At 42.3% G+C, this 143,220-nt stretch overlaps 8 protein-coding genes, 1 long non-coding RNA gene and 1 other non-coding gene across 17 annotated transcripts in view; 4 read left to right on the top strand and 6 right to left on the bottom strand.

The window, feature by feature from the left end:
• rhbdl1 (rhomboid, veinlet-like 1 (Drosophila)) overlaps positions 1 to 11,911 on the bottom strand; it is a 56,416-nt gene extending 44,505 nt beyond the window's left edge. The window contains exons 1-2 of the mRNA XM_035407360.1: positions 11,552 to 11,911; positions 1,163 to 1,321 (exon numbers count right to left, since the gene is read on the bottom strand). Of these exons, the coding sequence (XP_035263251.1) occupies positions 1,163 to 1,321; positions 11,552 to 11,590 (198 nt within the window). The 5' untranslated portion in view covers positions 11,591 to 11,911. The remainder of the gene's footprint in view (positions 1 to 1,162; positions 1,322 to 11,551) is intronic.
• Positions 11,912 to 31,183: 19,272 nt separating this feature from the next.
• Positions 31,184 to 32,683, top strand: LOC118216562 (histone H1.0-B). Its single transcript, XM_035397856.1, has one exon. The coding sequence runs from the start codon at positions 31,446 to 31,448 to the stop codon at positions 32,037 to 32,039; it is 594 nt and encodes a 197-aa protein (XP_035253747.1). The 5' UTR covers positions 31,184 to 31,445; the 3' UTR covers positions 32,040 to 32,683.
• Positions 32,684 to 40,369: 7,686 nt separating this feature from the next.
• On the bottom strand, positions 40,370 to 54,048 carry rhot2 (ras homolog family member T2). Of its 2 annotated transcripts, none has more exons than XM_035406808.1 (19): positions 53,844 to 54,048; positions 52,401 to 52,459; positions 51,677 to 51,758; positions 51,353 to 51,396; positions 50,035 to 50,088; positions 49,786 to 49,838; positions 49,318 to 49,429; positions 49,053 to 49,154; positions 48,782 to 48,880; positions 48,457 to 48,565; positions 48,142 to 48,262; positions 47,496 to 47,580; positions 47,142 to 47,287; positions 46,536 to 46,636; positions 45,166 to 45,296; positions 44,134 to 44,214; positions 43,895 to 44,017; positions 42,657 to 42,859; positions 40,370 to 42,300 (listed from the first exon to the last, which is right to left on the bottom strand). In XM_035406808.1, exons 1-19 carry the CDS (start codon positions 53,878 to 53,880, stop codon positions 42,183 to 42,185), a joined length of 1,860 nt encoding a protein of 619 aa, XP_035262699.1. In that variant the 5' UTR covers positions 53,881 to 54,048; the 3' UTR covers positions 40,370 to 42,182. The 2 variants fall into 2 exon arrangements, with proteins under 2 accessions (XP_035262699.1, XP_035262700.1); XM_035406809.1 differs by having other exon boundaries at positions 49,318 to 49,426.
• A 205-nt stretch (positions 54,049 to 54,253) lies between these two features.
• wdr90 (WD repeat domain 90) lies at positions 54,254 to 74,594 on the bottom strand. Its single transcript, XM_035407310.1, has 43 exons — positions 74,232 to 74,594; positions 73,631 to 73,722; positions 73,346 to 73,522; positions 72,990 to 73,128; positions 72,711 to 72,881; positions 72,226 to 72,352; positions 71,961 to 72,025; positions 71,774 to 71,874; positions 71,247 to 71,501; positions 71,064 to 71,126; positions 70,907 to 70,975; positions 70,698 to 70,808; positions 70,297 to 70,442; positions 69,734 to 69,791; positions 69,402 to 69,520; positions 68,781 to 68,942; positions 68,196 to 68,326; positions 67,851 to 67,967; positions 67,323 to 67,558; positions 66,807 to 66,943; positions 64,714 to 64,844; positions 64,460 to 64,590; positions 63,857 to 64,018; positions 63,400 to 63,528; positions 63,055 to 63,188; positions 62,919 to 62,959; positions 62,586 to 62,711; positions 62,264 to 62,407; positions 62,040 to 62,125; positions 61,838 to 61,940; positions 61,421 to 61,542; positions 61,179 to 61,335; positions 60,908 to 61,098; positions 60,588 to 60,753; positions 60,027 to 60,144; positions 59,404 to 59,575; positions 59,047 to 59,169; positions 58,263 to 58,437; positions 56,937 to 57,067; positions 56,697 to 56,840; positions 56,392 to 56,511; positions 55,426 to 55,510; positions 54,254 to 55,102 (listed from the first exon to the last, which is right to left on the bottom strand). The coding sequence occupies exons 1-43, from the start codon at positions 74,242 to 74,244 to the stop codon at positions 54,945 to 54,947; spliced, it is 5,538 nt and encodes a 1,845-aa protein (XP_035263201.1). The 5' UTR covers positions 74,245 to 74,594; the 3' UTR covers positions 54,254 to 54,944.
• Positions 74,595 to 75,932: 1,338 nt separating this feature from the next.
• On the top strand, positions 75,933 to 81,278 carry cluap1 (clusterin associated protein 1). Its single transcript, XM_035404205.1, has 13 exons — positions 75,933 to 76,095; positions 76,411 to 76,467; positions 76,967 to 77,078; positions 77,213 to 77,297; positions 77,654 to 77,833; positions 78,011 to 78,106; positions 78,504 to 78,587; positions 79,047 to 79,180; positions 79,457 to 79,598; positions 79,691 to 79,763; positions 80,127 to 80,234; positions 80,403 to 80,455; positions 80,584 to 81,278. Exons 2-13 carry the CDS (start codon positions 76,446 to 76,448, stop codon positions 80,767 to 80,769), a joined length of 1,275 nt encoding a protein of 424 aa, XP_035260096.1. The 5' UTR covers positions 75,933 to 76,095; positions 76,411 to 76,445; the 3' UTR covers positions 80,770 to 81,278.
• An 834-nt stretch (positions 81,279 to 82,112) lies between these two features.
• Positions 82,113 to 98,341, bottom strand: nlrc3 (NLR family, CARD domain containing 3). The gene is made up of 19 exons (XM_035404201.1): positions 98,211 to 98,341; positions 93,237 to 93,405; positions 92,841 to 93,101; positions 90,149 to 91,868; positions 89,379 to 89,465; positions 89,006 to 89,089; positions 88,681 to 88,764; positions 88,378 to 88,461; positions 88,196 to 88,279; positions 87,961 to 88,044; positions 87,344 to 87,427; positions 86,187 to 86,270; positions 85,552 to 85,635; positions 85,214 to 85,297; positions 84,739 to 84,822; positions 84,268 to 84,351; positions 83,853 to 83,936; positions 83,546 to 83,629; positions 82,113 to 83,146 (listed from the first exon to the last, which is right to left on the bottom strand). The coding sequence occupies exons 2-19, from the start codon at positions 93,358 to 93,360 to the stop codon at positions 83,056 to 83,058; spliced, it is 3,375 nt and encodes a 1,124-aa protein (XP_035260092.1). The 5' UTR covers positions 93,361 to 93,405; positions 98,211 to 98,341; the 3' UTR covers positions 82,113 to 83,055.
• On the bottom strand, positions 98,211 to 111,815 carry si:ch211-183d21.1. Of its 3 annotated transcripts, none has more exons than XM_035404204.1 (13): positions 111,496 to 111,815; positions 108,983 to 109,871; positions 108,585 to 108,813; positions 108,156 to 108,295; positions 107,266 to 107,840; positions 106,769 to 107,051; positions 106,303 to 106,507; positions 105,913 to 106,094; positions 105,591 to 105,695; positions 105,109 to 105,273; positions 104,716 to 104,809; positions 103,164 to 103,237; positions 98,211 to 98,290 (listed from the first exon to the last, which is right to left on the bottom strand). In XM_035404204.1, exons 2-12 carry the CDS (start codon positions 109,806 to 109,808, stop codon positions 103,174 to 103,176), a joined length of 2,868 nt encoding a protein of 955 aa, XP_035260095.1. In that variant the 5' UTR covers positions 109,809 to 109,871; positions 111,496 to 111,815; the 3' UTR covers positions 98,211 to 98,290; positions 103,164 to 103,173. The 3 variants fall into 3 exon arrangements, with proteins under 3 accessions (XP_035260095.1, XP_035260094.1, XP_035260093.1); XM_035404203.1 differs by lacking the exon at positions 98,211 to 98,290 and adding an exon at positions 100,846 to 101,437; XM_035404202.1 differs by lacking the exon at positions 98,211 to 98,290 and having other exon boundaries at positions 100,846 to 103,237.
• On the top strand, positions 110,781 to 113,229 carry LOC118220343. Its single transcript, XR_004763943.1, has 3 exons — positions 110,781 to 110,969; positions 111,643 to 111,712; positions 113,042 to 113,229. It is a non-coding gene; the product is annotated as an uncharacterized LOC118220343 (long non-coding RNA).
• Positions 113,230 to 118,470: 5,241 nt separating this feature from the next.
• Positions 118,471 to 122,539, bottom strand: LOC118218000 (zinc finger protein OZF-like). 5 transcript variants are annotated; one of them, XM_035400319.1, is made up of 3 exons: positions 122,317 to 122,533; positions 120,304 to 120,452; positions 118,471 to 119,891 (listed from the first exon to the last, which is right to left on the bottom strand). In XM_035400319.1, exons 1-3 carry the CDS (start codon positions 122,382 to 122,384, stop codon positions 118,651 to 118,653), a joined length of 1,458 nt encoding a protein of 485 aa, XP_035256210.1. In that variant the 5' UTR covers positions 122,385 to 122,533; the 3' UTR covers positions 118,471 to 118,650. The 5 variants fall into 5 exon arrangements, 4 of the variants coding, with proteins under 4 accessions (XP_035256210.1, XP_035256186.1, XP_035256191.1 ...); XM_035400295.1 differs by having other exon boundaries at positions 120,196 to 120,452; positions 122,317 to 122,532; XM_035400300.1 differs by having other exon boundaries at positions 120,196 to 120,452; positions 122,349 to 122,532.
• A 226-nt stretch (positions 122,540 to 122,765) lies between these two features.
• trnak-cuu lies at positions 122,766 to 122,838 on the top strand. The gene has a single exon. It is a non-coding gene; the product is annotated as a tRNA-Lys (tRNA).
• Positions 122,839 to 143,220: the final 20,382 nt, after the last annotated feature.

Raw genomic sequence — 143,220 nt, 5'->3', positions numbered from 1 at the left:
TTCATAACAATAATGTATCATTTTAGATTAGATTATAACTAAGGGGCCAAAGTGATCTTATTGGCCAGGACTTAACCCTTGGGGCCCACCTGTAGCACCAACAGTGTGAATACCATAATGTTATGAGTCTGACAAGTAAGGTTACTTGAGCAGCAGAACTTACAACCATGTATGTGCTAGCTGCCAAGCTTGTTATATAGCTATCACATTGATCTAACTATGAATCATATAACAAAGCTGGCAATTATTTATGATAAAATATTTCATGATGTAGAGGTACAGAAAGCTATGTTGAAGGCTATCACCCATGGATGGCTGTTTAATAAAAAATCACAGATCACACCGTGATTGACTCTCATGTAACATGTCCTCACAAGAAGACCCCAGATGGTGGCAGGTATAGGAAATGGCATCAGGTGAAACTATGAATATGTTACTGTAAATATATTTGTGTATAAATGTGTACCTGTAAAAATCTGTGAAAGATCTCACTTTTCAGTAGTACATTTTAAAATAAGCTGAGATATTTCTACAAGCTTCCATAAATAGTGCAGATGGCGTGTAAATCGGTGAAGTGTGAATTTTAAACAGCTTAATTGTAGCTGTTGAAATTGGCGGTTTTATATAAAATGTGGGATGGGGTGGGGAGGGTGAGTGCAAACTGCACTGGTATTCTACTGTGCTGATAAATGCAGGCCAATAAATGTAGGAAAGCAAATCGAAGAAAATATCTCTTCATGAAAGACTAATTACAACATTATGGAAGTGGTCAAAAATATAAAAATGTAATATAAAATGCATTCATGGCAGTAATCATAAAAATGAATCACATGCTTTTGAAGAGAAGAACCAACTATGCTGAGATATACTAGTATAAAATACACTTGGATTTAGCAGACCATTTTGTATGTGCGTGTGTGCGTGTGGGTGGTGAGGGAGGGTTGAGTGGAGCAATGGAGGTCAATTTTCCAATGATAATCCCCCCCCAATCTTCTAAAACCGGGATCAATTCTCAACCTTTTTTCAATTGATATTCTCTTCATTGGTGTGGCTTTTGGTGGTCATATTCCAAGGGCATATTACACTCTCCTCTCCTGAGAGCCAATCAGAAGATGGCTCTTGGGATTACTCTAACCCCTCCCCCTCATATCTTAGCACTTACCAGCTCAATGAGCTCTTGGTAGCAGACCTGCCCTTCCTCATTGCTCTGCACCAGGGCAAACAGCATCTCCAGCTTGGAGGGGTCCAGTTGCAGCTCATGGTGCTCCACCAAACTGGTGAAGTTCTCCACTGCGATGAAACCGGTGTTCTCTGGGTCCAGCTGCCAAAAGGGATACACCAAAGTCAACTTTGGGGGAAACCAAGAGAAAAAACTGTTTAAATGGATGAGGAAAACGTAAACGCACTCAGGAAAGATAGTACTAAAGGAAAGAAGTGATAATGAACTGCCAGAGAGACAGATGGATACATTCAGAATTACCTTTGTGCATTGGGTTGCGGTGTGTAATGTTATTCATTTGATACCATTCAATGCTTGTTATTTACCAAATTAATTACTTAAGTGGAGCATTGAACTCATACAGCAATCCAGTTTTAACAATTTATTAATGTAAGTGCTTTATACTAAACAAACTTGCGGCTGAAGTACGGTATGTCCTCTACAAAATGTGGGCAACCCTATGCGCGCTCCCAGTTGGTTAGAAACACCAGGTGTGTTTAGCAGTGAGTATTTAACAATTTGTTTCAAATAAAGACCTTGAACTTACATGATGGATACAGAGGCAATTCTAATACAAAAAAAGCTGAAATAAAACACATATACTCCAATATCTGGTTTGGAAAGTGAAGGCAGAGATGCGAGAAAACAGGCCTCTGATTTTTCAGTTTAAACTCTTAGGTGATGTGCAGCATTTGGTGACGTGGGAAAGCCGGTCTCCAAGCTTGAGCTAAACAGAGCCAAGAGCTGGAGCCCACATCCCTCATCCACTGCGGCTTTTACAGCTCCGCAGGCCATGGGCCTCACAGTTATTAACGCTGATGCTCCTGTGCCATTGAATCTTTTTAATTGATTTGGGCAGAGGAGCTCATAAAAACGTCGCTGTTTAGGAGTTTGATATACTGCATCCCAGGGAATGGCCCATAAAACTGAGAATTACTAACACACACTTTCTGTATGTGTGTGTGTGAGCATGCATATATGTGCATGTAATCTGAGAGCATATCTTTTTCAACAGTCATCTATACTCATCTGTCAGATTTTACCCAGCTTAATAAATGGAGCTAACCTCACTCTCCCACCTGCCACCACTGCCACCATCAAACTGTGGTTCAGTGTTCCTTATTTTACAGTTTCAACCCAAAATATGCACATGAGTAGTAAACGGATTTAAGCATTGGTAATTTTATCTGGATTTTGACATCATTAGATTTCTGTGGAGGGATTAATTCAGTCGTTAATAAAATAGTGTGTATGAGGCAAATGGAGAAACAAAATGAGACTCAAATGAGAAAACAATAACAACAACACACTATTTCTCTTTCAACTCTTGCATCACTCTGGAGTCATTCTGTTTTTTCTGCTCCTGGTTCCTTCCTGTAGTTTTCAAAAAGTGGTTCCTTGTGTGTGCGTGTCTGATAAGCCGAGTTGAGGCTTCAGTTAAATTGTCCCTCCCGCTCTGTCTGAGCCTTTCCCGTCTCACAGAGCTGAGCAGCAGCCATTTTCCCTCCCACATCCAGGCCTGAAGTGACTCCGCTATCCCTGCCGCATCTGAGAATTTCCCCATTGCAACAACACACTGGCCTCTGCTCTATGTGTGACCCAGCTCACGTTAAATTATTGGGATGTATGCATTTGTGTGTGTGTGTGTGTGTGTGTACAGATTATAAACAACAGGAAACCAGCCTAGGTGATTTAAGACAGACCATTGCCCCAGGACCAATATTGGACGGGCGTAAGATTGTTTGAGTGCAAACCACATTTTAATTCCAGTTAATCTACGTCACTTACTCTCCCACTCACAGTGTTATTTATTAATCTATGGGACCGTGAAAGTGACAGCTGGCCACTCACTCGTGCCTTGTTTCTCCTTACAATCAGGATCTTCCTTACAGATACACAAGCCCTGCTTATTCAGCTTATAATTTATGTGAGATATGTCCAGTCCACATTAATATGGAGAAGTTTCATCAAAGGACATGGTAATATCGCCAGATCTGCAACTAATACAATTCCAAGGCTGAGCTTCTGCAAACACAGAGCCACCTGCTGACCGCTGTCAGATACAGCAGCATCCATCTACTCCTGCGGACAGGTATTGATTTTAAATGCATCCCTATGAGTCAGATAATGCTGGTTTTTAACTCTCTTCTTGAAAACCTGATGATCAGCTGTGGTGATGATGAAAGTTTGAGCAATGACCTGCTCAGCAACAGTCTCAAACCAACCACTAGCCTAATTCTCACAAACTGCTATGATGAACATGGAGAGAGCTCTGTAGCCTAGTAGCATGCATCCCCATGCACCCCCTGGAATATTTAACAACATAAACATTCTTAGATCCCTTCAGGTGTCCAGTTAACAGACATAAATGTTAACAGCTTGAAAACAGAAAATCTTGCATGCATGGGGTCCTCTTGACTACCGCTGGTGATATTCAGGGGTGTTTTTATCTTGAGAAGGGGAGTGGAAATAAAGGTTTTAGAAAGTTAAATTGTTCACATTGGTCATTTCTCATGACCTGATGGCTTCACAAAGGTCGGCATAGGGTCATCAAGGAGTTTGTGGTGTATATCAAGAAAATAAAACTCCACAGAAAATTGTTCAGTGATGTTATGTCTCCATTGGTTGTTTGTGTGCATACCACCTGATGATTTTGTTTAAAAAATTACATTTAATCTCATCTTTGGTTGGAACTATTTCCTTTGATGCATGCAGCCTGAGAACACATTCAAGGAAAGAACTGGCATGGCTTCCTGTATTCAAATGTCTTTGTGGCTTTATTGGCATGACGTAACACTGTACATATTGCCTGTATCAACAGTGCTTCATGTGAGAGAAGCGCCTCAAAGCAGCAACAAATCAAGCATGCCCGTTCACTTTCCCTCTTTGACCTCTCAGCCTCTATTTATTGCAACTCCTCAGTCTCACATTCAGGCTCAAACGAATAACACTTGGCAATGTAGCTGACAGCCTCTTCTGTTTCATAGTTGGACATAATCGTAGCATCGATTTCAATTTGTTAGTAGCTTGGCTAACATTAGGCATACAAGAACAGGCAGTGCAGTAGCTACCCATTCGTCAAGCCAGCTGCATCTAAATCACACCTTTCTCGTCCTTAACCTTGGGAGTAAAGAGCTTGCATTGGTTTTGAGCCGAGACAGAAATAAGTACTGGCTCAATGTAAAATTGATGTGCTCACATCTTTAACCTCTGGAATCCTAACATCACTGTACAAGCTGCTTGGAGGTACTTGAGGTGTTTATTTTTTTGCCTTAAACCACAAAAACATTGACATCTCTATCCTAGCCATTATAAAGCTGGCAGGTTTTTGGAAATGTCTGTAATATCTAAAATATAATTCATCACGCACAAAAAGTGTAATAGTGTTAAAAAAACTCCAGAAATTGAACTATAATTTGAAGGAGCTAGCAGGCAACAAAGAAAATTTTGTGAAAATATTCAAGAAGATATTTCTATGATCTAAAAAGAAACAGTTCTATTTGCAAATTAAATATTTGGGTCTGTACCGGTGACCAAACCTTTGCCCTGATCACACATTCACTGGTTAAGCCATGTAGCCCAGACGGTCATTGACAGAAATACTATCTGCAGAGTCAATGCTAGACCTACATATGAGAAACTCAAAACATGCTCAGAACAGTTCAATGTCTTAATAGCGTATCACTGTCATAAGGTGTTACTGTAGTAGCAAGCACACATTTCACATGCACAAGATCAACAGCATGCACTGCTTTCTGTGTGGAGCTGTGAGTGGGGGGTCGCAGATGTTGCTACCAACACAGGAAGCATCATTCTGTAGACCGCGCTGAAATAACAAAGTGATGCCAAACCTCCAGGTTTGAACGCAGACACTTCCTTGTTACCTTCTCTTAACACACACTTCCCCCTCGCTGAACCATTTTATTTTTGTGCCATCATTCCTATTGCATTCCTCTTCCACAACGCATGATCTCTTATGAGCACGCATCGTTCTCTTAATTTGCCTGAAGGCTCTTGTTGAAGTCTAGTTTCTGCAAATAAGCTACTGTGAGTGTTCTGTGGATTTCTGCATGTATGCAAACAGGAGGGGGGGGGGTGTCTTTGATCTATTTCTGCCTAATCCATTTTCAGAGTTTGCATGCTTGTTTGTTTAAGCATTTATACGCAATGTATTTCCCCTTTGGGAGGGATAGTGGTGTTAGTGAACGCATGCTGTTTACCACGGCTATGATGATATGGGGATGTGGCACATGAGAGTGATGTAGCCAGGTTAATTAAGGGAACTCGGTAGGGGCGGCTAATCTACTGGTGGGTCAGAGAGCACACAGAACAGGGACCCAGCCGAAGGAGAAAGCAGAGCATGAACCTAAATCTGTGGACATCACCATCACCACGTCGCCATAGATACAGGGTTAGTGGAGGTCCAGTGGAGGAGTGCCCTTTCAAAATTCTGAGATCAGAAGATGCAGTTTTAAAGTGCTGGTAGTGTTTACCCTTGATGTGTTTTCTGGGATGCTTGGTGGAGATGTGTGGATCATGATCACAGAGCTGCTCATTGTAAGTGCAGTGCTATCAGAGTGATAGGTTACTTGGAAATGGAACCCTAGGACATTCATAATTACTGAAAATCCACTGTGAGATATCTATATATAGAAAGAAAGAATAACAACAACTCTCCACTCCATGTTACAGAAACGCGGTTGAGCCAAAAGAGCAGACCTCAGGCTTGAGATGGCTTTGAAATGTGTGACACACTGTGAGCACTGAGAGACACTAAAAGCAGGGAGGCACTGGTCCATTAAGCAAAGTGGGAGATGAGCATCCATCATAGATGCGTTAGGATGTGGTTCACCTTGTTGTTCTCTACAAAAAAATAATTTGCTTTTCGTATGGTATAATTGTGCAAATATGAAACACCAGCCAAACATACAGTAATTCATTGACATGTTTATAAAACTGTCAAATATGGGGGAGTGACTGCATTTTACAAGCATGCCGGTTAAGCATAATATGCAATGTGTGTAAATGAGAACTAGTTAAGTGCTTGAGCAGTATGAGGGGGGTCAGGTAATGGGTGGGTCTGTGTTCCTGGGTCAAGGTGTATGGGTCGGGCTAATGGGATTGAGGAAGAAGGGGGGCAGTGGAGGCACTGGGTAGCGAGCTGCTATTGAACGGATCCAGCGCAGCGAGGACAGCGCATTGACAAGCTGCATCGGTTGCCATGGTGACAGGCTGCCTGCATGTCACAGCTTTCACATTTCTGTGTGCAGGAGCCATGCACAAGAGATCGAAAAGAAGACGAGAGAAAGGTGACGACAGAAGGGAGAGGGGGGTGGGGGAAGAATGGATTTAGAGGAGAGAGCTGAATAAAGAGGGAGAGAATATTTATACAGGAACAAGTGAAGACGGATAAAGAGAAGGAAAGGGGAGAGAGGAAAAGGCGACGGGATGAATAAATGGAGGAGAACAAAGGAAGGGGGACAGGGGCTAGAAGACACTGATAGTGGGTGGATAGAAACAGAAGATGGAACAGGGAGTAGGATGAAACAGTGACAAAAAGCAGAGAATGAAATAGGCATAGAGGAGAATCTGATAAGAAGGGAAAATGGATGGATAAATGAATTGATAAATGGTAAGGAGGGAAGAGAGAGTGAGAGAGCATTCGCTGTCACGACATGGAGCTGCCAAAGTGTTCAAGGACTTCTGTTCTGGTGAACAGAGCGACTGAGTTTACACCTGTGTGGGGTGAGGGAGGCTAAGCGTATAGGCTCCACACACCATTGTGGACTCAGCACATGCAGGGATACACTCATCCATGGCACTGCACTTCCTGCCTGGTTCATGTCTCGTCCCTTGTTAGCTGGGTACAGGGTGTAATGGAGATGGGGGGGTCTGCACTAAAACACCCACTGCATCAGCTTAGGCCTCCTGACACTGCTCCTCCTGCCCATGGAGCACAGAACACAAGGGATCTCTGACGGAGATCGCATGCTATGTTTAATTACGGTTCATTTACCACAGAAAATAAAAGGAGTAGGAGGGCGAGTGGAGCATTCCGCTTCACTCCCCACTACAACAGGCCTCAATTTGTTGCCTATTTTTGGTCTTTCAGTTGGTGCCCGAGGCAAAAGGGCAGGGCAGCGCTTGCCTAATTTCAACCACACACCACCATGAGAAAGCATGCTATGTGATGTGGAAAATCATGGAACTCGCTTGACTGCAAAATTCTTAAGTGTTGGACACAAAGTTTCTCAAACCAAGCTGAGAAAGACCAGGGGTCAGAACCATCATCCTCCATGACAGACACTTTAAAAAGTTACAGGACACTGTGATGGACATAAAAGTTGTTTTTATATTTCTGAACTGGTTTTGAGTGGTTCTGTGTTTTTGAAAAAAATAACCACAGACATGAAAAGTTTCACAACAGACACCATGGACAGGTTGCTGAACTCTGAGAATGACACAGCTGCCATTTTGCTTTTGATGTCCTTTTGATGTATTGCACTGTGACACTGCTGTAGTTAGGTGTGGTGCCCTGGTGCTGGTCAGTCACCAGGCCTTGGTGAAGCTGCCCAGCCCCCTCACACCTGAAGGGCTGCTTGTGCCTCTTCTTGGCCAGAATAGGTGGCATGTTCCCGCCATGACTCCATGTGTCAGCAGAAAGGCGAGTCCCCAGGAATCAAACTCTCCTGGCCTTGGGGAACCATTCCTATCGTTACCCTGGCAGATTGACCATGATTATGCAATATGAGGCAATGCAGGTTAGTGGTCACCACTGCAGCTGCAGGTGGGCCAATTATGTCCATAAATGGTGACTGTACCAGACACCACATATTGTACCGCACTAATAGGAGCCATTATAATGGGTGAAGTGGATCTGATTATGGCAGAATCAGGACCTCTGCTGTATCAAAGACAGTCAAGATGCCTACCACAGGCAGGTTGACAGAGCGCTGAGACACTTGTAGCAACTCAGGCCTCCCCCTTAATCACCAACAGAACTAAACAATAAGTCATTCAATTTAGCTAGTTCCGCAGTGTGAAATAACCTTTCAGTGGGCATATGTCTGATGAGATCTTAATCAAATATTGTGTGTTTGTATAATGCCCTGGTTGCATCTGGGCAGCTGTGTGTGCAGTGCTTCTATTTTAGGCCCATAAGACAAAAAGGTGCGTGTGTGTGTGTGTGCCCGTGTGTGTGTGATTAAAAAGGCTCTGTGTGAGTGTGCTGTAGTGCGCCTGAAATAGCCTGAGCTCAGCACTGCTGCCTCTTGCAGACAAAGACTAATAAACTGTCTCTTGTAGCACACACCCTCACTCCAGTGTTCTCTCACACACAGTCACAGACATACACAGGTGTGCCAGTCATGCGGCTGGAGCATGCATGCACTGGACCTGCCGCAGCCTATGAAAATGCGATCAATTACATGGCTTCTGAATCTTTCTCTAATTGTAATGAGAGTTGGGATATCATGTTCATTATACTGCACATGAATTAAACACACAGCAGGCTTCTTTCTATGAAACAGGGTACTCTCTCACGCAGTGACAAATCTTTGGTGTGACACTTTTACAGAGGTTACTCCATCTGAGCATAGCAATCAAAAAAGGCGAGAATGAGTTAGATTTCTGCAGCACATTTTCACTGTTTGCCACACAGAACTTTCACTCCTTCTCCCACTTGTCATCTGTCGATGGTCACGACAGCGTCACACACACTTGCCGTCAGTGTGTTTGTTCCTCTGACGGAGCAGTGACCCATCTTCCCTAGTGTGGTCACTGCTGCTCTGACTGTGCAGCTCAGTGCTCTCTCTCCCCGCTGCTGCATCACACATCTGCCCAAGAAGCAGGACAAACACTTGTACTTGTATACCAATGAGAGAACCTAAGAATGATTAGGGCAGACTCAGTGATGAAAACATAAACTGTTACTCCATATTAGCAGCACTGCTCCAAAAGAGAACACAGCTCGTTTTAATGCTAAATACAACTTTTCCGAGCGTCACACCTCTCAGCTTTTTTCAGGCCGCTATGTGCTTATTGTAATTGACTGTGATATCAGATATGTAGAAGCTGCGTGTCCTAATCCCCTGGTTACTGTAGATCATATTTGGGCATCTTCAAAGCAAACAGCGCATATAGTTGGTGTACTGAGTGTGAACAGGTGTGGTACGGAAAGTATATCTGAGGTCCTAAATTATGACTTTTGAAGGAAATTACAGGCCAAAGTGGTCTCAGTCATTTCCCTTTCTTAACAACTGCCCATTTTTTTCCAGTCTGAAAAAGACAGTTATAACCTCTTGAGTCACTGCTAAAGCTAGAGTATGTTCAGTAGTCTCTGATATACATATAAGCTAGTGACTACTTTCTGCCACACAGCACTACAGTAGGGCTTGTGCTGGAGAAATGATGTATCAATCACTGGCAGCTGGTATTCTGTGGGTGCCTGAAACGTCATAGGGAGGAACTAGTGCAAGACATACGAGTATCACGCAGAGATGGTTCTGTAACCCCCTATCTGATGGTGGGGAGGACAGTGTCCAGCACCAGGGAGGCCTGGGAACTCTAGGTGAGTATGTAACACGCTCTTCGTCTGCAAGGAGTGCTGGATGACAGAGAGTTCAACCATTGGCAATGGACATTGGCGTAATTGCTTTATTAACCAAGCCTCCAGCTTTCGGGAGATCTGTCAGCTCCAGACCATCAAATCACATTTGGCCATAAGCCGGACGATTTAGACAAATTATCTAAATTAGTCCCCAAGGACATCTCCAGCCATTCAGCGTCACCCTTTAAGGATCCACCTTCCTTTCAGCCCAATGACACAGTGGTACAGTGGAGCTCAGCCTGTGCGCAGCAGTAGTACTACAGTATGTGTGGGCACTGTGCCTTTCATTCATTCACAGCTCAGAGCTCCACCACGCTCCTCTTGTGGCTCTAACACCTGGCAGCGTTTCTGTAGGTTGATATCCTGCCATTGATGTGCGCTCGAACGTTTAAACATCTCTGCTGAGAAGATACCTCCCTGGCCATCAGACACCCCGTGTATCTCGGACCCACCACACTGCCGTGATCCCAGCCATGCAGCACTAAGTATCCCCCTAATCATGTAGCCCGGACACACAGCATGCATATCCCTCGGGATGAAACAGTGAGTAGTCGCCACCTTCACTGCAATTCCAGCAAAATATCAGAAGCGTTATTGGAATTCATACTGGGTCACTCTGCCATAAGGGCCCACACATACGCACACACACACACACACACACACACACACTCCTTCTTTTCTGATGGTCTGTGCTGGCCCTTGGACCCAAGAGCCAACAATCAATTTTCCCTGTCTCTGCAGAGAAATCACCCAATCAATCCACGAAACGGCTAATCATTCTATTGCTGCAGTTACACTCCGATGTCAGGGCAACTGGATGGATTAGACACCCAAGAGTGAATTGGGAGATATAGGGAGGTGATAAGATCTGTTCTCAGCAAATACACAATATTGATAGAAGCAAATGATAAATTGTATCTTTTTATACACATTTGAATATTTTGATGAAAATAAGATAAATTAAAGAAAAATCTCAAAAACAAATCCGGCACTATGAAAAAATATAAACACATCATAGTAAACAGGGTATAAGCAATCAAATGCTTTGCAAAGCATTAGAGTCCATCTCCGTTTCTCAGCCCCATGAACTGTCTGTGATGGGGACTTGCTAAGCGCTACACCTTCAGTGTCCACGTCCAACTAGAGTCCAGCTGTTAGTAAAGGAGCAGCTCGAGCAGATCACTGAGGGTTCAACACTCACACCCTTCCCCAAGAGGCCCTTGTAAATCTGTGAAAGCAGTAGTGTCACATCCAGGAGCAAGAGACAGAAGAATTCACCCTGCCTGCTCTCACGTAGCAGAAATGACAGCAGGACACAGTTTGTACCCTCAGGTCACTGGCAGCTGTTACACTACCAGGTGTCCATTATGAGTGAAACCTTTCCTCTCCAGAGGAGCGTCAAGCCAAACAAGGACATCGGCACCTCCACCCCGACCTGCAGTGCTCCTCTAGAGCTTAGAAAGCTCGCTGCCACTTGAAATGAACAGCATCTGCATTGAGGCTTGAGCTCTCAGGGGGAGGGGGAATTCTAACACTGTATAGTCCTAGTTCTGTCTCCAACTTTGACTCAGAGGACACCAGCCACCCAGAGCTCTCAAACACTGCCTTCCTCTGCTTCCCAACAGCCACTGCCCTCTTTCTTACGCCCTAGATGGAGACGAGGCAGCTGAGAGGCAGGGGGAGCCAGGAAACCATCACCATAGAAACACAGAGCCGCGGCTTACCTGCTCCTGTATGAGCTGAAACAAGGAACTTCTATCCATATACCGGCCCGGGATTTCGGAGGAACCGCCGAGGACAAGGGCAGAGGGAGAAAATAGGAGGGTTCAGGTAGGGTGAGGGTGGGCTGCTGGAGAGGAGCGGCAGGTCCTTTGTAGCTTAGTTTCCAGAGCGATACGGAGATGCAGAGCAGGGCTAGTTCCTGGTTTGGAGGATACTGAGTCCCCCCTCTCTTATTTCCTCACAGCACCACAAAACTGCTAGACAAACAGCAGCAGCAGCAGCAGCAGCTCTGTCAGCGATGGGAGACCCTGAGCAGAGCCAGCTCCTGTAGCACTCACGCTTTCCTCTGCCCTCCACACACGGTGCACTGCCGGAATGCCAATGAAGCAGGGGAGGGAGGAGGCCCCTCTCGGCCAATGGGAGCCAAGGGAGGCGTGGCTAAAGGCTGCAGCTCTTTTATACACTGTGAGAGAGGGCTCTCAGCAGAAGCAGTGGCAATAAGTTACACTGCGGCTCGCGTGGTCTGGTTGCCACTCAGGCACAATAGCAGTCAAACACACATACACATAAATACACACATAAACGAGAGCACGTACACACACACACACACACACACACACACATGCACGCGCACACATGTGCGTGCGCACACACATACACATAAAGAGACACATGAATGAGAGCACGTACACACACATGCGCACGCACACATAAACACACGCATTTGTTGTTTCTCCCTGTGTGATACTATGGCCATTCACCATGTCTGTCGTCTACCATATACACAGGCACTATCCCACAATAGGAAATCACATGAAATGGACTGTGAAGCTTCATTAATAAAGCATTTTGCAACCACACTGTGATTATTACTAACCTGCACAGAATGCCTTACTGAAAAAGAAGGAAAGGATCATTTACATAAAATAGTGTAAAACAAATCAATGTAAAACCTCTAAATGAAAATTATTTGATGAAGCTAATATCTTTAATTATGACATTTATTTTTGTAGAGAAAAAAAAATCAGCCATCATATGGACTAGTGGGTTAGAGGTATGGCGATTAGCTTACAAGGGTTTCCTTATTTCCTGGTGTTCAGTTTATTAAAGACAGGCTTTATTGAAATACTTCCCGGCAGAGTACATAAAATAATTTCATGCACTGATATAACCACGAGCACATCTGTTCCTTTGTGGGATAACTGAACCTTGATAAACTAAGATATACCTGTCTTTTCCGCTTGTATATTGGCCTGTCTTATTGGAGGCCTTTGTAATGGCCTTTTAATGGTGGGACCTCTTGCTCTGAAGACCGCACACAGCTCGGTCGCTCAATCTGGACCACAGTCTGGCATCCGCACATCGGGTAACTCAGTCTGGGATCCGCACATCGGGTAACTCAGTCTGGGATCCACACATCGGGTAACTCAGTCTGGGATCCACACATCGGGTAACTCAGTCTGGGATCCGCACATTGGGTAACTCAGTCTGGGATCCGCACATCGGGTAACTCAGTCTGGGATCCACACATCAGGTAACTCAGTCTGGGATCTGCACATTGGGTAACTCAGTCTGGGATCCACACATCGGGTAACTCAGTCTGGGATCCGCACATCGGGTAACTCAGTCTGGGATCCGCACATTGGGTAACTCAGTCTGGGATCCGCACATCGGGTAACTCAGTCTGGGATCCGCACCTCGGGTAACTCAGTCTGGGATCCGCACATCGGGTAACTCAGTCTGGGATCCGCACATCGGGTAACTCAGTCTGGGATCTGCACATCGGGTAACTCAGTCTGGGATCCGCACATCGGGTAACTCAGTCTGGGATCTGCACATCGGGTAACTCAGTCTGGGATCCGCACATTGGGTAACTCAGTCTGGGATCCGCACATCGGGTAACTCAGTCTGGGATCCGCACATCGGGTAACTCAGTCTGGGATCCACACATCAGGTAACTCAGTCTGGGATCCGCACATCGGGTAACTCAGTCTGGGATCCGCACATCGGGTAACTCAGTCTGGGATCTGCACATCGGGTAACTCAGTCTGGGATCCGCACATCGGGTAACTCAGTCTGGGATCTGCACATCGGGTAACTCAGTCTGGGATCCGCACATCGGGTAACTCAGTCTGGGATCCGCACATTGGGTAACTCAGTCTGGGATCCGCACATCGGGTAACTCAGTCTGGGATCCACACATCAGGTAACTCAGTCTGGGATCCGCACATTGGGTAACTCAGTCTGGGATCCGCACATCGGGTAACTCAGTCTGGGATCCGCACATCGGGTAACTCAGTCTGGGATCTGCACATCGGGTAACTCAGTCTGGGATCCGCACATCGGGTAACTCAGTCTGGCATCCGCACATCGGGTAACTCAGTCTGGGATCTGCACATCGGGTAACTCAGTCTGGGATCTGCAAATCGGGTAACTCAGTGGCGTGACCGCAGTGACCACACTCTGCTGACAGCACGCCAGGCTCCCCCCCAGCCATCACACACCAAAGGATCTGGTCATCAAACAGCCTCCAGGATATGACCATGCTCAGAGGCCTGTCTGCTCCTCCCAGGCAACAGATTCATCTTAATCACGGCTCCATTACAATCACAGGCACCTGGGAGAGCTCAGACTCTGGTCTGACACATATTCCCCACCAGCCTTCTGCCAGCCTCTCCCTCTATTCCAGCCCTCTGCCTCCTGTCACTGGGGTTCCGCTGGGAAGACCCTGCAGCAGAGAGAGCTGATATCACCGTGAGTGTCGCCGCTCCCATATCAGTTAACACCCTTTGGAACGGCTATTAGAATGCCAGAATCAGGAAAGGAACTGACTGACCCGGCTTGGCGATGCCGGGCCAGTCGGTCCCGATCCTGCGGTGGCTGGAGCGTGGCCCCTGACAGCGAGAGATCGAACCGCGCCTGACAACCATCCCCAGGGCTTCTTCACACATGCACAGTAAGCACCGTCTGACTGAGAAACAACTAATGCACGATTAATGAGGGTATAAATTAAAAATGCTCCCCTCTCCCCCTCTCTCTTCAAACAGGTCAAATGGCAAATGTGCAAATTCTGCAATATTATGGCCGCTGGATTGCGCATTGAGGGGAAATAGCCAGAGCACATAAATCCCCCATCGTTCGCAGTTCCGACTTGTTTATATCATGCATGTTTTAATGTGTTCTATCATTCCATTTTATCCAATCATGCATTTCACTACTTCCCACTATAAGCCTTTCTACAATTTGAAGGGAGGTAAAAACTGAAGTAAATAAAAAACTCTTCTGCCCAATGATAATGGATAATATGGCAGAGTGAAAGAGACAGTAGTTTAATGGCAAAGCAAGCATGTAAACAAGGTTTTTTTTTTTTTTTTTTTTTTTTTTTGAAGGAATGGGCTTCAATGGAAGCTCCTGAAAATGTATGTGCTCTTAAGTATGGGGTAGATGGTAAGTGCACTATGCTTCATTTCTGTTATTTGGTACCACTTATGATTAGGGGTGTAAATGTGTTTATAAAAGACAGAACAAAAAATAAGAGACAGATGGAAAAGATGGAAAGTGAGAGCAAGATATGGTGGGGAGATTGCTAGAGAAGAGCTTTGTTTACACAAGACTAAAGACCTCTTTACAGAGAATTGGGGCCTCAAGTTCAGCCAAGTGTCAGTGGTGGGGGATGCTGGCAGGATATTATGGGGACAGAGCAGATCACAGCTTAGCAGGTGAGACTCGAAACTGTTGCACTGTGACGGACACCTCTGCTAGCATAGCAGTCCATTGGTACAGAAACACAGCTCTGGACTCCCCTCCACAATACCAAATCTCTCCATCCCAAGTGAGGCTGTCTGGTTACAGCTTCTGTGTAATGTTTGAGGTTTATGTTTTATAGTGACTACACTAGTCACTTGAAGTACAGTGATTTTATGCTGCAGGTTCCTGCCACAGGCCAAACCAGAAAGATAGCTAATTTAGTGAGGAGAGAGTGGTTCCATAACAAAAGTCTAATTAAAGCTGCAGTTAGAAGCTTCCATTGTCTTCCACCTGAAATCCAATAAATAATAATAATAATAATGACTGGAATTTATATGGCAATTTTTTTCAAAGCACTTTACAGTGATGAGGGGGAAACTCGCTTCAACTACCTCCAATGTATAACATCCATCAGGATGATGCATGGTAGCCATTTTGGGCCAGAACGCTCGCCATAAAGCTAACATACAACTCATTATCAACCGAAATACTTAACTCAAGAAAGTAGCACCTTCCACTGCCAACAGACATTCATAATAAATCAACTCATTCTATAACTATTACTTACTGTTACTGTTCTTGAACTATTTGACTACAGGCATAATGCTTGTCTCTTCTGAACAGTTAGCCTTGGGAGTTTGTTTTCTAAGAGTCAGAATTACTCTAAATGCTTCTGGAAGTAACAGAAGCTGAAACACAATGGAAATGGAAGTTTTTTCTCACATAAATTATTTTTTTTTAATGGATATAGATGCTTGTAGGTGGAGCCACGACCACAATACTGGACAAAGCCGGGTTCAGATTTGATAACAATATCACCAAAAATGAGCATTCGGCATTGTTTTTTCTAAGGTGCTCTATATGACCAAAAGTATCTGGACACCCCTTGGTCTGGATCTGTTTTTGATTAGTTTGGGCTAGGCCTATTGGTTCCAGTGAAGGCAAATCGCTTTCCCCTTACTGTATACCTGGGGACATTGTCATGCTGAAACAGGAAAGCACCTTCCTCAAATGGTTGGGGAAGCACAGAATTATCTAGAATGTGATTGCATTAATATTGCCTTCAATAGAACTAAGGGGCCTAGCCAAAACCATGAAAAACAGCCCCAGACTAAGTGGTGTACAGATACTTTTGGTCACAGAGTGTACACTATGCTTCTTCAGACAGACATTGAAGGATTGTAAGGTACATGAAACATTATAAAAAAATTATATAGGAAACAAAAAACAAAGTAAAATGCATCTATATTTGTATCCTTTGTGACTAGTTTGCGAGTGAGTGATGCATTATGTAAAATGGCTCCCCACCTGAATATCATTAAAGCCTTGAATGCTGTTTGCTATAATTGGCAAAGAGGGGAGCTGAGAGCAAACGGCAACAGCTCAGACATTCTGTTCATCTTAATAAAGCCTACTAGCCATCACTCACTATGCCTGCGCTCTTCGGTGACAGCCTGTCTGTGAGTTTTGGCGAAGAAAAAGAATAAGCCTCCTCCCTTGCACCATTAAATATCACAGCGAAAGTGTTAATTAGACTATCAAACAGGCATGGGAGGCTGGCCCCCTGCTATGGCCACAGGCAGTGAACATGGGCCCTTAGAATAGACACGTGTTCTTCTCATTGGTAGCAATGGCTGCGTGAAAATAGGAGATTTGTCGGGGGGCTCAGGAGGATAATGTTCTTCTGCTAACAGAATAGCTAATAGTAATTACAGTTCATAACATTTACACTCCTCACGATCTCAGCGTTGGGGAACAGCATGCGTTTATCTGACAGAGTGCTTGTATGAATGGAAGGGGTGAGTTGTGGTAAGGGGGTAATTCTACACTATAGCTTGTTTATTGTTGCTAATAAATTACTGGATAAAGACGGGTATGAAGGGATTAGGCTGAGCCCCAGAGTAGACCGACAGCAATGGGATGATAGCTGCATTCAGATTGTTTTAAAATACACCCTTCCTTCTTGTCCTTTCATCAGGGAAGAAATGATAGAAGGCTACAGCTAAAACATTTGTACATATGTACATGCTTGATAATATGAACACCTTTCCAGACTTCACATTAGCAACTTAGCCACTGTCTGGAGGAGCCTGTAAATATAACAGTCAGATGGAGAGAGGTAGAAACAGTGATAATAAGAGTTTGCTCTGGTTTTTGTCACCTTTGCTTCACGTTATTTTAGTAAATTTCCGTAATTTGTAAAACTATAAACAAATTTTCTTCTTTAACGAATGAAAGTTAACTGCCAGTCCATTTAACAGAAAGGCCTCATTTGCAGCACAGTACATCTCATCCTCCTTCTAGCTGAGGGGACTGTGAGCAACAACTTAAAACTGAATAATGCAAAACATAAATTCTTGTACAATACAATTATTATATAAATATAATAGGTGACTATTAGGCTAGACAGCCTGGTATATGTCTGTGTGTGCCAAACTTGCAAACTGTGATATGAAGCTGGAGCTGACTGCAGATACTTCGGAGTTGAGCACATGCTTTACTATGCTCTTCAGAATCAACAGTGGAGGCTGTGGCAGTGAGAGGTGAAAAAATATGATTGGGCATTCCAAATTGGGGAGAAAAAAAGGGAAAAATCATTTGCAAAACAAATCTAATTTCTAGTTTTAAAAAATTCAACTTATTTGTGTTAATTCAGCACTTAACTATGATGCTAACTGGCTAAAAATGAATATGTCACACGCCACATGACACTCCCAAGATGGACAGAATAGTTGGACACAAGGAAATACAATATTATTTATTATTCAAAAGCGAGAGGATGCTGTTTAAAGCAATAGACAAAAACTTCATTGTCCACGCTCACAGAATTCTGCTTAAAATAATAGCTTATAGCAACAAAGTTAAAATGAACCAAACACAAATGAAGCTTTTCAGTAAAGGGCAAAGAATATTGTGAGAAGTAATTTGTAAAATGTGCCATGTAAACAAGATTTGATTTGATTTGATTTGATACTGGCCTGTGGCAACAAAAACCACTCAAATTAGGAAACACAATTAGAAAACCTATAATTAACCTTAACCCCTTTCAAATACTCGCTTGTTAGTAAAATAAATGGAGTCAGGGTTCGCAGACTGTTATGAAGGTAATAGAGCACTTTCACATGTGGAATGAATAAATAACAAGAATACACTTTGTTGCCTGCCATCCATGCCTTGACATATGTGAAAAGTAACTCTCATCCAGATTATGGCAGAAGCTGGTGGGAAGGAGTTTTGGATCCCTCGTCAGTCAGGATTTCAGCTTGGCGTAATGCAATACCCTGGAGGTAAAATCTAGTCTGAGACACTTTGCCTGTTATGTTTAGAAATGTTACCAATTTCTAAATGTTCGGAAATGAGAAGGACTTTGCTTTGCTGATGAAAATGACTGCAGAGAGAATAGGGTCACTAGCGCTGTTTTAGATATATTGTTCCATTTCAGTCCATCCCTTGAGAGAGACAGAGAGAGAGGAAGGAAGAGAGAAAGAGAGGAAGAGAGTTTTGAGTTTTAACAAACCTTTATTGTACAATACATACAGCCATTCAAAAATGGCAAAAGCAACAATAAATAAAATGAGCAACAAAAGCAAAACACAGAAAACAAACAGATGAAAAAAGACAGAGAGACAGAAAAGAGAAAAACAAGTCAAACAACAGAATTCAAACTTTTTGTCAAACGCTTTGTCACACCATGATCTTAGTATGCAGCTAAATATTAATTATCCTCCCTCCAGACTGCACACGGCTTCCCCATGACACCACCTACCCTGAAAAACCCCCAGGCCCATCCTACTGTGGTACTCAAAGTCAATAGAAACTCTTGATCTGACTGGAGATTTATACATCTGTGATATTACCTGTTACTCCCACCTCTGCTTTCTTCTTCCTGCTGAGGTGCACAGCCGTCTTGCCCTGTCCCAGCAAGAAATTGCCCACTTTTCTTGTTTTCTTGCTACAGTGAGTAACAAAATAAACCCGGAAACTGTGAAGACTACCACAAGAGCCGCCAGCAACTAGATAACCTGCTTAAAAGAGGATCAAGCAGGAAACAGTCTTTAAAACCAAGCCTGAAACAGTCTTGGAATAACATCTCTCTGACACTACAGAAAGGGCAGCCCTTGTCCACTGTGGAATTCACAAGAGAGACAAAAGCATTGAGAGAGAGAGAAAGAGACAGTATTGTGTTTTAACAGTCATCAAATAAGAGTATATAAGAGAAAAGGAAGGGATAAGAGAGCAGGAACTGCTAGTGATTAGGATAGAATAGATTCCAAAAAAATTACACTCCCAGAATATCCAGATATTTTAGTAGGTCCACAAGTACTTTAAAGATAGAATGGAGGGAGAGAGAGGGTGAGGGTGAGAGTATGAGAGAGGGAGAGAGAGAGATGGTAAAATATCATGCTGAAGGTTTTGCTCAATTGCATTCATTGACACTGTGCTTTGAGGAGGCAGTGGAGATGGATATGATGGCTAGTTGGCAGAAGGCTATAATCTGCATTGCCAATGGCCATTTGTCCTGAATGGCCAGGTGATGGACTCCCTGGGCAGATGCTTCAGGTCTTCTAGTCTTTGACTGCATGAAGACAGGAGAAAATTCTCTACCAGCTCATGATCATGCGCTCATTGTGCAGATGGTAAACCTCTCGTTCCTACAGCAACCACAGATTAAGCATTAAGCGGCAATTCCCAGAAATTTTTTTTATCTCCACAGGAGGCAAAGCAGAAATGTATTGTGTCTCTCCTAGTAATATCTTTATTTTCTGAATATGGCCAGTGCTCCATGTTCTTATTCAGAGCATTGCTTCCCTCTACTGGCCAAATTGGTCAACATCAGCATTTAGTCTTGAACAGAAACCATGCAGAACACTGGATTAGAACCATAGAGGGGATTCTCTCAGTGACAATCTGTCATTACTCACAGATCATAAAGGGGAAATAACTGAAGGGCACCAGAACAACATAAGTAAACACAAAGCAGAAATGTGTTCTATACGCTGCCCTGCTTGTTGAGTCATAATGGGGCATGACAGCATGATCAGGTCAGATCAACCACAAAGGAACACATCTATGAAATATGAGGAGGAGAAACAGTACAGTGAGATGCACAACATGGCCAAAAGTATGTGGACATTCGAACATCACACCCATATTTGTTTATGGAACATTTAATTCCAAAACCGTGGGCATTAATATGGAGTTGGTCACCCTTTGCTGCTATAACAGTCTCCACTTTTCTGGGAAGGCTTTCCACTAAATTTGTGAACATGGCTGTGGGGATTTTACGTGCTATGTGCTTCAGTACTCGGTGGTCCCGTTCTGTGAGCTTGTGTGGCCTACCGCTTTGCAGCTGAGATGTTGTTGCTCTAGATGTTTCCACTTCACAAAAACAGCACTTACCGTGGCAGCTCTAGCTGGGCTGAAATTTGTTGAACTGACTTGTTGGAAAGGTGGCATCTTATGACAGTGCCATGTTGAAATTCATTAAGCTCTTCAGTACAACCAATTATAATGCCAATGTTTGTCTATGGAGATTGCATGGTTGTATGCTTGATTTGATGCACCTGTTAGCAATGGGTGTGGCTGAAGTATCCAAACCTACTAATTAGAAGGGGTCTCCACATTCTTTTGGCCATGTAGTGTACTTTAGGCCCAGGGAAATAAGCAATGTATATATAAATTACTGTATAAAGAATGGAAAGTATAGATTTCAAATACACTCTTATATTATGCAGAGGTATTTATTGGCCTGCAAAGCACAAAATATTAAAGTATAACAATAGGAACATATGTGAAAGTTACCTTTACCAGCATGAAAATATTGTGGGGAACTAGGTCCATTGTCAAATGAGAACAGACAGGAGCAAACACAAGAGTGGCAAGATAAGAGTGGATAAGACTGACAACCTGAAAAGGGAAGCATTGAAAGCAACAGAAGGTAAAACAGAAAACAACTGTGCAAATGAAAATCCTTTTGCCTTTGGTTAGCAGTGTGAGGCAGCCCACAGAGTGACTGACTCTTGAGCCATATGCTAGTCCCCCTGTGCGGGTGGGGGTTCAATCTCTGCCATGGCAGTTGCTCAGCTGTGGCCTCTCCTCTATCAGTTAGAGTAGGCGTACATTATACGATTTTCTCATGGGTTACAACGTCGGGAGGTCCCAGTGCCCTCTTACACTTAACGAGGCTCAGATTGTGACAGGTTGGATGACAGCGTAGACTATACGAGCTCTCGACCAGATCAGATGACGTTACAGTCAGCAAAACACATTGAGAAAGAGGACGGAGCCACCTCCAGATTGGTCAATGGGAACTGAAACACTAAATCGGTTTGCAAGACCTCTCATACCTGACTAATTCAAGCCAATTGTGCCCATATTTTTTTGACATGTCAAAAAACAATCGGGAGCCCGTGAGCCAATTGGATCGGTTTGGAATAGTATCTCATTCCATGCGAGTTGCTATGTTACGACCTAATGTTTTGCGTAACGTTTTTCTTACTATTTGGTCCCGATCTGAAAAGAACAATTGGGAGCCTGCAACTCGTATAAGTATGCCTTTAGCCTCTTTGCTTTCTACCAGTCTAAAGCCAAAAAAAAAAAAAAAAAAAAACACCTGTTCCAATTATAGTTGTGCTGACTGTGGCTGGAAGACCCACAGGAGAATGTCCAATTGGTGCAAGCATCACCCAGGGAAGGGATGCTTTTAATCAGCTGGGCTGGCAATGTGTCATGGTACACTAGTGACCCCTGGCTTCCATTATTTATGCCTTGCAGTGGGCAATCTCATTGGTCCAGCGTCTTGACGTCTCAGTGGACAAAAGTATTGTTCACGTGATACACGTACCAGTAGTCAATGACCACACTAACGTAAACACCTAGTATATACGACTTGGTCACATGCTATTTTTTCATTCTTTACGAGCTGATAAGACTGACCGAAGGCGGCATATGCTGTAATGAAGCAAGCTGCGGATAGCACATTGATAGTGGAGGTTTCAGCAATGAGCTCAGGAGATAATTAGTATGACTAGTCTTTCCTATTTGGAAAGAAGGAAAGGGAACTATAAAACAGAGCCTCCTGTAAGTCATTTTGGCTAAAAACATCTGCTAAATGTTTAAATTGTACAAGGCATGTAATCTTAGAACACGGTGAATTCTATGAAACAATGACAGTAACTGAAAGTATATAAGAGTATGAGAATACAAAACAATGAGAATACAAGAGTGAAACCAAAACAGCCAAACAAACACAAATAAAGCAACTGCATTTAAAATGTATTTTTGCGGTTTTAAAACATAGAAGTGATTGTACCATATACTGTACAATCACTGAACTGAGCAGGGATCCACAACACCAAACTAGACAGCTGCAGGATTTGCTGGTTTTTGCAGCTACTCAGCACTTAATTGATAAAGTTTACCTGGTTTCTTGGACCTGTTTCTTGGACTTGAAGTAGTAGGTTAAGGCAAAAAAGAAAAACCAGCAGACCCTGTGGCTTTACAGGACCAGGATTTCCTGAGCCCTTTAATACATGATAGTTTAGTTTGTAGAAGAAAAAAAAAAACCAAGGTTAGTAGCAAACTCAGCACAATTAAGAGTCAACCCTTTATTAGCTTGATGGCATTGGAATGTCCAGCAGGAAAAGTATTTTAAATAAACTAAAGAGGGCTAGCACACATCTATCATATGATAGAAACATGATATAAATAGGATCACTGGGAATGTCAACAACCACAAATTCAAACTGTGTAACGGTTGCACAACATGACAAAACAGATGGACAACTTTTTCAGTGGCACACCGAGTTCATGAGAAAAGACGAACCGATAAGTAGTAGGAGGCAGAAACCAAGAGCCACTGAAGAAGAAAACTGAATGGCTCAAAGTGACAATATCAAATAACTGAGGTTCAATCTGAGAGCCATCTGGGTGACGCTGTCCTCATTGGGTGATTGACAGGCTACAGGTGCTTCAGTGTGCAGGGCATACCCTGTGTTTGTCATGCCCAGAGCAATAGGGGGAGGGGCAACAGCTGAGGCAGTTAAAATAGTTACCTGTCAAACTGAATGCACACCAACAGGGATTGGCTGACAGTTTCTGAGATATGGGGGGGCATACCAGTGTCACAAAGGGAGCCTTGGTGTGAAGCAGACCAATGTGTGTTTAGTCAGCTGGGCCCCCAGAATGACTCACTCTGGCCATTGTGGAGCTCAGGACCCAGTGAGATTTCTGCTGGAGTCAGCAGTGCACTTGTTCTCTGTCACCTGCTCGCACCCATGTGCTGCTCCCATATGGGCCACTTGTGTCAAACACAACACACATTCATTAACCGAGAACCGAGCCTATTTACTGTTTTTTTGCACTTTGTGCATTTTTAATTTCACTCTCTTTTTTTGCTAGGAAGACCAATGCAAGTTCTGCCACACCATTCTCAACAAAACCATTTCTATATGGACCTCGCTGTGTGCCCAGAGGCATTGTCATACTGAAACAGGAAAGGGCTTTCCCCAAATTGCTGGGGAAGCACAGAATCTTCAAGAATGGGATTGTATACTGTAGCATTGATATTGCCTTCAATGGAACTAAACCATGAAAAACAATCCCAAACCAAGGGGTGTCCAGGTACTTTTGGTCATACAAAATATTTTACCATGAAAAGGTAGAACTTCTACTAAGATACATTACATAAAGGCTGACAATGAAATAAAATAATTAATAGGGACAGGGAAGCAACATGAACATTATTTCAGATGACTATTTAATTTTAACGAACCAGCAGTACTGGTTTATACTGAGGCTTGAGTTCAGATAATTTTCTGAAGACAGTTTCAGAAACATGCAAATCAAATGCCTAAGCCCACATGGGCGCTATGACAGTTGGGACACACCCACGTTAACAAAGGTATGTGCAAATTAGCACTCCGTAATTATAACAATAAAATTATCATAAGATCTTTGAGAAGATCTTTTACAAACCATCTGAAGATTATAAGATCTCTGATACTAATGTAATGTAATAATCTCCCATATAAACTAAAGATAAGGACTCCGCATCCTTTTTTCTCCTTCCTGTTTTCTTTTTTGCTCTGTACCCCTGTGCATTTGATTTGAAATGAAACAATGAATATGAGGTTGAAATGCAGGCTGTTAGCTCTAGTTTGAGGATGTTTACATCCATATTGGGTTATTTGTGTTGGAATTACAACTTTTCTTTTAAATACATGCCTCCCCCCCAATTTTTGGGGACCATAAGTAATTGGACAGATAATCATAAATGTAAATAAAGTAGTCATATTCAGTACTTGGGTGCAAATTCTTACATGGTTCATCCAATTTGGATGTAAGTACCCTCCAATTAGAGTTAGAGTCCATATTCATTGCTTCATTTCAAATCCAATGTGCTGGATTACAGAGCCAAAACAACAAAAATTGTGTCACTGTCCAACTACCTAAGAAGGAAGATAATAAAACATTTTTTAAAAATCTGAAATAAAAAAGCTAAAATATACAAAACAGCAACCGTTTTCACCATCAATACCCTAAGAGTCCAATGTGTTTTGTATGAACAATGCATATTTAAATATAGACTATACTTATCTTTTCAATGTACGCCTTATGAAGAGGAAGCCCATACAACCGTTTATACAGGGCAAGCCCACCATTCAGCCAACTCTAACTGGATATATACAACAAAGAAGGCCCACTTCTCTTACATATATCCTGTGGGAGCTGCATACAAATCTCTGTAGATCACCTCCTCAAGGACCTGAAATTTGAGGTAAAGGTAATTTAGCTCTAACATTATGATAGGTCGAGCAAATATTTAACCATAAGATAAAGCATAGTATACCTGGGAGGTACTATATAAAACCCAAGACCTTTAATATACATTATGTACCACTCTGTTGCTATGGCAGTGCCTGGCCTGGATCCAGAAAAACAAAGCTTCCCAGGCAACAGTACAGACTGTAAACACACATTTGAGCAAGGTCTTTGCTGACTTTACCCACTTATGCTTATGCCCTGCAACAGGGGCAAGTTTTCCTTCAACCTCCTTGTAGAAGAGAAGAGGAAGAAACAGCTCTCAAACCAGCTGTGTGCAGGAGCAGCCAGACAATCTATAAAGAATTGATAAATTGATCAACAGGCACAACTCTCTCAATAAAAATTGCTCTCAATAAAAATATTTTGATTTTATTTAATCTATCTTAATAAAAACCATTGATGTTTCAGCTATATTGACAAAACTTCAAGTTGCACCTCTTCATTGATCAACACCTCATTGTAGAATGCAATATCTTACAGATAAATGTACAGATTCAAGAATTAAACAAGATAAAATTAAAATAATTTCTCTGCTATTGATTATTCAGTTTACTGCCATTTTTGCAGTTAATTACTACAGTCTCTCATAATACATTTCTTTCTCAACAAACCACAACATTGTAAAACCCATACACTGCAGTCTGGTAAAACGACGATTTGAGGAAGAGAAAATTATGACCACCCTCAGTCTTGAGTAAAATAATAAAATATTGCTGCCATAAGGGCATCAATATTCACCTTCCTTAATCCCTACGAGCACTTGAACTCTCCAAACAAGCAGCAAAGAGGATAGAAGTAGAACCTACAGTACATTCAAATCCATGAATGGATTTGCTGGCATGAAGGGAATTGATCAGTCTTTTGTTCTTTAAACTGGGAATTTACTGATTCAGTATCAAATGGTGTATATGATTTCATCGCATCAGATGGTGTATATGATTTCTTTACATATAGTTCATGTAAAGTTGATAGATATGGTGGATTGAGGAAAATAATATTTACATTGGCTTTTGTTCTGAAAATTTCCCTTTACCTGTTCTTGGGATTAAGCCTCAGAGTTGAGAGAAAATGTAAAAGGATAAAATCGCAAGAGGTCTAGGCTGAAATGAGAAAACACTCCCGGTAACATTCATATTTAAAGCATCTCTGCCACTATACCTCACTCCTAAATATACAACAGACTGCAACCTAATACATATACAGCACTTCTGACCTAATACTTAAAATACAGTTTGGACTGTTAAAATAGCTGGAATAATAACTTAAGGCCACACATCAATCAATGCACTGGCCTTATTATACTCTCACATGCTGAGGGCAACCTTGCATACTTTACTGTGATGTTCTACAGAAGTACACTGAAAAATTAAACCAAATGCTTGTACTCACAAATGTCGGCCGCAGTTTAAAATCTTTCGACACCAAGGGGCAGGAGCGACGCACAATTGGTTTTGCGTTGCCCGGGGGATATATAGGAGGGATAGAAATGTTAGCGGGGATAGCAAGGTTGCTTATGCGACTCCTGTTGCCTGTCTGGGGGCTTGTGGCTCTCCTATGATTGGGTCTCCTCCACCCCAAGGCTTATGGCTACAGCGTGAAAAGACATTTCTGGCTGACACCGCATGCTTCGTAGGAGAGCCGCAAGCTGTTTTCATTCTCCTGAGCCAGCAGCAGACGGCGTATATGAGCACACTTGTACATAGTTTGCGAAGTGAACATTGGAGATGCTAAATTTCTCAATAATAAATAAATAAATAAGATAAAGATAAAGACATTATCTTTCATAAGACATTATTACCTACTACAGCACCACAGGGCCACGTAATGAATATTTTTAAATAACTTGTAAATTTTAATATCTTGTACTCACAAGCTGTCACCTGCGGAAGGCACTGCCCTCTCCCCTGAGGCCTGCCCCGCCTCCACTTCTGACACGTCTCCCCCAGGAGACCCAGGCTCGAGCCTCGCTAGATCCCTGCTGCTACATTGGTGTCAGAAGTGGAGGCTGGGCCTCAATGGAGAGGGCGGTGCCCTCCGTGAGTGGCAGCCTGTGAATGGTGTGAGAGCATGAGGACAGTGGTCTACTCCAGAGGCTGCCTAACGGCTCTGCTAATGGTGAATTCATTTTTAGTGCTGTGGTTAGCGCAGCCACCTCTCCTCCCCCCGGAAAACTCAGTTCCAGCTGAGTTTTAAAATCAGATATGAAAAAATCTACAAAAATCTACTCGACAGCCTTCCCAGAAGAGTGGAGGCTGTCATAGCAGCAAAGGGGGTCCAACTCTACATAATTTGATTTTAAATGAAATGTTCAACAAATGAATATTGTGTGAACTTCAGGTATCTACATACTTTTGGGAATGTAGTGTACTATTTCTACCGTGCATAACTTTGCATAACAGATTCGGGCGAGGTATAAATAAAGCGCCCTGCCTCAGCACATAGCCAGTTTTTCCAAGTGTTAATCATTCACCTTTTCCGTTGTTTAACGAAACGCCAAGGATTTACCTTGTGATCTGCCTGGTCTGTCTGTTGAAGAAATCGCTACAATATAATAAACTATATTCTGATTGTCCTATGCAGCTCAAGTCAGTGTTAAAGAAGATAAACTCAAGAGGGGTAACACATAAGAGGCCAATGCATTCCCCTGCTTGTCCGGCACACAGAGCAGATGACGTTCACAATGAACAGGACGAGAGCGGACAGTACAATCTGTGGCAGACAAACATACATACAGGCAATGGGCTATTAGAGTCTTAAAAATATAATGCACTTTAAAAATAATTTTAAATCTTAAAGAAAATTATTGCATGTAATACACATATAATACATAACATTACACCAGTTTTATTTATTAACTTTTATTAACTGCAAATTGCGTGACTGAGCAGGCCATTTATTTTTTAAATGAAGCCTATGCGATGTTGATGGAGGGAGCTAAGGTATGTCCCATTTGCACCTTCTATAGTGCAGTTCCTATACCGTATACACCTTCTACAGTGCTGTTCCTACACTGTATACACCTTCTACAGTGTAGTTTCTACACTGTCCATGTTTAGCCCCACACAATAGCATCTGCTCCGTGGTTTGTCCACTGTCCATGTGTTTGCCAGACCGCATCAGACCTGGCCATGCATAATACATGGGGACAGGCAGAAGACCTGCTATAATAGTCAACGTGTTTGACCATGTGTATGTCTGACCAGGTAAATGACTGACACTCAATAGCCAAAGCCACTGTTGTTTGTTCTCTTTGTTTTACATTTCAGACATTGTTAATCAATGTATATTTATTGCAAAATCTCTGGATGTAGTTATTAGACAAAGGGTGTGTTTGTGCGGAAGCAGGGATTATTTTACATGTAAAGGCTGATGAGTACGCTTTCACAGTGTGAGTCAGTCCATGCATTGCTCTGTATGTATGGGAGGGAGTAGAGTATAATTCATTGTTCTCAGTACATATATGGGTCAACACAAAGGGGATGAGATGAGAGGGGTCTACATGTGTCAATAGAATCTTATAATTGTCCTGTGAAACAAAAAGGCCTCCCTCATAAGGACAATGTGTAAAACGATTTGCCTGCTTGACTAGACTCCATCTTGTTCAAAGATAAGCACATACATGGACATGTACACTTATACAACCTCACATTCATGGTAAGGAATGGGATGAAATAAATAAACAATATGGTTTACATTGGCCACATGACAAAAACCATCCTATTATAACATTACTACAAACAAAATTACACACAAACCAAACACTCTCAAAAAGTATGTGTTAATATCCAACACACTGTTTGTGTTACTACCTTCAACACATTTTCTGTCAAAGCTACTACTTTCGTGTACTACTTATGTATACAATTAATATGTTGCAAAAGGAGACTTTTTTTTAACACAGTGTTGTCCTTAACCAGACATGGAGGTATGTTAAAAATGACACATAATGTGTCGTTCTTAGCACATCTGTTTTGAGAGTGAAAATTTACATTGAAATGCCAAACGATATGCAGTTACATTTGAATAGACAAATGCATCCCCATTTTGTTTCTTCCCTAGTGTCGGTATGGTACATAAAAACGCTTTATATACAATTTTCCCATTTCCTCATTTTCGCACAAGTGTCACATTCATGGATGTACCAACCCGTAGTTTCAAACTAAAAAATGGCGGAAAAATAATTGTGTAGATTCCAACTGATTGGGTAATCCATTGTTGTAGTCCCTCTATCGGCAGGCGGAGGAAGGGGTGCGTGTTGGGGTGGGGGTGTTAGTTGTAGGTGCTGTTTTCAGCACCAAGGCACCGCGAGTCCTCTGTGGTCCTTGCAGGAAAGGTATCCATCCCTGCAGTTCTTTAAAAAAGGTTTATCACTATATGATGCTACATCAAGTGTCTTAGAAAAGCCAGTTGAACCAAGCGTTTTAGAAAAAGCGTGAAAGACATGGCTATTTAAATGATGGGTCGTTAGCGGTATTGGTTATCTAGTTAAATTTTAATCGAAACTCAGCGTATCAGTATCGGGGTTTACGCATGGTATGCGCACGCATGAAGAACTATTGCAGAGATAATTATTTTGGACATGATGTACTGAAGAATACGCACCGAGTTGCTCGTGTGTATATGTTTTAGACACTCTTGTAGCCTATAAGTTAGCGGCGGACCATTGTCAAGTTCTAAATCTAAATCGTTATAAAAAATATATCAGCAAAGGGAGATATGGGCCATGATATCTCCAAATAAATTATGCACGATAATCTATGACTGAAAACGTAACGCGCCAGAAATAAACCTGTTAAAAGGCGGAACTTGTTACGAGGTGTAACACGATTCCTAGTAGGCTATGCCTAAAGTTCGACCTAAAGTGGTCTCTAAACACACACTCACATACAAACTATCGACATCCAAAGAATTGCAAGTCAAAACACGCATGGTACAATTGCACAAACCGGTACTGATCACAGAAAGTAAAATGAAAAGCTATAATTTGTCTATCACAGTGCAGGGATCCAAGATGGCGTTTACTTGGAAAAATATCTCAGCTCTGAAAATCTGAATTAAAAGAAAAATTATATTATGTCCTTTCTGAACAAAACATGTTATGTTCAAATTAATATTGCTAGCAAAATAAAAGAAAGCCGAACTCTCACGCTGGCAATTATTTCACAGTCGATCCTGCTTTATGAGTTAGCTTGTGAACAAAAGAATGCCATCTGTGCTTTTCACAATAAATATGTTTCGTTTGTCAGCATCATAGGAAAAAGTACTGTGATGTATCGCTTGTAGGCTGACAAAAGACAATGTAAATTTGTTTGAAAATGACCCCACTGTTTTATTGTTTAGTGATAATCACAAATCCAGATCTTTGTAGGTGTTGGCAACTTTCCTAACAACGAAGAAGCACAGACCTGAGAACAGCTTGCCTTTTTAATTTCCAAATTCCATCTATAAGCACCCAAGAAAATAACACAAGCCTTGTTCTACTGTAAAGGACAAGAATGCACAGAACAGTGTGTAGTTTATTAACAACTTTATTTTCATTTGATTTCATTTATAGAAGGTTTAACAGTAAATAATCTCAACCACGTCACTCAAAGTCAGTGGCCGGGCTGTGTTAGTTAGGAAACTATATCGGTGCCTAGAAAACAAAAACAGTACTTTACACTTTTCAATCTATGTTTAATGGTTGCATTATTGATTCTTTTACTAAATTCATTCGGCATTCCTATTGTCGGTTCCGTCTGTTTGGGTCAAATTGGCAGGAATTCTGCAAAATTGAACTCAGCGCGCCGTGGTTCGGCACGGTTTTCAGGGAATAAAAGTTTATCGGTCGATGAATTTTCTTGTGACCACGGTACGTCCGTAAAGCCCAGAGTGTCCACTTTCAAGCTGAGTGATTCTATGGACCCATGCAGATCCATACTTTGGAAATTTGACAAGAGTTCGAGGGGGAAGAAACACAAACCTGCCTGTGTGAGTTTCATGGAGCCTGCTAGATCAGCTGCTGGCAGTTGGTGTTCTCAATCACGTCCGCGCATGGGCTTGATATACTCACAGGAGTAGCTGGGGGAATAACATACATTTATAAAGGGGGGGCATCAGCAGTGTCCCACTTGAGCTTCTATTGAGGTAACAAAGTTTAGAACGGCGAAGAGTGTCAGAACATTAGACCGTGACACAACATCTGCACTGCTGTCCCAAATTAACATTTTAATATACACTGGGACAATTTGAGACGAAGACGGACCAGGAATTATTTGGGGCTTATCTGTATAAAGCATTTTCCAAAAGACCGAAGAAACTTCATCATCACAGATAAACTTCATAATGGCTGAGACAGCAGCGGCACCAGCCCAGAAGGCGAAAAAGGCGAAAATCCTTAAGAAATCCACCTCGCATCCCAAATATTCGGAAATGATCTTGACAGCTGTTCGAGCGGACAACACTCGCGGAGGTGCGTCTAGACAGTCTATCCAGAAGTACGTTAAAAGCCATTATAAGGTGGGGGAGAACGCTGATACACAAACCAAGTTAGCCATCAAGAGGCTTGTGCATTCTGGAACCCTGTGCCAAACCAAGGGTTCTGGGGTTTCGGGGTCCTTCAGAGTGGCCAAACCCCAAGATACTACGAAGGCGCCGAAGTCTAAACCCCCAGAGAAGGGCAAGAAGAAACCCGTTAAAGCCGCCAAGCCCAAGAAGGTGACAAAACCAAAGAAAGTTGTCAAGGCATCAGTTAAACCCAAGAAACTTAAAACGGTGGCTAAAACAGTGAAGAAGACAGCAGCGAAGAAGAAACCAGCAGCCAAACCTAAGAAACCATTGAAGAAGCCCAAGGTCGCCAAACCAGCGAAGACGAGCAAATCCAAAACGACCAAACCAAAACCCAAAGCCAAGACGACAAAGAAAGGAGCAAAGAAGTAAAGGAAAACAAACTTCAAAGACTTAACAAACAACAAGAGCAAAGAAACTCACTGTAAATAGATTTTTTGCTAAAAAAAAAAAAAAAAGAAAAGAAAAGTTTTCCTATACAGTTGCCTATGTTTATGTTATGTTATTTTTGTATCATTCGTGCATAGCCGACTTTATCCGACCTTTTTCTAAGTAATATCCACTCTGTTGCACTGTAGTTATTCTGATCATGTTAAGAATAGCCTACCAGTACGTTTCCCCCTGTGGCTGTATATATTATTATTAATCATCTTTGAACATCAGACAATTGTACCTCGAAAGACCCATCACGAATCGTTTGTGGCAAATCTGGAATTCTGATTAATCGATTGAGTGTGTCAATAACTTCTTCCATGTAAATTCCTGTGGAACGTACAGTGGTTTCAATGGTAAGCTTAGTAGAGTTTATCAATGTTTAGGACTGTATGCAGTTACGTCAGCGATGTCTGAAAAAGTAATGCATATACTGTTCCATTCGGATAAAATGAATGTTGTACATTTAGATCACAGTACAGTTCTTCTCCATTCAAATTTGAATTCAGTTTTTATAAAACATACTATGGATTAATTATTTGAAAGTTTATACTGAAATAATAAAACGTTTTCTCATCTTAAAATCGTTTCTCACTGTTTCTTGAAGTTTGATTACTGGACAGTGTACATTTTTATCATTATGGTATATAACAGCCTTTTCCCTGTCAAGGATATCTGTTCCGGAGAAAAATCCATTAATACACTCACTGCACAACCGGACGGTTCCCATACAATGAACAGTTGAATCCGGAATAATGCAGGAATATCATTACGCTCCCTGCAGGGCATTAGGAGAAATACATGTAACGACTGGGATTAAAAAATTCTCCTTGTCCATTTTCCCCCACTTCCAACACATCAACTTCAAGAACTGACTGTTCACTTGCTGCCTAATATATCCCACCCCTTGACGGGTGCCGTTGTAACGAGATAATCAATGTTATTCAATGTTGTGGCTGATCGGTGTGTGTGTGTGTGTGTATATATATATATATATATATATATATATATAATACAGTCCATATCCGAAGTACAACCAGGCCCAGTTCTAGTGCGTTATGCCCTCATTTTAACTGCAGTGCAAAGTATTATTGTGCACTTCTTACCTTTCTGATTTGAATTATTACTCAGAATTGTATTGTAAAGCATCTTTGAGATCATGAAAAGCGCTATATAAAATACATTTATTATTATTATTATTATTATTATTATTGTTGTTATTGTTATTGTTATTATTATTAGAAGTGAACAACAATACTCCTGATAATGACAGTAGCTCGTAAATAGCAATATTATACTGTATTTAAATCTGGGAAGCTAATGTCAAATGTGTGCCACATTTTTGATAACACTTAAGTGTTATTTTGATAACATTTTCTGTGGGCACTGGCAACATTTTCGTCTGCTGTATTACACTGATTTCAATGAAGAACATATTGTATACACTACATGGCCAAAAGTATGTGGACACCCTGCAATATAATAATAATAACAATAATAATAATAATAATAATAACTTTATTTGTATAGCACCTTTCATACAGACTGCAGCTCAAAGTGCTTAACAGGAAAAATAAAAACAAAAGGCAAAAACAGGGAAAAACACAACCATGAATAACAGCCCCAGACCAAGGTGTGTCCAGATACTTTTTGTCATATATGAATGAAATAATTGAGATCTCATTCATTAATACACCACAAGATACTGTAGTAATAAATCGAAAACACATTTTTCTGCATTTTTACTGGATATTGACCCTCTTAGCTATCCACAAATGCAGTGTACATTTAGCTATACAGTACATGCAAATGCATCAACATGAAATTGATTGGACACAAAAACAAAAGACTGTACTATATCATCTGGTGCCATCACTTACTCTGCAATTTAAGTTGGCTATTTCATTTTTAAATATGTTAATGTAAGTTCAGTTTCAGCTATGATACAAGCATATCTTAAATTCAACAAAAACGTTTTAAACATAAAAAAGCCAAATTACTCATGCACAAAGTATACACCATCTACATCTGTAAATGCAAACAATTCCAAAGAATCTTTAGCATACCAAATTATTGGCCTCAAAATGATACATGATAAGTTATTGCTAGTCCTTAAACAATAGGTTTCCCAGAAACTATATCACAAAACTAAATCCTACCCATATTTTCCTGCATTTGTTCAGGTGGCCTCATGTTTCTTCATTTTCCCATCTCATCTCCCAATTTATTAAAACTCTGTTTTCGAAACACAAATCCTTAAGTATAAGTGTGTTTGGAAGTTGCAGACTCCATTAGGCATGTGCAAATCCTACATGACATTTATTTGATACTTTACATTTCAACCTTCTTTAATAATTACATTCTGAAATAAGCTTACAGCACAAATTAATGCATGCTTCAAATTACTTGAGTTTGAAGAATTATACAATGAGCTCCATAATGTATTGGGACAAAAACACATATTTTCTTGATTTGGCTCTGTATCTATATTCCACAAATTTAGATTTGTAATCGGACAATTCAGATGTGGTTGGTTGAAGTGCAGATTCTCAGCTTTTATTAAAGGGTACATTTATACATTTTGGTTTCACCATGTAGAAATGACAGAACTTCTCCCCATTTTAGGGCACTGTAATATTTGGGACAAATCGCTTCACAGGTGTTTCTGATTAGACAGGTGTGTCATTTTCTTCCTTAGTGAAGATAGTGTAGGTATAAGGCAGCTGTCAGAATCTAGCCTTGATTCTAGGCTTTTGATTGCCTTTGGAGTCTGTTATTGGTACTGATCAACATGAGGTCCAAAGTTATGACATTGTAAATCAAGGAAGCCATTATGAGGCAAAGAAATATAAAAAAAAACATCAGAGACATACTGTGGGCCAAACCTTAAGCTTACCAAAATCAACTGTTTGGAACATCATTAAGAAGAAAGAGAGCACCGGTGAGCTCAGAAATTGCAAAGGACCTGGTAGGAATGAAGACCTCTACAGAGGTCAACAGAGCAAACAAAGTTCTGGAAAAAGGCCTAGTGGACAGATGAGACCAAGATTCACTTGCATCAGAGTGGTGGCAAGAGCAAAGTGTGGAGGCCAAAAGAAACTTCCCAAGAGCCAAAGCACACACCCCTGATCTGTGAAAGATGGTGGTGGGAGCATTATGGTTCAGTCATGACTGGCTGGGTACTGGCTCACTTGTCTTCAATGATGACGTAACTGCTGATAGCAGCAGCACAATGAATTCAATGAATGAAGTGTACAGAATGAAGTCTACAGATGCATCTTATCTGCTCCAAGTTCAAGCGCATGCCTCCAAACTCATTGGCCAATGCTTTATCCTGCAGCAAGATAATGATTCCAGAACATATGCGTAAAGCAATTAAGGAATTTCCAAAGCCAAAAACTGGAAAATTCTTGACTGGCCAAGTCATTCACCTGATTGGAACCCAATTGAACATGCGTTTGAAATGCTGAACAGAAAATTTAAGGCAACTAGCCCCGAAACAAGCAGGAACTGAAGATGGCTGCAGTACAGGCCTGGCAGAACATCACCAGAGAAAATACTCAGCACCTGGTCATGTCTATGGGTCACAGACTTCAAGCAGTCATTGCCTACAAAGGATATGTGACAAATTAGTAAACATGACTACTTTAATTTACCTAACAATAATGTCCCAAACATTGTGGCTCCCTGAAATGGTGAAACACAAAGTGTTTAATAAACAGTTAAATAAAATAAAAGCTGAGAATTTGACACGTAAATTTTCCCAAAAATTATGGAGCTCACTATATACACCTACTTTCAAACAACTTTGTATGAAGGACAAACCATATAACACATTTTAATTATGACCACAATATACTGTGTGCTATGGAAGACCAAATTAAATGCTAATAATAACCAATTGGTAATGAAATAAAAACATGCAATGGAATAGATAACAAAATAAATATTGCTTAATTATCTTGCATCTCTTTTATTTCATGATATTTCTCTCTCTCTCTCTCTCTCTCTCTCTCTCTCTCTCTCTCTCTCTCTCTCTCTCTCTCTCTCTCTCTCTCTCTCTCTCTCTCTCTCTCTCTCTCTCTCTCTCTCTCTCTCTCTCTCTCAGGTGCAGGAATGTGTGTTGTTCACCCCCTTCGCCTGATTTAAGTCAATACTTTAGTTTTGGTTTGGCTGTACTTCGGTTAGGGCAAGCTTGAGTTTGTGGTCAGATTTTCATTGGGGATGGTACCCGAGGAGATTCCATCTCTGTCAATCCGACATGGGGTTAGGGTTGTTCTACCTGAGACAAAAATTACAGTCGAGGAGGTGCTTTTAGTGGCAGGGGATCAAATTGGTTATGAACACTTATCTCATGCCTCACATGTGAACAAAGCCATGGTTGTGTTTCTGAAGGAGAAGTGCTTTGACAGTCAGTTGATTGCAAGTGCTGTTTTTCTTAATGATGTTTACCTGCAAATTCCATCTGGAGGAACTGGCTGTTCCCTCTATCTGGATTACTGTTTCTTGAGTAACTGGAACGAGAGATACAGTGCTTTGGAAAGATCCAAAGCTTAAGCATGTTCTGTCTTATTAAACTCATTCAGACATTAAACATCAATGATTGGAAGGATAGCAGAAGAGGCCTTTACTTTTAGAAGTGTTTCAGCAGAAGAAGTTAGACGTGGTCTTCCTTCAGAAAACCCATACTGATGGGGATGTGGTGGACAGGGGCTTATGGTGGGATGGGCTGTACTTTCTCAGTCATGTCACTAACTTTAGTGCAGGTGTTGCTGTTCTGCAATCAGCCACATGGGAGCACTACAATAAAAGTTAAAATTTATACCGCTTTTAAAGGTCATAACTCCCCGCACCCTTTGTCCGATTCACACCAGTTTTGGGCTCATTCCAATCAAATATTTTTACCTCCTTGCATCCTTTCCTTTTATCCTTTCCTCCACCCATTGGCAGCACAAGAAAAGGAAGCAACAAAAGGACACAGGGATGTAGGAATCGAGGAAATGTGTATTAGGGAAATGGAACGACTGTGCTCTTTCAAGCATCAGTTTGAAGCCATTTCAATTACAGATGTGGCAGATGGGGAGAGGTGGATCCACAGGTTGATCATTTATACGTCACACATTCTGAAAAAATACTGCTGCAAAGCATGCACTCATATTTCCTTGCTCAAGTATCCTTCTAAAGCCTCCAAGCTCCTTCAAGGAATATTTAACGGATTGGAATGTCTTTAAAGATGTCAGACCTCAATCAATTTCCAGGTCAGGCGAGGACCTCAGAGACAAGGATAGATAAAATAAGTGATTGGAATGAGCCCAAGGACGGATAAAATAAATGACTGGGATGAGGCCTTGGTGTGAGTATTCCCTGGGAACATCTGTACATGCAAGCCAAAGATCATGAACGTCAGCCATACTGGATTTTTTTCTAATTTGCATAATATTTGAAACCGTTTCTTCCCTAAGCCTTTTTTGTTTCATGACTGATTTGCACCATGTGGAACATAGTATCAGTGTGCGTGACCATAATTGGTAACTATGAACCAGATATATTGGACAATAACTATGGGAGCCCGTAAGCCAATGAGTTTCAGACTGGACATAGCCTATCACATAAATGGCCATAACTCATTGACTGTTCATACAATTTTCCCAGAACTTGACATAGATGTTTGTGAAGCCACACAGCATGCTTACCAAAGTATTTCCCAATGCATTCACAAGGGGCACCATAAACCTTACAAATGTGCTTCACAATAACAGATCCACAGAATTTCAGTTCAGTACATGGTCCAGACCCTGAGTCAAAATTTCAAGTCTGGTTGAAATTTATGAAAGTGGGCATGGCCTATCACATAACCTATTTCCTATAAACATTTATTGTTTTTGATTGCTTAGTATCTCTGGTTGACTGTCCCTTCAACAAAGCTTGACACCAAATATTGCCTTAATTGGCCACAGGGTGGTGTGATACTCAAAAGTGAAATGGCAGCCCTTTTCATGCAAGACCATAAGGCCTGAAATATACCCTGCGTAAGTACGTGAATGCAGATTCTTTGAACTAAGAGAAGTTGATTTCATGTGTCGTTGCATTTAAAAATGTGTCACCTGAAATTCTTAAGGCAAGTGGAAGCTGCAGTGTCAATCATCGTACCAAGGGGTGTAATAGCAGGCAACAAGAAGCAGAAGCTGTCTTTGATTTGTGGTTTCTTTCGCTGTCTTTTCACAATTTTCCTCTACTGCCCCCTTGAGGACTCAGGTTTATTACCTCCACAGGAACGTAGGAATGCATGCTGAATATGTACAACAGGGCTGTGCATTTGCAGTGCCTGATTGTACATAGTTTTGTTTGCCAGCCTGGTGTTGTCATTTGCGATCGCATACTTATGTAGGGTAATTTTCAGGCCTAATTCCAATATCGGTACAATTCGCAACAAATTTTGTCAGCATATTCCTTGGAATTACATCAACAAGGATCAAAAAATAGCATGAAAGTCCAACATACTGAACTTTTAGCTAATTTGCATAATATGCAAAAAGAAATTATTTTACTAAACTTGGTACATAGCATTAGTGTACATAACCATACTTGGTAACTATAAGCCAGGTATATTGGACAATAACTATGGGAGCTGTGAGCCAATGAATTTCAGATTAGGTATGGTCTCCCTCATTAATGGTCAAAACTCAATCACTGTTCAGCCAATCCTCACAAGCTACAGCAGTCAACAGCAGGACTACTACTGTCATGAATACCAGCCTGACCCATTTGGAGACACCTCCTTTATACTTATGGTTTACAAAGAACTTTCTGCTAGCAAATGCTATGTTGTTGGCAGAGCTGGCCCATCCATTGGGCCATGTAGGCTACAGCCGAGAGCCCAGACGCGATTAAGGGGCCCCTGTGTGGTGGATCATTTTTATTATTTATTATTTATAATGCAATATTAAACTTTGTCTAATATTGCATTTTGTCCAAAGATCATTGAAACCATTTAGTGTGACAAGGAGGAAATCAGGAATGCTTTCTCAAGGACGGTATAAAAATCGATAGTCAATAAAAGACCTGCCTACCCAGTAAGCTTCCCATTCAGTCCATATTCATAACTTAAGCTGCTACTACAGTGATGACAATTTTTAAGTACTCCTTGAAGGGCTCGTATCGAGGAAAGTCGCAGACATCGTTTCAATACACTGCGTTTGTTTTCGTGCGGAAAGAATGCATCGCTCTTGATTAAGCCTTTTTTGGAGTTACATCCCAAAGATTATATAGACAGGTTTCTAAATCTATTTGGGAAGCTGAGATATGAAAGTGAGTAGGCTAATTCCAGTTGCATGGCATTGTCTGTTGTGTTACTTATCAGATCGTTTGGAGAGTGCTGCTGCTGGAGGGGTGGGGGGTAGTGAATTGGAATAGAGAGCAAGTTCCCCAAATGGCAAAGCTCTTGTAGATGCTTTCTGTGCTAAAATCTGTTTGTATTTTATGAATTCATGTATTGATCTTTGATCAGGCTAGCCAGTCACTCATAGCATCTATGTAGGCCTATATTATATTATTGCTATGTAAACACAGAGTATCACAGTATGAGAATATGGTGAGAAAATTACCCACTACTTGTTACCCAGAACTTGAGTACAGGTAACAGACTGCATGAAATGCACATAGGTGCAGTGGAGCCAAGCTGTTGCTATGAGTAACTGGCAAGGCTAGCCTCATTAAAAGACAACACATACATTCATAACAAAATCTAACACAAGCTATCATAATCTAACAAAGTTCTGAGTAAACCATAGGTGCAAACTTATCGGAGAACAACTTCTGACCTGTGGCCAACTGACCATTGACTTTCACATTCACAACGGGTCTGGTCATTCACAACGACCAAAGGAACTGTCACTCCAAAGTAGACTGTCCCAAAACCTATGCCTCCACGTAGTTCCCGCACACTTAATTGTGTTCTTCATGCAACCAAACTTTCAACACACAAGCTATTTATATTTTTGTTTGCAATGCAAATAGTTTAGGTAACAATTAATATTTGACACCAAAAACTTTACGCAACTCAAATTATGATGGCGAAATGAGAACCTACGAGAACGATTGCAAATGTGCTGTGGAGCGCATGTGTTCCAAATTGAGACACACTTCGCTGTAAAGGCCTTAATGAATTTTCCGTTGACGAGAGGACAAGTTAGAGGACAAGTTTGAGCTAAGTAAATCTCTTATATTAATGGCCAATTGATAACAAACAACAGAAATAAAAACAGTACCAGTTCTGTAAACGTATTAGTTTATTTAAAATATTTAAACGAAAATATGGCTTATCTGAGCACTTCATTTAGATATACATAGAATCGAAAACGATGAAATGTGGTTCAAAATGGACCGGCGAAAGGCAAGACTTGCAGTTTGTCTACAATTAATGTCCTATGAAAAGTAGATCAAATGTGACAAAAGGAAAAATTCTGGAACTTTTCGACTGGACTGTGGGGGAAAACATCGCCAAGTGTATTAACTCCAGTTGGTAAACAAAAAGAATCCAATGGCAAATATGAAGGATACGATTTCAGTACGCCTCTGCTCTGTATATGGTGCTCCTTGACAAATTGTTTTATGCATATCACTGCATTCTGAAATTAGACCTACTAAATAATTGGCATGGCTTCCATACCGCGGTGGAGATTAAAAGCCCACGTTCAGGTGTTAATACAGTATCTCCATTCTTGCTCCCCGCAAATATACTGCTAATGGACAAAATAACACCGTTTTCAAAGTTGCTGTAAGCATGCTGTAGCATATATGATATATCGGTGTTGCCATATATATTAAAAATTTATCGAAAAGCATGCTTTTTGAATGCATTTCGGACAGGGTTTCCCTTTCATAAACACATTTAAGCTTTAGAGGTCAAAACCACATTCACATCGCAAGGCCATCTAATCTTATTGTGTTACTCTGGAAGACCGTTCAATTTGGTAAGTTTTTCAAGAGGCCGTAACTTGTGACTTTGCGGCCCCATACTGTTGCACTGGTAATTCATTCCTCATTGTGATTGCCCTGCCTTGCAGCTGGAAAGCAGATAAAAACTAATAGCCGGCCAGCCTCCCCAAAAGCAATTACAAGAGTTCTATCATCATTCAGTAACCAAATGACAATAGACTCAAGAAAATCTAGACCATTTTGCTTATTTCATGAATTTAACAAACCTGGATCTTGTGAGGGTCAATGGATACCATTATACACTAGTGCTGGTTCTATTTTGGCAAATTCATAGATTGATATCCATAGCTGAGTGAAGACAAATTTGACTAGAATGGTCCGCTTCTTATTAACACAGAACTCAGAAGAGGCCTCAGGAGCAGGTGTCAGCACCAAGCCACCATCAGGGCTGTCTACTGGTCAGTTCCCTGTGACTGCACTGGTCACACGTTCTCCATGGCAACCGCTGGATGTCAGGCTTCTCGTTGGCCTGTGAATGATGCATGACTCACAGCCACCTTTGGCTCTTGAAGCCTACACTGAGGCTGCTTTGATGTTCATCTCACTGCCATACCAAGGGCATTGTGGGTATCATTTATTGGTGCCAGCTGACCACCAGCTGAGACCAACATACCTGATGAGTGGTCTCCCAAAACACTTTTTTTTTTTTAAATTACATTTTTTTTAAAAAGGAAAAAAAAAAAAATCTATTTTGATATCTAAAACTAATCTTTATCCCTTATGAGCCCACAGAGAACAAAAATGGTTACAGAGGTGAGATGGGCTTTGATATTTCCTGTGTTTTCATCATCACTTCACTTCAACCAATGTATCTGTGCGGTATCTTTGGCTGACCTGGGAGAAATGAATACCTGTCAGGTCACGAGTGACAATCCGTCATGGAACCTATAGGAAGAAACTGCATGGAACAGTGAGATGGGGGGGGGGGGGGGGAGTTAAGATCAGACTGGTCCTGGACTTAAAAGTAAGAGAACAGGAATTTAATTATGATGCTAGCATATGCCACACCCTTTCCCATGTGGCAAGTCTGTTGATGGAGTGTCAGTCAGTCTGTAAGGGGAAATGGAGGTGGGTGGTTTAGGCGGTCTATTTCTGCCTGATGAGAGCTCTGTAGATACTGAAGCCCAGGACTGTCACAACAGCGGCCCCAAGTGTCACTCTCAGCCAGAAGGAGGTGCTGCTCATGTCTGAGCCATTCAGGTGCCTATCAAAGCAGAGATAGAAAGAGAGAGGTATCCACTGATGAGCAGACAGAGACAGGCAACTGCAGACAACAGGCTGGAGTTTTATATAAATACTACAAAATGTTCAGCCGCTTTGAAAGTCCCTACTGTGCGCATAAATATGAATTTCCCATTGCAGTTCAAACATTACGCCAAGAAGTGGAACACAAGTGAAAGGAGCTGTTCATCCATCAGTATGTTGCTGTGATGGTTTCACGACTGTGCTCCGTGTTAAACATTAAGCCTGACACAGGTAATAGATGGCACTATCGCCAACAACCTCAACAGCACGGCCATAATTAACAGCACCAGGGCTGAGGGTGACAGAGTGACTCACGGGAACATGGCGGCCCAGGCCAGCTTGGAGTAGATGGAGGCGCTGGAGGAGTCGAAACCAATACAGGAGAAGGTGAAGGGAGGCGGCAGCCCATGCTTGTAGCAGAACTCCGAAGGGGCAACTCCGTGCTGTTGCCTCTGCTCGGGGAGGTCAGCCTTGGAGGCCACCAGCACACAGGGAATGCTGCTGTCCATATAGTGCTGCTGCAGGCAGATCAGGGGAAACAAGGAAACCAGGCTTCAGACAGCTGGCTGGATTAATAATGCAGGGCGCTGGAATGCGTTTATTAATAGGCTGCCTGTCTGATTAAGTCTGCAGTCTCAGCCTTCTCCCGTCAGCCAAAGGGATGCTAAAATCCAATACTCTGCAAGCATTTTGCAAATTAATCTTTCACACCTACAGTACCGCGAGTCGTGAAATAATTGACTACTTAACCCTCCATAGTAAAGGTCAAGCTGTAGCAAGACAGGATCACGCTTGTGGTATCGCCAGTATCATATAACAAGAAGAAGAAATATAATTTTCATGACTTTAAACTCCTAGGCTTAGAGGTCTATTGCTCATGATGTTTTTTGCCCAAAATGCTACTCATTCTGTAGCCAGCAAAACGTCACAACATTTGCCAATTTGAGGGAAACTCTGATCAGAAAACCAAAAGAACCTCATCCCTTAATAAATACATTGTCCCAAGCGATCTATTGGGGTCACAGTGCATGACTGGCATACTAGGACTGGTCAGAAGCTACAGCAATATGGAAGAAATGTGTCCCTTTTAGCTGTGGTTATAAGTATATCAACATGGACCCCTGGTAAAAAATTAAAAAAAAAGAATTTTGGTGGATTTTATAAGTTGTAGTACACACAATTTATTTATTGTAATTACGGCATACAGTTTTATGGCCACACAGCATCTATGGTTGTCCTTTGACACATTTGATCTAGTCTGTTGCATACACCAACCTGTATTTAGTGAAAATGAAGAAACTTAAAGGCTACACATTTGGCCCGAGGCCTGCTGCACTTTCCCAATAACTTTTATTTTGGTGTTTATTCCAAATTAATCTATTCTTTTCATTGTCTATTTATGCGTTGCAATCAATCATAGTCTATGCTTTTTCAGAGTCTATGTCTGAATTGCTTAAATTGACATTACATTTTCAAGGGACCTTGAAACCTAAACTGTGTTGCCGTAAGGGCGGTCCCCTCACTGCAGTCTGTCCCCACCCTTAAGGGCTCACCTTGTAGACACTGGCACAGTAGCTGAAGGACTTGGGGTCACTGACATCATACATGAAACAGGCCACATCGCACGCTGTATCAGAGACCTTGAGGAGCTCCGTGTCCACGTCCACCTCGTACAGCTGGGAAGGCAAACAGGGGAGAGGGAGAGTGTGTGAAGTGGTATATCTGGGATTCCACACAAGCCAGGCAAGCCATCACACTCTGCTTTACCATCACTCTGCACGACAGTACTCACGATCAGGAACTTCTCCTGGTTGTTGACTTGAACAGTGTTCACGGCGTAGCAGGACAAGGCACCAGAATGACTCTGCTGTTTCTAAAATGAAAAAAGGAAAATGAAATGATTTAGCTTTTATGAGTTTGGTGCCGGCTGACATGCAGCTGAGACAAGCATGCTTAATGAGTTGTCTCCTAGAACACTTTGGTTTTTTACATTACATTTTTTTAAATCAGCTGTGATATCAAAGACTGATCTTTATCCTTAGAATTAAATGGGTGCAGAGAGAAAATCAGTGGTTACAGAGGGGAGATGAGCATTAATATTAATTACCTGAACATGTATCTGAACAGGCTTGGAGGTCTATTGCTCATATTTTTTGTCTAAATGTTTTTGTATCCAGCAAAATCATGTCATTTGTCAATACACAGGAAACAGCTCAAAAAAGCAAAATAACCCCATGCCTCAATCAAAAAAACCGATTGAATTGTTTTTAGGGATTCTGACTGCAGGAAGAAATGTAATATCAGAAAATTAACAAAAACAAAACAAACATGACACAGTACTGCCACCTACAGCTGAGCTAGAGCTAAAGCTAAGTTAAAGACATTGTGGAACTACAGTATTTTTGTACCTCTAGCTGTGTTGCAATGACAAAGCTCAAAGACTTTTTTTTGAAGAGGAATTCTCGTAATCATCTCCAATCTTTGATAAGATATACCCTGATCTCTGAGTATGGAGGGGACACATCTACGCATTCATAAATATTCAGTAGATTCTCTTGACTGACAGACCTTGTAAAAAAAACAGTATAACGAATCTAGTGTGAACTCGGGTATTAATAATCAGGAAGACACAATCCCCATCTATGTCATGGTGTGTGGATAATATGTCGCTGAGTGACTTTCAGAAGTCTGTACATTGAATTTCAAGGGATTTTGCCTATTTTTCTTGTGGAGAGTTTCATATCCCCTCATCCCCAGAAAGTTAAAAACAACAAAGAGCCAGAGAAGCTGCACTATACTATGGAGAAAGAACTGTGAATTTTACCGATAAACTGTGGCCCAGGAAGTTCTGCAGGAAGGCGGTCTTGCCGGTGCCACGAGGTCCAATCACTTTACAGAGAAACACAGTGCGCTGGGTCTGTCTCTTCTCCTGGTCCAGGGCTTTCTCCCGTGTGACTGCAGACACAGCCACACCACAAAATCTATCACGAGTGTAACCACACTGCAGACACCATTTAACAGTCACACAAAGCAACCGGGTTTAAATAAAGGCTGAACCTGAATCAAAAATCAATGTGAATATGCCCATCAACATGGCAGAAAACCGTCTCTGGACCCAGGAACCTGACCCATGCATCAACAGCCAAGGGCAGAAAAAAACGAGAGCAGAAAAAGACCAACCCACCAACTATAGGAAAGGGTACAAGACCTCATCCTTTTGGCCAAGTGTGCACTGTGGCTGATGAAAAACTGCCCCATCTGTTGTTATAGCAGCAAAGGGTGGACTAACTCCATATTAATGCCCATCATTTTGGACAAGATGTTGGATTTCAGGTGTCCACATACTTCTGGTCATGTAGTGTATATATAAACCAGTATACATCTGGGCTACCAAAAAATTGGCTTTGGCTGCTTGGTAGTCCACAGTCCTATAGCACAGATTTATGATTTGTCCACCCCTGAAGGTCATCTCCTGGTCAGGATTGTTTATGTCTACTTACTCACAGGTGGATCAATGTTCTACTGCCGTCTCAGCACTGCCCTCTTTCTAGAAGGGTCTGTTAAACCTGCTCACCTTTTCAGTGTGGTTTTCTGTCTGCACATTCAGGGCATTAGCTCTGATGAGGTGTACACAACAAAGCTCTGTTACATCACATCCTCTCAATCCCCCCAAGCGCTCACCACTGCAGCTCCTGTCTTAATCCTGAAACGCTGTTATCTGTGTCAGTGGCAGACACTGACCTGCCCTCAGTGCTATTGTCCCACAGCCAACACCAGCAGCACAGTGCATGGCTGCGAGGGCCCTTGTCCCTGTTACACCCATGCAGAAAATGCAGGCAGTCTTACTGAAGGGAATCTGCTGCTTGACGATCACTTCCTGCGCTGCTTATATCCGGTCTGAGTAAATCACAAGCTATGCTCGGTATGCCATGGCACTCAAGCCCTCAGGGCATACAGCCTTCAGTCTTACTTACAAATCACAAAAGGGATTACATGCTAATGTGTGGGCTGTCTGCAAGTCCTAATTATTTGGCTCCGCCTTAAATTTCATTTACCTGGAGGGTAAACATGATTCACCTGCAGCGTGAATACTAGAGCAGATAGTCTATTTCCAATTTTCCCAAGAATCATGGCTCTTGGACACATGCATGCTGGCAAAAACGCACGCACGGACACGTGATACACGCGGCTTACCCGTCACTGCTGCAGTTTGGGACTCTTGCTCAGTGACGACAGGGTAGCCCAAATAGCCCAGGTACTCCAAGCAGCGTTGGACATTCAGGTATGTTGTCAGCCTGCAGGAACAACAATACAGAGAGTCAAAAAAGACCAACCTGAGATGGAGGGAGACCACCGCAGAGGCGGAAAGAGCAGAAGCACATCAAAGAGGTATCAAAGTATATGTCTGTCTGTCTGTCTGTATGTATGTATGTATGTATGTATGTCTGTGTGTGTGTCTGTATGTATGTATGTATGTCTGTATGTATGTATGTGTGTGTGTGTCTGTATGTAGGTCTGTATGTATGTAGGTCTGTATGTCTGTATGTATGTATGTATGTATGTATGTATGTATGTATGTATGTATGTCTGTGTGTCTGTATGTCTGTATGTATGTATGTATGCATGCATGTATGCATGTATGCATGTATGCATGTATGCATGTATGCATGTATGCATGTATGCATGTATGTATGTATGTGTGTCTGTATGTCTGTATGTCTGTATGTCTGTATGTATGTCTGTATGTATGTATGTATGTCTGACAGCAGAACACACTCCTGCTGCGGCGGCCGTACTCACGCCCAATGACACATGTACCCGTGCAGCGTAACGAAGCCTTCCTCGTTAAGGGGCACTGCCGTGTACACGTCCGTGTCCCAGGGCACGGAGGGAAACACGCTGAAAAGATTCTTCAGCTCCGTAGGAGAGAGGGCAGAGTCCTTGTCCTGGGGGAGAAGCAAGCAATTTAGCAACCTGTTACCAAACGTACAAGTGCTTATACTTTCCTCAGCATATTAATACACTCCTCTGTAACTCCACAGAGAAGGTATATGCATGTGATGCTGCTCCAGCACTCCGGCACAATCATGATGAAATCAGACATACTGCACGAGAAATTCAAACGAACCGTGCGGCTAAGCCACCGCCACTCACCTCGTCGTACTTTTCAAACAGCCTCTGAAGGAACTCGAAGCCCAGGTGATTGAGCTCCGTGGAGCAGCCCGCTGGAACGTGCAGCCTGACACACAAAGCACATGCAAATCACTTCAACTGTTGACGGACGGCCACGGGATGCCGCTGGACTGCTTCGGCTATTCGAGGTTTTACATATGGCACAAGACCAGATCACCGGACTCTCACACGGCATGCATGGCTGCACGTAAGCGTTTGGATGAACTGAAAGACTAAGGAGTGCACAGCAGTTTGCTGAAATGTAATTTCAGAACATTAGAAATAAGAAAACTTTAAGATGATAATTATAGAATGCTGCCAAATGTAAGGGTGGTCTGCTCTGAATGAATAATTAGGAGCACTCATAAATGTAAGGGAGGGCTTTCCTTCTTTTTTTGGGACAGTCTGCCCACCTTCTGTATTTACACTATTCAGACAGATAACAAGCAGAAAGAGTAAGAGACAGCCGGCTATCCTAAAAACTGTGCCCACTTCTTGCTAGAGAGGGCTTTTCTGACTGTGCAATCAGACAGTACTTGGAAACAGTTAAGAAACATCTGCTCTGACTGTGCAATTAGCCAGCACTGGTAACGGTTAAGAAACATCTGCTCTGACTGTGCAACCATACTGAGGGTGGAGGTAGTCGTCTGTCAGCTCCAACGAGTCATCGTAGCCGAACTTCCTCAGGATGGTCCAGGTGGTCTCGTGCCGGCCCCTCTGAATGAACAGCGTGTTGAGGAACAGGAAGCCTGGGGAACAGGGAAAAGCCCTCTGCTATAACACGCACCATGCATTAGCCCTGGACAACATTTCCCTGAAACACTAGCACTCACACCCAGAGAACATTATTTTAATGAGTTCTTGAGTTTTAGGTCACAGAACCAGAGTTATTTTCATTGATGTATGTATTATCTCTGTGTTGCTCACCACAGATCTCCCTTACCATTAAGCGTCAGGCCATTGTCCTGCACCCCGTCACTAGTATTCTTCCACACCACTGTCTTCACGTCCTCAAGAGCCTGCGGGGCCAGCGGGTTCCCGAAACACAGTTTCTGAAGAATGGCCAAGACCAACATGCCGAATTTAGCCTGCCGCTCCAGCGTGAAACTCACCACTCCATGTAATCAAACAGCTATTTAGACCAGGATCTGACACCTTAAGTACGAGGCGTCTGTAGATGTACAGCTCTGCAAGGTGAGACGCAGCAGCATTTCACAGGTTTTTAAAATATGCGCTAAACCCGACGGCAGGTACGTGTTCATCCGCACCTGAAAGCAGTTGAGTTCGCTGTCACTAAGAATCCTGTCATTGTCTTGGTCGGAGATGGTGAAGATTCGACTGAGGGCTCGAACACACATGGGCCTTAGCTGCAACATAAAAAAAATAAAAAATAATAATATGGAAGAACAGATACATAAACAGCACTTTGTAGTGAAGCCGTGACATCAAAACTGACATCGTCACCAGTAGTGAGATATCTTCCTCTACTCCCACAGTGAATGACACAGGGTCTTTAACAGAGGCAACCTCTCGGCTCACCTGTTTATCTTCAGGGTCGTAGAGAGGGGCAGTTGGATGCAGCACAGCTTTCTGAGCATAGTAGAACAGCTCTGAGATGTTTTTCAGGTTCTTGGCTGAACACTACAGAGGAGGGAGGGCCTAAGGGTTAGACGGCAGTGCCCTTTATAAAAATAACCGCAACATCAAATGGTAATGGAAACTCTATTACACGCAAAGACCACCTATTCTCCTTTTCCCAACAGTAACAGATGCTTCACAAAGGCAAGGAATAGGCAGGCCTCACCTCCACGCAGGTCTCGATCTCGGAGAACTGGTTCATTATGGGCAGGATGGACTCCATGGAGCTGCCGCAGCGGAGGTCCGACTTGTTCCCCACCAGGATGATGGGGACCCTGCTGGAACACAGCACCCGCAGATACTCACTCAAAGCGCCAAATTCTCACCTTACAACTTCGATTCACCTAAATTATGTCCTTGTCGAGAAAACTTTGATGTTTAGCACCCCACAAATCCACATTTCCAAGACCATCTTGGTGCAATGTGCACTACCTTAATATTATCTAAAGTATTGTAAATGGACTATTAGATTTTTTGTTGGAGTGAGTTTCAGAAAAAAATTACTCTCTTATGAAGTCTAAATGTTAAACCAAGCCTGCCACAACGTATGACCCATCTTAGAAATCAGCTACCACAAAGACAGGAATATTTTTTTTTAAATATGTAAAGCAAAGTAAATACTCCAGGTACGTACTTGCTTCCCTTCTCTGCGCCACCGTTCACTAAAGGGATCCATTTTGTTCGGATCTGGAAGTTCACACATCAGATTGATTTGCCGAGAATAAAATGAAGAGGAAAGCACAGTATTAGGTGCTTTCGAAAAGTTCAATCATTGTGTTAATTTGATGATACAAGACAATAAAATTTTCAGACCAGATAAGACCAGTTAAAAAGACAAATGAATAGGACAGGTTTCATCCCACATGCAGTCAGTGAGAGATACCTTCTCAATGCTGTCCTCTTGAGTGACGTCATAAACCACACACACCACGTTGGCCTGCAGGACAGAAAGGATTAACATGGTGTTTACCATTACCACACATTTACATGCACTTCCTTTCAATGTTCCTCCATGTGCACCACAGTCACATATATATGTAGATTTGGAGTTCAGCGAAGCTTGATGTATCATGGATTTCATTCCCATCAGCTCATTATGTGGTACCTATTCTGTTCAGCTATTACAGTGTAAGACACAAACTCTTCCTGCAAATTCTTTTCTATACTGAATCCAGGAGTGTAGTACCAATGATGTATCATCATTGGTATAGCCATAAGAACATATGAATGCACATAAAACTTCCTTTTAATAATACAGTAACTTAAGCAGACCGTAGCCACCAAGGCTAGAAAATTCATACAAAACCACTGAGTGGGTGTCTTATTTCATTGTGATAAATCACTCCGTACAAGAAGATGAGACAAAGGACTTGGCTGGAAAGGATGAATGGTTCAAATGACCTTGTGCAACACTCAGATATTTCCACTGCTACAACCTGTATGAATAATGACGAAACTCAACAAATGGCTTCCTGTTCTGCTTGCAGAATAGTGTGATTTTATGAATTTAACTATCTATTCCTCCATAGATATCCGCAGCCCTCATATGTCCAAAGGTCACTGCTCAAATTATCAAAGCTGGCTGTGTCCTCCCACTTCATAGTTCATTTGAAATCTTATCACCTTCCTGTGTATTGAAGTGTGATCTAGTCGAGTCTATTTCCTGTATCTTCCCTGCAGCCGCACATGCCCAACAGGCCTGTTCTAACATGGCCGGGGAGTGGCGGCGTCTACGCGAGGGCCAGAGGAACCAGCGTACTGACGAAAGTGCAGCAGCTGGCCCACAAAGCCCCGAATTAATCCCCTCAAACCAATCTCCAAATATGTTGTGCTGCTCTAAATATGGCTCCATGAACAAATTCATCAGAATGAGCGCTTGGTTAAAAATCAAAGATTCAAAAATGATAATACACGACGATTCATATGTGCATTACAACATTACAGGACTCTCAACATGTGCGAGATGAATACGCAGAGATGCAGCATTCACGTCCAGCGTTTTGAGGGCACAGCTCGCACCTGGAGTCAAGGTTCTCCTCAGTTCTACTGTCAATGACACTTAACAGTACTCAATGCATTTGGACGTGATTCGCAATATTGAGTAACGTATAGCTAGACTCATGCAACCGCTAGAACCGAGACCATACTGCAGGGCACACATTGTGAAGCCGCTTTTACCTGACAGGTGTGGGAACTCTTACCTTGACAATTTCTTGTTGCAGCACCTCATCCGTCTGCTCGCTCTCTGTAAGGCAACAGCACACCTCTGAGGCTCAGCACAAGCATACCATCTCATACAACACAGTTAGTTATGCCCACAGTACATATACCACCACAGCTGCAAGGACTCAGCACTGCAGGCAGCGTGAATCTACATGTGAATCATGCCTGTGTCACACCCACCAAGCACCCATGTGAACAGCCTCAGTTTCAGTGCAGTGCCCTGGTATCTGCTAGCTCATGCTGTGTCCGGGGGAAAGTGTTTGCCGTGCGGTGCGTGGATCAGACAGCCAAGCAGCGTTTACCCGAGTAGTCGACAATGTGCGTGGGCACCTTCTCGGGAGTGACGTCGGCGGGGATGGTGATCTCTTCAGCACGGGGGGGAACCTAAAGGTGCCACAGAACTGTTACAGATGGCGAAGTTACAGTGAAAAGCAAGTGCTGCGTTTGTGTACTACCAAGATGCGATTTATACATCCAGATGAGTGGAACACGACTGCATTCATGTGCAGACTTGTGCGTGTTAACTATAGAAATTAGGAATAGTTTTTAAAATAAAGTTGGTTATATGAAAATTTACGTTGCTGCATTTATTTATCTTGTTCAATGGGTAAGAAAGTACTTTTCATGGCAAAGAACCATAAATTGGATTGAAATAACTTAAATACCATTGCTCACATAACTCCCATTGCAAATGAATTCATTTCCATATATGACAAGGATATCACTGGAAAATATCTTGCTCACGTGGGGGGGGGGGGGGGGGGGGGGGGATTTGTATATGGCTTAAGAGCTGGCTGCCCTACAGACAGTGCCCCACCTCTTGCTGCGAGTTATGATTCCTGCACCATTTCTCAATTCATTAGGAATACTCAGCCGTTACTTAAACAAAAACACGTTAGTCTTGAATAAAGTGACACAGGCTTGAAGCATACAGGTAATGTGATAGTGACAGAAGGTAAAGGGCTGGTTTGTTAAAGGGACAGTTTGTTAAACGGACTTTGGCAGTGCTGTCATGTGGCTACTGACCTGCTCAGGAAACTCCTCCCCAACCAGAGACATGATCAATGATGTCTTTCCCACCTTGGCTATAGTGAGATGGAGAAAAGAAGGATGAAGGAAAATTCATGAAAGCACAGGGTTAAAAGACTAGGGGGGCAATGTTGCAAGAAAATATTCCATTGGAATGGCAGTTATTCACTAGGAGGATGTTTCTCTGCAGCTTACTATCAACAATGGTAACAGCAATGAGGGGTGACCAACTTAACTGTTGTTGGGGACACAGCACCCATACAACAGAAATCAGACATTGCAATATTATAGTTCCCTTGTACTTCTGCGTTAAAGCTACTGGACACTTAATTCACTCAGTCTACAGTTTGTAGTCTCAACACAATTTAACCTGTCGAGACAGAATAGACCCCCATCCCAAAGCGCAATTAGCCATAAGGAAAAAGTAACCTCACTTGCCAATTGTACAGCCCAGGAGTTCATAGCAAGAATACCACCTTAGATCGTCCAACGTAAGCAAATCACCTTCTCCCAAGCCAAGGCTATAGTAGTATCGTGTTATGAGAATGCAAGACAGAATAACGTTATATTGAAAACTGAAATGACCAATGCCGAAAACAACACACAATTAAGTGTTTAGCGATATCTACCTGACAACGTCTGGCCAACGTTACTGGCTAAAATTCTTGCAATGAGACAAGTATATAACATTTAACGTGTAATACAGATACAGTATGTTGCAGCTAAGTAAGAATCAGACATCAAAATACAAGAAAACTAGAGCACTACTCAGCTAGAGTGATCTTGCTTGCTGATAATGACAGCCGTGATATACAAATGCATTTCCTAGCATTAGCTAACGTCACTCATTTTATTTACTATCAACAAGTTCTAACAAACTAGCGTTAGCTGTCTGGAGGTTAACAAAAATAACAGTAGTTAGACAATAACGGCTAGTTATAATGAACTTATGTGGCCAGCAAACAGACGTCGATAAAACATTACAGAAAACTATTTAGCTAGCTAGCTACATATACAGAGAACAGCTGGCTAGCAACTAGCAAACATGCACTTGTAATGAGCAGTTCACACAAACTAAAGGGACTTCTTCAGCTAAACTATGATCGGGCAAACACTATATGCTTATCGACGATTGAAATAACTTAACGTTAACAATAACGTTCACCACACTCCAAGTTACACCACTTTAGCTATATAGCTAGCTAGCTATGGCACATGGGTTTCAATTGGTTTAATTACTCGCGAAATAGCTCACTAACCACAAATCAAGGGTATGCGACACAATACGCATAGTTATTTTGAAAATTAAAAAATTATCACATCTTCATTTTCTGTTCTATCATCGCAAGACAGCAATAATTTTCGATGGCTTGTGTGGATCCAGTTGAAGTTTTGGCATAACATCAGACTACGTTGAACTGCAAAAGACGATGCACTTACGTTCCCCCAATAACAATATCCTGACATCTCGCTTCATGTTTGTCACCCAGTCTAAATTTCTGCGTTTACTTCAGCTTTTAAAGATTTCGATTAGTTATACTGTTATTAAGTCTCCTGTTTATGCTTCTCAATGACCCATTCTCATTCCAGCTGCAGCCCAACTCACGCCAAGGAGAAACGCTCAAACCGCTTCCGGTGTCTATGGTCCGCGCGCTAGCGCCGTCTGCCGTTCACACACTTCAGTACAGTATAGCAACCGACGTGTGGCGCTGACTTCGACGGCGCTGCAAAACCTGCTCTTCACAGACGGTTGATTATTCCCTATATAGGCTTACCGTTATTCATGTTACATATGTGCTAATTTGTGCATGTGGGTAACATTGTGTAGAAAAGGCAACTGACAGCATGCATTTCTTTCTATAAAAAACTTTATTAAGAACATGAGCACAACATTCCTACACTTGTGACCAAAACTGGTACATGCTCTTCTCCAGCTATAAGCAAACTGTATTACATTCATAATTCAAGTATTTCTTCATCACTCTGGTCAGATAAGATACTGTATCTGAGATTGGAAATAAAAAAGCCAGAGGAATTCATTTTGTCCCCAACTAAATTCTGAAAACTACACTATATCTCGGTCCCAACACCAGTTCAATTTAATGTAAACTACAAGAAATTCCAAGGAAGGATCAGGCGTGTGATGTCAGAGAAAGATTCTCATGTAATTGTGTAAGAACCATGGAGAAGGAAAGGCATCAAGACCCAAACATCTGGTGGATCATGAGAAATAAAATTCAAGAAATTTCTTGAAGAAATAAATAAAATGTGCAACAAATAAAAAAAATCCTTCACAGAACCCACAAAACAGGCATTTTCTTTGTCCAAACCTATAAACAAGAACTACTTAAAAATTTGAATTCTAAATTCAAAATCCATCCATTCACCAGCTTCAGCTCCTCCATACAAATGAATGGCTGTGGGCAGAGCCAGTAACCCACTGATGATAAGGCGATCTAATACAGCTCAGACTGAGGCTGAAGAGATGCAGTGCTGCTGTGGTCTGGATGCTGCAGCATGAGGCTCCTTGGAGCCCCTTGCCTAAAGCCCATGCACCCCCCACAGCAGGATCTCATTGTAGGCTGATGTGAACAGGCACTTCCCTGAAGGGGAGAACCGACACACTTGCAAAGAGTCACTGTGGGTGGGAAAGTCCTGGAACTTTCCGCTAGTTGACTTGATGAGCTTCAACAGGCGTTCTGTGGAGAGAGGAGGGCATGAATGAGAACAAATATAGCACACTATTAAATCCAACATATCACTGAGAACAAATATAGCACACTATTAAATCCAACACATCACTGAGAACAAATATAGCACACTATTAAATCCAACACATCACTGAGAACAAATATAGCACACTGTACACAATACATAACTAAGAACAATTTTAGCACACAGTACACAACACATCACTGATCACAAATATAGCACACTACACAACGCATCACTGAGGACAAAAGTAGCACACTGTACTATACACCAACATATCACTAAACATGGGAAGAGGAAGTGGACTTACCGTTAGAACCAACAGCGACAAGAGAACCTATGGGCGAAAGGCCCAGACATGTTGCCCAGTGAGACAAAGCAATCTTCTTAATCACCTGTGGCAAGAAGTACCATGAGTAAAATATTAACAGGTTACAGGGGTATATCTCAAAGTACGCCCACTGCCCAATATTATGACGGCAGTGAGAAACAACTGTGAAAACAACCAGTTTTACTGTCACAATATCACAGATTGCAGTCAAAAATATTTTTTTATATGTTTCCACAGTGTGAAAATAGTTAAGGGTCTACATGATTTAATGAATTTAACTATTTAGGACTCAGTTTCTCTGTAATGATCGACAACTGACATGGATACAAATAACAGTATAATCTATTCTTGCTGTGTTTATCCACAGTAACACTCAATATATAATGCATGCTTTTGAGCAGTCGTTACGGTTGCATATGCTCATTCAGAAGTGCGTGTAATTTGTAAAATATGTTTTTTGTTTCAGTAGGAAATGTGAACCCAACAGCTTCTAATACATTTTATCAAAAACATTAGCTTACGGCTAGGCAACATTAAGTTCTTTGCTGTAAATTACAATAAGAACTCTGCTCAGCTGTCATCAATGATGTTCAACAAGCTATTTTTCAGGCAGTTCAGGTTTATACATGTAGCTTGTACAACTAGCAGAGCTATGAAGAAAGCTATTCTCGTCAACAGACTTATTCACATACCTTCCTTTAGCCGGAATGGAAAAGTAACTGATACACCAGATAAACCTGTGTAAATATAAACAGTTCCCCTGTGGAAAAGTTTGTTTTAATTCTGGCATCAGGCAAAGGCCTGGGGTGCGTGTGCAGATTTCTGAGGGACCACTGTCACCAACATGGCTGCACTACGAGCGCTCACACTGCTCGCATTTATTGTGTCTGGGCTGATGCCACGTCTGAGACAAAGTTACGTCTGTTGAAAAATGACCCAAAGTACCTGTTTCTTGGACAGGCTGTAGAATGACATTTCCTTCTCTACTCCGTATCCTGTGTACAGCACTATGCCCGAGTCACTGGGGTAGAAAGCAGCCAGGCTGGGGGGCAGGCTGTCGGGAGCCTTACAAATAGGACAAGAGAGGAGTGCAGGGGAGACGTACAGTCACTTCACACAGTCTCAATAAATACATTAAATACAAGCCTTAAAATAGACAACTAAGGAAAGGAGCAAATTCGATTTCTTGTTACTCGTTTTGAAAAGTTAGCAAAATATTGTTAACTGTTAATAGATTTTTTCAAAGCTACCTCAGGGCTAGTAGGGGCTGGGAAGGTGAGCCAATCCAGGAGCTCACACTTGTCTTTCGTCCAATCAGACGCCCAGATACTGACACGCCTGTCCGCACTGGCAGCCAACCACATCTCATTTCCTTCAAGTCCAAATTCTATGCACTGCAACACAGCCAAAAAACAGTTACAGTTAGTTCTGCTTATTTAAATCATCCCATGCTCCAAACTGCAAGAGCGAGACTGCGGTCTGGTTCTGACCTTCCTCTTGACGCACTGAATGGTGCTGATGGGCGCCCCCTTGTGATCGCTGATGATGCGCAGGGTCATCCCGGTGAGGGGGCTACTGATGGCCATCAGGCCATCCTTACCGCCTGAGAGAAGCACCTGGCCTGTGGGAGAGAGGGGTCATACAGTGCCCTTGTGTTGACACCAGCAACAGTACGTTTGTATCTGTGGTCACTGCGCTGCTCCCATACATAAATCTCTCATTGTTTCTGCACTGCCATTTCATCACCGTGGCAACCTATCATCAGCCTTACACACAATTTAACAGGTCACATGATTGTCAGTCTCATAGTGCCAAAATAAAAGGGGGTGGACAAATCAGTAATACTGCACTGCCACTTTTCTGTCCTGCATCAAGACCCTAGGGGACTACCAGTAAATTCTCTTGGCCCTGGATACATATGGTTAACAAAAAGATCTGATTGGCTGAGAGTACAAGTAATGTCTGTTGGGTGACCTTCAGCTGGTTCTCCCTTGATTAGATAAGTAGGCTGGAGCTCCTGACTTTTCAAAGCAACTTTTTGTATTCAGACAAGAGATTGGAGCTAGAATTTCTGAAATTCCCCTTCCCTTAAGTAATGTTAGCTTAGGCATGCCAGCAGTAGTCAATGCCTGTTAGCACTAAGGCAAGAAAAACCATATCAAAGAAATACCTCACCAAGTAAACATTTTGAAATATGCCATTAACCCAGGCTAACAGGAATATCTTAGCTACTGTATATTGCAAGCTAGTGTTTTCAGAAACTGAATAAAATGTTACTAAGCTAGTTCTCCAAACTGTTCTTTTTTATATAGTACTACCTAACTTGTTTTGCCTTTCGTAAAAGCCTACATTGCCAATAGCTGGCAGAATTGTTCTTCTGGTAACATCTTATTTTAACTCAAATTTCTGATTTTATAAATTTATAAATTGTTGGAATTTTTAAAATACAGTACAATCCTCACCAAATAAAAGATAGAATAAAGGAGTACATTTTCTGTACTAATGGTAGAGATATACACATTTACATTCCATTATACCAATATATATACCTGGACTACCAAAGATAGGGCTGTACTACAAGATTTTGCAGCATGGGAGCCAAGAAGAAGATCAAATGGTTTCTGAATTGTCCACCTCTGCAGCAGTCACAGTCCTTATGGGACAACAGCTCTGTACCAATGCCCTACAACACCACCATGAACCCTGAAGCAATGCAAGTGAACTGTGAAGCAATGAGGGCCAAAATACATACATTAGGAAAATACATGCAAATCCAGCTGAAGGCAAACAGAAGCCAAATGCGCTCCCTCTCTCACCAGCTGCAGAGTACTGCACGGCCGTGACGGACACAGGGTGGGGGTGCAGCTTCAGCTCCATCTCAGAGGTGGCCAATCGGAAGATGCGCAGAGTCCCGTCGCTGTAGCCCGCCGTAATGAACTGGCCTCCTTTGGAGGAGCCCAGCTCTGGGCTCCAGCAGATGCACTGACAGCTCTGCAGAGCGCACAGCATTAGTGTTACTGAACACACACACTCAAGTGGGATATGTATATCTACATCTAAGCATATCTATGTCTGATATGTAAATTCATATCAGTTTGTATATATCTATATACAATATATCTATACGTATATCCATATCTGATGTAAATAAATCTGATATGTATATCTATATGTGATATATATATCTGTGTCTGATATGTAAATATCTGATAGGTATATCTCCAACATGGATCTGTATCTGACATGTATATTTATAAGTAATGTGTATATATCTGATAGCTATATTTATATCGGATATGCACTGTATGCATCTGATATGTATATCTACATTATATGTATATCTACATACGATGTGTATATGTCATATGCACATCAATATCCGAGTCTGACATGTATCTGATATTATTTTTATGTGATATGTATATCATTAATAAGAGTATTTATATGTAATGTGTATATATCTGATCTGTATATCTGCTATCTATATTTATATATGGATTGTATGCTTCTGATATGTATATCTATATGTAATATGTATATCTATATCGGATACATATCTGTGGTGTGGGCGCTGGCCACTGAGCAGATTCTGCTGCTCACCTGAGTGAGAACCTGGAACTGCACCAGCAGCTCGTTGCTAGGCGCCGACCACACCCGCACGCTGCCGTCCTCCCCACACGTGGCGAAGCTGCTCTCGTCCGGGCTGAAGAGGACGTCATTCACCTGGACGGGCCAGAGACACACAGCCTTCAGAGGCCTGCTTACCATTTATATTTAACTTCCCTCCAGAATATATGAGACATGGCATTACACAGCAACCAGCATGATGTAGAAAACCCATCATGATAATTCCCTAAGTCTGGCTCAGGAACAAGTCAGATAAATACAGATGATCTCACACTGATCTGGTTCTGATGCCAGCAGAGTGTGCGCCGGTGTGTGCGGGGCAGTGCTCACCTTGCTTTTGTGCCCGCTGATGAGCCGGATGCTGGTGTTCTCCACCCAGTTGATGTACCAGAGGGTGCCCGCGGTGGTGCCCACGATGCCCATGTCCATGACGTCATCGAAGGCCGCGCTCACCACCGTCCCATCCAGGGTCATCTCCTGCTCCAGCAGCACCAGAGCGTTGCTGACGGGCAAAGACACAAGCAATATGGACCGAGCAAAGAGAAAGAAAAAGAGAGAGAGTCTCATACTTCACATTAGACACAGGTGGTCTGGTACTATTCACAAGGATCAAAAGAAAAAAATGTGAACTCAATGACATATAGATTAAAAATGTAGTAAAAAGTAATTTAAGAAAGAATTATATTTTTATTAACTGACCTTCCAAAAGAGCGGCAGGTTACTTTTCTCAAATTCTACTCAATAAGTGAATCCAACGCGTGAATACGTGCAAACACACAGACCAGTAAGAACAAAGACGCCAATAAGAACAGACAATGCAGGAACCAGAAAAGCATGCAAACAGAGGACAGTTCAGACGTCTTCCTTGCACTGCCCAAGTTTACCAGGCTCTGTCAGGTGGAGTGTGGATAATTAGAGAGCGCACCCTGAAACCACAAAGAAGGTTCTCACACCTGCCCTCGGAGCTCCCCAGCCCAGGCCTCATCCCCTGCACGGCCGCCACCGCCCACAGCCGAACTCTCTTAGTGTTGCTGCCCGTGAGGAGGCGGTTCTCCCTGCACAGCAGAACCCCTGAAACACACAGCAGAACCCCTGAAACACACAAGTAACCCCACTGCCACCACAGCAACGCTCACAATACAAAACTAAGCAGGTTTGATTCTCAGCTAGGACACTGCTGTTGCACCCTTGAGCGAGGTACTTAACCTGCACTGCATCAGTATATATCCAGCTGTGTACATGGATGCAATGTAATGTAAAGAGTTGTGTAAGTTTTTCTGGACAAGAGTGTCTGCTAAATGCCTGTAATGTAATGTCTAACATCACCACCACCTGACTGCATGTACGCTCAGCGAATGTAACTTGACTAAAAGTACTTCTCACATCCCTTTGACTACCTGTCTCGCAGTTACAAAGAAACTGTCCTGATATAGGCCTGACTTGACTTGTCTAGTATCTGTCTTGTGTGTGCAAAGCTCCCACTCAGCACAGACAGGGAGGGCTGGCGGACTGACCGATCTCGCCCTCGTCCGCCTCCCAGGTCATGAAGCAGCGCTGGGAGGGGCAGTCCCAGGCGCAGACGCGCCCGCTGTTGGTGCCCGTGTACAGGATGCCGTCGGCGTAGCACAGCGACGTCAGCTCCACCTCCCCCACCTCGTCTGGCACAGGGGCAGTCTGCACCTGGAGAGGAGACGCACTGGCCTTACAGTCCCTCACCGCTCAACAGAAACCACCCCGCAGCTCGTCAAAGACACATGAAAACCAGTTACTCCTTAATCTGAAGGAACTTGCCGTCACAAAAGAAAATGAAATCTTGTTCCATAGTAAATCTCACCTTCAGCTGCACATCCAGGCCGTTTGACTCGATGAGGCAGAAGAGGGCGCCAGAGCTCCCCACGCAGGCAAGCTGGCTGGCAGCGAAGGGGCTGAAGGCCATGTCGTGGAGTGGCTGCTGGAGGCCGACGCTGGACAGTAGCTGGTACGTCCTGGTGCTCCACAGCGCCACCCCCGGGTCCGTGTAGTCTCCTGCCATGAGAAAAAAAACTCAATTTCCCATCAGAACTTCAAAGACAACCCCAGCAAAACTACAGTTAACTGTAACTGACCGATGGACAGGAAGTAGAGGTCGTCTCTGGAGAAGGCCAAGCCCTGCACTTCCCCCTTGTGGTGAGAGAGGGTATTTTTGCAGGCGCCGTCGCGGACGCTCCAGATGCAGATGATGCTGGCGGAGCCTCCGCAGCCCGCCGACGCCGAAGCGACCGTCTGCGCGGGGGAAACACACACAGATGGGCGTGAGAGCCAGCACCACCCCCATGGCCGATGCAGCGTCTCGGGCGCGGAGCTGTACCTGCGCGTCGTTGGCCACGGCCAGGCTGGAGATCTCCTCGGCGTGGCCCAGCCAGTGCCTCTGGAAGCCCGTGTGCAGGTCCTCCACCACCACCACACAGCCGCAGGAGTACGCGAACAGACCTGCGGCGGCACAGGGGAGAGGCCTTGTGTGGGGAGGCAGTGTAGTATAATGGCTAAGGATTTGGTCTTGTAACCTAAAGGTCGCAGGTTCGATTCCCTGGTAGGACACTGCCGTTGTACCCTTGAGCAAGGCACTTAACCTGCATTGCTTCAGTATATATCCAGCTGTATAAGTGAATACAATGTAAGTCGCTCTGGATAAGCATCTCCTAAATGCCTGTAATGTAATGCCTCACTGTGACCCGAGCGCCAAACACTCGCGGTTACGCTGCTAGGAGACACCGGCGGAACGTACCCGTGTCTGGATTCCAGACCATGTTGCCCCGCCCGTTCCCGTTGTATCCAATCACAGCCTTCAGCTTCAGGCCCTCCTCTCCAGCCTGGGGAGCCGCGGCACCCTGAGACAGAGACAAGCAGGGAATTCTGGGAAATTATAGTCACTGTTGGAGCCGATCAGAACATTACACACGTCTGAGTGAGCACAAGGGCCACTGCACCTGATCCAGGACAGAGGTCTTGAAGCGCGGAGTGAAGTGCCTGTAGGAATCAGGACGGATCGATGGCTTCTCCTCCACTTTATCCACTGAAAGAGGTTAACCACAATGATACTCGGGTCAAAACAAGAATTAAATGACAAACACTTCCCAGATGCACTGGTAAACGTGTGTGAGGGAAAAGCCTAGTAAAGCGCCTAAGCTGAGCGAAGCCACGCCTCTCTTGCCTGAGTGACAGGTGACTCCGTTCCTCAGGCTGGCTCCGTCCCCGCTCACTGCCATCTCTGTGACCCGGAGGAAGGACCCCGACACTGCAGGGGAGGGGGCGGCGAGGGGCGCCGCCTCCTCTGAGCCCTCACACGCAGACAGGGCTGCAAGGACACACACACACAGACACACACACACAGATAGACACACACAGACAGACAGACACACAGACACACACAGCCACACACACATATAGTACAGACTCGGTTTATATCATGTAGCCAGCGATTGCTTGTAATTAACTAAGTACTGAAAGGCCAGGGCTGTCCATAAGTGCCCCACCTTCAAGGCTGTTTCTGTTCATAGAGCTGATGTCCAGACACGGCGGGGAGGCTGATGGGAGGGGCACAGTCTGTCGGGGCATCCCATTGGACAGCAGCATTGGACTGATGCTCCGCAAATTCTCTTCTGGAGCAGGACAGGACAAGATCGACAACTAAGAATACTCACTGTACAGGCTGCTTACTGGCAGAGAAATTAATGCTTACTGCTTTACTTCAGTATCCAGCTTTATCCATCAAAATTACCAACACAAAGTTGAACACATAGCACATTACATAATGAGTACAGCAAATCTGACTCAAATATGATTGACGGGCCTTTACAGGAACTTACCTGATTTAAAAGGAGAGGCAGACCTAACAACAGGAGAAGGGCTAAAACAGCAGACAGAAAGGATGTGTCGTTAGTGTGCATAAAGCCATTGTGTGTGCATCTACAAATATGTGTGACTATGGAGGTGGACTCTTACCTCCTCCTCTTCACTGACTCCTCTGAATGGGCCAGGAAGTCCCAGTAGAAGACAGCTTCCCCCACACTGACCACACCCAGCTGGTCCGGAGTGAAGCTCACCTGCTGTATGGGCTGGGAATGGCCAATGAACACCTGGGACAGACAGACAGACAGACAGACAGACAAACACCAGCGTAAATTTTATAAATGTAACTCAAGCAAACGTCACCGCAAATGATATATTCATTTGGTTTGCCTCCACCTTTGCAAACATGGGAGCCTCTCTCCATGAGTATCTTCATTATTATTTTTAACAGATGTATTTTCTATTGCTTCAGATAAAGGCAGACAGCCCACCCCTCACCTGCGCGTTGACGTCCAGCTGCATCCTGTAGTCCCACACTTTGAGCACCCTGTGCCCCGCGCTCAGCAGGTAGCGGCCGTCCTCGCTCACCGCCAGCGAGCTGCACTGCTGCTTGTGCACGCTGGACACCTGCAGGGGGCAGGAGAGAGTCCACACCTCAACACCACAAGTTAACACAGGAGCCACACAGAAAAACCAACAGCGTTTGTACCCTACATACATTTTACTCTAACATCGGCCACTGTACTGCTTACTCTAAAGCAGTGTTAAATTAACAATGACCATTGCACCACGCATACTGAAGAGGCGATTCTCAGACTTGGCTTTATTCTGAACAGTGTGAACAGGATGTTAATCAAATGTAAATGTTTTGTGTCTAGATAATCCAGTCACCAGGTACCCTCTGGAATGAATCCGGAAAAGCTAAACCCCAGAAACGCCCGGGGGTCTCGGTCACCTCTCTCAGCAGCCTCCCCGTTTTGGCATAGAGCCAGAGGATCTTGTTGGCGGAGGTGGCGATCAGCAGGTGCCCGGTGGAGGCGGGGGGGAAGCAGACCCTCACAGCCGAGTCCAGGCTGGTGCTCTCCACGTCCAGGATGCTCACGTCCACCCTCAGCAGCTGAGGGAGATGGAGAGGGGCCACCATCACGAGCGCATCCAGTCAGGCCTTCTACTGCTAATGCACCGTTTTCTATCTTGCATTCAGGAAAAACTCGGGAATACTATAATTAAGACAGAGTTTGCGACGGGTCCCATAATTCCCAAGCAAAATCTGATCAATCTGTTTAGTGACTTCTAAGGAGCCCTTTTCAGCTTATTCTTAGTCACTGTAATAGTCAGTCATTCTTCACGAGTTGACAAAGACATGAGGTAATGCTGGTTTAGCTGATCATTATTCAGTCTGCTAGGATGCAAAGATGGTTTTATTGTTCCCTTCATTTGAACATTTGGTTAATCAACTGTACTGCTCTGGACCAACATCACTGTCCGTGTCTCTGCTTGTGTTGTAATTAATGTGTCGCATGACATCAGACTGGTAAGTGAGTCATGACATCAGTACCTCATCCAGGGAGCGAGCGTCCATGACGGTGACGATGTGCTCCGAGGGCCCGACGAACGCCAGGCAGCGGCTGTCGCTGCTCACCGTCAGGGCGTCCGGACTGCGCTCCACGCCCCGCGCCACCACGTTACCTGCGCAGGGGGAGGAGCGCGAGTCACCTGACAGAGCGGGGGGGGGGGGGGCAGCCTACTCGCCGGGCATGAATGAGCTCACATCCTCACTCTCACATTCAGATTAGAGTGGAAAAGACTCACCCAGGGCCCTGAGGATGTGGTGGTCGTCCTGCGAGGCGTTATAGAGTACCAGAGAGCCCAGAGAGCCGGCGCTGTACATGAACTCCCCGTCAGGGGAGAAGGCCAGGCCGATCACCTCTCCCCTGTGCTGCCTGCAGAGACAATCACAGCCTGGCCGTCACACCCAGTCCAGTACATCCCATTCCGTTATCCAGAGCCACTTACAACACAGGAGAAACCTTCTGAATAGCAGTAGCACATTCCCAGACCAGTGAGTAAATGTCACATCACTGAAGTACTAGCGCAGGTTAACTATGCTAACTAAGAACCAAAGTACAAATTCTAAATGTAAACTGACAATACCAGAACAAGCCCCAAACAAGAGAAAAGTAAAATCATAAAAACAGAAGCTAAAACCATAGAAATACCATGACCTGTATAAGTACAAAAGGTGGGAGAGCTACAGGGGGTGGGGGAAAGGACTGACAAAGTGCAGCTACGTTAAAACATTCCCTTGAAGTTTCAGTATGCAAGCAGCTTTCAAAGCTTCACATTTCAACCAGCAGATGTCGACCTCGACCACCACGGAAATCTAACAATTACCAGCAGTCTTTATTATGTAAGAGTAACCAAAGGCAACATGTCAAGTCCACTCAGACTGATGTCAGAATTGAACCAGTGAATGATACCAGTCCAGCACAAACAGCTATACAATTCTGACATGGCATTTAAGTGATGAACATCACCAACATTGAAGCCTCAGTTGTTATACCATACCAGGCACAAAATATACACTACAAAATCTTATCTCACCCGCGCATTAGCATCACTAGCCTAAATTCGAGCTGAAGATGGCATTTTTCAGTCGAATTAAAATCTCAACGCACAGTCCTTCCTTTCGTCTGTACACTTCAAGTGCAGGGTCTGAGCATGTCAGTCAGTCCTGCTCTCAGCCTATGGTCATAGCATTCATCTCCAGGTCTAGCTTCACTGCTGCTATTGAAGTTGATAACTTTACTTAACAAGCTATCCTGAATGTGCATTTTGCACCTATGGCAAGCAGGAGGGCCCCATTATTAAATCGACACGGTTCGTATTTCTGTGTACTGCGTACTTTACTCCCTGCTAGCAGGGCTTTGAGCAGAGGGCCGGATGCGTACTATATTTGAGTCAAGCGCGCATTTCGGTTCCACACAAGATGCGTAGATGTATACGTACGCTGCCAAACCCACAGAAGCACAAGACGGCACAGCACACGTCGTCATGAATACAAACCACCCGAGACACAAAGAGTCCAATTCACGGCGGACATAAAGCCCGTTTCAGCGAGGATGCACCCCGTCCTACATTCAAAACCCCGTCGATGATATCAGGCCTTTGAGAGAGCGAGGGAAACGGAGAGGTGTGGAGGCATTAATGAAGCGACTGCTCTTTGAATTAGGCCCTTGACCCGAAAAGCTCATTTCTAACAAAATACCACAGCATCTAACCAACAGCAGCATACTGCATGATCATCAATATGGATTTAACAAAAATTACGCAACAGACATGGCTCTACTTTAACCTGTTGATCAAATCTTCACTGCCCTAAACAATAATGAATATGTGCTTGGCATATTTTTGACACTGTAATTCACAATATTGTATTAACCAAACTGTGTGATGGGCATCTAATAGGGCTACCATAACATGTGGTGTTCCTCAGGGATCAATCCTTGGACCTCTGCTGTTCCTCATATACACTCACCGGACACTTTATTAGGTACATCTGTTCAACTGCTCGTTAACGCAAATATCTAATCAGCCAATCACGTGGCAGCAACTCAATGCATTTAGGCATGTAGACATGGTCAAGACGATCTGCTGAAGTTCAAACCAAGCATCAGAATGGGGAAGAAAGGTGATTTAAATGACTTTGAACGTGGCATGGTTGTTGGTGCCAGACGGGCTGGTTTGAGTATTTCAGAAAGTGCTGATCTACTGGGATTTTCACGCACAGCCATCTCTAGGGTTTACAGAGAATGCAATTCTTTTTTTTTTTCTGATGACACCAGCCTGATCTTAGCACATATAAACTCACTTATCACAGATGCAAATACTGGTATGAAACTCACTTGTGCTCTGCCAGCAAGTTGGCACTGGCAATGTTGAAGACCCGCACCATCCCGGAGCTGGAGCCACAGGAGAACACCTGCTGACTGGGGTGGAAGGCCACCGAGCAGGGCACGTCCTCAGAGACAAAGTCATATAGCTGGAGCGACACACAGAGGGCACTGTTAACCGGATTCAAATACACTACCATGCACTGGACATTAACTAATGACAACTACACATACACAGACAGACACATATAGACAGACTGACAGAAACACATACATAGACAGACAGGCAGGCAGACAGACTGACACACACATACACAGACAGACTGACACACACACGATACACAGACAGACTGACACACACACGATACACAGACAGACAGACACACACAGGCACACAGACAGGCAGACCGACAGACACACACACACACACACACACAGAGACAGGCAGACAGACACACACACACACACACACACAGAGACAGGCAGACAGACACACACACACACACACACAGGAAGTGCAGTGTCCACCTGCTGCAGGGAGTCCAGGTCCCAGATGCGGACGCTGCCGTCGCGGGAGGCAGTGGTGATGCGCCTGCGGATGCCGTCCACGCAGAAGCCCAGCACGGTGTCGGTGTGTGACCTCATCAGCGTGCTGTACTTGCGGCTGCTAACGTCCAGGTAGCCCAGGTTCCCCGTGCTGGTGGCCGCCAGCACGCTGAGCCCCTCCTCGCTGACCGCCACCAGGCTCACTGGCCCCTCATGCACTGTGGACAGAGACACTGACACAGTTCAGCCACCAGGGGGAGCTTTGCATTTACCAATCTGGTGATGTGCGCACGCTTCAGGTGTTGCGTTTTGTGTGCATGCGTGTGTGTGCATGTGAGAATGTGTGTGTGCGTGTGCGCATGACGTGTGTACGGGCCCATTCCTACAGCAGTCCCTAGACCTGGTCTGCATGTTAAAAAGAGCCCCAGCAGACAGTGCCCTGACAGAAAGACCACCGCAGGAGGGAGGGCCTGAAATGAAGAGAAACACAGGCAGCCCCGCGGTCCTCACCGGCCTCCAGAAAGACGCTGGAGAAGTCCAGGGGCCAGAGGCGCAGGTAGCCGTCCTCTGAGCCCGTGGCACAGAAGGCCGAGGAAACGCTGATGCTGTTCACGGCGATGCCGGGGCCTGCAAGGGAGACGGCAAAATCAGCAGCGGAATCGCAAACAACCGCTTTATCTGGGAGTCAAACAGCCACAAAATTTCACAAAAATTAAAATGGCAAACATGTAACTACACAATAAATCCAAACTAAGTGGCGTTGAGGGAATGGACAAGTGAGCTGCAGTAGCGTCACATCTCTGTGCCAATGAAAACTGATGGCATTTAAAATGCGCCTGGGGCAGGCCGACTCACCGGTGCTGAAGGTCTGCTTCTCCCTGCGCTCCGAGTGCACCTGCTGCGCGGGGACCAGGCGCCGCACGTTCCTGATCGACACACTCTTGTAGTCAATCTCCAGGATGTGACCGCTTCTGCTGCTCGCAAACCTGCATGTACACAGACAACCAAGATGACAGCTCTCACAATTATCTTTTTTTTTTCCAGCAAACACGCGCGACATGTCCCAATGTAGGCGTTCGGAAGGCTAATTAGGCAAACGAGACAGCAGATGCTCTTTATCCCTACCACTCTGTGGTAATTGGAAAGTGCAGGCTAGCAAGGGTGTCCGTGCATGCTAACAGCCACGGCGGTGTAATCGGCATTAACTGAAACCTGTACTCCCCGGGCAACACTATGGGCAATCATGTGATGGCTCACTGGAGAGCCAGCCAGGCTACATGGCCAAGGCTAATATTTCCAAGGGTAATCCTGTACTCTGAATCAGTGTTACTGAGCTAGCGGCTAGCACTTCAGCTCTGTGCAGTAAGTGGAAGGCCACTTGATTCGGGCACGCCGAGCGGAAAAGTCGGTGCGGAAGCCCAAACAGGGGGGAAGGCTCACAGCGTGCGGTCCTCCGGCTCCTTGTCCGCGCAATGCCCTTCCTCGAAAGCCACGTCCGTGAAGTCCAGGGCGTGGTACTCGCCCAGGTTCACCGGGCAGGAGCGCAGGGACCCGCTTCGCACGCGCCACAGGCGCACGTTGTCCCTCCCACAGGACACCATCCTGAACACAGAGGCACCCGTGAGGCAAACAATGAGCCACACAGAACTCTGCACCTAAACCACCTCACTATTTTTTGCTGTTCCAAATTATTCATTTTTATGTATTTAAATTTTTTAAATTATTACTTCTTTTTTTTTGCAGATTTTACAAGAGATACAAAAACAAAGCACCGCAGCTATTAAAAATGCACATGGGTTCTTTTTGGGAAATACAAAATTGAGAAAATGAAGTACTTTAATGTGCAAAGGGATCCAACTTTCTGCGATCCATTTCTGCAGAACTATTTTTTGCCCCATAAAACATCATAATTAATTACAAGTTTAACACACCCAGTTGCCTTTTAAAGTGAGAAACATAAGCGGACGTGCCGAGCAAACGGCACATTAAATATCTGCAGCACGTTAGCGTCAGCGAGGGGACAGGCTGAGGGGACAGAGGGCGCTTATGCGGGGGCGGCACCTGGTGTCGTCGAAGAAAGCGATCTTCATGGTGTGCACGTCCACGTCCGTGTGAGCCTTGGCCAAAACCACCACCTCTTTTCCTTTGGTGACCCGCCGCGTGTTCCACACGACCACCAGCTGGGGCACAGAGGAGAGGGCCAATCAAAACAGGAGCAGTGACACCTCTGAGAAAAGCGCAATGTGACCGTACGGGACCGCAGACGCACGTGAGCACACGTCTCTCAGCGCCCAAAACGAATCAGATCCGCGCGACAGAAGAACAGACGGATCGTTCGCTTCCTTCTCGACGAAAGCGCGGAGCGGAAGCAGCCGCGCGGAGGTTTTGCTCACCGTTTTGCTGTGGCTGTCCTTGCCTACTCCACACAGAACCCCGCCGCTGTGGGAGAAGCTGAAACACAGCGCCAAAGAGCGGTTCTCACAAATGTCTCAACCGTCCTGTCTCACAGACAGTAGTGTCAGCTCAGAACCAGCTGCATCGAGACCCTAATGCTGAATTACCCTTGGGTCTCTGCACTCTTCTGACTGTATCATGTGCTGTAGGAGACTCCATCTTTCAGATAAGACGTTAAACTGAGGCTCACTGCAGTCATTAAACCATCATTACATTTATTTCTAAGAACTTTCCCCTGAATTGATAAAGCGCTTCAAGACCAAAGAACTCTACATGAATGCAATCTACCATTACCACTAGTTCAGTTATTGTATGGTAGAAGAATCAAAAGATTCTTTGAAAGCAGCATAAATATCATCCCCTTCTGTATGATTTTTCTGGTGTCGTGGATTCACAAACCAATGACTCTTCTTTAACAAGCATACAAGATGTATTCGTAAACCAGCTGAGACCAGGGCTGAGTACTATGTCTTAGTCAGAGAGGACAGCATGCACAGGTTACCTGAGAGAGGACAGAGAGTGCGCGTGGGTTTTGAACATGGCCAGGCAGCTGCCATCGAGATAGTTCCACACACGCACGATGCTCTGATTGCCCATCTGCGCAGACGCCAGGACAGTGCAGGCGCCGTTGAACGCCAACGCTGACACCTGGCACAATACAGGAGCACACCATCAAGCCCACCCATGTTCCTCTACCCGAGATGTAGCAGCAACCCCAAAACCACTAACAATCCTTCAAATATCCATGAACATATGAACACCCACCTATTCAGGACAAAGCTCACACGCTTTTGTCAAAATGCCTATGCAATGGCTACGTACTAAAATTAGTCGTAAGTTATTTGCAGCTTGTAACCGTCCCGATTTCCTTGTCATGGACTGACAGCAGCCCTGAGCACTCACTTTGTCCGTGTGCCCAATGAAAAACCGTTGCTGTCCAGAGGAGATCTTCATCGAGACGATCACGGCATGACAGGGGTACACCACCGCATCTCCAGATTTGGTCCACAGTGCCTGCGGACAGACACCAGGTCACAGTCAGTCTGCAGCACTGCTCTCCTGTTCTTTGTAGGGCACTTAAAGTATACATCCAGCTACACACTACCACTTACACATTTGGTGGTGCACCCTCCAAAGCCAATGATTCTGTTGAGCTTCAGGATGGGGTCCGGTTGCAGTTTCTGAAGGAGAGAAAAGGCAGGGCGTAAACAGAGGGAGGTGTAGGAAGCTTATTGAATTCTCCACCTCCAGACTGGGCTCGTTCCTTACCAGACGCTCTGACGCTTTCCTCAAAGGCAGGGAAACTGGCCGTGGGACCGTGGTACACACCATCTGAAACATCCACAGAGAAGCTACGCCACAGCTATAACACACCCATATGCGCACATAGAAAACAGGGACCAGGAGAAATTGCGGCTAGATGAGGAGTGTTGAGAAAGGCAGGAATCTCACCTCCTCCCCTTCACTGTCCTCTCTTTGCAGGGCGACTCCATCGTCTCTGTGCACAAAGACGTGCACGCCCTCGTTTTCCATACCCAGCATCCTCGGCGTGTCGTCCTCGTCCAGGCTGTCCGGGTCCTGTGGCTGACTCCCGTCCTCCCCCGGATCCTGCCAGGTGTCCTGCAGCTCCCTGCGCCCTGGCACGACGGGCCGAATGCCCAGCTCGGGCACGCTGGCGGTCACCAAAGGGACGTGATACCTGGCGCGCTGTGGGGGAGGGAGAGGGGTCACTGACCAAGCTGGAAGTACAGCACAAAGACCTTTCAACCATAAAACCATTCCCAGACAGACTGTGGGGGGCACTGATCTATCCAACTCATGTTGCCACAGAAAACAGAGGAATGACAACAACCCTTTTGTATTTTCAGTTATAACACTGAACATACCTGAAAACCAAGCTGACACCACAAATTAAATATTTCTCCAAAGGAATTCCAGAAACAAGAGCTTGTAGACAGTAAAGGACATAAGACCCTCACATGTTTGGGGCTGGTGATTTGTTGGATAAGAGAGACCCTGTCCTTCACAGGCTTGCTGATGGAAACCTCACGAACAGGGTTTTCAGATGTTGTGGAACCAACTGGAACAAGACAATATGAGAACACATGTAGCGCAATGTGTCATGGTCCGAGAAGCAGCACATCTGATGAGAAACATCTCACTCACTTGTTGGACTGGTACACCCGTTCTGAATTGAATCAAAAGGCATCTTGGCTCCATCTGAAGGAAACCTGGGGAATATATATTATGGGCCAGTCAAAATATACTATCAGCAGTATGCTACTCTCCGTCCCATTGTGTGCTGGATGTTGCTTTAATTAGGACAAAAAGAACACCTCTGATTTTCGTTTTGCTTCAGTGTGATTAAACACACTTGGAATAATTCTAATGATCTGTACTCAGGCACTTTGGAAGAAGGAAGGACAGCTACCTGATGAAGTCATATAGATCATGCCAGCTTTCTCCCTTGGGCACAGGGAAGCACATTTCACGCGGCATTGGACCAGCGCCTTTCCCAGATCCTGTTCCTGCATGTTTGGCTTCATTGAAAGACAGCTCTGCAGATTAGAGAGCATAAATCGCTTTTAAATTCATTTTTCTAAATACAGTTTGCCATTTTTAAATGCTTCTCCCCAGTTTGTAAAACCCAGCCATATTTATCAATGCACATTGCCGCAACCTTCACTATCAACATGAGAAAGCACAGACAAGCTTGAGCTCTGCTCTGAATCATGTGATACTAGCTGCTGCACCTCATCACACTGCAGTTTGCAAGTCGAGCTTGCACAGACATGAGTCGGAGGCAAAATACTTCACAGTGCTTTCAGAGTTACAGCAGCCAGCCTTTGTGGCACTGCAGCTGGTAATGGCTCCTAAGGGCAACCAGAGCATCCTCTCGCACGAACACCTCCTCACCTGGGTCACACAGCAGGTCGCTGGTGAACATGTTCTTTACAGACATGTTGGCGCACAGCTTCACACTCTTCAGGTGGCTGTGGCGGCGGTTGAGGTAGACGGAGAGGACATACTGCAGGTCTATCAAAAGGCAGGTCCAGCGCACCGTGGGAGGAGCCGGGCCCACCAAATCTTGGCATGCGAGAAAAAAACACCACAGATTGACACAAATCCCAATGAATGGTTTTTAGCAAAGGGGGAATAATGATGATTTTGATTGTGACAACAGATGCTGTTTACCATGCCTGGCTGCTTTAGCTGTGCTCTCATACACTGAGCCTTTAGCAGCTCCACACAGGAAGGGGAACTGAAGCCAGGTGGCTGTGGACTTGAACTCCTTGAACATGTTGGAGAAGGAGACGCGGATCACCTGACTTTCCTGAAGGTGAAATAGCATGAAAAACGAATGCACAAACAATGAATTGTGATGACTCACTTTAGACATGATTGCAATCTCCACAACTGCCAATTTTTGACAGCTTTTTGGATTAACCTTCTATGATTCATTATTAAAGGCAACCAATCTTGAGCAATAAATTGCATGATGCAAACAATGCTCTTGTACATCTGTATTATTTCCGGCTGTCCTACTATACCTGAGAAGCCACATCCAAATGCACCACAAAGTGTTTGGTAGGGCTGGGTCTGAATAGCAGGTAGAAGTAGCGTCCAGTCAGTCCAAGCGATTGGGTACTTGTCTTTGGCACCAGGATGTAGGTGCTGGCTGGAATTGATCCACGTATGCGAAAAACTGAACACTTTAATGTTTTGTCCTGAGAACAAAAAAATTTGATTAAAAAAAACCTGAGTAACTGTTCGCCTAAACTTAAGTTAGAGGCATCTGCATGGATATGCAGGCAGCAGCAAAACAGTTACTTTACCATATAGGTGGTCACATCTCCTTCTCTGGTTGATTTCTTCCATTCCTCTATCTTCACGTGTTTAAAGATATTGACGTAAGGATGCTGCCAAACTTGAAAGGACATGAGAATAGCGCAAGTCATAAAGGAGTAACGGACAACACACAGCCTATTCAAATGATTCGGCTAGCTGGTACGTGACTAAGAAAGCAATGTCTACTTCAGTAAGCTATGATTCATTTGAAAAATGAAATTCTAGCAACATTTGTTAGTTATCTAAATGAATGTTTATCTAGATGTATGGGAACGGTTACAGACATAAGTTACCAGATGTCTGGGTAATTAGTGAGTTGACAGAACTAAAACTGATGAATTCACATAGATTCATATAAAATTCACGTAGCTAACGGACAACTTTGCTCGTTAGTTGGACAATCTCGCTAACTAACGTTAACGTTTATTTTCTTTTTTGGGAACTTAGTGGATACACCGGTTGGGGGTAGACAGCTAGATCAGCAAGTGAACAACATTAGCTATCACATATAGAAACAACGTTCAATTATTAACGTCACTAGCTAAATAAAACTGGAACATAGTCAACTTAGGTAGGTAGTTACATTACCTCTAGACGACATTGCAACGGAAGGGATTCATTCACGAATATACAGCTATATTACTAGCTAGGACAATTTTCCTTTGCTAGCGTTATATGGCTAAGTATCTAACTTATAGTCAACGGGTTAAGTTAGATAGCGACTGTGCAGTGTGACTTGCTCCTGAACAGTAGCCAACTAGATATGTATTCTTTTCATAGCGACCTGACGTAAAAACTGGCATCGGTTGAGCCATTTTTAAGTAGCTAACATACGATCCGTCTTAATCACAAACGATTTTATTTCGGCAACGATATGCTTCCTTCAGTGTGCTAGCAAACTCCGCTCCTCCAACTGTAAACACTCTTCATACTCCCGCGGCAGATACCGCCGTTTCCATGACCAGCACGTACCCACGTTCTGCTACCAAAATGATTCTGGGAGATGCAGTTCTACGGGGGAAAACTTTGCAAGTATTCATCATGACCGACCATGACCACTCACTATAAAATATTGAACACTCTTTACTGTAGTTCTAATTGCAATACGAAATGTCTGACATGATGTGAAATTAAGTGGTTATTTAAAATAAAGAAAGGGAGAGTGGATAGGCAGGTCAGCTGGTGATCAGCTGGTCGACCAGCTAAAGCCATCTGGGAGTGTCAAAAGCACATCTTAAATCAGCTTGACCAGATTAGGCTTGTTGAAGACGAAATTTTCTGCCGGAATGATATAAATATAATACATTATATATTAAGAATGTAAAAATTGTATATGTGGCTACTGTATCTATGAAAACAGCTGCAAAGAGAATAACATGAATGGTCATACTAAAGCTTGGGGAAATAGATGGTTCACTTTTTCAATCCAGGACAGGTAGAAGGGACAGGACACACTGAACAGATTTCCAGGGAGGCCATCTGCAACAGAATCATTAGACCTGCTAATGGTTCGTTTGCAGAAAACACCTTCAAATAAAAGCTTGACTGCATCAAGACCTGTCAAAAGATTCTTTATGACTTTTTGCATATTTTGCATATTTTGCATATGGTATCTGTGTGTGTGTGTGTGTGTGTGTGTTTTATTTTGGGCCCCATCCACCCTCAGACCACCTGAATCATTACTACTTTTCACCACATAAGCAGCATCTCTGTCTGAAACTGTGTGTTTATAGAAACATAATGTGGTCTGTCTCTAAGATGTTCACTTCCAGCCCTACCTGCAACAAGCTGATTTTATTATTATTTTTGCCTATAACAATACAATGGAGGTGGTGTATTGCTGCCTTTGAGTCTTTAGTTGTGCAGTATGAATTGATCAAAATGAAATACCAGCTTTTGCATCACATATGCACTAATGTTAAAATTAAATTTCAAATATCAGATGGCTTTGACAATTAGACCTACAAAGAGTGCTTGCTCCTATCTACCAACACCCCGTGTGAACAATGGCAGCATTGATATTCAACCTAGCCACTGTTAAATGGTCTCAGACAGCAGGTTCAAGTGTGCTACAATTGATCTCGTCATTTCCCCCAGCCTTTATAGTAGGTTTTATGCTATAATGCTATAATGTACCCAATGCAAAACACAGAAAGTGTGCATACAATAAAGGCCGGTTGTAGGCATAGGTGGCATATACGATGGAATATTCTGTTCTTGTGTTGACGTCTTTACAACATTGGAGTTTGCCTGTTACGGTTACGTTTGTCTTTTCCAGGACGCCGTAGTTCTGGGTTTGTTTTGGAGACAGATCGAGCAGGCTGACGATAGCAGATCTAACGTAATTAGCTTGCATGCTATCGTCCGTGGAAACGAGAATAAGCGCTGATCTGGCTACTTTATCTAAACGTTGGTTGACTAACAGCACAACGGGCATATATTCCATTTACAGGTAACTTTAAGTTAACTAAAACAAATAGGAAATAGCAAACCAGCTAGCTACTTATCAATATTCTTTCTAAATCAAGATGCTAAGCAACCTAATTAACCTGACACTGTTTAGCTAGTGATAGCCAGCTATCGTGTACAAGCAAATGTTTTAAGTTGTAGGACCTGTTAGTAGCTAGCCTGGTCGCTAGTATAGTAGCAAGATTTGACCATAGCATTTTCAGTGTGTGGCATCCAAAACTAAGCTCAGTTAGCTAACTCGCCGCAGTTGTTTCATCCACATTAATTTTTATTGTTCCCTCTTCCGAAATACTTTCAGGTCGTGTGGATCAGTTAAATGAAAGCAGGATCATCATGTCATTTAGAGATTTAAGGAGTGAGTATGTTTTGAAGTAAACGTTATGTTAGGTTTTATTCTTTCAAATGCAGGTTTTCGAGTAATGTAACTATTCTGTAATTGAATCTTGGGTGCTTGAAAACAGGGCTAGGGAAAGATGAAATAGAGACAGCAGGAGATGCACAGTTATTAATAGTTTATATAATTTTTTTTTACAAAGATTTTCTAGGTTTATCAATTAATGCATAGATCCCATTTCACTCAAGTTCTAATGACTAAATAAAAGGACAATATAAAAGTGAACCAAACTTGAATTAAATCTTGTTTAATGATAAAACAAATGAAGTATTTAATACTCTTTCTTTAGGAATATAAAATATTTGCACATTTGGCATTCTTTCATATTGCTTTCTGAAAATGAATTAATCTCACACAATGAAATATTGAACCAAGTGCTACATCACATGATTTTTGTTCATAAACACTTGAGTGTTGTCCAGCAAAGATCACATGTACAATTCCACCTCTGTGTCAAAAGATTTCACAGAAATGATGCGGGCCCTGGGATATCCTCGACTGATATCCATGGAAAATTTCAGATCGCCTAACTTTACCCTGGTGGCTGAGATCCTGATCTGGTTGGTGAAAAGGTTGGTGTCAAAATTTTACAAGACACATTTATTGGATACAAGAAAGAGAAAAATTAGGTCTTCACTTGAGCATGGATATTAAAATGTTCCCATATTTCAGTTAATAACCGAATGTATTTCTGCCATTCCTGCAGATATGAGCCGCAGATGGATATTCCCAGTGATGTCGATTCAGAGTCTGACCGGGTTTTCTTCATTAAAGCCGTTGCTCAGTTCATGGTAACCACTTTCTGTATAGATATTTTGTGCGGCATTTTTTTACCCTGAAAAATAAGGCAGTGCATTTTATTTACTACTTCACAATGATAGTTCATGGTTTGCTGCAGCACTAACATTATGACAAATTTGTACCAGTATGCTTATGCATCTTTTCTTTCATAATTTAAGCATTTTGTAGACTTCCTTGTAATTGGGGTGGTGTGGGAGATCATACCCTGCAGAGAAAAGTTGGCAAACAAAGAAGAAGCTGGTACGAGTTGGCCACAAACTAGTCAGGCTTAACTTCGCTAAACCCTCACGGCTTTCTTAACAAATGCCTAATCTCCTTGCATTTGGGGTTCGATTGTTGTTTACAGGCTACGAAAGCTCACATCAAGCTGAACACCAAGCGGCTGTACCAGGCAGATGGCTACGCAGTGAAGGAGATGCTGAAGATAACCTCTGTGTTGTACAGTGCCATGAAGACCAAGGAAATGGCCTCAGGGGACAAGGTTGAGGAGGACAGCAGCAAGTTCAAGTTTGACCTCGGATCTAAGGTGTGAGGGAGATTATTATTATTCCTGCTCCTTAATTGTAATTTGCATTGGCAAGACTCGTTTTAGTAAATCAGTAAGTAAGGGAATGTGGCTACTGGCGTGTATGCATTGCTCCGTATGTCATGAAGAAATGTTCTTGAAACCATTCATGGTTGATCTTTTCTTGTCTTTGGTCAGATTGCTGACTTGAAAGCAGCAAGACAGCTGGCATCAGAGATCACATCTAAAGGAGCCACGTTATATGACCTGCTGGGGAAGGAGGTGGACCTGAGGGTGAGGAACAAGTCCAGGGCCCATATGCATTAAAATATCTGCATTGAAAGCATCAGTTCTGTGCAGTACACTGGATTTTAAGAACCGCTTTTTAATCTATAGTTAAAGTTTTAAGTTGCTCTGAAATGTAAAAATTTGTTCAAAGTTTTTGTGAAGTTATCTTTAGTGTATTAAGTGTACCCTTAAAATAGCGGGAGTGCTCATACGTTCTCTGAACGACTTTAATAATACAGTGTTATGATCACAAATTAGAATGTTAAGTCCACAGTGTCCTTAAATTAAACAAAAAGTGTTGATGTGATTCAAAAACAGACTGTAGGGAATGTACAGATTGCAGGCATTGCACACTAATGTAAGACTAATATTTGCATTTGTTGGACTTTCCCTGTTCTCTCAGGAAATGAGGACCGCTGCAATCGCAAGACCCCTGGAGATCAATGAGACGGAGAAGGCTTTGAGAGCGGCCATAAAGGATGTCCTGGTGAGTGTGGGAACCTGGTACCTCAGAGCTTGAGTAGGCAGGTGAAAGCCATATGCTGTAGATGGGTGGGTGGGGGGACATGTCAGTCAGATACATTTATATAAATAACCAGAAGGAGAGCATGAGCTCTGTTCTGATGTGTGAAACCAACTTACCCGCATGAAATGAAAACTGTTCTTGGGTTGTTCATAATATTTTATTAATCTTTTGTTTTTCATTTGTAGCATGTAGTGTCACTACTACATTGACTCCACCCTTCAAAATTGTTTAAATTTAGCATTTATTGCTAATACAAATGACAGTGGCTGGATTTGCACCCCAAACAGTGTTGCATCTGTTGCAACATACAAGTTTATCTGGCTTTAGTGGAGGACAAAAAATTATAGCCCTTGTATCTATTGAAGCTGAACACTCACCTGTTTTTTTTCTTTTCTTTTTTTAATTTAATTTGGACTATAGGAAAATGTCCAGAGGACGAACGATATGTTGAACAATGTGTCATTGGATGAATCCAGCCTGGAGGCGAAGATTGAGAAAAAGAAGCAGGAGCTGGAGAGAAACCAGAAGCGCCTGCAGACACTGCAGAGTGTGCGGTGAGTTGAAACCCACCGGGAGCATCCGGTCCTGTCAGAAACTTCACTTCCCCGTCTGTGGAACAGGCGATGAGCAGTGGAAATGACATAGATATATTTCAATAAGCAGACCTACAAAGGTTTTAAGGGCAATTGTGTGTAAAAAGCAAAACAAATGAAACTGTCTGCAAAGTGAATCTAATGTACTGTAAAATGAGTCGGGGATGTAGAGGAGGGGCTCTGTATCCACAGACTCTGTCCATATGCTCTGATCCATGCTGATCTCCCACCCCACAGCCCCGCGTTCATGGACGAGTACGAGAAGATAGAGGAGGACCTGCAGAGGCAGTATGAGATTTATGTGGAGAAGTTCCGCAACCTGAGCTTCCTTGAGCAGCAGCTGGAGGACTACCACCGTCTGGAGCAGGAGAGGTTTGAGGTGAGGGGCTCCAGTAGGTGACAGAAGTGGCCGGGGGTCTTCTAGAGCCAGTCTGTATAGTAACACTACCTGACCTGGTTTTTTTTCCACAGGAGGCAGAGAACAGCCTTAGAATGATGCAGCACAAGCTGAGGGAGGAGGAGAGGTCTCTGGTGAAGAACGGAGGTGAGACAGCCATGCTTTGATGTTTGATTGAATTCTTAAGGCCTCATCTGTGTTAGGGTCGGATATCGAGAGTCGTTTCCGAATTTGAACCAATTCAAAATTTCCAAGAACCGGGAATTCATTAAGAAATGTGCATTTCAAATCCTGACACTGTATTTTCAATGGCATTCGCGATGAGTGAAATGCAAAGAATTTTAATCAACTTCCAGGACCTGCTGCGCTTACGTCTATGCTGCTTAGGTAATACATATGCATCAATGCACCTGTAATAGGCCACACCCCCACGATGTGGGAAAACAGTCCGCTTCACAAAAGGCACAGATGCCAGTGCCAAGATCTGATCTATTCTTTGACTGACCGCAGTGAAAGATGAAGATTCGGACATGGACATCCCGGAGGACGAGGGCTCAGACAGTGACATAGAGGAACACAGGCCCTCTAAACCTCGCCCAGGCAGAAACCCCATGCCAGGTACTCTGCCTTTGATAATATAACCATTCACCTTTACGGGATCTGATCTGTCATAAGTAACATGTTTCAGCCTTATTGCCCTATGTGCTAAAGTTTAATTAAGTTAAGGTCGTATTAAAATGTGAATAAGGCTCACTGACATGCCTAGAAACGTTCTGCCCCACACAGGAAGAGCTGGAGCCCGGTTTGTGGGTACAATGCATGGAGGAGACAGTGAAGAGGTAAATATGGCATCCAACTGCTGATTTTGGTTTAGTTTCACCCACGAGGATGTAGCCACGCCTGCTCTGTTGAGGAGCATCAGAAGTCAACCTCTGACCCGAGTCTCTCGGCTTGTTTGGATCTACAGGAGGATTCCGAGGACAGCGAAATAGACGTGGATGAGGATGATGAGGATGAGGACGGGGAGGAGGAAGAGAACGAGGATTTGGAGGATGACAATGACAGTCTGGAGGTGCCAGTGCCCAAGCCCTCCCGGCCACCCCGTGCAGGCCACCGCCCCGAACTACTGGAAGAGAGTGACAATGACTTCTGAGACATGGCTACTTTATGCTCAGCAAGAAGCACATGCACACAAACACTACATACTCCATTACAGTCATTTAAGAACCTTCCAGTCAACACAAACATGCAGGTGTATGCTCCCTGTTGGACCATAATAAACTTGCATAAATACGATAACATAAATTGAAGCACATTATGTGAACATGCCTGCATATGTGAAGGTTTACAGTTCTTTCATGTTGTGTGGCTGTAGAGTACGGCTTATCAAGGGGTCACGAGTATGTGCATATGGCAGTGGACCAAATATGGTAGTGACAAAAATTGTCATGAAAATCTAAAAGTTAAATTTGGTGGTCTCGTCAGCCTCTTACATGCAGCCAGTATTGTCAGTATAAATGAAAAGACGCTGGGGGAAGAGTGAGTTTGGTTATACGATTGCCTTACTGTTTGTGTGTTTCAGAGTATGTTATGGTGACCTAAAGCCTGCATTTTGTAGTCAGGAAATAGCCTCTAGATGCTATTTGTGTAGTGTTGGTTGTTGCATGTAGCATGTTTTGACCACCTGGTGTATAGAAATATCCTGGCAGATCCGTTTCACATTTCACCCTCAAAAAATTTCATAGTAGACTTGTCATTTTGGCAAATCTAGGAATGAAGCTTAATGTTCTTTTCTATTTTCAAACTATGTTTGACAGGCACGTCATGAAAACAGGTGTCTTTTATTGCAATCATAAGATGGCTTTCATTTGAAATATTAACAGAGCCAATCCACCCCTTTGCGACTCATTTGTTGTTATCATTCTGCCCACTGTGCCTTTCTTGCAGGGGTAGAGTGAATGTAAGTGGCAGAAATTGTACTGAATGCGCCCTCACACAGTTGCAGCTCGATGTGTGAGAAGACCACTTTAAATGGCAATATAGATGCCACTGTAGTTGCCATTTCCAATGCTTTTGTTTTCTGAAGCAACGGAATGCTGTCTTGAGTGTCTGGAAAGATCATATGTTTGAGTCTTAAGACAGTTTTGTAGCACTAGGCAGGCAGGTAGTGTAGCGTAAGATTGAACACAAGACCTGTAATCTCAGTGCATCACAGGGCATCCAAACTTGCAATGTCTTTTTCTTTCTAAGTGTTTTTGGCTAAGAGCAGGGAAAATGATAACAGCGGTCTACTTCAATTTCTATTGGTACCACACAGGCATTCAACTATGTAAAAGGGATCACTGAGCTTTTCTGAACACAGTTTTACATGTTTTTATTAATAAATACAGAATCCATACTGCACCTTGTGTTTTTAATACAGTTCAGCTTTTAGTTTCCCATTGTGAAATATTTGTTGTGTAATAGGGAATGATAAATTAACATGCTATTGTAATGTAACTAAAATATTGTTTATTATATTGAACACATTCAAATAAAAAAATAATCCCATTTTTGGCAGTATATATAAAAGTGATGCAGAACATTTTTTATTAAAAGTTTCTCATCTTGAACCACTGGCTTGATTCTTAAATATAAATAATAAGCAGAAAAGGTATAATGTAAAAGATATTTATCCTGCACACAAATTTAGTTTATAATAAGATTCTTCCTAACTCCTTTCTCTAGTTTCTTTATGCAACAGACTTTTAATATCTATGCAATACTTTCATAAGCTCCATTTTTGCCTTTGCATGAGCAATGAAAACAGTTCACACAGTCCTACAGCATATTAAGTGCTGATATTAAATGGGCTTACAAAAGAGTGAGTTTTGCATTCAAGTATCAGTTTGTTACATATGTGTACATGATCAAATGTAACAGTATCTGTCAAATAATAGCATCAGTTATTGTTACATAGATGTATCACCTTATCTTTAGGCCACAGATTAAATGTAAAAGTTCCCTTGAAGAATTTTAGCAAACACAAGAAAAGGAAATACAAGGACAGTGTTTGGCTGGAGTTAGAAAATGGATTGCCTTCATTAGGCTTACTCATAAATAAGTAAAAGTAATGATACAAATTAAACCGAGCACTTCCCTTGGGTTTGAGTTTCTACAGCTGATGTTCGTCCCTCTACCAAGTTGGAATGAATCCGTATGCTCAGCAATGTAGATGTGTCCATGGAGAAGAGAGCTCAGAGAGCTGCAGTGGGAGGATGAACATGATCTGCTGATGTTGCAGAATAATCCCTGAGAATTTATTGACTTCTGTTTGTATGTTTATTCAAGTTTCCCATTAGGTGTGTCCTCAAATCAGCCAACCCAGCAGCTCCTCCCAGAGGAGCAGGGGTAAGCTCAGATCACCAACAGTGATAACCATGAACAGTCTTGTGCTTGCTCAGATCTTCACCACGCAGTTCGGAGAATTTGTTTTGATGGCATCAGAGATGACCTTTGCACCCGATTCTCCAATGCGGTTCCCTTGGAGGCTGCAACAAAGGCAAAGTCACATTAGGAGTTGCTGATTAATCTTTGTGTCTCCTTGGTAGAGATCAGTGCCCTTCTATGTGACTTGATCTGGAATAAAATATTTAAATTTCAAATTCATTCAAGTGGTACCATGCACAGTTCATGTGATCTCAGCACCATACTGGGTTGTGAGTCACTGTAAGATGTTTATAGACAGTGCCGGCCCATCCGTTAGGCCATATAAGCGACCGCCTAGGGACCTGGCATGGTTAAGAGGCCCCTGTGTGGTTTTTAAAAAAAATGATTTTTATTATTTATTATTTTGGGGCCCCACGGATTCGCGGCTGGCTCTGTGTCTAGGATTGAAAGGACCAGGCTAAGGAAAGATTGAAAAACTTCAGAGAAGAGAAGATACTTGCTTGATGTAAGTGAGATTGTGGTTTCCAGTCAGGGCAGTGGCAATAAAGATGGCTCCATCCATTCCTAAAGAATTCTCCTGCAAACTGGAAACAAATGTGAAAACTAGCAGAGCAATAAAAAAAATAACACCACAATACAGTTCCCCCTGAAGCTTCCATCAAGCAGGTGCTTTTGACTAATCCACCATTTTGAATCCCACAGTTTAGTGGTTATAATCTGTAGAGGTGCTCCAGGATTTGCTTAATTTAAAAAAATTGGTACATAAACCATTTTCTCAAATGAGAGGGAGCAAACATATAAGCATACTTTAAAACTTGCAGACTTCTGTTTTTCTTCAGTGCATTCGACATGGCTTTTGCTCCTTCCATTCCAATTGAATTCCCACGCAGACTTGAATGAGAATGAAATAACAGACAGATTAAAATGAAAAAAAGGATTGTATTTACTAGAAAGCTAAATGAAATGAAAGAAAGAAAAAACTCATTTGAAAAGCATGCCCAATTTTTTTTCTTGCAATACTAACTTTGTATAGAACCTGCTTTGTAAGTCTAGGTATTTGTACTATTAATGCTTTTTAAGAAACAGAATCATGTATGTTTTTTGGTTGTATGGCCAGGAAAGACAACTGTGGCTGTCTCACACATTTGTCTCAGAATAATCAGCAGTTTACTGGTATATATGCAGGAAAGAAAAGTAACATGGGAAGTAGCATGAGACTTACTCAAGGGTGTGCAGGGTTTTGTTGAACATGAGAGCTTCGGCCAGTGCAATGGCACCAGTATGGCCTACAGAGACACCCTGCAGGCTGGAGAAAGCAAGAAATAATAGAGTCATAAACCTTTCTACACCTCCAAAATCTACTACTAGAAAATGGAAGAAACTTTCCCTCACAGGACACTCAACATGAGCAAAATCTGTTTCAAACAATAGTTTAAAAAATAACATTTTTTTTACAAGCAACACATTGGTTTTTAAAATGAGCAAGAATGGTAACATGGGATTAATCCCTTCAAAACTCATAATAGCACTGCCAATGACAATCCTTGACAGGAAGTGATTTTTTTCACTTGCTGCTCTTGAAAAGACTGATTTATCTCTGTGGGCTGTAGAAGATTTATGATGGGTTTGTGTCCCCAGGTATGACAGTAAGGTTTTAGATGGTGTTTGAGCTAGTGATCAGAGTGGGGCTCACAATAATGTCTTCAGAGCTGTGTTTCTCCTCAGGGCTTCTGCTAGAGCGATCATCCCCTCATCCCCAATGGCATTTTCCTGGAGACTGCAGTGAAATTACAGTATATATACACACACATATAATTTCATTACTGAGAGTTGAAACAGCCATGACTAATAGCTTTTTGACAGTGCATGCAAAAAGAGAATGTCAATCTTAATTAATATTTTGATTCTGCTGTTTCAGTGATCCATCTAAAGCCTGCCATATGCTTGTCTGCCCTGTGTTTCTCTTCAACTACATGTACAAGGAAAATCAATTTTCTTTACAGAAAAGATACTGATAAGGTACAATACAAGCTTATAAGCTAGAAACATTTGATTGCCATCAATTTAGAGGATGTGGTCACAAAGGACTGATGAAAGCATTCATTAAACGGCATGATGAAAGAGCAGAGGAATTGAAAGGGAAGGAAGGGCAGCGATACTGTACGCACTCCAGTTGCTGCAGGGTGGTGTTAGACAGCAAGGCATGAGCCAGGGCCTTGGCAGCTTTGGACTTGATGAAATTCCACTGGAGGCTGCAGGAGATAGAGATGCTCTCAGTCATCCTGAGCAAATACAGGTTACTGGTAATGCATGTGCTGCTCTGCCAGCTGTGGTATCCTATTGATGTTCAGTGATGCACCCCACCCCCTTGACCCTTAGATATAGTGATGCCCATTTTTGCTATTTCTGTTAATGTGTGCATTTATGTGGTTTGTGTTTCTATGGTAACGTTTGTGGGTGTGTGTGTTGGGGGGGGGGGGGGGGGGGTGCTGAAACAGTAGCTTACTGCAGGGATATGAGAGCTTGGTTGATCTTCACTGCACCAGCTATGGCCTTTGCCCCTTCATCATGCAACAAATTTGCTGTGAGACTGACAGACAGACAGACAGAAACACACACACACACACACACACAAATGAGAGTGAGGTTCATATGAGATTCATATATCAATTCTTATTTCCTGTACTATCTACAGCTTAAGAAATAGAGCACAGTGACTGCTATTTAAATATAACTTTTCACTTATTTGAGTTAGAATGATAAAGTGTTCTCCAACTTTATTCACACTTGATAAAGATGAGGAACGAAGGCTGGATAAAAAAAAGTCAGGTAATGAACAATAGTTTATGCCCAAAAAAGAGAAAATGATAACCTTTAATGCAATGCAATGTTTGGAGAAAAATATTTTGTTTGAGAAGTTTTTCAGTATGTGCCCCAGTAATCCACACCCCTCATAATTATATTACATAAAATGCAACAAAAAATAAATCATGGCCACATTACAAATCTGCTACTTTAATAAAAAATAATTAAAACATAGCTACGTACATATTATTTCATACAGTCTGTTTATATTTATCAAGAGCGTGAATAATTTTAGTGAGCAATGTGCGCATGCTAAATGAGGCTAGCCAGACTCACTCCAGATGTGTTAGGGTGTTGTTCTCCTGCAGGGCTTTGGCCATGTCCTTAGCTCCTTCCACGCCAATGGAGTTCTCACGCAGACTGAAACGCAAAGACACCGAAGCATCGCAAAGTTCAGGCTTTCCCAAACTCTCCACCAAAACATAAAACCACAGTGCTAAATACAGCTTGAGGTGACTCAGACATGCCAATTTAATTTTGAAAATTTTCAACTGCAGGAAAAAAAAACACTAGTAACAATTTACTAATTTGGGTTTCAATTAAAAAAATAAAAATTAAAAAAATCACCAAAACAGAGCAGCACAGTGCAACCTCTTGGATATGTGTGTAAGAATGTATGTATCCCATAATTAGAGTAAAATAGATCTTTAGCCCTATTCGCACGGGACTAGTATTACCTGGGGACCTCTAGTAATTTGTAATAATTGCGGAGGTCGTCTGTAATCTTAATCCCGTGCAAATCTGCCATGTCTGTAATTTGTTAAGTAAAAATTCCCCCGCAAATTACCTACCATATTTCGCCAAACATAGAGGTCATGTGATAATATTAGTCCCGTGCGAATCGGCATCCCGGTGATTTGGGGTCGTATTTTGCTATTACGCAGAGCAGAGCCATTTTCAATCATATCCGGGGGGATAATGTCAGTAAATTCGAGTAAAATACAGACTTTGCTTATCCTGTGCGAATGCGCCGCACAAAACACAGACGTGGGGGGGTAATTTCTAAATCACATGAGGTCCCCAGGTAATACTAGTCCCGTGCGAATAGGGCTTTAAATGAAATTTTCCTCATTTGAACAGCCTTCATGTTAACAAAGATTTACTTTGCATAACGCTACTGTGCAAGTCCAAACAGCTACAGTCCATATGTGTGTCCTTTGCCTAGTTTTTGTTTTGATTTAAAAACGCACACATAAGAGACAACATAAAACATGATACTATACAAGCCCAAGGTATACCCATTTGATACTAAGTAAAAATGCCATATCTAATTTTGTGGCTGACTCCATAATATTTTTCTGGGATGAGACTGCTGTGTACTGAGGTGTGATGAGGGGGGTGGAGTGGGGGGATCATGGCTGTGGGTGGAGATGCTGGGGCAGCGCAGTGTAGGGGCAGCACAGCAGTGTTGGAGGCCGGTTTACTGTGCTCACTTCAGATGCCTGAGTCCCCGGTTGTGCCGCAGGGCCTTGGTCAGCACACTCACCCCCTTGTTGCTGATGGAGTTACTTTGGAGGCTGCAATCAGGAACATAAAGCTGAGCCAGAGAATTGCATAGAAAGATGCAAGCATAAACTGGAGGACCACCATCTATTTTTCACACTATGATTTGACCCATAAGGTCGTAAACCGAAAACTGATATGCCCTATGTACAGAAGGGAAGAAACCAGGAATGCCTTTACTTCAAATCCAGTTTATTGTGTGATCTGTTTTTTTTACCATCATGATTAGTTCTGCAGTATATTTACAATGGAAAATATACTATAGAACTAATAAGGATGGTACAAACAGATCACACAATAGTTGATTAGTTCTATCGTATATTTGAAATGGGAAATTTTTTAAAAACCAATCTATTGAAAGAAAAATGAAAATGAACACATTATTTTCAGGACCTGAACATACATGCATACATTCAAATTAAGCAGATTACAGATCTCAATAATGGTCATACACCATAAAGAATGGTGGTACTCAAGTATCCTGAAAATCCCACCCTCCAAAATCTGAATATAACCTCTAAAAATGATAATTGTTTGAAGCACTAACTGAAGGGCGATGAGGCTGTGATTGACTGTCAGCGCCTGGGCCAGTGCTGCCACACCCTTGTCCCCCAGCTGGTTACTGGACAAACTACAGAGGCACAGGAAAAACAAAACTCACCACACATATACAGAACGACGAATGGATTTCAGATAAATCTATGTAAAAATGTGAACTATCTGTAATGACAATATGCCATTCCGATGCTACTGTGAGAAATGTTCTATAGCTCTTCTCTTACATCAGTTCCCTCAGAGTCTGGTTCTTCTTCAGTGCCTCAGCGATTCTCTGGGCTCCCTCGGTGCTGATGGAGTTCTTCTGTAAACTGGGACACAAAGTGTTTATGAGCTGAACTGCAAATCTGTGGTAAACAGCTAGTAGAAGAGATTCTGTTGGTCTTCAGACAGGTGGGACGACACTCACTTCAAGGTGACTAGCTTGCGATTCGTCACCAGTACTTCCGCAATGGATTTGGCTCCCTCCTCCTCAATGAAGTTATTCTGGAGGCTGGAATAGAGAGGACATAAGGGTGAGATTCACAGCCAATCATAATGTAAGTGGTAGCTAATCTCTAGAATTGGCACAAATGTGCTGAATGTTCTGGATTATAATACATTAAAATAAATGTAATATGTGCGGTTCAGTTGGAAATAGATAAGCCACTTATCATATAGTGCACAGAAGGCTCTTGAATATATTTGTGTTTTGTGTGGGAAATGAACACACCTGAGCGACACAAGAACTTGGTTTCTCTTGAGGGCATCTGCTAGAGCTTTTGCTCCTTTGGGGCCAATGTTGTTGCTGCGAAAACTAATAGCAAGCAACACATATTACACCACAACAAATCAGACATGGATTTTTAAAAGGAAAATTGAAATTATTAAGACATCTCAGGAAAGACAAATTGATACACAGTTACACACTGACATTCTGCAATAATGCTGCTTCAAAAATGTGCTGTCTGTGCAATCTGAACAGAAAGAGAAACAAGGACAGACTCTGAACTGCATACTATTCAGAGACACAACAATGGGATCATCTAATGACTCACTCGAGAGAGATTAGGCTCCTGTTGACCATCAAAGACCTGCTGATGGCTTTGGCTCCTTTGTTGCTGATAGCATTCTCTGCCAAGCTGATGGATCGGAAAACACAGAGACGATTAAGCCAGTAAGGGCACTAGACTGCTTAGCTTATAGTACATTGCAGGTTGGTCCCATCATGCTCACAAATGACAAAACCTAATGACATGTTGACCTCTTTAATTAACCAGTGTTATAGACATACTATTCCCTTTTACATTTCAGTACATTTCACGGTACGTGCATGTACTCAACAATGCAGTAAATCAGAAAGAAACTGTCAAAGATTGTTGTCAAGATTTGTCTTTGTAATGATTAAATTAATTTTACTCAAGGTCAAACCTTATTTTCTGTAGGTGACAATCCTTGGCACTCAGTAAGCTGCCCAATAACTCCATGACATCATCTTTGAAATGATTATTTTCCAGTCTGCAAAATGAAAACATCAATAGCCATTGGATGCTAACACTGAAAAAAAATCAATAATTAAGAAACTGTCCTTTATAAATAATGAAATGAAGTAATGAGTTGCAGTAGCTTTGAACAATGATCAGAACCTTTGACCTCTCAGATATGATAAGCACTGTGGTCGCTGCAACAAGAACTAAACAGTAATTCACTCATTCAAAACCACATGTCTAAAGATGGGCTTTATGCTGCTCAAAACGCATTTTTCTCCATTAAAATCTACACAGTAAGTTTGTTCACTGATTGACAATTTCTAGGTATAGCTGGCTGTGAACATAAGGTGACAATGCCTTGTTGATGTTTCAGAGCTAAAGAATGTAGCACTCAAAAGCCATTCACACCTAATTTAGCTAGTTTGCTCCCTCAAGTAAGAAAATTAATGATACCTTGCTAGCTAACAATCGATAACTATCCATTGATTTAACAAATAATAAACAAATTAGCAAGCTAGCTCTTGATTTGTGCCACTTTGCTTTAAATCTACAAGATTCATTTTACCAATGCCTAAGAAATATACTGATTTCAAAAGATTTTCAGTGCCAAAACCTGATAAATGAAGCAGTTCTTAAAAAGCAAAGTAACTTTGTGCTGCACATTTTTAAAGTGAGAAACACCCCTGCCCCCTGCCCTTTCTACTTTCTGACCTGATGTTGGTGCAATAGAGTAGCTGTGGCAAAAGACTCTTGACAATGCCATAGTTGAGGCAGTTGGAGAGGTTGGTCTCCTCGGTGCACTCCTCAGACACCTGTAACAGGTAAGCCAGTACTGAACAGTTGATTGGTGTCAGCTTGCCAGCCAAGTTGTTGTTACGCAGGCCCTCCTCCAGAGTCCGTGTTAGCTCCGTGTGCTGCAGCTCCTGCAGACAGTGCACTATGTTGACAGCCCGCAAGGAGACTGTGCACCCTGAGTTTAAGACACTTTGCATGAAGGATGCAGCAGGGACCCTGAAACCACTGTGTTCATCTCGAGCCAATGGCAATAGCCCAGAAAGAGGCTTGACCACCAGCGGTGAGAGCATACCAGACAGAAAGCGCATAAACATGTCCAGCTGACCATCTTCTGATTGCTGTGATCTCTGCAGAGCATTCTTGAAGTGGTTCTGGAATCCAATTTTAGGCCAAGACATGCCACTCTCTGTGAAGAGGTCAAAGATGGCCCGCTTGGAAGCTGTGTAGTAGTAAGTGGCAGCTAGGAACTCCTGGATGCTAAGGTGGATGAAGCAATAGACTGTGCTTGCTGCAGACTCCTCCTTGAGAAGGATATAGCTGCTGAGGCTGCTCTGAAGGGAGGGCATGTCAATGCCATTAGCTTTCATGTCCTGCTCATGGAAGGTATACTTCCGTTTGATAAGCCCATAGAATGCCAGCCGTCCTAGGCTCCCTATTATCTTCCGGCTGCTTCCATAGGCCTGCTCTATCTTCAGGGGTTCCTTGGAATCTCCCTCCACTATCATTTTAAAAAAGTAAGAGTAGAGCTCTGTCCAAGTTCTGGGTAAGTCTTGTGAGCCATTCTTTATGAGGAACCCAATAGTGGAAGCCACAATTGAGCAAATACAAGGCACATAAGACATCACAAGGAAAATCTTGTTGGATTTTAAATGGGACCATATTTGGCTCACAAGATCTTCATCCTGAAACATGCTTGACAAAAAAGCCTCTATTTCTTTGTATCCAAATCCTGGTATCTCAGTCATCCTGTCTACCAGACCTCCAGGTATCTGGGCAGCTACAGTGGGTCTAGAAGTTATCCAGACGGATGCATCAGGTAGTAGGTTCCCTCGCACAATGTTAGTAATCAGGTTGTCCACTGGAACCTCCTTTTTGGGGTCCGTGCAAGTCATAGCATCTGAGAAATCCAGAGGGCATTTGAACTCGTCCAGCCCATCAAAGATCAGTAGGACTCGAGAGGACCCATTGAAGACATGGCTGAAATTAGTCACGTGGGGATAGACCTGCTTCACTAGTCGCTCAGCAGACAGCTTCTCAAACCCGTTGAGCTCCCAGAAGGTAAAAGGGAAGATGAAGCTGACATCCTGACAGATGTCCCCTTTGGACCAGAGCTGGACAAAGTGTCGTACCAAGGTACTCTTGCCAATGCCGGCAACTCCAACTGTGAGCAGGATGCGTGGGGGGATGCTCACACGGGTAAGAGGCTGCAGTAGTTTGTCCAGTGCCAGCTGTCTGGCATGGTGCCTCCCCATGCCTTTTGTAGCCTCAATTTGCAAGGCATCGTGCTCCTTCTGCTGCAAATCCGAGAGTCCCTCCACCAGCAGCAGGGTAGCAAAGCTGTCCAGGGATGTTCTCTTGGGCACCAGGCCTCCGTAGCGTGTCTGCAAGGCCTCTGTGTGCTTCTGCACAATCAGGTCTAAAGATAAGGGGAGTAAGGTATCACATTAAATTATCATGCATGTAAAATTATTTAAGGCTGTTAAATAGCAAAAATTCAACTAATGTGGGAAAGAATTGTTAACATATTTGTTTTGCATCGATCATGGGAGTTTTTTTTTATCAAGGATTACAAATGTTGGCGCAAATATAATTTTTTTACAATTTGTTTTATAAATTTGGTGCCCAAGGTGGGGATGACTACATCCAATTCCTACCCTAATTTGTAATGTTCAATTATCTGCAACCACAGCCGTGTTCGTGCGCGAACCTCGCTGCCAATTTAGCTTCTTTTCAAACCACAGACTACAGTTAAACTCACATTCAGTGGATTCGGAGGATGACCTTAGAAATGTGGCTTTAACATTCAGGCCACAGGTGCCTAATCGACTAGTGGGGGTCACTGGTGAGCGATGGAGGGCAGACCCCTAACAAACAGAACCGTTCCATACCTTAGGTGATGCAATTGAAATTTGTGCATTGCCCTTCCAAACTACTGGCCACAGTCAGCACTGGCACAATCTGGATTCAATCCAAGACCATGGGGCATAACCATGCACCACAGTTTGGTGCCTTAAATGAAGGGGCCACTGAATGAGCTGCCCAGCCGTACATTTAAACTGAGAAACCTCATCAATACCAAGTGCACTTAACTGTCATCCCATTCCAGATGATTTCATTATGTAGTAGCAAAGCTGGTTTAATGATCATTTTATCATACACAGATGCTCAAAGGAAGAATGATTATTCCTTCCTGCAGCAATAAATCATTTGATGAATTCAGATGAAATTCTTTTAAGGCTTTTAGTTTTCAACATTTTGTTGATTGCAATGTATAAAGCCTTATATCATATTATTACTGCTTTTTAATCTGTGACATTTCATACAATCATTTATAATCCCACAAAACATGACAGCGAATGCCTAATTTGGCTGGTGGGTGCTAACTCACCCTCAAGAGTGATGAGTTGGTACAGCTTGTTATTGGTTTTCTCAATGAAGGTCTGGAGTGACTCAGAGGCCTGTGGGCCCTTGTTGGCCAGGGTGTCAATGACAGCGAGCACCTTCTCCGGTAGATGCACCATGGCCTGCATAGCCAAAGTCTCATCCAGGCTCAGCAGGTTTTGGTTCCGCATGTGGGCCACAATACTCTCCAGGAAGGGGCCAGAGATGGATTGCACTAGCTGCTTGCGGTACTTTTGTATCCAAACACCTGGGAGACAGGAAGTCAAGTGAAAATGCAGAGAGATCAGTGCAAATAGGAGGCTTGTCTATGGTAAAATATTTACATTAACATTGGCATAGTTCTGAAGAGTTGTGCCCAATTCAACTAGTTTAATGATCTCACCTTCTGTTTTCATCTTTGTTTTTAGGCTGCAGGCATCAGACTGAAGATCGACATAACAGTCCTCTTGCCATGCTATTCGCCTATTGGAATCCAGGGTGAAGCTGCTTTGGGTGTTTCTCTCCATTAAAAGAATATGTTAGTGCTGACCCATTAACCTTTATCCATCACTCTGAAAACAAAGAATAAAAAATTGGGTTAAAGTACTAGTAAAACCCAGTGATAGATGAATCGGGGCACAGGTGGTAAATATGAGGAAATTAGTAAAAGCCACAACCACCAATGGCTTATACCATCAATGGCTATTTTTTTCAAATTCATAAATAAGGTATACAAAGACTTGTAAAATTTAGAAATTAGTGAAATATATAGGCTGTGTTATGGATGGTTTGAATGTTTGCAATGACAAAGGGTATCGTGTTGGCATGTTATAAAAGTCTGACAGAATGCAATTTCTGTCTATATAATGAATCACTTAATAAAATATGCTTTTCCCCCAATTTGGAATGCCTAAACTTGCTTATGTTCCAACACACAATACAATCTCTGTTGTCAGTTCAGGAAAGCCCAGGCATGCGCTCTCCTCGGAAGCAGGAGATGCCAGCTGACACTTCTCATCACACTGCAGTTCACAAGCCAGACTCGCACACACGTGAGTCAGAGGAAGACGCTCCATGTAGAGCTCAACATGAACTTGTGGACACCATATGAACCAGCAAGTAGATGCTGCCATCCTGGTCAATTGAAACGCTACCCCCCCCCCCCCCACCCCCAGTATGCAGTGCAATGCCAATTGTGCATTGCACTGCATACTGACCACAGTCTGCATGGTAAGGTCTGGTTGATGCCAGACTGAGAAGCCCATTCATGTACTAGAACAGTGCCAAAACAGGATGAGGAATAATGCATCACTCATTCAGCAAACTGTTAAACTAACAAAGCTAACTGGAATATATAACTGACAATTACATCCATCCATCCATCCATCTATTATCAATACCTGCTTGTCCTGGTCACGGTTGGCAAGTACATATGCAGGCAATAGTGTTTGTGGATTTTTTTCTGCATTGCACTTAAACATGTATGCAGTATGAATGTATGGTATGCCTATATAATAAAGGCTTTAAAAGCATACCTACAGACAAAGCAGCTGGCCAGGATGTGGCCAGGGTACATTTGAGGTGATGCTTTTCTTTATGATGTGGCTGTGCCAAAGCACATTTGGTTTATTTTTAAGTTTTATTATTTATCTATTTTCTTCTTTCTGAGCCCCGAAGGGACATCTTACGAAAATGAATACATTGTGTATATGAAATCCAAAATAAGGTCTAAGTTGTGTACAGTTTAGTGTTACACAGTTTGATTCATGAGGAAATTTAGCTGGGGATTTTTGATCACCCCCCCTTTTACTATTCTTCGAATAATGCAAGTGTAAATTGGGTTGTGCATGTCTGTGATGACTCAGGGTCTGTAGGTAGAACAGCCAACATGTCTTTAAACACAATGCAGATGCATGTGCATCCAGAGGGCAAGGCCACAGAACTAAATCTGAGGGCTACACACATACGCACTTCACTTACCCACCAATACCCCCAGCCCAGCTCACCTCTAAGTGCAAGATGGTGTAATGGCATGTGACAAAAGCCAGTGATCATCAATGGGCAATTACTATGCAAAAGAATATGCATTTTGTCCTGTTACACCTGAAAACTTCAATGCATTGAGATATTTTTCCCCTTTAATCAATGCTATAAATTCAATACCTTTATGACTGAAAATGTTTTTTATTTAACTATTTTTTTAATTTAAAAACATATTTCTCTTTTACAAAATAAGACTACTAGCTTCCTAGCTTCTCCTTCTGAAAAGCAATCCCATAACATGATGCTATCACCACCATGCTTCATGGTGGGCATGTGTCACTTGGTGATGGTCTGGGTTTGGGTTTACTTTTAGGCCAATGAACTCAACTTTAGTTTCATCAGACCATATTTGGGTTGTGCCATATTTTTTTTCCATTTTGTTACGATGGACTTAAAGGCCCTCCTAGGATGGTCCAAAGATTTGCCAAGGTGTTACTGAGGTACAAGGTGAAGAGGAAGCTTTTTCATACAGGCAAGATTGCTTTAAGATCCTAAAACCCCATCCTGGAGCATGTATTGCTTGGTCGTGAATTGTTCCACTGTCATGACAACGTTCTTGGCAACGGACATTGCTGAGTAGAAACAAATGAAGCAAGCAGAAATGGGAGGCTGGAAGCAGGCTACGTCAATGCACCAAAAGACAAACCACAAAACCTGCAACCTGCAGCAGTCACGGCATAGACGGCAAACTACAGATGATCCTCAATAAAACCCTTCACTGAGGGGTGGGGGGTGAAGGGGTTTCTATGGTGTGTGCTACAACTTGAGCACAGAAATGGCTCACAAACAGAAACAACGAGGCATTTGAAAGAAGGACTACTTTGCCATTGCTCCTCATCATAGATGATAATCTAGTCATAGATATCTTACCTCTCATTGCTAACAACAGCACAGCACAATCATTCAAGCTTCACTGCTAAAACAATATGGTTGCCAAATTTCTAATTACAATCTGCATTGTTGTATTCCTACCTTTCGCCCAATGCAAACTGGAATAGACTCCAGCACCCCCTGCGACCCTGCCCAGGATAAGCGGGTATAGATAATGAATGGATTTAAAAAAATAAATGAATGGTGCTGACAGCTGGCTGTGTTTCACTTTGGATAATTATGTTAAGAGACACATAAAATAGCGGGTAACTTTACATGTAACACAGATGTGTGTCAATATTCTGGCAGCAGTGCGCTAACCACACAGTTGCTACAAACCTCTATCCGTACAGTCAACATTTATCTGTAACATGACCTGTCAATGGGTTGGATGATATAAAGTTTTATTTTTTTATCATTACTTCAAACCAGTAATACAATTGAGCGACCAGACATAGGGGGTCCCATTTTTTTTCACAGACTATTCACTAAACCACTAAAATTCCTCGTCCAACCTACCTAGCTAAAGGTAACTAGTATACAGAAAAAACAGACTAAGGTAACAAATCTGTGCATTCGTAGTTAACACTGCAACAATATTGGGGAGAAATCTTTTATTAATTTTTTTTTTGTACAATATGCACAATATCAATATTTTTTATTTACCTTTGCTGCTTAAAGTATTTAAACGATGGGGGGGCGGGGGTCAGTTCAGTGCTAGGGGGGAACACGTTTTAAATATAGCACTTAAATCCTTGCTTTTGGTTACTTTTGAGAACATTATTACTTGGTTATTAACAAATACATATGTAGCTGGCTCACATGCTGTATTATTAGATATTATTCTGTTGTATTTAAATACTACAGCTTCTTTCACATACTCTGTTACCTGAGAAGCAGGAAACGACTGAATGAGAGGACTATGTCATAGACTATTAAAAAAAAAAGTCACCCATTGACTCTTCATGGGGTTGGTGAAAAGCATACACAGCAGGTAGACAATAATACAGCATGCTGATTCTGAGTGAATCAAATCCAGGAGGGTTGGTGAAGTTTTTTAAAATCTTTTTCTGAAACTGTTTAATGTGAGCTTTTGATGGTCCCTAGCTTGATATGAATCTATATGAACCGTGTAACATGTTCAGTGCACATACATTCAGATGGACCTGAGCAGGTATGTTTATTTTTCATAACCCTCTTTCCTAATATCTTCCTGAGGACATAAATATATATTATGTTATTGTTTCATAATTTTTTTTGCATAGATAAATAGAACATCTTGGAATAAATCCCATGGATTAGAAAGTATTAATTTTAAATTTGACATTCTAATCCAAAATACACTGAATTGATTATGCCCTTGTAGAGATGCGCATTATGAAGTTGTCATATGCAGTTATTTGTCCGTTGATTATACACAATTGACGATAGAGTCAGAAAGCTGGTATACTGTCATAATGCATGACTACCAGAAGTGAGCAGGGAGCTGGATGGAAGCGGTAACATGTAAGAGTCAAGGGAGGCCTTATCTGGTAATGTGCAATTTTTGTAGTATTTCTCATTCATAAATGAGTTATATGTGAAAGATTCAACCCAGAAAATTCAGCACCGGGTCCACTGCTAAACTAAAATAAACTAAACTAAACTAACAAAAAGGCCTTGTGTGCCCAACTGTATACATTCTGCATGAGGCCAATGTCTTTCAGTGTAATGTCTTAGCTTAGCAGATTACCTTATTGTGGGCACCTCACAAAGATTAAATTCTGCATATTATCCAAGCAATGCTTCCAACATTCAGACTTCAAACCTGGCTAATACATAATTTTGTTACTAAGATATAGCGCACTGCTATTTACTAGGTCCTGTTTACCCTCTTGACTGACCCTCTTCTCATCGAAATTCAAGATAACCCAAGGAATATTGCAAAGGTGCTTATTTCCTTCAATAAAGGCAATATCAGCAGTCATAATTAATTCTACTCAGTTTGCTTTGTAAATATATCTAAGTTTACATTTCCTTGCCCTGTTTGGCATAACAGATTAACCTGGGATTAAATAGGCAATTCTGTCAACATCAATCAACACAATTCACAGTATACTTGCATAGGGCTTAAAGTAACATTTTCTGCTAGGTGGTGCATTTACAGAGTCTTCAGTACATCATATACTACGAAATGCGAAAATGTGTTTCCGAAATTAATCAGAATAGCCTCACATGCGGAATAAGGATAAGTTTTTTGTTTTTACAAATTGTACTATCACAAAATCATACATTTGCTGTGAAATCGGAGATTTTTCGCTATGTCTAAGAGTAGATGCACCACAAATGATAAGTATATGATTAGAGTAGTATATATTACAGTTCTTCCTTTATATATGTGATGGTTTGAAATGGTAAGAATTGCATTAAATGACAGCTGATAGCATGCGTTGTGCCTGATTTAAGCAGAAGCAGCCTTACTCACCCAGGGTAATGAACTGAGCTGTGTTTCCCCTCAGAGAGTCTGCAGGTGCATCTCCTCGAGGGTTGCTCCTCTCGTTGGTTCTTTCAAGAGGAGGCAGAGAAAACAACATCAGTAACTCTGTTCAAGTCCACACATTTGGAGAAATGGGAGTTCTTAAGAAATATAAACTCATGTTTTTATTTTATTTCATTGGTGGCTCTTCAGTACACTCATGCTCTGTACAAAATGACTGTTCGATTAGCGCTCTCTGAAGCTGCACCTCTTCCTGTCTGACTTCTTTCTCTCTTCCTGTGTCACAGTCCACAGATTTCACTTTGAAACACAACACTTGAACTTACCATGCTGTAAAAGCATCTGCAGTCAAAAGCAAAACCACAGAGTCAGAGGCTGCGGAGCTGATGACCGAGGAACACAGTGAAATGGTGCAATATCAGATGTTAAAGAAGTGCGTTTTTTTCATTGACATACATAAAATTCAGTTTGCTTAAAAACATTTTGCTACTAAAATATAGGGAATAAATAGCATTTTTAAAAATACAGACACTCATGACTCACTTCCTTTAAGTGGCAAAATGTGTGCTCCACCTTCCACATACATGATGCCCAAAATGTGAACTCACAAAGAAAACCTACAGTTCCCCAAGCATCATATGTATATGAAAATTATAATCAGGCAAATGATAATACACTTCAGCACCTATCAAAGATTTAGCATCTGCACAGATATACATTTGTTAATGTTTTTTGTAACAACTTGCATTACTTTTAGTTGTGGGTATACTGTACAAGCCATTAAGTTGACCAATTTGTTTGAATGTTCTGCTATAGTATGTTCAACAATAAGATGATCATCAAAACTTGTAGGAAGAACACGAAAACCAACCCCTTCAAAAAGCTTTGAAAAGAATTAGTCTGCTCTCCCCAATATCCCTTATATGCAGTATCTGCAAGAGGCCTGGATTGTTAAAGAAGTATCAGTTACAACAAATATCGTTAATTCTACTACCATTTTAATACAATTCATTACATCTTTTCAGTGCATAAACTGAAAAGGAAGGATCTTAAAGTGGAATAGGTGGTAGTGAGTACGGAAGAATACAGGAGACCATGGACAGGAAGCAATGGAGTGTTAACATACGCAAGAGACAAAACAGGAAGTGAAACACTTCATATAATGTACAAAGCCATGAAAAGGTATTTGCCCCCTTCCTGATTTCCTCTATTATTGCATATTCGTCACAATGAACAATTTCAGATCTTTAGTCAAAATGTAATATAAGACATATAAACACAAAACACATTTTTTAAATTATTTTATTTAATTAAAAAAGTTATCAATCACTCATATCATCCATGTGAAAAAGTAATTGTCCCCTTTAACTTAATAACTAGTTGCAGCAATAATTGCGAACAAATGCTTCCTATAATTTGTTACCCGTCTTTCACATCACTGTGGAGAAATTTCAGCCCACTCTTCTTGCAGAGCTTTAATTCAGACAAATTGGTAGGTTTTCAAGCAAGAAATGCTTGTTTCAAGCCCTGCCACAGCATCCCTATTGGGTTCAATCAGGACTTTGACTAAACCACTCCAAAATTAAAATTGTGTTCCTTTTCAGCCATTCAGATATGGACTTGCTTTTGTGTTTTGGATGGATGGATAACCAGACATTCTCCTTAAGAATTTTCTGATGCAGAGCAGAATTCATGGTTTCTTCAATAATGGCAAGTTGTCCAGGTCCTGAGGCAGCAAAGCATCCCCACACCGTCACACTACCACATTTGACTGTTGGTATGATGTTCATATTGTGAAATACTGTATTTGATTTATGTCACATAATGCACCCCCATGTCATCCAAAAAGTTCAACTTTTGACTCATCTGTCCATAGAACATTATCCCAAAAGGCTCAGGGATCATCCAGGTTTTTTGCAACTGTGAGACTTCGTTTCCTCCTTGCTACTCTCCCATGAATCCCATTTTTTCCCAGTCTCCTTCATATTGTGGAGACCTGAGAGGCCTGCAGTTCTTTGCATGTTCCTCTTTGCGTCCTTGGAGAAATTTTGAAAGCCGGCCACTCCTGGAAAGATTCACCACTGTTCCAAGTGTTCTCCATTTGGGGATAATGGCTCCCACTGTGGTTTGGTGGAGTCCCAGAGCCTCAGAAATGGCTTTGTAAGAACTTCCAGACTGATATATTTCAACAACTTTTTTCTCATCTTTTCATTTGATGGTGGCACAATGTACTTATAGAAACTTTGTGGTGACTATTTCACTCAAGGCACTGTATTTCCACCATTACATGAGGTATAAATAGACATGTCTGCTCCCTCCCTCATTGTATATCATAGTGTGATTTTTGGGAATGAGATGAGGCTGGTTTCAAAACCATGAATTTTAGAACACCCTTGCAAATAATTTTCCAAAATTCCACTAGAAGTTTGTCCTGGAGACAGAGAGCATGGCTAGATGGGATATCTGTGGAGTCATAGAAGAACAAGGTTTGCAGAAAGTGAAATCCTGAGGTTGAACTGCCATGAAAAATCTGACAGGTAATGGAAGCACTGGAAGGCTACAGCATGGTCAGCCAAAGATAATTCTAAGTTGAAGAACAGAGAACATGCACAAAAGAAAGCAATATTGGGAAATATCATTTTATTTGAAAAATAAAATCTGTTTTCATGATTAAGTAAACAGTGAACATCGCTAAGTAATTATACTTCATTTCAATGCATAAATCATTCTTGTATGGCCTTGATAAGTGGTTTCTGATCTAGCATTATTAATGTACATGATCTCAGTCAGTAAAAGATCATCTCTACTGGAGAACATAACTCATGTCTTAAACAGCTTTATAATTTAGGATGACAGCTGTTTTACCATTGCTAAAACATTCTTATGAAAAATAAGGTTCTTTATTCAATAAACAATACAGTTTCAAAATTCTGAAATACCATACATTTACACAAATTCTTAATGACATTTAATTCCCCATCGCATCTTTAATATTAATTAATTGATGTTTAACATTTTTTTTAAAATTCAGATTGTTTTTCAAGTCTGTGCAAAGAATTACATGTTAAAAAAAAAGGAATACAAGAAACGAAACCCACGTTCTGACTGCAGCAACAGCCAGGAGAACTTCCCCAGTTTGTAGGTCATGGAACAGACCATGAGAGATTGGTTGAGAATTTGTATGGTACCCCACCTGCACCAGGGGCTGGTATACCCTAAGAAAATAGAGCAAAAGGTTTGGACAGCCCTGCTCTGTACTCACACTGTATTTGGATAGGACTGGACAGCCCTGCTCTGTACATCTGAAGTAAATGGTCAAAATGTTTAAAACAAGGATGTCAACTCCAGACCTGGAGGGCTGCAGTGTCTGCAAATATTTACAGTTTCCTCAAATCAGCAACCAATTAGAGCCTAGAGAACATGATGAATCAACAACTGAAATGAATCACTGGTGCTGAAACTCATCAAAAACCAGTAGACACTGCAGCTCTGCAGGACTGGAATGTGGCACCCATACTTCAGAAGCGAGCCACTCACTATCACAGACATCAACTGTGATAGTAATGAATACGTACTCGAAATTAACTGACTTAATGCTCACAAGGCACCTGGCCCATGTTTTATATGAATTCCAATCACTAAGTTTCAGATAATTTAATTAATTAAAAAAAAAAATTAGATGAAAGCACCTTAAAGAATAACATCAGTAATTTTCGTTTTTTCAGTATAATCAATACATCCTATGAAAAAACCAAAACCAATGTGTCCGCCTAGCTTTCAGTGAATTTATCCTACAAACAATTACTGTCATCTAGCCAACTCAGATATACCGCAAGACAAACTCCATTGTTGTCCAGAAAATTAAAATAAGTCACAGAAACATAATGTTGCTTTAGTCATCCTAATTTACCATTATGAAAAACTTGGCCTTTGTACGTTTGAAAATGACTTTATAAATTTAAAATAGCTTTTTTTCAATATGTGGACAAAAAAATACTGAAAATAGTCCACATTGAAACGAACAATGTAGTTCATTGTCCTAAAAATGAAATGCATGTTTTAATGAAGTTACCTAACTAAAGTCATAATTTTGTGTATTATTATGGCAGCAGTATATTATAATGGTTAAGCCACAGGCCCGTTAACCTAAAGCTTGCGGGTTTGATTCCCGGGTAGGACACTGCCATTGTACCCTTGAGCAAGGCACTTAACCTGCATTGCTTCCCTATATATCCAGCTTTATAAATGGATACTATGTTTAAAAAAAAGAAAACTAAGTTGGCTTGGATAAGAGCATCAGCTAAGTGGCTGTAATGTTATATAGTGTGTATTCTACATGGTTTTCAAATTGCCATTTGAAGTACTTGAGCTGTTTTATGAATCATGAAAGGTAATGCAGTAAAACTGCAACAATGCAGAAAACATTCTCACATTAGTGCACTTATGAAAGCCCCTTAACAAGTCTATGTACATTATTTACTTTAGAAAAAATCCATACCCTTAAATGAACATTTCATTTTGATCCTGCTATTCCATTCACTTCTACACAAAACCCATATCTAAGCTTCTAAATAACATGATAGAGTTTGATTGCAACCAAACTGAATTCAACTGAATTTGAAACAGCAACTGAGATTACCTGATTGTTTACCGAATGCATCAAAGACCAAAGAGAGACTAACATTTCCACACAATACAAAATAAAATAATACCAGCTTTAAAGCAGTACCTTCTTCCTGCTAATACTTGAAGTACACGACAACACTGTTGCCAAGTGCAACACTGACTGTGACACTAGAGGACAGATGAAAGTGGGGTTACAGAGATGCACAGGAAACAGCTACTAACAGTATCTTCCCTTCCCATCCTACTCCATGGCCAGTGGCCACCGTCCAAAAGCGCCACTGCAGAAGGGCAGCAGACCTGAAACAGAGCTGGTACCTGAGCAGGGCTAGATTTCCCCAGGCCCCTCTGTGTGTTCACTCAGCTCCATGGAGAAATAGTTCAGCGAATGCCTAAATTCAAAGTAAAAGAAAAGGCGCGCACACACACACACACACATACACACACACACACAAGATGGTCAGCATAGACAAAGATCCAGTGATAACAAGCCAGCTGACAGCCTGACAGGAAATCTAATGCTACATATTATAAATATACCCTAGTGCGCTTATAGTTGGAGTCAGATGGTTCCTCTGTTGATTTTTAGGAGTACTTTCCCCATGAGTATGTACGTCAAGGAGGCTGGAAATGTCTACATCCTGTTTATGTACCAAGGATAAATTTCCTCCACTTTGACAAAAGTCAGATGGTCTAGTTTTAAACAACTTCATGGGAGAAACTATGGAGCTCTGCAAAAATATCTCAAAGGGGAATTCCATTCTCTCGGTTTTGTAATCCGTACTCTCGGTTTTGTAATCCGTACTCTCGGTTTTGTAATCCGTACTCTCGGTTTTGTAATCCGTACTCTCGGTTTTGTAATCCGTACTCTCGGTTTTCCGATCAGCACGCTTAGTTTTGCAATCTGTGTGTTTGATTTGCCAATCTGTACACTCAGGTTTGCTATCTGTGCGCACAACTTTTGAGTGCGATCACTCGGGTTTGCAATGTTAAATCCATTTCTAAACGAAGGGCTCATTGCAGGAAAGTCAAACACGGAAGTATTATAGCTACAATTCATACTCAAGGAAATGGGATAAATATTAAAGCAGTATGGCACAAGAAACCGTGGTAACCTGTATCACGAATAGTGGCACAGCTAAGGGGTGTTATTAGGCACGACTCAAAGCGAAGACAGAACCGTGACAAACCACCTAGCCGTGCCAATATTCATGATATACCATGGGTTTGAGTGCCGTAAAAAGTTTTTAATGGTGTCTATGTATATCTTATAAATAATTCACCAAAGAAAGACAGCAGACAGCAGAATAACTTAAAAAATGTTGGAACAGATTGTGCGCCATGCCCTTCTGCTGAATGCAATTCAAGTTACTAAGCAATGGTAATTTCTTGTTTGGACTTAACATTACTTTATTTGGCTACATACAAACTTTGTTAGCTGTTTAGCTGTTTAGCTATTTAATTGAACGCTGGCTACACCCTATTACAAAACCGAATGTACGGATTAGAAAACAGAGAGTACGGATTTCCATGCTGAGATTTGTTTTTTCACACAGGGTGCCTTGGTGGGCTCCATTAGAAAAAGACATTTGACAATTAAGAAAATCTTTGCAAAGTATTTGCATAGTTCAGCCAAAAGGAAAAACAAATCTTGACATCACCTCATGGTGTTAATGGCCAGTGCCTTCTTTCCATTTTAATGAACTTATTTGGCAACTCAAGTTTTCTCCCCAAGGCATTTACATACACATACACATACCTCAGCAGTAAGTGTTCAGTTAAATACGAGTTTCAGTGTTTCTGAACACTGTTCTGCGCTGTGTGACACCAGCAGGAGACGCAAGTACTGTTTGTTCCAAGGGGGTCTCACCTCCTTCTGTAGAAGTATGTAAACAGGGCCACGCCCAACACCAACAGCAACAGCACCACCACTGCCAGACATATTTGCCACACAATTCCAGACTCTGAGGGAAACAAATGCAAAGGAACGTATTTTAGCAGACAGTCCCAAACAGTGGCACAAACACGTACAGATCAAATCACAAAGTCCTTGATGCTGAGTTATGTCAAGAAAGATTCCAGAGGGCTATCTAGAGAAAAATGGCAAAACAGTCATGCAATCCGCAGTGGTGCATGAGCTAACGTAATGACCCTTCCGGTAAAGTACTCAACACAGGCTCAGAGGAGTTGGCAATATTTCTGTGCACGCTTCAGCTGCCCCCTTGTGGTGGTGGTCTGCACTACGCGCGCAGAGCAAACGTACCTGCTCCCACAGACTTGTCAGAGATGGAATTGGAACAGGAGTCTCCCAGCACGCGGGAGCGCTGCTCGCGAGACGTCTGCTCGATCAGGTCCCTCTGGCGGTCTGACAGAGCCCGGATGCTTCCGTGCACTCGCAGCCAGCCCTCCACGCAGGAGAAGTTGGCCCCTGGAGCACACGGAGAGTAAAGCTGTCCAAACCCACTGCGGCACATAGCACAAAATCCTACAGACAACTGTAGGCTAAATACTGCACAGTCAAAACTAACTTCTTCGCTTCGCCATGTTTCCATCTTCTCTGCTGATTAAAATGCTTACATTTACCATTTCTGTAGTTATGCTTTACATTTAGTATGGACATAAAACTCTGAATAAAACCTAGGCCCGTTTGTCTCATCTTGGTCTTAACAGTGAATACTCTGGTGGAGGCCTGGAGTGACAAAGCAAAAGCGAGGCCAGCGGACTGGATGGTGCTCAGTGGCTTACCTGCTAGGTTAAGGGCAGAGATCCCACAATGACACTGATCCTCCAGGTACAGCGCCACCTCCATCTCCTGCCTGCCGCCACCCTCCTGCCTCCATCCACTGCAGTCTGAAGACATGGAGAAAAGGCCAACACTCACACAACAGGTAACATCACAAAATTCTGAGACAGGCTTTCCCTGACAACACAGCCAGCAAGCTCCACTGGGATCTGCGTTAAAATGAAAACTTCCAGCCTAACCACTCATATTCAGCTCAATGCGAAGAGTTGGGCGCTAAAGGGGTTTGGATGGACAGAGATAAGAATGGAGGTGCGCTAATAGTACTTGGCAGGCGCAGCTCCGCGTCGCCGGTGGGAGGCCCGAGGCAGAGGTCGATGCTGCCGGAGAAGGCCGCGCTGGGGCAGAGGTTGGGGCGGCGGGGAGTCTGAGAAGTGGGGGTCCAGGCCTGGGGGCTCCTCGCCTCGCAGCAAGCGCAGCGGCTGAGGGACGCCGGCCCCGTCACCGACCTATGCGCAAACCAGGAAGTGAGAGACGATAAACATCCAAGCGGAGCCATACAGCCGAAAACTGGAGACCGTCTGCTCAGGATTCATTCGCACATTCTCATTGCTTGCATTCTTCCTTAGACCATCCCACATTCGTCACGTACTGCGCAGCAGCTGCAGGCTGTATTTAATGCAGAGTCCAGAGGCTCGTACTGTGCACTGGCCTCACCTGAGATTGGGCATGACCTGCTGCCCTCTGCTGGCCGCCAAAGTGCTGAGCAGGTGAGAGTCCTCGCTGAACACCACAGTGTCCAGCATACTGTGGCTCAACGCTGGCCCCTTGGCTGTGCAGGACCTGGCAGTGCCGTGACACAGCGCCACAGCTCCACGGGCTGGCACGCCTGTGCCACTGAGCCCCAGTGGTAAGGACTGGTCTGGAGCAAACGGGCACATAGGGAACAATATCATTGGAATGCACATATTCAAGTTTCATCGGTGTCAAATACACAAAAGCAGGCTCTTTGCAATTCCACCAGGAGTAAATTAAAAGCCTGGCTCAAGCACCCATGCTGTATTAAAGGTTTAGATACAGTTCAGATACAGTGAAGAAACACAAAGGCATATGAAGGACTTTCCACCAATGACAGGACCGGATGTCTAAGTTCTATAGAAGACTTTGGCTCTCCAGTACGCACCAGCTCCAGTGATGTTCCCGATGAGGTAGTATCCATCTTGGTCGGTCTTCCCTGTCAGAGGGAGCGCCAGGGTGGCTTGGCTGTGGCCCTGCTCAAAAACAACCAACACCAGGCTTTGTAGCCCGGTCAGAGGAGCTGCAAACAGCTCAACAAAGCTCTCCTGCTGACTGCCATTGGTCCACTGGGCACTGCCCACCTCATTGATGACGACACCCTTGGGGGGAGGAGCCAGAGTGGGAGGCTGGGGACAGAAATTCTTCCCCAGGGGGGTTGGTGATGTCACCTAGGCAACAGGTGAGGAAAAATTAAACCAGCATTCCATTTAACAGGAACACAAAAGAAATGAGCGGAGTCCAGTTCTTTTACTGATGCAATGGAAATTCCAGCACAATGGGACAAGCTTAAAATCAAACCAGCAACACAGGACTGTGCCAGGCACACGCACACAGACACTGCTACCTGTCCCTGTGTGAGTGACTGAAGTGAGGGAGTCTCACCACGAAAGCTGACATGTCTGCAGCCTGCAGGCTGTTGCAACGGCTGAGGGTCTCGTCCCCTGGGAGAGCGGTGGGGTCCTCCAGCAGGGGGATCTGGCCAGGGATAAAGGCGTCGCTCAGGTCCCGCGCCTCCTTGTCGGAGCTCGGAGGCCGGTAAACGATGGCATCCAACAGGCCTCGGGTGGGGATCCCGGCCTCCGTGGCTAAGGGTGACCCGTAGGGTCTGCGGTACAGGGCCACGGCATCGGGCCCGTTTTGGATGGTGTTGCGGGGCAGTAGTATGGAGGGGGTCGGGGTGACTTTGTCGCTGCCCAGGAGGAAGAAGCCCTGAGCGTTTGTGAAGTAGCCGGTGAGGCTGGTCTTCCAATAGGGCTTGCTGTTTTGGCCGTTGAAGAGCAGCAGCCACACCCCCTCCAGGGACGCCCGCCTCCCTGACGGGTGCCAGATCTCGATGAACTCCATGTCCTCTGCCGCACCAGGAGTGTCAGCGTTCACCTCGCTCAGCACAAAGTCATGCTGGCTCTGCGGGTCCAATTCAGAAGGGTAGAGAGGCGTGGTAGTGCCCTCCGGAATGACTAGAAGGTTAAGAGAATTAAAAGTAAGCCTAAAAACCAAAGCTCTATGAATTGTTTAATTTTCTAGTTTTGATACCATACATCAATGTGAAACTCCCAATGATTGCTGGATGCAGCATCAGCTCACATGAGATTCATACAAAAAACCTCTATACTATTATCCAAGAGGTGATTAGTTAAAACACGCATGTTCAACTTGCAGTCCTTCCCTGTGACAGAATCTGTGATCTGCGATAACCAAAATTCAGAAACACCAAAGCAGAGATGTGAAATGACCCTAACTGACCCCAAGGCACAAACTGTTATATTACTCACCAACATTATGAGGGCAGGTTGCTGGCCATAAGCACTGATTTGGCCGTCCTGGTGTCTGTTGAACTTCAATAAAAACACCAGGGTCTTTGTTCCAGTCGGCTGTGCCACAACGGCTAAGGGTCAAGCCTCCCTCCTCCAACCTAAAAATGCCAGCATGTCAATATTTCATTCAGACACATCAAAAAAGTACGTCACAACTCACTTATGTTTCAAGTTTCAATGATTCAAATTTCTGTGCAATAGGTACACAGTAGTACTCAAAAAAAAAACTGAGCTCCTCTATCCATTTTGGAAAGCAAACCAGCAGACAGTCTTTTTTTTACCAGGAGACAGGAGTCTTTCTTAGTGTTTCTTTGTGTTTCTGTAAATAATTGAATGGCTTGCTCTGTACTAGGCTTTACAATAATTACAGTCACTTAGCAGGCTTGCCTGGGGTGGAGACGGAAGGCCCCTCTGCCAGGGATGAGCGTCTCAGTAAGGTTGTCACTGGCCACGCCCTCAGGGCTGGTGTACACAAAGGCGTCGAGCGGCTGCCGGGCGCTGAGAGGGCTGCCCACGGCGAAGTCCTCAGCGTTTCCGCTGTACAACGCCACGGCACCCGAGGACCTCGTCTGCGGTGCCAGCACGGAGTAATCACCCGGTGGAAACACAACGTCACCTGGCGGGGAAGGAAGAAATGTCACCTCAGCTCCAGTGCCTTTCCCACACTTCAACTGAAAACATACACATTTAAAAAGGCGAAGCAGCAGCATTACAGAACAAGGCCGATCAACTTCAAACACAGCGAACCCATCGTAGCCGAAGCTCCCGCGAGACTGAAAGCCTACCGCCGCTCTTCCCCGAGGAGATGAGGACCAGCCCGTCCTTGGCTGGTTTGATCTCCATGCTGAAGCTGACCGTGTCCGTTCGTCCGTCCAGCAGCACCAGCACCAGTGGGTCGGTCGATTGGGGAACGCTCAGCTCCACGAAGATCTCCGACTGCTCCCCTCCGAGTCTGAGCTCGCTGATGCGCGGGTCCGGGCCCCTGGGCGGGGTGCAGCGGTTGCGCTGGCCAGGGGAAGGCGGGGCCACCTGGAAGGTCCAGGTGGCCGTGGACAGCCAGCAGCGCTCGATGGACTCGTCGCCCTCATGGGTGGACTCGTCCTCCACAAAAGCGGGCGACCCCGGGGTCAGGGTCCTTGCCAGAAACTCTGCATCCCCTAACCGGCGCGTCGTGTACACTATGGCGTCCACCAAGCCGTAAGCCGTCACATTCATCTTCTCGCTGTACTGCGCTGCACTGGAGTGGTAGAGAACAATGGCGTCTGGGCCATTCTGGACCGTGTTGGGGGGCAAGATGATGGCAGGCTTGGGCTGAACGTCAAGGGAGCCCACTAGAAAGAAACCCCTGTCATCTGTGGTGTAGCCTTTAAGGTCTAGCACTTTGTAGGCTGCGTTTCCGTTACCATTGTAGAAGACCAAGGTGTAGCCGTCTAAAGAAGTTCTCTGGCCACTCGTATGATACAGTTCTACAAACTCTGTGGTGTCCAGTCCGGGGTTATCTGCGTTTACCTCACTGATCATAAGGCAAGCCTCGCTCATTCCCGATGTAATTAGAACCAGGATAAGGAAGGCAGCTAGCCTTGCAGTCAGATATTTTAGTCCCAGTAGCATTACTGGCCCCTTTCTGAAAAAATTGGTCCTAATCTTTAAACTAAAACGCACACAAGGCTGCTCCTGCAATAAAAGGGATAATTCCAGTCAGTGGAGATCAGAGTTCATTAAACTGACACAGTACAACATGCAAAGTGAAGTAGTAACTGTTAAAAGTAAAATGTGTAACTGATTGCTTCTGTGGAAAAATACTTATTTAAATTAGTGCACAAGAAAAAGAAAGCATAAACATGTTTCTGGTTTACATGCTTGTGAGTGCACTAAAGTCTTAAGCCTATTTCTTGGGCCAGCAAGGCGGTACTTTCCTAGCATCTGTGATCATCTAGTTGTATCAGTTGGGTCACTGGCAGGCATAACCATTTCACTAAATATTCTATCAACATTGAACTGGGTGGCAAGCTGGTTTGGGGTATTAAAAAGAATACAGCTTACTTTGTAAACCAGAATCTGTATAGTAAGAATGCTTCCACATATCTACTGTATATAAAACAATGTCACCACAACACCACATTGTTTTCTCTCACATCATGATTGCCTCAGAAGAAATTGTGCGTGCTGTGACTGTTAAAGGAGCATTCTGTTAATGCCCGATACAGTGCAAACTCCTCAAATGTAATAGCTATGATGGATATAACTCTTGTTAACCCGAAAGCCTAACTGATGAATCATCGCATGAGATGCACTTCCATCTGCTCATTTCTGAGAAATTTCTCTTGCACAATAGGGAACATCGCGCAACTTTCTTGTGGCGCCCGTCTCTCACTCGGTTGCATGTGGCCATTTCTCATTGTTGCACTAGCCCGTCATGTTCTCCAATCCATGTTAGTCACGGCCTTTCTCTAAGGAATGCACTTTCTTTCACAGCGAACTGGTAAACAATGTTTCAAGTCAAAATTATTGATATGCAGATGCATTTTTTTCAAGTTACCATAAACATCCACCTTCCCCGCACATACGTTAGTACTACAAGCAACCATTCAGACAGGATGCTTAAAGGCAAGGTCGCGTAAAGATGAAGTTGGCTAGCGATTTTAAAGACGTCTACACATTGCTTGCTTGTTGTTTACTTCCATTTACATGTCTCGAGGATGTCAATTTGAACGAGGGACTATCAAACTAGCTTCCTCTCGCTACCCCTAGTAATCTTCGCATTATGGCGCGGTAGGTGGTTTATCTGGGTAAAAGTAAAAATTTATGTAATTTAACGTTACATTATCCAGTTATCTCGCTAACAAATTACAGTAACTAGTTGGCTATAATCTTAAATAGTTAGTTATGTCACTAGCTAACGAAATTAACAAAATAAGTTTGAAAAAGACGGCAGAACGTCTTTTTTTTTAGATAAGTCTACCGTCCATTCAATAAGTTTAGCTAACGTTAACTGCTAACTTTACCCGTTTGTGATTTACTTGTAAATCACGACGTTACCAGCTACCAGTCCACTTCTTTCTTACCGTGAAAAAAAAAACATGACGTTTGATTCTGTGTAGAACAAAATACAATATGGCTAGACACGAACCAATTTTCTATAATGTCAATAAAATAATAACAATACTTATCGAATATATGCACCAGTAAACAAAATGCACAAGTTGGCTATGTTACTTAGCAAGCTAACTTAGCAAGCTAGCAGCATGCACGCCAACAATTTTATCCCTGTTGAGACGACTTGTTAAAATTGACTTACCGGTGCTTTAAATGCTTATAAAATCTTCAAGACAGCGTTAACTTTGCGTATTTCGGTCACGCCAATGGTATGGTAGATGCTACAATCTCGCTTGAGATTGATTTAAATGCACACTTTTCTATCCCTTTCTCCTCTACACCCATCCAGCACGTATCCTTCTCAGCCTGTGTGGGCGATGGAATAAACTGATGCTCAGTGATGGAATAGAGTGTCCAGGGTGAGTTGCCTACCCTCCACAAAATCTTAGCCAACCACTCAAGTAGCTGTTACTTTCACACGTAGTTACGGCCGCAATACGCCTCTGCCCGCACAAAATATGAGTAAGCCCTACATAACCTACCGACTGTCACGCCCTTCACTTTTTTTGTCATTTACGGTAACTGTCAACGAGTGATCTAATGACAAAGCGGAGTCTGGTTTAATTATTGCATTAGGATAGCCTATATCTCTATCCGTTTCACATGGCCAAAATGCTAAAATGTATTACGGTGAAATAATGACAGCCTGCAGTGCAACACCACTGCTATTAAAAGACTGTTGAACTGCGTCAACCTTTAATTAGGCTAATGCTTTTTACTTTTCACGTTATCATTCCCTTCTGTGCACCAACGCACGAATTTCTTTCGTGGTTACAGCTTTCCAAATTTAATAGAGATGCGCGTGGGAGGCCTTTTTACTTTACCAAACCAGTCTCTGAAAAGTTTGGAGGAATTCCACAGTCGGAAAATGAATGAAAATTGATACGAGTTGTTTTGGATGTCAACTGTTTATTTAGCCTGTGTATGAACGTGCTTTATAGGCTACATTCCATATTTTCATGCCATTTAATTTTCTATTTTTGTGCCGGAAGCAGCCTTCAGTTAGCCTTTCCAAAAAACGCCAACCACTTAGCTCTACCAGCTACAGCTGTATTAAATATGAATATTTAAACAACTGTAAAACAACGTGAACATGAAAAAATATTAGGAGAAATAATGAGGACATAAAACGAGTAGCGACGATATTTTGAATCACATTTATTCACCATTATTATAAGAAATAACTACAGATCATGGAAACTAAGTAGGCTATGTTTGTGTAAGGAATATTTAGCCTACTTGTAAATGTTTACTCGCATTCGAATGTGGTTTCATAGAGATATGCTACTCAAAAATCTAATCTGTAACTTTGAACAAATCTCCATTACCCGAAAGTCTAATGAACATATATTTTCTGGATATGTTTTGATTTACTTAAAGCAGAGAGTCATACTTTTAGTATGGTGAATCCCAAAATAGGCATATTTTACTGAAAGCCAATAAAATAAAACTACGATTCCCAAATTATTCCTTTTCATGTTTCTACATTTTAACACAGACCTACATATTTTTTGGTGCAAAACTTATTGTTTGGTTTCTTGTGTAATTTGGGGGGGGGGGGGGGGGGGACTGTTTATTTTAAGCACAATATGTCCACAACATTATATTATTTGTAATATAAACCCATCCACCAAAGATTCTAAAAATGTATTGTCTCATTGTGCAAACGTGATTTAATTCTTCCTCAGAACTTTGAGTTCAACATCATATCGGGATAATGGGGAAGTAACGACTACATCTTGCACAAGCTCTGGGTGAAAACCAGGAAGCTTCGTTTGTTCCAGAGGAAAAGCATGAATAAAACCAGATCTGTTTAAAGGCATACTACGCAGGGTTTTTTTTTTTTAATGGTTACATGGTTACAAAAAAATTCTTCTCTTCCATCTTCATCCTGAGTACCCAACTTCAGCCATCTACTTTCCCCATCTAGCTACCCAGATAGCTAGAAGTAACGTTATTTACTGGTCCAACAGAAAACAGGATAACTCTGTGTCACTTTTCATCCCCGTTGTGAACTTCAGCTGTCACCATGGAGCAATTTCAATGTTGACTCTGGTTTTTGAACGTGTCCTGTCGGCTTGCCGTTTCACTTTGCTGTAGGTTACTTGTGTTTCTTAAAGTCAGCCATTGCAGTTGCTAGCTACAAATATTCTGCTGAAACCTGATCCCACCCCACAGGCTCTGTATCCACACCACACAGAAAAGAAAGTCACATAAAGATCCCAAACACATTTTACATGAAATATAGGCAGAGGAGCATGGATTTGGCAAACAGAGCTGTCAATGAACTGCAACTAATTCAAAACTCTGCTTGATCCTTGACCCATACAAAACCACTTAACCATATCAGTGCAGTTCTTCACAAGCTCCACCGTCTCCCAGTTAAATTCTGAATTCAATTCAAAATCCCCCTCTTACATACGAAGCCTTCCACAACCTAGCTCCCACCTATCTCTTTGACTTGCTCCTGGCCTGCTTACCACCCCCTCCTCACGCCTGACCTCATTTGGTAATCGAGCATTTAGCTGTGTTGCAGCAAATTTTGGAACTTACTTCCTCTTCACATTCTCTCCTCTGACTCATTCTTCATTCAAAAAACAGCTGACTCTTCATTTAAAAAAATAGACTGAAGGGGAACAAATGAAGGTGAAAGTATTTATTTGTTTGTAGTATAACTCATTAAGGAAGCTAATTGTGCACATTCTTTTATCTCTTCCATGTGATATACATTGAGCTCTATAATGTTTGGGACAAAGTCATATTTTTTCTTGATTTGGCTCTATGCTACAAATTTTGGCTCTATGCTACAAACAGTTCACATGTGGTTAAAATGAACATTCTCAGAATTTATTTTAGGGTATTTTTATACACTTCGGTTTCACCATGTAGAAATTATACACAATCCCCCCATTTCCGGGCACCATAATGTTTGGAACGTAATGTTCTATCAACGGAATTAGTCCTGTTTAGTACTTTGTTACATACCCTTTACATGCAATGACTGCTTGAAGTTTGTGACCCATAAGCCGCGTTTCCACCGAAATTACCCGGAACTTTCAGTCCCAGGAACTACTTTACCAGGAACTAAAATGTTCCTTCAGCCAATGGTTGTCTGTGTTTCCACCGGGGTCTAAAGTACCGCGAAGATTAGGCAAATTAGCCCACTGACGTATGAAAAAGCAACGTTGTCGTCGGTCTGTCTGTCATATGATTTCTTCCGTAACCCCATACTACCACCGAAGTAGCCTACATTATTTTCTAATAACCGGGACAGCCCGGAGGGGTTTATTCCACTTATACAACGGGTTACCAACAATGACTATATATGGTTACTTTTGTATTTATTGATTTTCATATATCCTCTCAAACACATTCATTATGTTTTTATGCGAACATTCGCTTTCATGTCTTGACATCCGAAGCGACAGAATGCATTCACATTTATATGTATAACTGGCAACAACAGCAGAAAACATGCACAAGTTGTAAACAATTTGCTGTTTGATTACTTTCTCGTCGTCAATTCCATATAGGCTAATGGCAAAATGACAAGAATAGAACGAAAACTCGGACTTGCGTGAAAATGTAAATTAGTAGTGGTACAGCCACCGTTTGCTTTCCTTCGAAATTACTGCTAGCCGAGCAGCGAAGTGTGCCCTCCAGATGCGAACCATGCACCATAAATTAGTCCATAGTCTTCCTGGTATTTTCGTGGAATTGAAAAATGTCAGTAAAATTACGGCAGTCTGAAAAAGCTAAAGGGAAGATTACTAGAATTAACCTGTTAGTTTACGCGGATAAAAAGTGCGGATGGTGATTTCCAGTTTGCTTGTACTGTATCATCAATGTTAATTATGCAGAACTACCGCATACCTCGCATAACTGTATCAAACGTTTTGAGTCAATTACAACGGGCTAACAAAGAAAATCCGGAAGAAAATATTCAGCAACCGAATTTATCCGTTTGAATGTTTTGGTAGCCTACGTAATATGCTGTCCCCGCACGAATGCTTAGCATTTTATAAAACGAATACTAAAGCAAGAAAAGAACAGAAGAGCACACGTTATAATTCCAAGACGTTGACAGGCTATAACCAAAACTAGGCTACTGCGCCGCATAACGTACAAGTTTGATTTGAAGTTATTATGAAAATAAATTGGTTTGCCGCTGCATATTTTCAAACATGGCGGGTAATGGCGGAAAATAAATACAACGCAAATGTTGAGTACTCGACCAATCAGAAATGTTCAGCGCTGCAAGCTCCACCCAAAAGGTTCCTGTACTTTCGGAAAGTACTACCCCCCGAGCAGGAACGTTTTGGGGGGTAAAACAAAGCCCCCAGAACTAAATTTAGACCCTAGTTCCTGCGGTGGAAACGCACCGAGTTCCTCAAAAGGTTCCTAGTTCCGGGGTATAGTTCCTGCGGTGGAAACGCGGCTTTCGAATAGACATCACCAGGTGCTGAGTATCTTCTCAGATAGTGCCCGGCAAGGCCTGTGTTGCAGCTGTCTTCAGCTCCTGCTTCCTTCGGAGGCTAGGGCTGCGTCCGAAAGATTACGTCCTATGTCTTTTCCTAACCACTTTTCCTTGACCTCGATGGAAAACGTCATGAGGTTAAGGAAAGATGTGAAGGAGAATTCAAAAGGACTTAGGAAAAGACAACCGCGGTGCTGAGAGAATCCGACTGCACTTACACTAGGCTACGTAATTATGCGACGGCGGATGTCATTGACGTGGGTCTCCAGTGGTAAAACCACAATGTTCCGAAGACGGACTACTAAAAGCGCATCTTACATATTTCACCCCGTGCGTTCTTACCGTGTTGTTTCATGCAGGCTATATAAACATGGACAACCCGGTGAAAATATTACTTCATTACCAAGGTTGTAATCGAAATAAAAAAGGAATATAGGCTACCAGTCACAAAAGTGAAATGAAATGGTTGTCACATTGAGAATGGTTGCTCACGCTCACCCTCCTGTCCACTCATATTTATCGACATGAATCCCAATTAGTATGATTGTATGAAAATAATTCATTAAATTTAATAATTCATTAAATTGAATGCAATCATCATTCATAAGTTTCAAACATGTTGAATTAAAAACAATCTGGCTAAAAACGTCTCATATCCCTTTTTCTTGAAAGACAGACTTCTGTGTTATGGTTAATATGCTGATTATGATCTGATTATAAGCCTATGCATATAATAGCTTAAGAACCACGACACAACTCAGTCAAGTTGATCATTTGTTTTCGTGAACGGCCGAATGGTGCTTCGCTTTAAATGTTGCTGCCGTAAGGAATTGTGGGACGGCATTATCTCCTTTCCTTTCATAAAGGACGGTCCAGTGTGCCCTATGCTAAAGGAGATAAGATAGGAAGCACTGAAGCACCTTTCCTTAGCATTTAGAGAATTCGAACAGCTCTTATCAAGCTCTTATCATGGCTGCCACTTAGATACTTACGGCTCATTTCACTTAGTTAGGAACCTTCCTAAGCAAAAAAGACTATTCGGATGCAGCCTAGATTTCTCTTCAGAATAAGAAAGGCATGTTCAATTGGATGTTTGCGATCATTGTCTTGCTGTAGGATGAACAGCTATCCAGGGAGTTTGCTTGAACTTGAGCTGATAGAATACTTCAGTACACTTCAGAATTCCTGGAACACAAGTGAGCCAGTGCCTGTGGCAGCCGTACTGTACATAACCAAACCATGACATCCCATGACAGATTTGTGAATTGATTACAAATCTAAAATTGTGGTGTCTAGTAAAAATGTGGAAAGGAAAGGAAATTAGGGAATTCTGAAATTCTTGTGAATTCTTTTTAAGATTCCATGTTTTCATGTAAAAAATATAAAATAATATTTAGGGCTACACATTTACTGGTCTGTGTATTGGCTTATAATATACAAGGTGTAATTGTTTCAAATGTATTGATCAAATTAAACAAAGGTAAATTGCATCAATATTAGTCTTCCACATGTGTAAATCTTGTGGAAGTCAGGTTATAGAACGACACGTCATTTACGTTGGTCGATGCTTGTGCTTTAAACTGGTGCTTGTGAGTTCAATATGACAATGGCTCCACATGCAAGACTCTCTCAGCTTTAGCATATTCTAAAAAGTGATATACTGTATATCCAGATGTAGAATTGTATGCGTGTTAAAGACAAAGGTTCCCGATGTTGCTGTCCACAAAACATTTATTTAGTTTTACCTCTGCAATAGAAATTAAGTCTTTAGATTTTGTTTTCAACAGCTTATCCTGGAGAACAGAACAGTACATAACTTTATTGTCCACAGAAGTGGAAATTTGAAAAATAAAACCTCACGCTTGTAAACCTGGAGCTTACTTTTAAGGTTAAATCCTTGGCTTTAATTATAACATCCTGCTTATAGTATCACAACTAAACAAAGTGATATTGGATGTCTTTATTGGATACTCTAATAATGCTTGTGCCCTGCAAGTCTTTTTGATGTTGATTGGGTTGGGAGGTTAACTGCATGCCACCTGTACAGCAAGGAACACTATTAATTTTTCTTCTCTTTGAATAAAAAACCTGTGGTAAGCCACAGTCCAACTTTGGTGAGAGAGTGAGTGGGAGAGATTACAACTTTTGGTGAAGGTTTGGGTCAATGACAAATGATGAAAGTAAGGAAATGCTAAAACTTGAGTAAAAAAGCAGAAAGGATGTTAGGCTGGAATTAAAGTTTCTTAATCATTATGTGCAGTTAGCATCACAAATCCAATGAGTCTTCAAGCTTACTGATTTATAGTTACAACTCAATATTATGAAATTCCACAATTGCTTCTGGGTGGCTCATTCTTGTAAGGCACAGTTCTGCTGTATGGAAGGGCCTCATGGTCTGCTGAATCCAGACCTAGCCAGTGCTGACTGTGGCCAGAAGTGCTGCAGTCGCACACTGCAACCAATCTGTCAGGTTTTTTGTTCTCTTCTCTGTATTTGTGCAGTGTCAGTCTAAATGTAAGTCTTTACAAAAGGAGATGTGCGAGAGGGGTAATGGGTGCCAGAGTACGGAATGAATATCTTTTGATTTCTCATGTTTCTTACCCAAAACGTAAGCCAAACTGAAAGACTTGTTTTATGACAGAATTTTAAAAAATGTATGTTTTATTACCAATATGAATCATTATATTTGGTTAGATTACTACCACATTAAACACAGGTAACAACATACAAATTGAATTGAGTGTGGTGAAGCACACTGTGGTGAAGTCTCTTTTGAATTATCCTCTGTAAAATATTTACCAACAAACCCAGGTCTCTCCCTCAGCCCTGGCAGCCATGTGTGCGAAGTTTGTATGAGTATGCAAAACTTTCGCCACATCGTTCGCAGTGGTATGGCCTCTCCCCTGTGTGAGTGCGCTGGTGAGTCTTAAGGGCAGCCAACCAGCCAAAGTTCTTCCCACAGTCCTTGCACTGGAAGGGAGTCTCCCCCGTGTGGATCCGGCAGTGGGCCTTGAGGTTTCCTTTGTTCTTGAAACCCTTCCCACACACCGAGCAGGAGAACGGAGTCTCTCCTGTGTGGATACGAATGTGAGCCTTCAGGTTGCCTAGCTGGCTGAAGCTCTTGCCGCATTCTGTGCAGGGGTATGGAGTCTCTCCGGTATGTGTGCGACGGTGTCTCTTCAAGTTCTCCAGCTGGCTAAAACTCTTGTCACAGAAGGAACACTGGTATGGGGTCTCGCCGGTGTGGCTGCGCAAGTGAAGCTTTAGGGAACCCATCTGACTGAAGCCTTTGTCGCAATCTTTGCAGTGATAGGGCCTTTCTCCTGTGTGGGTCCGCTGGTGCCGCTGCAGGTTGCGTGACTGACGAAAGCTCTTTCCACAGTCGGTGCAGATGTACAGAGTACTCCCATGGTGAGTCTTTTCATGGTCGCGTAGGCTGCGTAGCAGGTGAAACGCCATACCACAGTCAGTACAAGAGTAAGAATGCTTCACAGCACATGGCTCACTGGTCCACTTCACCACGTTCTTCACCAGGGAGCTCTTGTCACTGGCACCACTCTGGTAAGGAGTCTCCTCAAAGTGGCTTGTGCTGTGCAGTTTCAGAGAGTCAAATTGAGCAAAAGTCTTACCACAGTCTGCACAGGAATAAGGCTGAGCTTCTGCATGTGTGAGCTGGTGTACCTTCAGTATGTCCTTACGTTGGAATGTTTTCCCACATTTCATACAGTGAAACATTGTTTCTGCAACCCCTTCTAGGTCCCCCTTCCTGCCAGACTGTGCTTTTGTCAGGTGCACAGTTTTCTGGCTGTTGAGGCACTGGTAGCTCTGGTGACATTCTGGGCAGTGGTGGAAAGTCAGAACACGCTCCCCTGTCCACAGAGCCCCAGGAAGGACAGTGGTGCTCACAATAGACAGGCTTGTCTCTTGGTGCTTGTTAACCTGCAGTTGACGCTGCACCCCTTCCTCCTTCACAAAACTAGACCAGTGTTTCTCAAGCAAGTGTTTGTCCAGTGCTTGCTGGCCTCTGCAATATCTTCTACAGGAAAGGTTTCGGAGATTATCTGAATATATAAAAAAAGGAAGAATGTTACAGGAAATGTTCTATGAAAAATACTAACAAGCACACCATAAAGAGCAGGCACATGTACTGTTTGTGTGTAGTATTTGTCAAAGGGCAAAAAAAAAATAATGGTAAAATGTATGTAGGCCATCAGTAAACTTCAAATACTAAATGTTTCAAATTCACTGGATAATTTTAAATTGTAAAATTAAGCCAATGAGAAATGACAATTGCTGCAAATATATACATTAATGAAATGAACTCATAAATAAATGAAGTGTGCCTAAAGAATGAGGCTACTTTACCCCTGTCTGTTGGACATACAGGATGATTTTGTATTACATCAATAGGCCATGTGTTCTCTGAATTATCCTTGGGTACCAAGCACTCCAACCTGGTGTGGTCCAACTCACTACATTTGCCACTGATGTCTTCCTCTTCCAGAATGCATTCCTCCAAGATTTCCACTGAAATATCTTCTACAGTTTCCTCTTTTATCTCAATTGTATCTATTTCGTCCCTGACCACTTCTCCAGCGTTGGCCATTGTAATCACCAAAACACTGTTATGCAGAAGAAACAGTGACATTTATTAACAAAGGTCATTGTGAATAAATACCAAAGAAGTGTTCAAAACAAAGGAATGGCTTCTATGGCCTCTTTGATACAAATTATGAAACGTATTCCTTCTACCCTAAATAGACACATATCATGATGTTTATCATTTGAACACAGCTGTTGAATTCTTTGTCAAATATGATTTACAAATACCTGCTCCAGTACTACAGCACTTGATGGAAAACAGCCTATTTCCTAACTATTTCATTAACAGATGTATAGCTGGTAACATGATATTCCTGAACTTTTTAGTTGGCTACCAAGCAAACAGTCAACTGCTGACTTTCTTCAGGAATTCTCGGATAAGGAACGCACAGTAAAATGTCCAGTGTTAAATCAACTCTTAGAGATTACATATGGTCCCAATAGGACACACGTGTACACTGTTAAGAGTTGAATTAACACTGGATATTTTACTGTGCAACTACAGAAAAGCCAGGAAATGACAATGGGACCATAGGCCGTTTTCAGCTACTGTTCCTTGAAAATGTGATGTAATCTGCATATGTAATTTGTACATTGTTCTTAAATAATAACATGTTAATTTAAATGTGATGTAGTGTACTGCGATGCAGTTACAATTTCTTGCGTACATTCATGTACATTTAGGTGAAAAGGCTAGTTCCTGGGCATGTCCTGCCAAAACTACAGCTTTGCAACAAACCACTGCTGCTGTCAATGTTTCAATACAATGGTAAATGCTCAGGGAAAATCTGTGTCTTGACTATAGATTAGTATTTCTGGACCGGTTTTTTTTAAATTATTTTTATTTATTTATAATTTGACAAATTTAGGAGAAAGGAGCATTCCATCCCTACATATCTCTTTACCTCATCACAGACGTAGCATGTGATATTACCTGTAACAACACTTTGGCTATATTCATGTGCAGGGCATGATCTTTGAGGGGTGTGTAACAATCTGTTTACGTTTATTTTTCCTGATTATCGAATGTATCTCAAAATAGTTATCAGTAGGCTACATTATGAAAAACAAACGTAGGCGTGTCTGAAATATTTTGTCATGTGCGACCAACGCGGCAGTCTAACGATTAAATCAAAGAAGAGGCGATGGGCCAATGCAGGAGTGTTTTCTGGGTGTGTTAGCCGTTAACCTGGTAGGTAGGCCCAACCCACTTCGCGAAAGCAAAAACGACCTGACTGGCAAGCTAAATGTATAGTAGGAGGTAAAAACTGTAAAGAGTTGTCGGTGTAAATTCAAGATATTCTGTGCTAAGATATTAGTAAAAAAAAAAAAAAATCGTACTGCAAACTAGTAAACTTCGGGAAGCACAAATATAATCATCTTGCTCTCCTTTAACAGGGTTAGAAGAAGGCAATGGGACAATGCTGTACAAATAAGTAATAAACCGAAGTGGCACATCTAACAACGGCATCTTAGAAACGAAACGTTAGCTAGTTTACTTTAGTAAGAGCAGCAACATATCGGAAACACGTAGGCTACAACACCTACAAACATAGTACATTTAGCTAGCAAGTTAAACAACGGCTATCTAGGCTATCTACGTCTCATGTTTTGACTTGTTGCCCTGTGTTCTAACGCTAACGCTACTTCTGGCGAGCATCTTGTTGGTTAGTTTTCTAGCTCGTTTGCAAAGTAAAAAATAACAATCATAAGATCAAAACGCACACCGTTCAGTCAACCGCAAAATTACCATGCATCTCTAGCTCTAACTAGACTATTTTAGTGGCATTTAAAAATCAAACGTCTATCCCCAGGCGCAGGTCTTTGCCTTTTGCAACTCAGGTCTAACGTAACGTATTGTTCGTGTTGGCTGTGTTAAGCTACCATCCAAGCAGTCCTCCGCACACTTTCATTACCTCCCGACTTTTCGGCCTGAGTTGTATTAATGGCATTTACTTCCAGCCAAAATAAGTTTCCCACAGACGGAACGTTTGCAGCTTCACACAATTTTTTTCTTTCCAAGTCGTGGCTCTAATAATGGCTGCTGCTAACGTTGCCATTTAAGACGTAGCTCGACGATACATTATATTTCAGATGTACTGCCATCTACTGGCACACTGTTCTGCGAGGACACCTTTCGTTTTAAGGTCTAACCTGGTTTGAGGATCTGTTATTTCTCTGTCGCTAAATTACCAGCTGGTTTAACATTAAATTAAACGTTCTATAATCGTTTCAACAAGTAACCTAATTTAATCAAATTATTTTTTTCTTTTTTTGAAACTACATAGACATGTTGAAGTTTTTAAGAAACCTGACATTGGCACACTGTAACCGCCCGGCTAGCTCAGTCGGTAGAGCATGAGACTCTTAATCTCAGGGTCGTGGGTTCGAGCCCCACGTTGGGCGCACGCAACTTTTTTTACCCGTGGTAGTCGTGCCTTGTATGGCCACCCAAAGTAACCTGTAAACTACGTTTATACAGTTTATGCCGTGAGTCACTGTAATTCTTAGTAGTGAAATCCAATCAAATCCCTGTTCACTACCAAGAATTGAAGGACACGGCCAATCAGGGCGCATCTGGCTACCAAGAATTTACCGGGAATGAGCCAATCTGAAAGATGTGCGAACGTTATTGACTGTAAATAAATATAAATTTAAACACTATTTTAGCCAGCAACGTACCTTAGTTAATACTTGTCACTTTTAAGCGACTGAAGCAAAGTAGTCAACTAACGTTAACCGTTCGCCGTTTTAAACTACGGTAGACCATCTAATCTGAGGCACTGTTCTTAATTTACTTCTGACACAAGGTAAACATATTTATAACCTTTAAATGTATTTTCACGGGCATTATAAATCAATTGTTCTAGCTTATATGTTTTTATTAAATTAACTTTTAAAATTAACTATTTGTATGCATTTAATTTCTTTGAATGATGCTTTATAAATAGCTAGCTGGATTTTAAAAAAACAATTATTTAACGTAACCGCACTTAACAGTAGCTAGCCAGCTAGCTGGCAGGGTTAATCCGCTTGCCTTTTTCCCAGTTATCATATGCAATATCTTTACCTACCGATGCACGGGAATAAAACATTAATTTACCTCAGTCAAGATTCGCCCGTCTCTGAGAATTCTTGGTAGCCATACGCGCCCTGATTGGCCGGGTTCTTAAATTCTTGGTAGCGATACGTGCTACGTGCTACCTATTAGCTACTTCTTACAATTCTTGGTAGAATTTTGGTAGCGAACGGGGATTTGATTTTGCTACCAAGAATTACAGCGCCATTATCTAGAAAGGAACCCAAAACAAAGAATATTCAACACAAGTGTACGAAAGTCTAAACTAATTAAGGACCATATCACTCAATTCCTAACAGTCAAACTCTAAATAGAAGTACATTACATTTAGTCTGTCCTGATTGTATTTTTTAAATATTTGATTACTTAAGAGTGAAGAATATACAAATTTGTTGTAGTAACAAGCACGGAACCGTCCAGAGCAACGGCCCAACTCACTTCCGAAGACACGTTTTAGCTGGCACCGCCAGCGCATGCGTCCTACTAAACGAAGCACCACCTGCGCACGCGTCCCACAAAACGTCCCTGAAAGGTCGTCCGTGAGTGAGTGACCACAATTTGCCATGCATATCCCACGTTTGCGCGCTGTGGGAAAAAGAACCATAACCTACACTAATCAATTTAATTTTATTGTCCTTAATGCCCTAATTGTAGCCTTCAGTTTGCAGTTACACACTAGTAGTTTTAGTGACGCTGGTAAACTATATTATGAGGAAATAAATATACAGTGTTTTAAAAAATGCATCAGATAGAATCTGAGTATTGACTGTGTATAATATGTGTTTTTGGCTGGACCGCAACAGCGGGGCCAGCCCTATAAACGCGAATGTCTGTGACTGAGTGAGTGATGAAGTTACACCGCACATGTCTCTGACTGAGTGACTGACTGATGAAGTTACACCATTGGTCAGCCGGTTCAGTCGAGCCATATACTAGGTTTTGACCTGGTCTTGTTGGCTGGACCGCAACAGCTGGGCCAGCCCTACAAACGCGAATGTCTGTGACTGACTGACTGACTGACTGACTAACTGATAAAGTTACACCGCGCATGTCTGTGACATCGGCCGGTTCGGTCCAGCCATATACTGGGTTTTAACCTGGTCTTGTTTGATCTTTGCTGAATGGTAAGAGAATGAACTGTGGTGTACAGTTTTTATCCAGAGGGTGGCAGTAGCTTCAAGATGTATTGGTGCTTTGCCTACTTCACAGTCAGAAGGATTAGCATTGTGAAACATGTACCATTGCTGTTTTGGAAATCAACACATTTTTTAAAATATGAGTAAGCTGCTTTTTTGGCGAGTACACGACTTTGAGACTGGCGCAATTTGATTTCATATTCCTCCACATACTGTACACCCACACATATTTATGACTTAACATTCTGCTGCTATGAATAGCTCTGAAGTCTACTGCTTATTCACAGTAAAAGGCTATTTTAACAAGTGAACCACAATGGGGTTTCTACCACATGCTCTGATATATGCATTCAGTTATCTGTGCCTAGACATCAATGTTATTCTTTATAGTTTCTATTTAACTGTCATTCAGTTTAAACAGTATTTCTCGCATTCTTCAGCATTTCCAGTGTTCCTTACGTCCTCTTCAATGGCTCGATGTGCGCATACTCTGTCTGGGCACTGTTTACAAATGGGTCAGAATGTGTGTTCAGTACGAGGCGGCTGAAATGTCCCTCTCTTACCTTGCCTGTACCTGACAAGTCAACTGTAATGCCAGCCATTAGCCAAACAGGCCCTCTGCCTCTCCTTTCCTTTTGCTCAGGGTCCCTGCTCCATTTAAGTACGAGTTGTGCACTTTCTAGAGCTGGGATGGCACAGTTGTACACTCTCTAGATTTGGATGGCAGAGTTGCACACTCTCTAGATTTGGGATGGCAGGGTTGTGCATTCTCTAGGTTTGTGCACTGTGGAGTCAAGTACAAACTAATGTCCTATATTTGACATCCACAAAAGCTTGTATCTTAATTTATCCTTAATTATTAAGGTCTAGAATCTTAACCAGTAACCAGATGTTACCCAGAAAGTGGATTAAGATAATTTTATCTGGGAGTTAGTATTTTTATTTGACTTTATACTAAGAATGGGGATGGACTCATGTCTTGCTTAAATAATTTGCCCTGGGTCAGCCCCCCATCCTCCCCCCCAGCACACAGTCTTCAATTACCCAGAGTTGTTTCTGCATCTGCAGCGATTATCTTCTGGTCTTTTTCTGCTGAGAGTTACGTGATCCATCAGCAGGCAAACAGCATGAAAACGAAAGGTAATAAACCACAATGTTTCTTCTTTCTGAAAAGGGCCAGTGGTTTACTGAGTACTTGCTGTGCTTTCCTGTTGATATTAAAGGCATTGAATTACAGATCAGAGAGAAAAGCTGGCACATTTTAGCCAGGTATGCTGCAGATTTGAAAAGATTAACAATTTACACCATTCTGTGGCTAGTCTGTCACCTTGCTGGCTGCAGTATATTCATTCACAGACAATAGCACATGCACCCCCAACCCCACCACCATGATGTCCAATCAGTTCAGTCCATTAACAAGACAGACAGCTGCCTCCCTGGCACAAATACCTCATAGTCTGAAGGTGTTAGCGCATATCTGTCTCCTGCATATGCTAAACACCATCATTACCGCTCACCGCTAAGAGGACAACTTATTAATAAGGTGGATTCAGATGGCCAATTTATGTTTATAGCCAAATAATTGTACCTCTGGGTGAGCTCCATGCAATTAACATTCCCTGTCTGAGCACAGTAGAATCTTCATTTTGGGGACGGTGAAAGAGGATGGAAGAGTCTTACAAATGTGCAGTCTGAAGCTGTCAGACCCATTCGGTGCACCTCCATTGTAACATGGTTAAGAGGTGAATTGCTCTGTCAAGCTGAAAATGTGTAAGAAAATTTCCAAGGTTAAAAACAACTGGGAGAGACCCACTTATTTGCCGTGTTCCTAACTTATGCTTGGGTCAGAATGTTGCAGTCTTTGGCTGCAGAGGACAGCTGTAAGATAAAGAAGGTTAGTTTTGAAAGATTATGTACGTATGTCAAAAATATATATGATAGAATATTTGTGCAGTATATGATCAGGATGTTGTCAAAAAGCAATGGAATCTCCAGATTTAAAGACATAAGGAAATACTAGTTCTGCCCGCAAGCATTTATCAGGAACAGACTCATAGAAGCCCTTGAACAGTACAACTCTGATTCTGTCAAAACGCTTTCTCAGAGCAGCAAGGTTGGAAATTTATCTAAAAGCGCACAAAATAAATGCTTCCTGTCAACATGTTCCACTCGTCTGCTATAATTCAGGAGCAGTAGAAGCTCTTCCAGTCCCCCAGGCTCAAAATGAACTGTGCTCTGGAACAGATGAGGCCTTTAGTGGACTCGACTGTAACGACATCCTCTGTCTTGAGTGCGGCTTGTGTGCAAAACCTCTTCAGAGAAAATGCAAGAACATTGGTGGGTCATCATTTCTCAGGGATACGCGATTCATTAACACTGTGAGTCATGTGAGGAGCCCTCTGCTGTCAACCATTGTGCCTGTGGCTGCTTCTTTGTGACTTTTACTGCATACGAATGGGGCTTATTCTGTAAAAGATGATCCATATAAACCAAATACTTGACAGATTCAATCTCAGTCTTAGTTCTGTAGAGCTTGTGTGAACTTAACCCTAGTCACAGCCCTGCTGTCCTTAGACCTTCAGCAAAAGTATGGATGGAAAGGGAGGCATACGGTATCTCATCTGTATTCAGAATACCCTGCCAAGGGTAACAGTCTCTTACCTACAGTGTTGCCAAAAGTTTTTCATTGGACCACCAGTCACCAATGATGGATATGCAGATTCAAACTGATGGAGTGTGACAGGGAGTGTGGGGGGGGTGGGGGGGTGGGGGGGGGGGTGGGCTGGGCACCAGGCTTTGATGTCAGGTTGAGTCAGACAGTTATGTGGATCATACTGACACACCGTAAGTGGAAATGATTAACAGACAAACACAGACAAGGTGCTTCCCTGCTGAAATATCAATAAATTCCCCCTGCGACAGTAGCGTGTCATGAACCTGCGGGAAACCGGTGTCACGGTGACTGCGGCGCTGTGCTTCGGCGCTGTGCTTCGGCCTAGTTCTCTGCCTCATTAATGCCTGGGAGGGGGTGGGGAAGAGCAGAGCGGAGGATGCCCTGTCTACAGCTGCTATTCTCTTCATTTAGACAAGGAGACAGGATGCCTGGCTAGGGACTCCGTCAAGCAATCAAAAGGGTTTGCGGTGGGACACCCGATTCCTCTCAGCAATCACTGACGGGAACGGAAGCTGGTTCCCCCACCTGACCCCTCCCAGAACAGGCAGCAGAGCAGTAAACACACAGGAGGAAGAGCTCGTACAGTGCGCCCCTCCCTCCTCCAGACCTGTGTCTCCTCTGGAGAAGGACAGAGATAATGCTTTTGTCTGTCTATGATAAATGGGTATTCCGCCAAACACGTAGACACTGAGCTCTGTGAGTCACGCATGTTCCCATAAACCTCATCAGCATTCACCAAGCGTTTCCCATTAATGCACCCTATTGTGTGTGTGTGTGTGTGTGTCTGTGTGTGCGTGTGTGTGTCTGTGTGTGCTTGCATGTGACTAGGTGCGAACCTGTATCTGTCTGATTGAATACTTTAACAAGGAGCTGACAAGTCTATACTGCTTCTGTGCTGATTCGGAATTAATCTATAATCAAGGTATCCCTTGCTGAAACACGAGGGAACTCTCTGCACACACACGGTCTGTTTGTGCAAACTAATTCCATGTTTTTCAGTTCGCCTTCCTTCCCTCTAATTCATTCTGAGCTCATTTACTTTGGAAACCTGTCACCTTGCATTTTTTACACAAACACAGAAAAAAAAAAAAAAACACGGCGGCATTGTTTTTGTCTGCATCTGGCACCTCAGAGAGCCCTCCTCAATGAGGTCAACCTTCACTGCAGCATGCTGATGAGGCCTCCGTGTCTCTGGGGTCTGGTGCTGCTCTGACATTGCCAGAGGCAGGCAGAACAACCTACAGGCTCCAAACTGACAACTGACACTTTTCTGTACCACTGGCCTGGCATACATCTGGAGGGCACCGGTCCAAGGAGAGACATGGTGACAGCGAGCGAGGGAGAGAGTGAAAGGAGAAATAAAGAATAAAATTAAGGGGAATAATCAGGAAGACTCTGATTTTCCAAATCCGGACAGGTCTTTGCAGTGCTCAGTTTTTTCTCATAAACATGTCCATGCCTGTCCTTGGCAATCTAGTTATTCCCAAATCCCAAAAAGAAATGAACACAGATGCCATGATTTCGGAATTTAAACCCCATCTTAACTAACCTTTCAGTATGGATCTGCACTGAAAGCAGTTACTGAATTCTTCAGATATGCCCACCTCTGTTTGTTATCCAAAGGGGTGAAATAAGTGCACAGTCGATTTCTATATAAAATTATTTGAGAATGTAACTGTTCAAGTTGAATAATAAAAGTGAACTTCTTAGGTCAAGAAAAAAGAATCTGCTAAAAGGCAGGAAGGGGTTAAACCTGCTGTGTAGAAAAAATGGTAATGAGGAGCTGAGTATTGGGAGAGAGAGGATGCTTGGCTGGTGTGGTCTTCTAGATGTCTTTGAATTCTGGTTCCCATGGCAACCATGAACCATACTGCACCTGACCTATATATGTAGTCTATGTACACATACACACACATATCTTCCCCCACCATCTGTCATTATATCTGTCCGATATATCAAGGTAGTCTGGCAGTTAGACTAATCAAAATTTAAGTTTTGTCGCAAATCAGGGAATATATTTAGCTTGCATCAGTCCTTGCTTATTTTATAATCGCGAAGTGTAAAACATTTCATAATTTAGACATTCTAATGGACCAGAATGGGCAGTGATATTGATAGAAGAGAGGGTCAAGGATGATTGGGAAAACAACAAAAGTTAGCATATGGTGATAGTCTGCTTGGCCATCACCTGTTTCTTGCATTAATGTTAAATTAAACTCTGAAATGTTTGTAACTTTGGAAGAGAAGGATTGAATTTCTTCTACATCAGCTTCCAGAATATTGTATTTCCCTTTATGTTAGCCATAATTTATGGGAAAACTTGACTTTTCCACATCATATGCTTTAGCTGTAATGCTAAGACATGCCATTTGTCTGTGACAATATGAGTTTGAGAAGAATGAGTTTTTTTGATGGAAAGTGACTGGTTTCAATTTAATGCGTACTTATAGAATCAGTGATAGTGCACTTATTGGTAACGCTAAATTAGATGATCATCTTTGGTTTCAAAGTAGCCTGCAGCTGTAGCCTACCAGTGTTTTGACATAGAGTCATTGTCCCTCATAACTAGGGTTCTGGAATTAAACTTAATCCATCTAAACCATACGGGCTGAATTTCAGCAATTATCTTCCGGGTGTCCCTTTAGTTCAGCAGTCTTGTCATAATAAGCACACATGACTAATTATACAATTAGTTACTAATTATGAGGTGTTCATGGAACAACAAGATGATGTGGTTGCAGGCAAGTGTGGAGCACATGAAATAGAAGCTCACAGAATGTCACAACACATTTTCATCCAATACATCCTACAGGTACTATTTCTGGGCGATATCTCTAAAAAGATATCAAGATGCTGGCACTTGAAAATATCGCGATAGGTGATTACATCTTCCCCAATAAGAACCAAATGCCACTTAGTTCAGCTAGAATGTTGCAAAGATGAACTGGCTTTGCATCAATGAGTGTCATGCATGAAATGCATAAAGCACGTTTGGTCAGAAAATTCTTTCTGCAGCTGACCATTGGTTGGCCTTAGTAACTACATGTTCTCATACTCAACCAATCACATGTACACTACATGTTCTCATACTCAGCCAATCACATGCACACAACACTACATGTTCTCATATTGAACCAATCACATGCACACATCACTAGTGCCTTTTTAAGCCACAGTCAGACCTCTCCAGTGCTGCTTTTGCATGCTCGCTTGCTGATACTTACAAAATTGCGCTCACCCTCCACCACCCCAATTTACAACTGTGATTTGGATCTGCTTCTAGGTACTGGGGTGGGTTTTTTATATTTATCTTGTTAGCAGGGGAGATGTATTATGCTCCCTATTTTATAGGTTAGTGCATGATGGTGTGTTCATAGAAGTACCTAAAGCAGATCCATTCAGTGCAAAAAAACTAAAACATTTTATATTAAAAAATATTTAATCTATATACGTGAGTTTCCTTGACTGAAATTATTTACTTCGCATTCTAGGATGACTATCGCTTTTCAAGAATCAAAGTGGCGATGTAAACTAGCTATCGCAGATGTTCGATTACATTGTCCTACAACCCAGACCTAACAGGTACATTACATACCAAAAAGGTAGAAAGGTAGAACCACATATCAATGATTACGATTTACTGGCTCACTAAGACACAGAAAAAGCTGCATAAAATTGTCCTGCATGAGAGTACAACTGTTAAAAGCAGAGGAAGGAGAGTAGTGAGAGGCAGCATGATCTAATAAGATGTCCTCTTTCAAGTGTATCGGTCAGAATAATGCAATTATTTGATTATTATTTATTTATTATATTATTTATTATTTACATGCGTGTGTTAAAACTGGTAAACATTTCCAAAGCAGGAAAATAAGATTAATTGAGACACATTTACATGGTAAGGTTATTCTCTATTTTCTACTGAACTTCTCTAATATTTGTTGTCAAATTTCAGTGTTCTTGATGAATGTATTAATTTATTTCTTCATTATATAATACACTGAACTGGGTCCAGTAAGCAATATTTCAACAGACATAAACACTGCTGCCATTCTCATGTGGGTGATTAAATTATAGTTGAATGATACACTGAGATGATTTAACTGAATGGTTGTTAGAAAAATAGCTTGAAATAAAGGCTCCATCAACCACTTGGCTGGTGGATGACTTAACTACATATGAAATAGCAACCCGAGAATTTCTCTGGGCTGTACTAATAGCTAATATCCACATGTGCAACAGCAGCACATGACACACACAGGACTTGGATTTACAGTGCCATTAGTGTTATTACAAAGCCATTAACATCACATTGGTGTTTTAATGAAAGGAAATGAACTTTATCATACTGAACTCTTGATGGTCTTCATTCATGCAGTGCTGTCAGGGTTGCGCATTGTCACATTTGATTATGTCTCCATTCTAAATGGAGGCTCCATTTTTAAACAAGGCTTTCTGTGCAATGGAAAACTCAAACCATGGAGAAATGGTTATCTACAGGGAAAGAGAAAAGTGACACTATGCACAAATACCAAATGGTCTCATGTGTTACTCCATTGACCACTTTTAAGCAAATGAGTGAGGTCAGAAAGTAAATAGGTGGAAATGTTTCAATTAACCTATTCTTTATTTCAAACTTATATTACATACAGTAAGCAGTATAATGTTATGCAATCAGTTCAGATTTCTCAAAGCAACAACTAGCATTTCTGAGCAACGGCTACAACCAAAGTTAAATCTGCAAGGACAAGCTTTCAGGAAGTAGTGATGAGGATGAATATGGGGTGAACTACGTTGAAGCATGCCATGTTGAGGCCTTTAATTTCACATGGTCTGAATGTAGTGAATTCCAGAAACTCACCCCCAAGCCCATGATCTATCATTTGGGAAGCATAAGCATGGAATTATAGTCTGATTGCCAACTGACTTTGTGTCTTTCTATTCACAAGGTAAAATATGCCTCATCAAATGATGATATTCTGTTGAATCTAACATTCTTTGCTCTGCACGTTTCCTCCTCAGCTAAAAAAAAAAGGACTGCGAAGCTTAAATGTCAAAGGCAGGTAAGTCCATTGATGCTTCACATTTTTTAGATAAAACTGAGGCTGTTTTCAGGCACAAATTCACAATTCGCCAGCAGTTTAAGATACTCCTTCCTGCTTGCTTTCCTACTTGCATAAATTATCACTCGGGAATGAGTAATCGTATGTTTGGCTGTAATGAAGGCAGAGGTGATATTTTCATTCACAAGTCTCCAGCACAGATATTCCATTAACTGCTTAATTTTTCTGGTGATTTTCAGGAGAAAGGGAGGGCAAAAGGAAATGAGCTCAGTCACATGGAAAAGTTTCCCACCTCATTGTACTCCCAGTACATCAATAATAAAGACACCGCCATACTTAAAATAGATGGCTTCTCTGTTTAAACATGTTGAATGCAATTAAATATAATAACCCTGTGGAGGCTTGCCCTTTGTGAGGTAGTCTTCTATGATAAAATAGATCCAGATTTAGCCTTAGTGGAGCACAGAAACCGGGACAAGTCAAGTCCTCTGGGGGGCAGCCTTGGTAGTCTTGCATTCACAGGAAGAATAGTTAGACTCTAATACCTGGAGACACTCAAATGGTTTTGATCAAAACTGCATCCGAACCCAGGCTTGTCATGTAGCCTTTTCCTTTGAACCTGACATTGTTGCAGTTGTAGGTGCAATTAAATTATGAAGATCACACCATGTACTAACAGACCAAAAGCGCTTTGTTTGGGACTGTGTCCTAATTTCTGTTGTGTACAGATGTACATAAGAACATGTTAGACAGCATGTACATCATGCTAATTTAGCCCCATAATGAGTGTACGTATATATGTACGTCAGTATGTCAGGGAAAATGTTGTACTGAGTGACAGAAGACAAGCAACACACTGACTGCACCCTTTGCCCATTAATAATGATAATAATAATAATGCATTGCATTTATATAGTGCTTTTCTCACACCCAAAGTGCTTTACAGTGATGAGGGGTGTTGGGGAATGACAATTTGTTTAAATTATGACAATTTCCAAAACCAAAAGCTAACACCCTTGTTTAAAGGCATGCTATGCAGGATCTTTACCTTGAAACTATTATAAAATAACCATGCTAAGGCATATCTATGATGCTCTGGTAAACTGTCATTTCATACTTTTGCAGAATTTGTCCACCTTCACCTATATTTGTTATTCTAAAATGTTTTTGGGATATGTCTGGTTTTGGCCCTCTTTTCTGTGTGGGGAGTGGTGGGTGTGGCTGCAGAGCTTGTGTTTTGGGATCAGTTTGTTGCTAGCTTGCTAGCGAGGAAGCCGTGATACAGCTACACCCCAGATTTGTATACAGAGTTAAGAAACTCATCGTGACTTTTAATTGCCTAAAGACGTTTCTTCCATCTGATCTGAAAGATGGCATCTCCTACGGCACTGTATCCCCATGTCTGCACAGCCATTCAGAAGGAGCAGGATATGGTGGTATGGCTGCTTGCAAATCATTAAAGAGCCAAAAGCACAGAAAAGAAACCCGACATGAAGGAAACAGCCTAACTAATAGGATTCTTTGGCGAGGCAGGGACAGGAAGATAAATATGCAGAATGCAAGTGTTCATCAGACCTTATTTATAGAGTGAACACACTGTACTGTACTTATTCAATTCCAATGCATACTTCCCTCGCAGGTCAAGAAGCCTGTTTTGTATGGTATTGAATGTTCTGTATGGTGTATTCCTGGCCTCCCTGTCAGTACAACAGCTAACAAAATAGGTCTGGAAGGCCCTTTATCTTTGAAAGATAACATAATAATGAAGAAAGATTCTGAAATTCACAGAGGGAGTACTGCAAAGATTTCTCAAATGAGCTTGGTTCCCTTTTCACTCCTCCTGTCTGAGTTGAGTCTGTGGGAGGAATCTGGATACAGTCAGTGTATTCAAGTGTTGGGTTTGCTTTAGTGTGTGCTCATGCTGAAACATTTGCATGGACCCTTAGATTCTGAAGTTAATTGCACATAACTCATAGATTTACCACAATAAGCAACATGCCCACAATCCTTCACACCTGAAGAAAACTTCTTGAAGGAAATAGCTTCCTCTCAGCCCCACTGTATGGTGTTCAGAAGCTTCAGAAGATGGAAGTGATCCACATTTCTTTAAAACTTTAAATGCATATGGGATTTAATCCTTTGGGATCTGAAACCCCTTACTGACTATATTCTCCTTCAGTACAAAAACAGTCTGACATTTAAAATTTGAAATATCCCGGTTCCTTGGCATTGGCTTGGCCATTGTCTCCAGAGCTGAAAAGAGAGAGGCGTACAATGAAATGTCCCTGTCGCATATGACACTACATTCCACTTCAAATGTATTTAAGGCATATATGTACCTGTTGCTTAATCCATCTGAATGTCCACCTATCATAGACATCCTAGAATAGATTCAAGGTTGGAAGCCTACCTGCAGACCTCTAAATTTAACAGAAATATAATGGCAAACAAAGATAAGCGATTTACACCAATTGTGTTCCTACTTCAGTCTGTATTGTGGTCCTAGAACAGGTCCTTATTAGTTATGTTCAATGTTTGTGGAAGCTGCCTTTAGCAGGAGATGTTCCAGCAGGGAAGCCACAGAGAGGAATGTCTGCTTAGCACAGCCTCACCAAACTTGCATTGGGGGAGATGTGAGAGGCCGTCAGATCAGAGGGGGAACATTGACACAGCTCCTCCTGTTTCATATCTGAAGGGGCAGATTATATTATTACCACAATAACAGAACAAGCACATGGCACAAAGTGTTAAGGCGCTGTTATAATGCATGGATGGGGCCAATGGTCTGGGTTTGTATCCCAACAGTACAGGTACTGAACGTGGTTGGTAGCCCCATGGGGCGAAGTATAACTGGTGGTAACATTGTCCTGGGTTAGGGCAGTTTCAGTTGGCCAGGATCCATGTCTCAATGCTCTCTAGCAACCGTTGGTGGTCATTCAGGCTCCCACAAGTCCACATGGTAAGCTGTGTTTTCCTGGGACTCATCTCTGTGTCTGCCTGGCTTGTGAGCTGAATTGGTATGAGAAGTGGCGCTTGGCATTATGTGGTGCAGAGGAGAGCACGTGCTCATCTACATTTTCTGAATGGATAGCAGAGGTTCCAGCAATGAGTGCTTATGCATGATTGTGGATTCAAGAGGTCAGATGAAAAGAGGTGAAAGTATTAACGAAAATAAAATAAATCAAGGTCAAATATTATAATTTTCTGGTGATGGAAAACATTTCTAATGTCAATATGGATTAAGCCACTGCCAAAGATCATCTTCTGTTTTTTACTGAAATGGATATATCTTGAGGTAAACACAGCTGGTGGAGAAGCGATGATAACAGACAGTAATCTTCAGAGTAGCAGATACTATTTGTGAGCACATTCCAGCACAACATATGATGTTTAATTCCTAAAATCTCACAGCCATTTAATCAAAGGCTACACATTTCTATCTGTTTGATAGCTATGTGCAATCCCTCCCAAGTTACCGCCAAGCTATCATCTACCTTTAATTCTCACACAATACACGTCCTAGTACTATAACACAGCACTCATTGAAATATTAAATGTTTATTTACTATACATTGCCCACCTAAGCCAACGATCCCCCTGCACAATACAAAGCCACGCAGACTCACAATGCTTTATTTTTAGCTAGTATGTTAGTCATCTTTTGCTTCCCACTGATGTGGAATGAGAACTGAACTTATTCACATCTTCGATAAAGATGACTAATACAAAGGCAGTATAAAATAAATGGTCCAGGTAATGGCCTATATTGCATGCTTTAAATCATAGGAAAATTCTATTTGTTTATACAAATGTAGTGCAGCTGCGAGCTCCACAACTTGGTAGGGATGTGCAGGAGCCCAGAAATAAATGCGGATTTCATTTACAAAAACTGTGCTCACCAAATAAATAAATAAATAAATAAATAAACATGTCAGGATTCACCACACCCCTCTATAACAACAGTTTCACAGCCCATATTTTAAATAGCACAGCAATTATGTGAATATCCTCAACCAGAATGCACAACATGGAAGTGCCCCGCGCTGTAAGTTGCAGCTGTTCTACACTGTAAGTTATTAGATAGCTAACAAGCTTGCTAATGTTATAACTTCAGAGCTATTTACTGATCAGCTAAGTAATACCAGATTATGGCAGCGTTGTCTCGTTACCAAGGTAGTGAAGTTTGGAGGCTGGACAATGGCTAAAACGTACCTAGCTTCCTAACAAAATTATGATAACATAGGGAAAGAAAAACAATTTTTTCACAATGTTCTATTAGAAATTAGATGGCATAGTTTTGAATGTAGATACTGTATTTCTTGTTCTCTGTGCATGCTGCGATTGCATTTTATTCTATGTGTATCCCTGTAATTACAGACCTGTCCAGACATTTTACTTAAATAGAGTCAAGAATGATGTAGGTTTATCTGCAGTCATAGTGGCGAGATACTTTTAAGGAAGCTGACTTGGCAGTAGATTGTGCTCTTACATGACACGCTGCTGTTCTAAAGGAGAATCAATTTCTTTCATTGGCTTAAAGTTACACCGTGAACAGAGTGAGGACTCTAAAACAGATTTGCTAAAACTCAGATCTGATTTTCTGCCAAAAAGAGTCACACAGATTTCTCACTGCAGAGAATAACAATTAGTTTCAAGAAAGTATATCAGAGTAAAAAGGATGCATTCTCTTGAAAATACGAGTAAAATAAAGAGTAAAAGTACATTAAATTAAAGATGAATCCTAATCGGCCTGATATTGAATCCAAACTGTGCCAGCGGCAATTGAGGCCAGAAGCCCACAGAGCAACACATAATTGGCTTGAGGATTGCCCAGGGATAGGAGGGTTTCATTCAGTCAGCCAAGATTACAGCATCTCATCACCCACCAGCAACTCCCACCAGTCCAACAGGCGCCCACTAGTCAGCTTGTTGAGCTGCACATGAAGTGTCTTCCCCAACAAATGTCTGTGAAAATCTGATTTGCAAACTACAGTGTAATGAATTTTTTTTTTTTGCTTACATACAGTATTGAAGAATTTATACCTTGTTACTTTACACCAGTGGAGGGGATTTATTAGAAGTGACAATCATAATGCAATATCTCATGCCTGGAAATATATTATGCTGGGATTGCAGGTGTGTTGAACAATGGCAGCTCCTGTGATTTGCCTGAAGAAGTGGCCATTGCCGGCACCACTCCTTGGGGTTCTGATTCTGGCACAGTGAGCATAGCAGCAGAGGAGGAGCACACAGTAGGATGAGCGCACAGTTCTAGGGTAACAGCTTGAGTGCACAGAGGATGCAAGTTGCATTCTCTTCTCCCACGACAAAAGGAAGACATCCAAGAGTATTTGCGCATCAACTCCTTTTCTATGCAGAGCCCTCTTTATTTCAATTCTACAAGTCCCAGATGAGTCTTCCATCATTGGATGAGCTTATTATCCACTCCAATTCTTCCAACAAAGAAACAGCACAGTGTGTATTGAATTTGAAGCAGTGGCTAGGAGGATCTTTGAGGCAAAACTACATCTAAATGGAGATTTATCTATATTTCACCAAATCTATTATACTTTTCAAAGTAGAAGGGTAGAGAATAACAGCCACTCTATATTACATGGTTAGTTCATTGTAAAACATTCCAGAGTTAGTTCATTGTAAAACATTTGTTATTCCAGACCAACACACGGATAGCAAAACAAACACAAGAGCAAACAGCAGTAACATAACCTAATCAGGTATTACAAGTTTTACGCTATCCTATGGTTTGATGTCAGTGTTAAATAAAAAGCATTTCAAAAAGTGCTGCTAAGTCCGGCAATGTCCTTAAGATGCGTCTGGTCATTTAGACAATGCCTTATCTCAGAGCAAATTTGTGTTTGGTTTTTGATGAGTTTTCATGCTCAAAAAGTCACTAACGTGACAGAATCCCACGTGTGATCACTGTAACGTGATTGGTGCATTATTTTGGGCACACCAACATTTGACTGGCTTGCAATCAATAAAACTTGGATAGATAAACCACTGATTACTGCTTTAATTGCTTAAGCAACATGTTTAATCATGCCCTCCATTTCCTCCTAAAAGGGATGTTCCTGCCCCAAGATGGTTCCTTGATTGATCAAGCAGTGAGTTTATTATAGGGTCATAAGAGGTAGGGGACAGGCACTTAATCATGCTTTGGTTGATCAGAAAAATGTAAAGGAGAACGTGACTAAACAGGGGGGTCAGTCCCATGGTCAGGGAGCCAGAGACCTCAAACGATCCTGTGTATAATTACATTGTTACAGTTGTAACAATAAAATCAAGTTAAAGAGAGTAAAACGAGTCGGTTATGTTCAGGTTTTCTGAAAGGGGTTACATGTCTTGGGCTGTTATCTAGCTGACCAGCTAGCTGATCAGGATACAGTGAGCTCCATGATGTTTGAGACAAGGACATATTTTTTTCTTGATCTTGCTCTGTACTTCACAATTTCAGATTTGTGATCAAACAGTTCACTTGCTTTTGGCTATTGAGATTGCCTTTGGAGTTTGTTATTAGCATTTGTCAACATGGGGATCAGAGTGCCAATGAAAGTGAAGGAAGTGCCAGAGCAGAGTGCCAATGAAGGAAGCAATTATGAGAAAAAATAAAAAAAGCAGGCCAACCATTAGGCCTGTCAAAATCAACTGTTTGGAGCATATTTAAGAAGAAAGAGAGTGCTAGTGAGCACCTGTCCATCAGATCAAAAACTCTCTTCAGGATGCAGGCCTGGATGTGTCAGAGACGACTGTCCAGAAGACTTCATGGACAGAATTGCAATACTACTGCAAGATGCAAACCAATAGTTGGCCACACAAAAAAGATACAGTTTGCTAAGCTTGTGGACAGATGAAATCAAAAGTCACTTGCATCAGTGCAATGGCAAGAACGAAGTATGCAGGTCAGAAGGAACTACCCAAGATCCAAAGCACCCCTCTCATCTGAGAAACATGGTGGTGGGGGTGTTGTGGTTTGGGCATGTATGGCTGCCTCAGGTACTGGCTCACCCATCTCCATTGATGATGTTACTGCTGATAGCAGCAGCAGAATGAATTCTGAAGTTTACTAAAGTATTATATCTGATCAACCAAATGCCTCCAAACTCATTGGACAGTGCTTCATCCTACAGCAAGACAATGATCCGAAACATACTGATCATACTGCTGTATGTGACCATAAGAATGTGTCTGTTCTCTATCCCTGATCCCCCCCCACCTACTCCCATCACAATCATCAAAGGAAACATCCTTGTGACTATTACGGTCTGATTTTCTCCCTCTCCCCACGACCGCCATAAAAAGGTATCCTGGAATGTTCTCTCCTTTGAAAGTTTTATATCTGTATTATTTGAAGACAGCACACCATAATTATTGGGAGTGAGAGCCATAGTGGCTGCCTACGCATAAAGAACATGTTCCTTTTGATTTTAAGTTGAATTCAATCTGTGACATTTAATTAAAATCACTGATTGAATATCTTAACGTCTGTAGAGATAATGGGTGTTGAGACCTGATAGCTGAATTCTCCATTTTTAGAACCAGTTCCAGTTTCAAGGGGAAACCAATGTGGTAAGATTTGCTTTTGTTACATGGAAAATATTTTGCAATATCTACAAACATCACCTCTGTTGCTAGAAGAAGTAAACCATTTTGCAGTAACTAAACAAGATTACCTGCTACATTAATTGCTTTTAAGTCAATGTGACAAACACGCCTGCCACAGGCCACCGAAGTGGCTTTCCAAGGGGCCCTCCAGCACAGAGACACAGGGAGATGATGTTCAAATAGTCCACATTTATTTGCAAGGGTTTGGCAAGATGTTACTGCCAAGGAGCAGATGTTAAAACACTGTCATGACAGAGGCCCCCCCATGTGAGTGGGGATGGCAGATTTAACCTGTGCGCACTGATTACCTCACTACGCACAGGTGCAGCCACTCCTGTTCCTGGGCCCAATTAGCCTGGCCAATTATCTAATTAATAACCAATTATCTAAGTAGCCAGGTCTAATTAGCTTGACCCAGGGCAGGTGTGGCTGCTTAAACCAGCCATCCCCACACCACAGTCAACTTTCATCTTTAGATGAGATATTGCAAACTTATTGTGACTTAACAAATCTATTAATTTTAATATGGTTGTGAGTTGTACATTTTTAATTTGCAATTTAATTGATAATTGATATCTTTGAATATAATGAACAAATGTAATCAAATTAATTTCAAATTAATGTCAAATTAAATACTTAAATATTTGAGTATTATATTTAGGTTATATTTCTTTCCATTCCAAAGGCATTGAGCAAATGTATGTGAAGATACTAATTTCAAGCTGACATTAGTTTCTCTACCAGATGATAATAGTAAGATTTGTTAATCCAACTACAAACTATTTCCTGAATTTCCTGCCCCAAGTATGTGTGGTTTTGTCCAGTTGAGGGCATATTTTTCAAGTAAGCAAATATCAAAGGGCTCAAAGCTTGCAAGATGGAGGCTAGTTTGAATGTGGTTGAATCAGAAGTAACAAAATAAATAGATATCTTTTTGATAGCAGTCATACGGGAGAAACATGGAGCTAGGGGAGCTATATTCTCTGAAAAATGAACAGCAACAAATTCACTCCCTGGTCTTTAAACTCCATTAACACAAATGAAGGACCATTCCTTCATGAGTACTGTCCTCTCACATGTCACAATGTGTGCACTGCTCAATTGTACTCACCCTTCAGATGCTTTTGACCCTCAACTATAAAATTATCTGGTCAAACAGTTACTGTGGACTGGCATGGTAAAGAACCCCTTTGAAGTCATGCTTCTGCTGAAGGGCTGACACCCATTTACAGGACTCACAAAGACATATCGGTTTGAGAGCTACATTTATATCCTTGTTTTGCTCTCATAAACTGTGGACATACTCAATGTTTTTTTCTAAGGACATAATATGGTTATATTGAGTCTGCAAGCACAAAATCATATGCTTGAAAGTCACTCCATGGATATATAATATATTTATTATGTTTCCTGTGCTGCGATAGTTTACAAAAACTCATTAATGGCCACTTAGCAATGGAGTTTTTTCCCCCACAAATTACTTTTTGTACTCATTCGTGAATGAAATTCATCCAATGAAATTCTAGTTAATTTTTAAACTCAGCTTAGGAAACATTGACATTACCATACATTTTAATTAATCTGATCCGTTATCTTCAGCACAGTTGTCAGTGCTGAAGATGTTATCAGTGCAACCAAAAACCCTCACAGGTCAAGGAAGGGCAGCCATGTAGGAAAAAGCTCTCTCTCTTTGGCCTTTATACGTTGTATTCAAATAGGCAACATGGATCATCACAAAATACATTGTAACTTTGATCAGAGTGAATCCCAACAAACCTGATCTTAAAGTCATAATATCCTACAGTTACCGTTCTAAATCAGTTCTTGAAGGTGAGGTGAAATGATTGGCTGAAATGAAAACCTGCATACTCTTGGTCCTCCATGGCACATGATTGGGCAACACTGCTTTACACTCTTCCAGCAAGAAGGATGCATGCTCTTCGCATTCATTTATTTGGTCAGATTTCAGAAAGCAGTGCACACGGCTTTTTCTGTCCATTGCTCAGCTCCAACCGCTGCAGAGATGCATGGGTAATTTGATCACATGAATCCAGAGAAGCTCACAGTCCGTAAGTCTCACAACTGTCTGACCGTCGCAGATATCCACTGAGGTTGCATGGCAACAATATATTCCGTTTCATGTATTTTCCCACCTTGCATGTGACTGCATTACAGCTGAACCATCTAACTGAGAATTCTGTCAAAACATGAAACCTCAGGGCAGAAATCATGGGAAAACGAAGCGATGAGACAAGGTGTCTCCAATATTTCCCCTCAGTTGTTTTGTCTTGTGAAACATTTGTCACGGAATCCCTGTGAATCTGTGCCAGTGTCCCCTGGAGATATTTCCTGCTCTCATTTCTCATCCCTACCTCATGCTCACAGAGCCGAATTAAGAGCAGGGCATGAGTGGTGAACTTTCCAGAAGGCTACTTTCCACAACTGCCATTCCATTTACATATTAACATACTCACTCAACAATCTTGTTAAAATTATATTAAAGATTTAATATAAATCCAGTTTTTAAATCCACTGCACTCCTCTTCAGTAGTGCATGGCAGTAGTATTTGTGATGGAACTCAGGTATTGCATACAAGGGCGTAGGAGTAATTTTGAACCTGTGGGGAACCATAAATGCTAGAGGGGTCTGGGGCATGGTCCCCCGGGAAGAATTTTTTTATTTAAATTATGCACTTAAAAGCTTATTTCTGGCAACTTTTGAGAACAGAATATACTAATTACTGTGGTTGTAAGAAGGTCAAATGGTTCCTGAGTAAACTGCTAATTAATGCAAAACTTTTACAATACACCCTGAGAAGTAAACTCTACTGACATATTTTCCTGGCCAGAGTGTTATTCCATAGGACACCTCCAGGTGAAATATAGCGTAGCTCTATCTGTATTATTATCGAGAATTGATATGGTTCAGTTTACTTTTTGCAGAAAAGATGTCTGTGCAGTGATTTTATTACATAGACTACAAACAACACTAAAAATTAAATAATTGTCTTAATAATGATATTATTTATAAGTCAATAACAACAACAATTCCCCTGTACTGTGGAATTATTTGATCACAAACTGATTGCTCCTGCAACTTAAGCCGCGTTTCCACCAAAATTACCAGGAACTTTCAGTCCCAGGAACTACTTTACCAGGAACTAAAATGTTCCTTCAGCCAATGGTTGTCTGCGTTTCCACCGGGGTCTAAAGTCC

The sequence above is a fragment of the Anguilla anguilla genome, chromosome 2, assembly GCF_013347855.1.
Source record: "Anguilla anguilla isolate fAngAng1 chromosome 2, fAngAng1.pri, whole genome shotgun sequence".
Classification (NCBI taxonomy): domain Eukaryota; kingdom Metazoa; phylum Chordata; class Actinopteri; order Anguilliformes; family Anguillidae; genus Anguilla; species Anguilla anguilla.
The sequence above is the reverse complement of the archived record's forward strand: the minus strand, read 5'-3'. Positions and strand labels throughout refer to the sequence as shown.

What these genes read in the sequence shown, in the direction of transcription:
- LOC118216562 (XM_035397856.1), top strand. Translation starts at nt 31,446, where the DNA reads ATGGCTGAGACAGCAGCGGCACCAGCCCAGAAGGCGAAAAAGGCGAAA.
- rhot2 (XM_035406808.1), bottom strand. Translation starts at nt 53,880, where the DNA reads ATGAAGCGAGATGTCAGGATATTGTTATTGGGGGAAC. An exon ending in TGCAACAAGAAATTGTCAAG is followed by an intron (nt 50,089 to 51,352) that starts GTAAGAGTTCCC and finishes TCTGTCCTGCAG; the next exon opens with GCCAACGTGGTGTGTGTGGT. An exon ending in AGATCGAGACCTGCGTGGAG is followed by an intron (nt 49,155 to 49,317) that starts GTGAGGCCTGCC and finishes CCTCCTCTGTAG; the next exon opens with TGTTCAGCCAAGAACCTGAA.
- wdr90 (XM_035407310.1), bottom strand. An exon ending in GCTTTCTTCGACGACACCAG is followed by an intron (nt 68,943 to 69,401) that starts GTGCCGCCCCCG and finishes CTCTGTGTTCAG; the next exon opens with GATGGTGTCCTGTGGGAGGG. An exon ending in AGTTCCAGGTTCTCACTCAG is followed by an intron (nt 58,438 to 59,046) that starts GTGAGCAGCAGA and finishes TGCGCTCTGCAG; the next exon opens with AGCTGTCAGTGCATCTGCTG.
- cluap1 (XM_035404205.1), top strand. Translation starts at nt 76,446, where the DNA reads ATGTCATTTAGAGATTTAAGGA. An exon ending in GGAAGGAGGTGGACCTGAGG is followed by an intron (nt 78,107 to 78,503) that starts GTGAGGAACAAG and finishes CTGTTCTCTCAG; the next exon opens with GAAATGAGGACCGCTGCAAT. An exon ending in TGGAGCAGGAGAGGTTTGAG is followed by an intron (nt 79,599 to 79,690) that starts GTGAGGGGCTCC and finishes TTTTTTCCACAG; the next exon opens with GAGGCAGAGAACAGCCTTAG.
- nlrc3 (XM_035404201.1), bottom strand. Translation starts at nt 93,360, where the DNA reads ATGGAGAGAAACACCCAAAGCAGCTTCACCCTGGATTCCAATAGGCGA. An exon ending in CAAGCTCTCATATCCCTGCA is followed by an intron (nt 85,298 to 85,551) that starts GTAAGCTACTGT and finishes TATCTCCTGCAG; the next exon opens with CCTCCAGTGGAATTTCATCA. An exon ending in ACAGCTCTGAAGACATTATT is followed by an intron (nt 84,352 to 84,738) that starts GTGAGCCCCACT and finishes TGCTTTCTCCAG; the next exon opens with CCTGCAGGGTGTCTCTGTAG.
- si:ch211-183d21.1 (XM_035404204.1), bottom strand. Translation starts at nt 109,808, where the DNA reads ATGCTACTGGGACTAAAATATCTGACTGCAAGGCTAGCTGCCTTCCTT. An exon ending in CGGGAACATCACTGGAGCTG is followed by an intron (nt 106,508 to 106,768) that starts GTGCGTACTGGA and finishes CGTTTGCTCCAG; the next exon opens with ACCAGTCCTTACCACTGGGG. An exon ending in CAGGTCATGCCCAATCTCAG is followed by an intron (nt 106,095 to 106,302) that starts GTGAGGCCAGTG and finishes GTTTGCGCATAG; the next exon opens with GTCGGTGACGGGGCCGGCGT.
- LOC118218000 (XM_035400295.1), bottom strand. Translation starts at nt 122,384, where the DNA reads ATGCCATTAATACAACTCAGGCCGAAAAGTCGGGAGGTAATGAAAGTG. An exon ending in TGCGGAGGACTGCTTGGATG is followed by an intron (nt 120,453 to 122,316) that starts GTAGCTTAACAC and finishes TCTGCATAACAG; the next exon opens with TGTTTTGGTGATTACAATGG. An exon ending in TGTATGTCCAACAGACAGGG is followed by an intron (nt 119,892 to 120,195) that starts GTAAAGTAGCCT and finishes TTATATATTCAG; the next exon opens with ATAATCTCCGAAACCTTTCC.